Here is a 144,179-nt window from a genome sequence, read left to right on the forward strand (position 1 = left end):
CCCGCCCGAAGCTATCAAACGTGGAAAACCAACATTGATTAAACCACTGCATGAGCTACTTTGCCTCTGCTGGGAGGAAGGAGTAGTCCCCCAAGACATGTGCGATGCCACAATTGTGACCCTTTACAAGAACAAGGGCGACCGCAGTGACTGTAATAATTACAGAGGGATCTCGCTCTTGAGCATAGTTGGTAAAGTGTACGTCCGCATCATACTCAACAGGCTGCATTTGCTGACGGACCGTGTGTACCCGGAATCCTAGTGCGGCTTCAGAGCAGGCAGGTCGACGACAGACACGATCTTCTCCCTATGACAACTCCAAGAGAAGAGCAGAGAGCAAGATCAACCACTCTACATGATGTTCATCGACCTCACCAAGGCCTTTGACTTGGTCAGCAGGAAGGGCCTTTTTGAACTTCTGAGTAAGATCGGTTGCCCCCCAAAACTCCTCAGCATGATAATCTCTTTCCATGCAGATATGAAGGGAACAGTCCTGTATGATGGATCCTCCTCAGCCTCCTTCCCAATTAACAGCGGCGTGAAGCAGGGCTGCGTGCTGGCACCAACACTTTTTGGGATCTTCTTCTCCCTGCTCCTGTCCTACGCCTTCGACACGTCCACGGATGGCATATATCTACACACCAGGTCCGACGGGGGGCTGTTCAACCTGGCACGACTGCGCTCAAAGACCAAAGTGAGAGCTGTGCTTATCACGGAGATGCTTTTTGCAGATGACGCAGCTCTTGTGACCCACAAAGAGGAAGCCTCCAGAGACTGGGAGACCGTTTTGCTGATTCCTGCATGCAGTTTGGTCTCACCATCAGCTTGGAAAAAACAAATGTCAGCGTGCAAGAAACCACCATTGCCCCTTCCATCAAAATCAACGGTGTCACCCTGGAAGCAGTCAACAACTTTACCTACCTGGGGTCAACCATCAGCAACATTCTCTCGCTTGATATGGAGCTGGACGGAAGGCTTGGAAAGGCAAACTCCATCATGGCTCGATTAACGAAGAGGTGTGGGAAAACAACGCGCTGATAGAGCACACCAAGGTCCGAGTCTACCAGGCCTGCGTTCTCAGCACCCTTCTATATGGAAGTGAGACCTGGAGTATCTACATGAGGCAAGAACGCCGGCTCAACTCCTTCCATATACGGTGCCTAAAACGCATCCTGAAAATCAGCTGGCAAGACCGTGTTCCACACAGCGAGATCCTCTAGCGTGAAAGTACCCCTAGCATGTACTCCCTGCTGAGCAAACACCGCCTTCGATGGAGGATGGAAGGCTGCCAAAGGACATCCTATATGGACAGCTGGCCACTGTCATGAGAAGAGTCGGCCGCCCCTCACTCCGTTTCAAGGATGTATGCAAGAAGGACATGAAGGCATGCAACATTTCACCCGAATGCTGGGAAGAGCTGGCCGAGGACCAAGGCACCTGGAGACTGACGGTAAACAATTGCATATCAGTCGCTGATGCGAGGAGAGGCCAGTTGGCGGCAGAGAAACGTAATAGAAAGAAGAACGCGGCAGCAACCACAGTAACGCAGACTTCCAAGTATGTCTGCACCAACTGCAATAGGGACTGTCACTCACGTATTGGCCTGTACAGCCACAGCAGACGATGCCAACAGAGACAGACAACACCCTAAGGGCGCTATTTGCATGGTCTTTCGAGACTGAGTCGCCAATGATGATGATGATGCTACCTTAATCGTCTGCACATTGAGCGCGTTAATTTCTAGTTTTGGCATATATGCTTGTAACACTTAGTTCCCCTAAAAGTTGGCTTGCGTCATTTTTACTCATGTTTTTGTGTGAATTTTCTTCCCTTTTGGATGATACATGTATTTGTCCTATGTTTCGGATGTATTAACACGTATCGTCTGTGTGTGATAATGCATGTTTTGCATAGGCTTATCCTTGTGTATTTGAAATTGGTATGCATGTAAATGGTATCTTGATGATGTATTGGGCAGTCATTATTTTAACCAGTGTATAATTCAACAACGGATGATGCAGGGCTGGATCGAGGAGGGGGTGTGGGCCTGGGTCTCCGGACCCCTTCTGAACGCACACACACACACACACACACACACACACAGAGTCACTTGTCGCTTCAAATTTGACCATCGTTTTATTCTTGCGTACATTTATTGGATATTATTCACACTTTGAATAAATAGTCACAGACTTTTGCTTTGGTACCTTTTCAAGAAAAGTCAGTGTCATTTTGAAATTTTGGAGGAAAAGAAAAATCATTACTTGACCTTTTCCGGACCTGTGGCTTGTAAATGTAGAACATTTGTTATTTATGTAAATGAACTACTCTGCGTTAAAATTTAAACAGAAATAACAACAAAATTGGAGAGGGGGTGTCTTAAGTCTATACTGATTAGTCGTTACGCAGTTGTATTTAAAGGCTGCTTGTAATTGAAAACTAATCAACGGACCATACTGAGTCTGTAGCACGATGTTGTCTGGTTTTTAACTCCCCTGATACATATAGATACAGAACAAAATTGTTTCAGAGTAGGTCTAACGCGGTTGTTGTGAAACCATTGTGTGGTTTACAGTTGCAGTTTTCCGCTAAATCGTGTCAAACTGGATCGCGCGTGTTTTTATTATATAACTCTGCTAAGACCGATCTAAGCCGTGTCACCCATTCGCCAGAGAGATTGTGAATAAACATTTCTTGTGCGTACTGACACCCCAATAAACGTTCGGCATGGGTACTTTTACATTTTGGCTTGGTCACAATGTATGCTGACATGTCAACGACAAATTAAGAAGAGATAGTCTATAACTCAACAACGGCTCTAACAATTTTTGTGCCTGGATTGACCGGCAAAAGCTGTAGCCACGTTCGAATTGAACGTTCCTAAATACTGTTGAAATTTCATTCTTCTTTCACTCCCGCCGGGCTATAATATCGAGGGATGTCATCGTCTGGATAACGCAGCCAAACCCACTTAACCACCCCTCTTTTTAAGAGGGGGGAGGGGGACATTACAGCCTCCAATCAGTGGTGCGCTGGCGACCCCAACGTGAAAGTTGTCCGATAAATGTAATTTGGTCTTGGTACCTCCTTTGATTATCCATTTTGTGATTTTTTTCTCTAAGTGTATGATTGATAGCATATATCAGTCTTGGATCATACCCACGTCAGCGTGTTGGACGCGAGATCATGTCGGTAACATCAAGCATCCACGTGGCTCTTCTCATTAACTCATTCGATTCTTGGAATCCAGTCGTACACCTAACAGTGTCCAGAGCGTGCACTAATTGAATCCAGTCATGCTTTTTGCTATGATATTTACTCCACGGTGCCCTGTGGATGTTTTTTAACGCAGCAATGATATCAACATCCCCAATGTTTTTTAAAACTTTGACCGTTCATGGTGGAACTTTTTTTTCCCACCGGAAACAAGCTCTAACGATTCCGGCTTGGCCATTATGCGTTACAACAATCAGTCCAGGATCGACTGACACTTTTTCTCCGTTACATAGGTGCCATGAAAGTGTCAAATATACATTTGTTTTGAGACCGCCCGTACGGAAAGACATTTTAGTGGGTTTCGACCAAAATATTTGCACCTCTGATGAAACCCACTCGTAAAACTGTGGAACAAATGTATAAGTCGCGAAAACTATACTCAGAATGATAGGAACAGAAGATGAACCGAGTCCGATGGTCTGGACAAGCCGAGCTATTGAACACTTAACAGCGCAGATTGTGGGGAGTCAAACAAGGCTCAGAGGCTACATGCGTTGAAGAGGCAATAGAGAATCCTCCACAACCATTCAAGTGCATGTCGAAGATAGCACAACCTGAAATAGTTAGGCCGCCAAAAGATCGAAGAGGACGACGTGCAATTTGCCGCTTCTTTTCACCGCGACTCGAGAGATTACGTGAAAGAACCATATACGAAATGTTTCGACGCAGCAACATCTTCAAATTGGTTATCGTGAGAATATCGTGATAGAATTATAAAGAGTACGACAACAACCGACAAGTAGAAGAAATTTCGCAATGATTTCAAAAGTTCTAAAATTCTACTCACAAAACCATTCCTGGAAGACGTCTGTACTGAGCTGAAAGTATAAGCAAAAGCACAACGTCTATCAGCGGGTCATCAAACTTGTGGAAAGATTTGAAATGTTCGTAGGGTCAGTTAAAAGTCACCAGTGAGGCTACGTCGATTCATCAACGGTTGCTCCACAGCAACATCATAGTAGTGGAGATGTTTTGAGCGTTAATCTATGAACTCATTAAATACGTCGATTATATATGTAACACTGATGATGAGTTCTGATATGCAGCAATGAAGCTTGTCGTTGCAAATACAACGAAACCAGAAATCGATGTTGTCGTCGCACAAACAATTACCGCTGAGCAATCTCGAGTGCTTGAAGTCGCTCTAGCATATCTGCTCGTTTTATCACAGTTCGCCTAACAGTCAATCGCGACCTTTCATGGGTCTTGACGTTAATAACTAGCTTTTCTACGGATAAGATTAATCAATTAACGATGAGGTTCGACGGAGGATCACATTGGTAACTTGTCAAGACTCTAAAACCTGCTACTTGGATTCGATAAAATATATGTGAAAATATTAGAGCTGGATAAAACGATAGCTTCAATTGAAGATACTCTTTTAGAGCCATTCAATAAACTCATAATGCTTGCAACAGTTTCAACACCAGCCGTCGCTGTATCATACAACTCAGAGAATATATTTATAAAACAACGATTTGGAAAAAGAAGGAAACGGATGACAGAAGATTTGATGAATGAAACCAGAGAAGCAATGAGATATGACTAAGATTCTTGTTTGGTCAGAAAGCAGATACAAAATAACATTAATATCAGCTGTATTGATCTGACTTAGGCGTCTTGTGGGAACTTCACTCGGGGCTCATGCGGGTCACAATCACAGATGCACTTGTGCGTACAAAAAAATCCGCAGTGGGGAAAAGTCATGAGAGTATAGAAGGAGTTTAGTGAACGGGAAGCGTAATTTGTCAGCCAGTCTCAACCCACTATAATGATACTACTTTTGCTGTCTTAAACCGGTTGATCGACGTACAGCAATATTTGTATGCGACATCAAGCCATAATCTGATAATTCGGTATTAAAGATTCAATAGGTGTATCAATAGTTTATTTGCTATCAAAACCTGATCCCTTGGAAAATGGTCGATTTCAGCTGTAAAAGTATCGATGTCGGCACGAAACTGTATCTAAATATTACTGCAGTAAATTTGTTTAATTTGCGAGTCCACTTCAAAAAGGAAAACGTGCTACAATAGTCTGGTCGGATAACACTGCATTGCTTACTATTTATCTACTATCGTTGCTAATATTGTTGTTTTGTTGTTGACTTTTTAGCGCATGATAGCTTATACATAGCATAACCGGTGGAGGAAGAACGAGGGAACGCACTGGTAAGTACCACCTACCCACGGGAAACTATTGGAAATATTTATCACATACCAACATTGGTCAAGCCCGAGACTCAAACGTAAGCGGCCAGAGGTGAGATGGCAGTGATCGGTATAGGCAGACAATTCGGCCACCCGTTGACCCAATGCTATTTGTTAGATCGTTTTAAACTATTCATTCTTTCAATTGTTTGATCATGCATCCTCACGATTGTCATTGACATCACCAACTATAATGATATTTGGATTTTCATTTTAAACTTTTTCGGTACTTATATTAAAATAATGCAAGAGTCAGTAAATAACACACAACACAAGCGGTCTGCTTTTACATAATATTTTGATCCAAATCATTTACTACTAAATGAGATCTATACTTGAAACCACTGCTACAATTAATTATACAGAGTGTCATGTAACTGAAAGTCGCTCTGATGAATACGTGCTGTTCAAACTCTTGTAACATGTTGTATACTATGAACAAAAATCGGTTCATTCGGAAAAGAGCGACATCTCATCCGTACTTTCAAGGGATCCAGTTATCTCGATATCACCAGAGAGAACCGGAATGGAATATGTTAATAAAAGCGCACATGTTAATAACATTAACAATGCCAAGAAATGCTAATCATCTAATGTGACTGTGTAAAGAATGAAAACATAAAGCATTAATTCAAGAGGGTTTTGTACAAACTATACATACCGTCCAAACGTGTATAATGGTTGTACATGGTGAAAAGAATAAGGAATTAAATAAGGGTTATTGACAAGGTTTCGGACTTGTAAAATATGCTATAATAAACAAATATGACTTGTTTAGTTAGAAGTGTTTTCTTTCCTATTACCTGAGGCTAATTTGGTTGAGTGATAGAGGGAATACTTTTTTGTTTCTACTCTTATTCCAAAATAGCATTGCAAAACTTGCTTTAAATTGCATCAATAAAAATTCAGATTCCTTCTCTACTCTCTTGGTATATTTTTTTTTTCATTATTTATGTTTGAAAATAAATCTTCATTTATTATTCAAATGGTATTACAATTATCCATAAATAGGTGTTACTTCTTTCTAAAATGCAAAAAGAATAAAATAAAATAAAATAGAGCAAATATGTATTCCGATAAAAGTTGAGTCATTGCATTTTTGTCTGTGATATGGCACAGCGTATTATGTTACAATGCTGTCAGTATGTATATTACCAAATTATTAATGAACAAAAACTTTAGTTGTCCACCATCAAAAGCTTGCACTTGGGCTAAGGAAAAAGCGTATTCACTCTGCGATCGAAAGGTCAAAGGTCCAGGCAACTGTGATTGAAAGAAGAAACGTGATTTTCGCACAATAACTCAAGTTCTACACCATCTTCATTTACCAATATTTGTGGATGGCTTGCACTCGAGGTAATTAATAACCTTGATGATTTGGGGCTGAAAAGCTACAAGGTCATAGTCACTTTGACTGAAAGAAGACAAAGAAAAACGAGGTCTCCATATTCTACAATTGCCAAACTTTGTGGATGGCACGAATATGACTTAAAGAAATATTATACTGGATTCAAAAGGTCAAAGGTAACGGTAAATGTTACTTAAAGAATAGAACAAATGGTTCTGCATGACATACCTCAATTAACCTTTGTTGATGGCTTGCACTTTAATGATCAAGGTTATTGATTTGTGAGTCAAAAAGTCAATGATCAAGGTCACTGACTGAAACGAGAAAAATGGCTTCGCACAAAAGCATTAGCTTTACATCACAGACATGGCCCGAAAATTAGTACATGGCTTGGATTTAGGTTAACAAAGAATCCTACTGATATCGAACTTAAAAGGCAAAGGTCAATGTCACTCCGTCTAACAGAAGACAACCGGTTTCTGCACAAAAGTTTCAGTTGTCTAATATAGAGGCTTATTCACCATGAGGCATGCGTTTAATGTGTAATTAACAGTACTCTTGTTTAATGCCTGTAGCAAATATAAGATTCATTCCTGTAGTACAAATACTGTACAAGGTACCAAGTATGTTGTTTACAATAAGGGAATTCGCATTTATTAGTTTTTTTATAACTTGAACAAAGTCTCGAAAAACTACACCAGTACATTTTTATAGATTTTACAAATATAAACACGCTTGTGTGACCTTTGTTAAAAAAAAAGAGTAAACAAAGACGCCTGTGTACAAATTACACAGTGTTAGGTAATTTGTCAACTGACTTAAGACCATTTTGCAAAACATAACTATTTATTGAGGAAGATAAGGAGAGGTATATCCCTGTGTAATTCTATTTATAGATTATCATGTGTGATAGGAAGTTGTTCTAGTACAAGAGATGCGTGTTTATACAAGCTACAATTCTCTATATCTTTCAGATGTACGTATTTACTATACAGAACTATGTGTTAAGAGTAATCTATTTGGAGGTAGGTTTTCAGTGGATATTCAATATTTTATTAAGGCTGTGTTTATCTCAGTTAAGAGTGGAATCGAACAAGTTTACCTTTATATCATGTATTAGATGTAGAACACTCCCTCATTATAACACTGCCGATGGGAGCCAGAGTATACTGCTATAGTGAAACCACCTTATTATGAAATATATGATTCACTGCTCCCTCATTATAACACTGTCCATGGGATAGTGAGACTTTTATAATGAATCACATAATGCAGTATTCCTTCATTATAATTCTGTCCATGGGAGTCATAGAGTATACTTCCTTATAGTGAGACTGTCTTATAATGAAATACATTAACATTACTCCCTCGTTATAACACTGTCCATTTGAGCCACATAATATGACCATACCTGCCTTATAGCAAGAACCGTATTATAATGAAGGATGTTATAGTGAGAGTGCTGTATTTTTGTGAACTTATAAGTTCATTTACAAGATTTTATATCAATTTTTGAACTGATTGAATGGTATCATATAACTTGAGATAATCATATTTCACAAACTTCCCAATTTATTCAGAACCCAATATTTCGCAGTTATAGATCATATTTCGTAACTTTAGCAATTAATCATGCACACAAAACTTGACAGGTTGAGATATTTCATAACGTTTGCCATTATGAACTAAAAGCTACACAGAGATCATATTTCATAACTTTTTACCAATTAATTCAGTGTTACATATTTCACAGTTATTTCATCACTTTACTAGTTAATTCATTGCCTCATATTTCACAGATCAAACGGCTTCATAAGGATTCAAGGAGTTTGTTAAACACATGTCACAGAGGCAGTGATAATGAGAACTATATTTAAACTAAAATTTGATGACCCTGATTACATATCTTCTAGTACAATTTGGAAGTTACATTTAGAGTTAATAATACAAACATACAATCTGTACTGTTCAGATTAGAAAAATCTCATCTCCAGTGAATAAATTTACATTATAATAGCATATAATAGAATAAAAAATTTAAAACTGACAAACAATTAAATTAAAATAAATATGAATTAAATCAGATATCTGTAACACCTTCCCTCATAAAAAAGAAAGATTTATATGATAAAGCTTTCTTTTTACCATAGATTAATTAGACACGAGCTTTAAGAAAAACATAAAAAATATTCCTATGAATTACAAACAGTGTACATGAAACAATACATTTCTATACATGGGAAAGTGCATCTGCTATCAAATTATCTCTCCCTTGATGTGTCTGACGTCAAGATTATATTCCTGTAACAACAAACTCTACCTTAGTAATCTTTGATTTTTATTTTTCATCATGCCGATGAAAGTAAGGGGGTTGTGGTCACTAAAAACAATAATAGAGGAAGGAGCTGAACTAAGGTAACCTTCAAAATGTTGTAATGCCAATATCAAAGCCAAACATTCCTTCTCGATTGTTGAATAATTCCTTTGATGCAATTTCTTGAGAAAATATCACACTGGATGATCAATATCACTTTCGTCTTCTTGAATGAAAGCTGCTCCAACCCCAACATCACTTACATCAACAGACAATTTATATGATTGGCTGAAATTTGGAGCTGTAAGAACCGGCGCACTTTTAAGTATGGCTTTCAACTTGTCAAACGCCTCCTAATATTCTTCAGTCCAAAGGAATTTGTTTTTCTTACTCAGTAAATTGGTCAGGGGTTCAGCAATTATAGAAAAATTGGAACAAAATTTTCGATAGTATCTGGCCACATCCAAAAATCGCATCAGTTGCTTTTTATTTACAGGCACGGGAAATTCATAGATAGCTTGACCTTAGCATCTAAAGGATTAACTTGTCCATGTCCCACGATGTGTCCCAGAAATGTAACACTATCACGGCAGATCTCACCTTTAGATAAATTAATTGTCAAATATGCATCTGTGAGTCTGTCATAGAATTTCCGAATTGTTGCTAAGTGTTCTTTGAAGGTGTCGTTGTAAATTATGACATCATCGATGCAAGCATCACAATTGTATAGACCAGAGGTAATCATGTTCATGAGACGTTGAAATGTACTTGGCGACCCTTTCATCCCAAACGGCATTACTTTATATTGGTGAAGTCCATCTGGAGTCACGAATGCCGAAATTTCATTTGCTCTTTCCGTTAGTGGAATTTGCCAAAATCCCTTCAGACGTTTAAATTTGGTGACATACATGGCATTCTCGATCTTATCAATACAGTCATCGATTCTTGGTAATGGGAATGAATCTGTCGTTGTCACACTATTCACCTTCCTATAATCAGTACACATACGGAAAGTTGTATCTGGTATTTGGAACAAAATTCTGCATGATGAACTCCAGTCTCTTTATCTGGGCTCTATAAAATCATTCTCCAGCAAATATTGAATTTCCTTTTTCAAGCATTTCTGTTTGACAGGGTTCATCCTGTACGTATTTTGTTTTGACAGGTTTGGAATTTACAATTTCATTTCTTTCTTGCTCTTGCAAATGTGAAGGTTTCTGGTCCAGATCTTTCATAATTTTTGAATTCCAAAGATTTGTCACTCCAATGTCAGTAGAATCTGATGATATTCCTTCACTTAGATTATCACTGAGTGGGACAAGTACAAATAACTTAATTGCATGTTTAACTTGGCTATCTCTTTCGTTATACTGGTACTCCTATAATTTATTTAGATCTCAGGAGTACTAATATTATTTAACTCATTTATTTTCTTCTTAACTTTGTAAGGCCGTAAGGAGAAGGATTTGAAGAATGAGCAACAGAAGCAGAACTCCAGTATTATAAAACTCAAAAGTTATATCTGCTACAGTTCTGTCAAACCATAATTTCACTTTTGAATTGAATTGCTGAATGCCAGATTCAAGCATAATAGGCTGGAAAGTTCCAGACCTAAAATTTGACCCTTGACGCGACTGGTTAGAGCTAGAAAGGCTAAATTGAGCAAAAGTCTTTATCAAAGCTTTTACTATTATTTTAGATTTTATATTCCTCAAGGGAATTGCCTCTGGAAACCTTGTTGACGCACACATAATGGTCAACTGGTATTGGTTACCTGACTTGGTCTTAGGTAAGAGACCAACACAATCTTCCATAATTCTACTGAATGGTTCGTCAAAGGCAGGAATAGGTTGTAGGTGAGCCTTGGGAATTTTCTGATTTGGTTTTCCTACCATTTGACAGGTATGACAAGATCTACAGTATTTACCAACATCACTTTTGATTTGTGGCCAATACAAGTGAGTTAAGATATTGTAACAAGTTTTATTAACCCCTAAATGACCAGCCAAATGAGTTTCATGGGCCAGACCAAGTCTTTCTTATCTGTGAGGTTTTGGAACTACATTTTGATATTTCACTGACCATTCGCCATCAGCAGGTACCTCGGGAGGTCTCCATTTTCTCATAAGAATTCCATTGTAATGAAATAACAGACAGGAACTTCACTAGCTTCAGTTTCACTAATGGCCTTCTGAAACAAATAGGAGATCTCAGGATCTTTTTCCTGTTTGACGACAAGTGTTTGTCGTTTATCACAATGATTAGAATAAAGAGAATGAGTCGTTAAAAGAGGATCACTGTGATTAATTCCTTCGGATTGATCCAAACAAGGAGAGAAAGTGATCTCATCAAGATTATGATTTTTAGCAGTTATGCCAGTTTGAGTTTTAGAAGGGCTTGTATTAGGCTGAAATACTTTTCTGCCAAAAGACTGTTGTGTAGAAGTCTTATTTACAAAAGGGACTTTGAGTTAAAGAACACTCATCAGTAGCACGAGCAGCATTTTCCAAGGTTTCAATCTGATGCTCATCAAGATAAGACTTAATGTCACTATGGACACATTTTTTAAAATCTTCAAGTAATACAAGTTGTTTAAGACTTTCATAATCTTGTTCAACTTTCTTGGCTAAGCACCATCTATAAAATAACTGCTCTTTTTCTCTAGTAGGTTTGACATGAGTTTGTCCAGCTTCTTTTCAATAGTTTCTTAATTTTTGCCGATAAGCTTCAGGGACTGACTCATAACCCCTTAAGATGAATTTTTTGAATGTATCATAGTCACCACTTTGTTGAACTGACAGTGAACGGTAAATATCATTAGCTTTACCAGTGAGTACACATTGTAATAATCGAGCCTAATGCTCCCTTGGCCACTTCAAATTTTCAGCAACTTTTTCAAAATAAGGAAAATGTTTGTCTACTTCTTTTTCTCTGAAAGGAGGCACTAATTACATATTCTCTGCAAGATCAAAACTTAAATTTGGATTTGAAGTATGAATGTGCTTTTAACTTGCCAGTTCCATTTCTTTCATTCGACATTGATATTCCCTTTCTTGCTTCTCTTTCTCCAACTGTAAATGTATTAGCTCTTTTTGTAACTGTATTTGTTCTTTTTGTAACAGCATTTGTCTTTCCTTCTATCTTTCTTCCTTATCTAACTACATTTGTTTTTCTTTCTCTTTTTCCTCTCTCTCTCTCCATTTTTTCATATAACTGCACTTGTTTGTCTTGTAATTGCATTTGATCTTTTTCTTTCTCAATTTCATTTGTTCTTTTACTTTCTCCAATTTCAACTGAATTTGCATTTGTTTTTCTTCTTTATCCTTCTGAAGCTCCAACTTCCTCAAATCCAATTAAATATTGTATTTTAATTCTAATTCCTTCATTTTTGCCTCAGTCTGATACAGACTTATTTACTGAAACCAAAGCACTTTTATCCAAAACATTCTTTTCTGCCAAATACTGAACCCAAATATTTTTTATGTCTTATTTCATTAAGGAAGCCTTTACTTCAGAGAGGTCAGATTTTCTGGCAAGCTGAATCAAATCATCTTTTTTTTGAAAAGATCTAATTGTTCCTGGGTAGGATTTGAAAGAAATATTTCCACTTTTGATGACATTTTAGAAAAAGCTTCTCAATCTTACTAAAGATTTCAAAAACTAGGGGAATTCAAATTTCAAAAAACAATGTTTTCCGAAATATTTTAGCCAGAATACAAAAATCCCTGACAAGCCATCAATTTATATGTTACGTGTTTAGGCTCAAATAAACAGTAACACAGAAAGAGTGAAAACAACAAGCTTTTTAAAATTTAACAAAAAATGTATTTCCCTGGAAAATTCTGTAAAAATGAAAAAAGGAGAAGAACTTACGGTTTTAAGAATCAAATCCAAAAATTCGAATCATGATGGAAAATCATAGATGGATGACGATGACGTATGCTGAAGTCTGTACTATGTTGTCTTTTACAGTTCCTTGTAGAAAAACAAATAATGACACTCCAGTGTTGGAAATCGACATTAAATTTGTAAGCAATGTCTTTCCAAAATTTATGTGATCACTCCTCAAAATGTTTCCAGAGAAAAAAGAATTAATCCTTTTGAAATCCAACTGATCCGAAGAAAATCTGGCTACAGCAAAAATAACTTGACATCAGTGTAAAAAGCCAAAAACTGAGAAATCTCTCTCTACGCATCTCTATTAAAACTAACAAATGTGCAGTAATGTTAAAACTGGAATTGTGAAATCGAAAGGAGGGGTCATGTGATCGTGTTTATGCAACGTACACAAAAAATGACCCTAACGAAAACCAATCATTTTAAAATAAAATAGAACTTGTTTACGAAGGTTGCTACAAATTCTGAAACGAGGTCAGGATTTAGATCAACACCTGGTGTTTACAACAAGAAAGATTCAGGTCAACTGATTTTCTGAAAAAATATCATCTCCAGTGAATAAATTTACATTGTAATGGAATATAAAAGAATAAAAAATTTAAAATTGACAATTAAATTAAAATAAATATGAATTAAATCAGATAGAGAGAGAGAGAGATATAAACAGACTGAGGTATCTTTTATGTGGGGTGCTATTTGGAAACAGACATCCTTTACTGGATGTTGTATCTTGTGTAAAATATTAATTTGGGTTGTATCTTGTGTAAAGTTTTCATTTGGGTTGTATGTTGTGTAAAATGTTCATTTGGGTTGTATGTTGTGTAAAATGTTCATTTCCCAGACACTGTTCATGCTAGAATAATGGAATGGATGATGATATGCATCTCTGTTACTACTCTACAAACCCGTACAATAAAAGAAGCTCGTTACTACTTGTATCACATTTTTACAGCTTTCTTATGAATTTAGCTCATGACAACACAAACTTTTGGCATGCTATATGCACACTTTCCTACTAGACTCATGAAACTTGGTGAGTGGATGCATATTTGTAAGTACTTCCTACTCACTGCAAAAAGGTTTCAATGACCCATATCTCATGCTTCAGTGACCTTGTTGAAATTTGCATTGAAAATTCATTTATTTGGTACAGTTTATATTCTAATAATAAAACTTGATAACCGCATGGATGTTAGTACCTCAGTCTTACAAGTGAAGGTCACTGTGATCTATATTTTATGCTTTACTAACATTTGTTAAGTGTTTATGACCACATATACACTTCCATGCTATATACACCTATCATGCAGGTGCAAACAGAAATATGTTTATTCAGTGGTCAACTTTCCATATTGACGACTAAGCATATATTGTGTATTGTAATAGGTTTAGTACAACAGGGTATCTGTATAATGTACATGTGAATTTATAAGAAATAGATTAGTGGATTGCCTTAGATGTGAGGTCTCATCTGTAGTGTCTAATCAAATTATTGATGCATGAACTCTGTACTTCTCGCTGTCAATCCAAGGTTACTCAAAGCCTCTAACTTTCACTGGTAAGATATGGTTTTTAGAGGTGGACAAAAATAATAGCTTCTGAGCAAATGTTGAGAACAATGACTTGCAAAAAATATCACAATTAATCTAATCATTATAGTAGGTCTACTTTGATTTAATGGAACAAAATTATCTTTCTTGTTATTTTTTGGGGGCCCCAAGTGGCCGAGTGGTCCAAAGCACTCTTCATTATGGATCACTGCCATCTCACCTCTGCGTGGGTTCGAGTCTCGGATTTGGCTAAATGTGGATATGTGAGAAAGCTTGCCAGTAGCTTCTCGTGGGTCGGTGGTTCTTTCTGGGGTTTTCCCGGGTTCTTCCTCCACCATTAATACTGGCCGCCATGTATAGCCTATCGTGTGCTGAAAAATGGCGTTAAACTCTACAACAACAACAACAACAACAACTTGTTATTTTTCTGTCTCTTTTGCCATCACAGTAGGTATATAGGTGGATCATGTTTAACAGTATTTAAGCACAATATTGGCTAGATTGTGTAAATTAAAAATTAAAATGTAACATTTTGAAACATTAAAAGTTAAAATGTCAACAGAAGAAATCGCAAAAATAAAACTTTAATTTGAAAATGGGTCAAACTTGCATTGTCAAGATCACTTTAGTCTGAACTTGTTTTCTTATGATAATATTAATATTTATTAAGGCTACTGTAGACTACTGAATGTAGAGGTAAACTTTGTAAGTGATGATTACACTCTAGTCCTGCTTTCTGTCAGTCACACTGACCTTTGACCCCATACTTACAAGGTTCTTTCTTTCCCCAGGTGCAAAGCATTCACAGTATATGGTCTGGGTTTGAAATACAACTATGTTATTGTGCAAACCTCTCTTCCTTCTTTCAGTCACAGCAATCATGCTCTTTGAATACAAAACCAATAGAATACTTTCTTACCCCAAGTGCATGCTATTCACATAGTTTGGTGGGCGTATGTACTGTAAAGCTTAAATTACACGTGGAATAGGTGAAGTTAACGGAATGAGGGACAAACAGGGTAATTGTATAATATGCTCCCCCACAGCTGCAAATAAAAATGGGCAAATATTGTTACACAGTTTTTGAGATATTGGTCAAGTGTTTTTGTATACCGGTACATTAAGTAATGGCAGCCATATCTTGTGGCAGATCAGTATCATTGGTACAAAGTTGAAAGGCATTATGCCAAGATGCTTTTGTTTGACTGGTCAAGTACTGTTGAGTAGTTTTCAAGAAGTCATTTAAAAGTTTGTATGTTTTTGTAGCATTGTCCATACTTATCTTTGATTATGTATCATTTGACCAACTGAAAAGACCTTTTAATCATTTTTGTTTTAGAAGCGATTTAAAGGTTGTTCTATTTTTAGCAACAACAGCCATATTTCATAGTGAAACAATAACATTGTCAAAATTGAATGCCACCCACCAGAACACTCTTTGACTTGAGCAATGTCAGATCATTCAAATTTTTTATTTTTAATGATTTTTGGACTGTATGAATGTAATAAATAAATTCAACACAATGTTATAATGAAAAAGTATATCTTTATTTTTCTTTTCCTTATTAAAGTTAAAATATATAAAGAAAATTAAAATGCAAAATTTATGCATATTCTGAAAAAGTGCACCACAGTAGAAAATGTAATATCTACAAACAACACATAAATGTACACCTGACAATGTTGACCATAGCACAAAACAACCAGTGTTTGGGTTACATGATAAGTGACTGACTTTGATCTCATCCAGTAGGTCAGTCTCTTCTGCTTGAACTCAAATTTGAACAGTTAAAAAATTTTCTTATCAAATATGATGTAGCCTGAAACATTTATCACATAATGTTCACGTTTTAGTTTTATAATATCACCTCACAGTGACATAACAATTAACAACTCACATAGCAACAGCTGACTTTATAGTAAGTCATAAATGTATTAGTGTTATAATACTACCTCATAAATGTGTCACGCCGTTTGAATAAATTAAGAACTCAGATAGCACCATTGTACAGATATTGGGTCATACATGTATTTGTATTAATACATTACCTTATAAATATGTTACAGTGTAACACAACAATTAACAACTCGAAGAGCAACAGTTTCCTGCATAGTCGGACATATATTAGTGTTCTAACATTACTTCATAAATATCATATCTCACTGTGACATAACAATTAACTCAGAAATCACCATAACAATAACACTGTGACATAATTCACAAAGCAACAGATGTCCAGTGGGTCTACAGGTGTTAGTGTTATAAAACATTACCTCAATTTATGGTATACTGTGGAATAAGAATTAATGATTCATGCAGCAACTGTTGGCTTCATAGTAGGTCACACATACACGCGTTACAACATCACCTCACAAATAGACTGTCACAGTGTAAATAAGAAAGAACAACACACAGCAAAAGGTAGCCCCATAGCTGGTTATTTTATCTGACTAGTGAGCTATGTGATGTGAGAGATATGCTGCATGCATTTGGCTGGGTTTACAAGTTTTGCCACTGCACAACAAAACTAAGAACCCAGCTGTTAATTGTCAGCTGGGTATATGAAGAAAGTAGGCTGTTTGATGTAAAGACACACTTGGACATGAAATCTGTATGGTTGACTTGATACAAACAGATGACCATTGGTGGAAATTCAATGCTGCCTGAAGTTAGCCAAATAAATTCATAAAGCCAGTGTGTCAGGCAATATACCAACCATTGATTATACTGCCTTAAACTGCTGTTTGCAGGAAACATTTGTTTTGTACCGATTTGTATATGTTTCACTATGTTACTAATATGTCACTGTATTATCAGTATGTGCCAACAGCAGTATGCATCACAATATCACCATTATGTGTCACTGTGTCACCATTATGTGTCGCTTTAACACCATTATGGGTAACTGTATTACCATCACGTGCCAATACCAGTATCATAGCGATATAAACATTATGTGTCACTGTATCACGATTGTGTTACTGTATAAAACATTACCTGTCACTGTATTACCAGTGTGTGCAAATACCTCTATGAATCATGATATCACCATTATGTGATGCTGTATTACCAATCTGTCACATTATTATCAGTACCAATACACTGTACCAGTATGCATTGCAATATCACCATGTGTTACTTTATCACCATTATGTATTACTGTACCACCACTGTATCACCATGCTGTGTCACTGTATTACCAATCTGTGTCCCTGTATTACCAGTATGTGCTAATACCTGCATGCATCATATCACCATTACATGTCATGGTATCGCCATTATGTGTCACTGTATCAGCATGTGTTACTTTATCACCATTATGTATTACTGTATTACCACTGTATCACCATGCTGTGTCATTGTATTACCAATCTGTGTCCCTGTGTCACCAACTTCCATCTGCAGAAAAAGCCAATTTACTGGTTGGATATAGCAAAAACATCGGTTTTGTAACCATTTCATTTAAAAACTTGTACTGTAAACCATGCAGAATACCATCATACTATCTGAAAATAATTAATACTCAAATCATTTTTCATTGCTTGAAATGATGACAATATCATACTCAAACAGTGTACACTATATTTATCAAATAATCAAACAGTGTACACTATATAAAAATCAGTGCTCAGTTTATTCCAGCTTTGTTTATTCTGGTCTTTTTCCAATATGATCTGGTGGTCATCCCAAAAAAACCACTATGTTGGAGACAAGACCTTATTATTTGACCCATAGTAAATATTTTCAAAAATTGGTACAAATGAGGGTGGTCTTATCATCAAACTTAGACATATCATTGACCAAAGTATATTTGGCTCTGGTATGATTCAAAGACATTTATTATCAAAAGATTTAAAAATAGTATATTTCTTTCCGTGATGGATAAAAATTGTGATACGATTCGTAAAACAGTCCCAAAAAATTGAGTCTTACAAGGGACTCGTTCTCTACTGACTGAAAAGAACTTCCAGGATCCCAAGACCATTTCATCTTTTCAACTGCCAAATGTTGAAATAATCTCTGATTTTCACCCATGACAAAATTTTCATGATCACCACCATGGTGGCCATGTTAGATGCAACATTGGCATCATTTTCATTTTGGACAAACCTGACATCATAAGAAGTATTCTTTTGGAAACCCCATTTTGACGTAACCATCCATTCAGGAGGATTAAAATTAAACAAGATTTCAATATGACCACCAAAGAAGTTGTATAACAATTTTTTAATATGACCACCAGAAGTAGCTATAACTATTTTACGATGACCACCAGAAGTAGCTATAACAAGATTTGAAAGACGGCTACTGTGGTGAGCATACTGCCTGCTGAGTGACACCATTTTCATTCTGGACTAACAAGACCTATCAAAAGAATATTTGTCTAAAATCTCAGGGTAATCTTCCAAAAGCAATCCACAGATTATCCCCACAAATTAAATTCAGACCACAAAGTGAACAACCAGATGTCCCAATAGCTTTTAATACACATGAGTATCATGTAAAGTAATTTTCTCCAGTAGACTTTTGAAACAGACTATAACTCCAAGTTAATGATTATAAATTTCATTCCTTGGTCTGCATATTGTGATTGTATTAGTTTGCAGGTCTGGCCCATTATTTTGTAGATTATTCTCATTACAAAACAGTCTAGGGTAAGGTGTAGGCCAAAAACCACTTCCATCTGATTCACAGAGCATCCATGACTAACCCATGACTTTTGGGTCCAGGACTGGAAAGACAATGAAAGGCAGTTTGTGGTTCTGTGCTGATATATGGAGATCACTGGATGCACCAAAGTGAGCAAATCCAGTGAAAATTCAATGGGTGAAGGAACTACTCAATGTGAACAGTCTGACCCCTTCTTTAATACAAAAAGTTCTAGACTAGGACCATGACCTCAGGTGATTTGATCTCCCCACCGCAACCCATTTGACAATGTTGGAAATCACCACTGACTTTTCAAACATTATAAGAAATACCCTTCCACAAAGCTGATCTATTCAGGCACGAAAGGCATCAATTGCTGTCTTCTTGCCAGAAGGGACCTCTCCTCTGGCCCCCAGTTACCACTGCCATTGGTCATGGCTTGTAGGTGTCTGGTGGATATTCAGCTCATTATAAACATCTTCCAAAGCCATGACCTTGCAAGCATGGCTTGTAGATGTCTGGTGGATACTCAGCTCATTATAAACATCTTCCAAAGCCATGACCTTGCAAGCATGGCTTGTAGATGATGTCTGGTAGATACTCAGCTCATTATAAACATCTTCCAAAGCCATGACCATGCAAGCATGGCTTGTAGATGTCTGGTGGATACTCAGCTCATTATAAACATCTTCCAAAGCAATGACCTTGCAAGCATGGCTTGTAGATGTCTGGTGGATACTCAGCTCATTATAAACATCTTCCAAAGCCATGACCTTGCAAGCATGGCTTGTAGATGTCTGGTATATACTCAGCTCATTATAAACATCTTCCAAAGCCAAGACCTTGCAAGCATGGCTTGTAGATGATGTCTGGTGGATACTCAGCTCATTATAAACATCTTCCAAAGCCATGACCATGCAAGCATGGCTTGTAGATGTCTGGTGGATACTCAGCTCATTATAAACATCTTCCAAAGCCATGACCTTGCAAGCATGGCTTGTAGATGTCTGGTGGATACTCAGCTCATTATAAACATCTTCCAAAGCCATGACCTTGCAAGCATGGCTTGTAGGTGTCTGGTGGATACTCAGCTCATTATAAACATCTTCCAAAGCAATGACCTTGCAAGCATGGCTTGTAGATGTCTGGTGGATACTCAGCTCATTATAAACATCTTCCAAAGCAATGACCTTGCAAGCATGGCTTGTAGATGTCTGGTATATACTCAGCTCATTATAAACATCTTCCAAAGCCAAGACCTTGCAAGCATGGCTTGTAGATGATGTCTGGTAGATACTCAGCTCATTATAAACATCTTCCAAAGCCATGACCATGCACCATGCAAGCATGGCTTGTATATGTCTGGTGGATACTCAGCTCATTATAAACATCTTCCAAAGCCATGACCTTGCAAGCATGGCTTGTAGATGATGTCTGGTAGATACTCAGCTCATTATAAACATCTTCCAAAGCCATGACCTTGCAAGCATGGCTTGTATATGTCTGGTGGATACTCAGCTCATTATAAACATCTTCCAAAGCAATGACCTTGCAAGCATGGCTTGTAGAAGTCTGGGTGGATACTCAGCTCATTATAAACATCTTCTAAAGCCATGACCTTGCAAGCATGGCTTGTAGATGTCTGGTGGATACTCAGCTCATTATAAACATCTTCCAAAGCCATGACCTTGCAAGCATGGCTTGTAGATGATGTCTGGTAGATACTCAGCTCATTATAAACATCTTCCAAAGCAATGACCTTGCAAGCATGGCTTGTAGATGTCTGGTATATACTCAGCTCATTATAAACATCTTCCAAAGCCATGACCTTGCAAGCATGGCTTGTATATGTCTGGTGGATACTCAGCTCATTATAAACATCTTCCAAAGCAATGACCTTGCAAGCATGGCTTGTAGATGTCTGGTATATACTCAGCTCATTATAAACATCTTCCAAAGCCATGACCATGCAAGCATGGCTTGTATATGTCTGGTGGATACTCAGCTCATTATAAACATCTTCCAAAGCAATGACCTTGCAAGCATGGCTTGTAGATGTCTGGTGGATACTCAGCTCATTATAAACATCTTCCAAAGCCATGACCTTGCAAGCATGGCTTGTAGGTGTCTGGTGGATACTCAGCTCATTATAAACATCTTCCAAAGCCATGACCTTGTAAGCATGGCTTGTAGATGATGTCTGGTGGATACTCAGCTCATTATAAACATCTTCCAAAGCCATGACCTTGCAAGCATGGCTTGCAGATGATGTCTGGTAGATACTCAGTTCATTATAAACATCTTCCAAAGCCATGACCATGCACCATGCAAGCATGGCTTGTATATGTCTGGTGGATACTCAGCTCATTATAAACATCTTCCAAAGCCATGACCTTGCAAGCATGGCTGATCAAGATTTTCCCCATTCCTTGCAAACACTCAGTGGGGAGGGGGATGGCAATGGTTTTATCCCTGTCTGCATGATTACCATGTCCATATGTATATGAAATCCAATGGAATGGAAGAAACAGCAACAAAACCGAACATACTGAGGTATCTGCATAATGAATATGCCATCAATACCAGATCCGGCAGACTAGCAACTTACACGGTTTGTACCCCAGATATCCAGCGGAGTGAGCACTGGACATGTGGTTGAGCAGTGATATAGAGAAATTCTGCATAATGAATGGGTTGTGTGTGTTCTTGGAACATAACAAAACCATATAAGCCTGACTGGCATCGTTTGACAAGCTGGAGGAATCAGCTGGATGACAATTATGATGGACCAGTCGTATTATCTCCCATAACATGCTATTTAAGATGGGATGGTCTGTTGGTTTGTGGCCTGACTTGCAGTAATGGTCAATACTTGGTCATTAACTGTGATGACCCGCCATTTCATTATCTTTATTTATCAATAATATGCCAACTTTCCAGACAAAATGGTAGAAATATTGATGAATTCTGATGAATAATAAGAGGAAATGTTATGCAATGTCGATCATATCACAGTGAAAGCTTGAACTGATAAACATCCAGGATACAAGATGACCACATAGCGATGGCAAAGGGAGGTAATCTAGACAGGCTGGTTTCAAGAGCTTAAGCAGCAGAGTTTATCTCCTAATGCTAATGTGATTGGGTAATGCGTTTAATACAGAAATAAACACTGAAATAAAAAGAAAAGTATTCTGTTATAAAAAATACTGCACAGAAGCTAAAACAAGTACTAATGTGCAAAGTAAAGTTTGGAATAACTACAATGTCTTGTAAGACAATATCATATAATGGCAATAAAAATCATTCTAAAAGCAGGAATTCAACCCTTTTTGGGGGGGTGGCAACTTTACTTGAAGCAAGGTTACAATGTATACTGTACCTACAGCCTTTTATCCATACCAATAGTTATGATCAGTGAAATGTATAAAACCATAGCTGTCCAAGTGTGAAAACCCACAGCTGTCAGAGCAGTTTTGATGTGAAATATGTAAATTCAAGGTTGTCAAAATGGTTTAGATAGCTGTGTAAACCCATAGCTGTAAGAGTAGTTTAGACAGATGTGCAAAATGTGTAAACCCATAGCTATCAGAATGAATTAGACAACTAATGTGAAATGTGTAAACCCATAGCCATAAGAGTGGTTTAAATGGCTGATGTTTGAAATGTACAAGCCAAGAGCTGTCAGAGTGGGTTAAACCCATAGCTCTAAGAGTGGTTTATATGGAAGATGTGTGAAATGTGTAAATACATAACTGCCACAGTGGTTCAGACAGCTGATGTGTGAAATGTGTAAATACATAACTGCCACAGTGGTTCAGACAGTAGATGTGTAAACGTGTAAATGCACAACTGTCAGAGCGGTTTGGAAGCTAATGTGTGAAATGTGTAAACCCTCAGCTGTTAGAGTGGTTTAGAAGCAAATGTGTGAAATGTGTAAACCCACAGCTGTTAGAGTGGTTTAGATGATTTACTCATGAAACCTTAAGCATGGAATAGGATTCAATCCACATGCTAAAATTGTGCTTATATTTCTCCGTACCTTAATAAAAATTTGAGTTCTGAGATCAACAACAACTTTAACAACAACTATCATGCACCCAAGATTTCAAAGATTTGCATGGCCACAGGTAAAACAAACTAAACAAAATAGTATTAAAAAAAATGCCTCTTCAAATAAAGCTACCTAACAGTGGTGCCATGCATGTCAAAATTCAAATACATATTTCGATGTTTGTCTGTTTTTTTTATTATATTAATTTCAAGATGGACATATATTTAAATATAGTCAGAAACATGTGCTCATAGCACCAAAGTCACAATAACTGTGTGAGTATATAATCTGAATTTATAACACCCTCAACACCAAAATCTGTACTAGTGCACAAACATCATTACCTTTCTCATGAGAACAAACAATGCATACAGCATTAACTAGCTTTATAAAATAATATTTAAATCATAAAAAGTTAAAAAAAAGGCAAAATGGTAATTTGAATCTAAATTATGCACTCAACAGAATTTTGTGACTGTAGGCTGCGATCACATAGAAACCAAACTCCAAATTAGACATAAAACGTGATAACTTGTTAATATTACTGTATATATAGACATCTGACACAAGTCATGTAAAAAAAAAAATTGATTATCATGACAACATCACTTGAGTATAATTACTGCATGGCGTGGCATCAACCTAAAATCAACCTTGATGAAGAATTGCTGCCTGTTCATAAATTAAATGGATTATGCTGTAATTATTCCAATGAAATGACTAATACTTTTTGGTCCCAAATGAAAATGAATGGTCATATTTCTTCTATAAAAACTTTAAATACAAAAATTAAATGGCTAAATATTTATTTTGATCCTATAATGAGGCAATCAAATTATCTAAATGGAATATATGAAAAATGTTATTCTATAGCTTTGAAACTGAGAATATTTATCAAATAGTCTTTTTTTATCTACAACAAACCTCGACTTATAGCCAGACACAAGAGTGCGTTTGGAGTGGGTGGTGGCAATTATTCACATTTGGCTGTTGGTAAAATTTTTAATAAGTGATGGATCAGCTTATATTCAGCACAGTTTTATCATAAAGCAATATAAAGTAAGCCAGATCAAAGGATAATGCCTGCAAGAGAACAATCTCTGTGCATACTGTCTCAAATGGTATGAAAATTAATAGTCTCCTTAAACTAGATCTCTCATATGGCTATGAGAGATATCTGGTAAATATGAATATGGTAAATGGGACACTAAATACCTGACCCATGTTTAAAAGCTTCTCTGAAGGCATTTAACATACTAACCTTAAATGTTCTTAACAAACCTCTAGGTTTCATTATTACCTAAGTGCAAGCCATCCACAAAATTTGGTCAAGGAATTTATTATAGAACAAAAATTATTTTCCAAAAGCCACTTTTCTTTAAGCCAAAAGACTAGGACCTTAGACCGCATAATCAAAAGACCTATATCATACCTCAAGTACAAGTCTTCCACAAACACTGGTCAAAGTACATTTCTAGAATTAAAAGTTATTATAACAAAGAAACCAACCTTTTTCTCCTTTTACTTCCCAATCTTGACCTTTAACCTATAATCCAAACATCAACAGGATTCTTTCTTATCCAAAACTTAATCACACACTGACACTGCTAAAGGTACATATATGGTCAATAACTGAAAGTACTGTAAAGAAAACTTTTATCTTCTTTTATAGTGACCTTGACCTCTGACCACAAAACTGACAGTTTTTTTTCTAACCCCAAGTGGAACTCCGTTCACTAAGTTTGGTCCAGGTATGTGATGTAGAACTAATTTTATTGTGTGAAAACCATTTATCTTCTTTCAGTCATGATGGCATTGACTTTTGATCCCAAAATTTCGGGTTAACTATAGGTGGTGGACAACTCTAGTTATTGTGCAGGTAAAACACTTCTGATTTATAATGACCTAAATCCTTTCCACCATACCAACAAGGATTATGGTACCACACTCAACCCTTACTCAGGCTATGTGTCAATCAAATGCAGTCTCTCTCACTTCTTTTTCTTCCAGAGAATAAATGTGACGAGTACATCCCTTCAAATTTATAATGTCAAGGATATGAAACTGAAATGATTTATATAACACTTCAGTGGATTGAAAACATAATTACAAGGCTGTAATCATCTGGGTATTAAAAACAGAAGAAGAAAAAATCCTACAAAGGTCAAATCACTAATGTTGCTTCAAACTAGTAATATTTTAAGTTTTGAAACAAGGAAAAAAGGAAATTAAAATAGTTTTATATACTGAAAATTTCTAACTTTCTTATGATTACAACAGACCATGTATAAAACAGTCATACGCCAAACCATAAACAGGGTTGATTCAAATCTGCCATTTTATTATGCACTGCAGTTCCATGTTCTCAAAACTTGAGAACAAAACTCATGCCCAACCCCCACCCCAGCAATAAACTTGGAGTACATCTAGGTCACTGAATCATGGCAATCAAAGAAAGGGATCCAATTTGTGTGGCTTGAGATGAGTTTTGTATATAGAAAGTTTTGAGAATACAGGGCCTGGCCAGGAAATAATAAAACTTACTCGAGTTTGAGAGTGAGATTTTACTTTCAAACAATCAAAAGTGAGGTTCAAGCGTAAATTCTCTTTTGATTGGTGAATACAAAATATCAAGTTCAAACTCCAGCTCATGAGTTTTACATTTCCAGGCTAGAGACTTTATTCTCAAAGCCTTAGGACCATACAACTCAAGCTAAGTCCAAAAACTCTGACAATCTGTATTTTATCAAAATAAAGGCAGAATCACAGAACCTTTAAAATTTGATTAACTTCAGTCCCTCAACAATAATGCCAAATTTTGATGAAGGTACAACCTAAATAGCACTGGAGTCTTGTGCTTGCCCAAAAAGTTTTCAAAAAATAATAAATCCAGTTCCACAATATTCACCTTAAACAGTAAATAAAAAGTAGCACAGATCTAATTTGCCAGCATGGTACAAGACAGCAGATCTAGTTCCATAAGGTCACAAATGGGCAAATAATATAAACAAGTGAACAGAGTTAATACAGCACTTAAGAGTAAATATCCTTACAACTCTTTTTCACTTAAAGTTATTATTTTTTTATGTAGCATATATGAATAGAGGCATTTCTCAAATATATTCTACCTGATACAGACTACAGAGAAATTATCAAATATTAAAATATCGATATTATTTTAAATATATTAAATCTTTGTTCTGTCAAATGCTTTAATAAAAGTTAGTTTTAAAAATCAAGTGATAAAAGATACATGTATGAATATATGCAATTGAAGAGCATAAATATACACATTTATGGAAATCTTGTCTCTAATACAACTGAGAAAACAATAAGAGTTCATTTAAAAGCAAGATGATATTTTTCTCAAAATATTTAAGGGTAACATTTTATCAAAGGTGAATGGAAATTGATGACTATATTTACATTAAGAATAGTGTTAAATGTAGGAAGTGTACCAATATTCATTTAAGCACACTAGCTGGAGCTATTAAGTCAACTGATTTGTTTCTTACACATTAACACATAATGTACTTGCCCTCCCAAATGCAAACAGAATAATCAGGCTGATCTGGTATATCCTGTTCAACCTGCTTATGATTGCCAGAGGACAACATATACCATCTACTTCTGATGGCAGATTTGCATTATTCCTGTACTGTCAGGTCAGGATTACATCTAAGTGAATATAGAAACTCTATGACTAGAACCAGAAATGTAACTAATGGACTTTATGCAAGCTTGTCAAACTTTCTAAGAAGAATGGAGAGGAAAGTTATGACACATGGAATTATTGAGCTCAAGAGATCAAGTTGATTTGTAAATTTCTTGGTGAATTTTAAAAAGTACAACAAAATGATATACAAGATTAAAAAAATCATGGGTAATGGGCAAAACTGTCTAAATGCAACTAGATAAATTTAATGAATAATATGAATCAAAGTATAGTTGCTGCCTTTGTGAATGATGTTGTTCTAACTCCTTACAACATGAGCACAGTATTTGACATGGAAAATATAATGCAAAATTGACGAGTTTATATAACAGTACAATAGTCCCCTCCCCCTCTTAAACGGCCTCACTCAAGAAAGACAATCCCTTGTCACCAAGCCTAACACCAAGTTAGCATATTTGAACTATTTTGCCCAACTAATGAAAGGTCACCCTTTTTGTAAGACCACTTTTATACAGTAGAATGGGTGGCCTTAATAAGAGGGAGATCACTACATAACATGGGTTTATAATTCCTTAAAACCTTGGAACTGACATAAGATATTAACTACATTTGATTTATAAATATGTTCTGGCATTCTGGAATAAACTGCATGTGTTTTATACAAATTATATCACTTACAATCTCACCTGCAATCACAAAATTAAAGATCTTATTGATAGTGTAATCTTACAGAAGTAATCCAATTGGTCTCATCCTAAAATGCAGCCCAATATGCATTAAATCCGAGATGTAATCCAATTGGTCTCATCCTAAAATGCAGCCCAATATGCATTAAATCTGAGATGTAATCCAATTGGTCTCATCCTAAAATGCAGCCCAATATGCATTAAATCCGAGATGTAATCCAACTGGTCTCATCCTAAAATGCAGCCCAATATGCATTAAATCCGAGATGTAATCCAATTGGTCTCATCCTAAAATGCAGCCCAATATGCATTAAATCCGAGATGTAATCCAATTGGTCTCATCCTAAAATGCAGCCCAATATGCATTAAATCTGAGATGTAATCCAACTGGTCTCATCCTAAAATGCAGCCCAATATGCATTAAATCCGAGATGTAATCCAACTGGTCTCATCCTAAAATGCAGCCCAATATGCATTAAATCTGAGATGTAATCCAATTGGTCTCATCCTAAAATGCAGCCCAATATGCATTAAATATGAGATGTAATCCAACTGGTCTCATCATAAAATGCAGCCCAATATGCATCAAATATGAGATGTAATCTAATAGGCATAATAATAAAATGTTATCCAAAAGGTGTAATCTTAAGACAAATAAGAGGTTCAATTTATCAATTTTAACTTTCTTGACATGTTTTGTGAATAGTCAACATGTGACCACCTCCTACCCTCTTTAAATAGCACAAAATACATTTCCAAAGGGAACAGTCTTTCTGGGACATAATCACTTTTCTTAAGGACAGATTACCAATAAAAACTGTACCATGTCTTTTACATTTCTGTATTTATTGTTTGGGGATCCATATTTGAATAATGCTTTTGATTATATTTTTTATTAAATGTAAATGGCTACTTGAACAATTTTGTATTGCCAGAGGGAAGACCATTTTGCTAACAATGCTAACTATATCTGCTATAATTATTGATTTTGAAAAAGACTTGAAAGAATGGGTTTGATATGGCAAAGGGATACATCAAGGACATCAAGCCAGAACATATTCATATGGTACATCAAATGAATTCTTTACACTGACTCAGAACAAAACACAAGTGCATTTAGTATTAATTACATACCCTCTCTTTAATATTTTTGATTATTATATGCTCATTTTTTCTCCCCGTTAACATTACATTGTCAGAATCGTGCAGTATCACCTGATATTGAATCCGCGCGACAATACACATATAGCATTCACGTACATAAAGGAACTACTTTCTATTGTAAACAAACAATGGACGCAGACACCAGCACTTTTGATTTGTACACAAATCATGTACACTTGCGTAACAGGCTCTTTATGTTGTGGTTGTTTAAATTTGTTTCTGAATGAACTAAAACAGATGTTTCAAGGACTACCACATACCAGCTGCTTTGGCACATTGATACAATGTTACGGATTAAGGCTAGCTACAGTATACAACAGACGCAAATAACATACAAGTGACAAGTCATATACTCTTTTCTTTAGCTGGTGATAAGAATGACAAAATAAAATATACTTACAGTTTTACATCCTGAATTTCCTCAAAATGTATTTTCTTAATTCTGCAAATCCGAATTACATGAGCCATGTGATAGGTTTTCAATCTGTATTACACATTTTGAAATTGTGCTGTAATTTCGATGATAAGTGCAATTGTATCCTCCTTACTGCACTCAAAATGAAATAAGCATTAAATTCCATAGCGTCTTTTTGATAATTTCAATTGAAAGACTTCATATTTTTCCCACATTATGATTTTAAACATTCAATGACGGAAACAGAAACAAATTTGTAGATGTCAACATGCTTCTTTCGTGCCTCTTCAATCCCATGTATTTCATGTATAATTTGCACAGATGAATCCAGTCCAAAATCACAAACTTTCATCGAATCGAAACAAAATACCAAAATATATTCATTCCAGATCAAATGGAAAAGTTGTTGCAATGCGCATTCATTCACAATGTGACTACAAATTTCAACTTTAACTAGACAGGCCATTTTCTTTTGATAGTCATGTCACGCGCGACTTAGTTCAAATTTATCTGGGCAGAGTTATGTGCATATTAATAATGATGTTGTTGTGTAATGATAAATCTGCACTTGTGTATTTAGTTTGGAATATGGCATTCATTCATTTACGTTGTTTCTTTTAGTGTATTTTGTTTATATACGTAAGCCTTAAGTAGAATAAGAAAATGAGCATATAATAAAAAGGTTACTGCATTTGTATGGGAAAATATGAACTCGTTTTGTCGGATGGATATACTGCACTCCCAAGGTCGTGCAGTATTCCAGCGAAAAAACTTGTTCATATTCTCCCATACAAATACAGTAACCTATTAATTACTGTAGCTATAAAATATGAACACAATTCAAAGCTAATTAGGATTTATAAAGTTTGATTTCAGAATAGCAACATGAAAACATTAGTGAAAACACGACAGTTTGTTCAAACATGTGATATGGAATTACTGATTCATATCATGCGTGCAAGTGTAAAGATTAAATGGGTATGTAATAAACATAAGCCAAACAGAATACTCCGATCCGCAGTTACATTATGCATTTGTAGATCAGGGCCAACTTGGTTTATTTACTTCATGATGTGTTTGGTTCTGATTAAATAATGCAAGGGCAAATATGCTATTTCAAACAACAGAGGACTTTCATACTGTCTGTACACTTCTCTGGTCCTTAAAACAACAGAAGCCTTTCACACTGTGAACTGCTCAGGTCCTTCAAACAAAAGTGGACTTTCACATTGTCTTTATACTGCTAGGTCAATCAAACAAGAGAGGAATTTCACTCAGTGTTCATGCACAAAGTCCTCCAAGTGATGCAAGAGTTGCAAAGGTTCACTTCCGGGGACAAACCAATCAACTACTTTGCCTCTTCTTAAACTTATACTTTAAACATTAATGCTTTTTCATGTTTTCTTCCATGAAGAACCATGAGGAGAGATAACAACATGAAAGTCCTCTATTACAATGATTAACTGACGAAAGTTCCAACTTTTACCATAATCCCTGCAAGCCCTCATTTGCATAAGTAAGTCTATTAATCACAAAATATGTATTAAAATTTACAGGCAATGATTTCAAAGAATCAAGGAATATAACAAATCTGAGCTAACTGACAAATATTCTTAGAATTATCTCAGTTCAAAATTGCTATATATTCTCTGCATTTAAGTCCACTTTGTGGGACCTTGCCAGTTATTGCTACAATGTATATCAGTATTATGCAATCCTGTGCAGTCACTTTCACTAGGAAACAGCTGATGGCCCTTTTATTTGCTCATTGGTTACAAAATATAAGCAGGTGCTACTTAAGGATGACTGACAAAATGGTATTATTCCTAATTATGATAGGTTGATTAATCTTCAGCCATGAAAAATATCTTTCTTCCAAAAACATATTATTAACATGGAAATCAGTAATCAGACATTGACATAGGTTACACAAGACAATGACATAGGTTACACAAGACAATGACATAGGTTACACAAGACATTGACATAGGTTACACAAGACATTGATATAGGTTACACAAGGCAATGACATAGGTTACACAAGACAATGACATAGGTTACAAAAGACAATGACATAGGTTACAAAAGACAATGACATAGGTTACAAAAGACAATGACATAGTTTACACAAGACAATGACATAGGTTACACAAGATAATGACATAGTTTACACAAGACAATGACATAGGTTACACAAGATAATGACACAGGTTACACAAGATATTAACATAGGTTACACATTAAACATAAACTAAAATATATGTAAATATATATAAACACTGATGATTCAAAAAATATAGTATCTACACTCAAATTAAACTTAACCAGTACTTCATACAAGAGAAGGTTAACGGGTGAATCAGCACCAAATTGCAAACACATAAAATCCCATAAATATTTTCTTCCACATATCTAATGCCTTGAACAAGGTGATGAATTAAAACAGATATGAATAAATTAGACAACTACATTTCCTAAATATGTCAAACATTTGAGTTTAAATATACCGGTAATTATTAAGCACTTTTCTGACATACATCTGATAATGAAGATATGTCAGTATCTTAAATGCAATTATTAAAATGCAGAAAGATACAAATATTACCAACCAACTAGTTACTGTTTGTCAAAATTCCCTTGATTCTAACACGGATGTGTAATTCACTCAAGAAAGGAGTCAACATTTCTTAATTAAATATTAATTTTAACACATCAATGAATTTAATGCACTTAATGAGTGCTGGTCCAACGTCAAAATTTGTGGCAGAAGATCAATGACACATCTGGACACTTTGATATCATTACTACATTGCCAGAACTTTTTGTGACATCATTCCATAGATATTTGTGCGTTTGGTTATTTCTAATAAATGTTTATGAAATATATTAGACGGGAATAAGTTTTGTGTAAAGCTGCAACATTTACCAAATGTCTAATATGTACACTGTATATACAATAACCAAAACAATAGTTTAAGCCTAGCAATTCAAAGCTCAATCTATTCTTTGATCTGCACATTAGGTTTACGGCCGACAGCTATTTGTATGTAAGCTATTGACAACTGTGCATGAATACCCTCCTTCAATCTGAAATCGTTTATGACATTTGTTTAATATAGAGTTTCCGACACACCCTTAGTATCGCTATGATATTATTTTGTATTACACCACATGTTAATCAATTTTAAAATTAATAATGCAACTGGAGATGCTACATGGATATGTGTACATGATGTGCCACAGGCTAATTTACATGGTTACAGATTTTGTAAACATTAAACTATTATGTTAATTGGGTAGACATTGCAGCTTTAGTCTTGTGTTAGGGGATTTGAAGATGTTAATTACCATTTCACCAACATCTCCTGTAAAACTCAATACAGTACTCCCTCACTATATTGCTCTCCTTGAAAACCAGAGTAAGCCACTTTAGAGCAAGACCACCTTATAATCAAGTACATAATACACATGATTTTGACAGCATTGAGCGAAATGGGATCCACAATCACACCCACTTTAACTGACACAAACAATAATAGTGGGTCTTAAAGTGATGGAATGCAGTATGGAACAGTGAAATCTTCATCCTCAATCCAACACTGTTATCCCCCGAGTCATAGAGCTATTATTTTCAAATTGGGTTTAATACGGATAGGTAACAGATAAAAAGTCTAATAAATACGCAAATTGCATAGATGTTCCAAGTTTGAACCAGATTGATATGGCACAGCAGTCATGCCATATACAACAAAACTAACTCCACAGTATTCAGAGTTTGATGTATGCTACACAAAGATGAACACTGCTAATAAGCTTTATATGCAATGTACAACCAGCATCAAAGTTTCACTTACAAAGAGCACATTCAAGAGTGCTCTTAAAACTCACTTATCTCGACTGCAAGAACAAACTTAAAGACCTAATAATGTTCCCTACCTTAAATATTTTCTGCATGTTTTTTGTTTTCTAATTTCATGGTGTTTGTTTTTTGTAAAATAGCATTATATATGTTTTTTGTTATAGGTGTTGTCTAATGTTATAAAGCGCTCTGAGCTTCTAAAGATTAGGCAATATACAAAGTCCTCATTATTATTATTATTATTATTATTATGTAATAGCAACTGTGTTCAATTAAACAGGGTGCACAGACAATAGCAATTATTTTGTGTTCAATTAAACAGGGTGCAAAGATTTTTCTGAACAAGGTTTTCGTTACATTGGAAGCCTTTCATAATTAATTCATTTTGAAAACTGGAGGCCTCTCAATTATAACACCTTTTCATTTGACAAATATAAACAAAACACATGAAGCTTTCAAAATCAAATAATTTTACTGGTTTCATGAGTACTGAGTTTTGCAAGGTCTTATTGTACTAGTCTAGCAAACCCTTAATTGACAAGTTAGTGTATTCTAATTCTCCCCTGAATGTATTACAGTGAACAAAACAATCTGTGTTACACTTGATCTATTTGACATTATTTGAATAGTTTTGCAAGTTCACTTAGCATTATCACACAGGATGTGTGTATGTGTGTGTGTGTGTGTGTGTGTGTGTGTGATTTGGATTTTTAATGTACATTTAACACTTTTTTAGTCAAATCACTACGATGTCTGCAATGTGACAGTTTAAAGTGATGTCTAGCACTGGGGCATCGTGCTGCAGACATGTAGCATGAAGTTCCACCCAGTCACACTATCATGACACCAGGACGACCAGCCCTAATACTAACCTCTTAATGCTAAGCGCCAAGCATGGCAGCTGTTAGTACCATTTTTGTAAGTCTTTGGTATGACTCAGCTGGGGATTGAACCCATGACCTCCCACATCTGATGCGGATGCTCTGACCACTATTCCACCGGAGTGGTTCACAGGATGCGTGATTATAAATAGCAGAGACTCGATGCCATATAATATGCCATAACATTTTAAAGTCAAGTGCATTGTATACAAGGGTAAACAACTTCAAGGATATATTATCCACAGTTAGGTTTGAAGTCTGATGCATTGTGGGTAAACAACTTCAAGGATATATTATCCACAGTTAGGTTTAAAGTCAAGTGCATTGTGGGTAAACAGCTTCAAGGATTTATTATCCACAGTTAGGTTTATAGAGGCAATAGCAAATCATCTACAAAAGGCAAAATATACCACTAGCCAGTTGGTTTCAGGCCAGTTATTCTGACGTTGGACCAGTGCAAAAATCAGGTTAAATGGTCCTTCTGACCACGTATTTTCTAAGCTGCAGAAACTGTTGAGACTATTGGATATACTTTCAGATCTCTATTTATTACTTTGAATTACAAACACTCCTATTCTTGTGAAGTTTCAATAATTCCAATTTTATTTCTCTTTAGAATAATGGTTGTATCAGCATGTCTGATATTCTGAACTTATATGGTACTCTATAGAGTTGTAAACACTAAATGATTTCTCTTTCCTTGTTGCCATTAACTATAGAGTTGAAAACACTAAATGATTTCTCTTTCCTTGTTACTATTAACTTTAAAGCTGTAAACACTCAATGATCTCTCTTTTGTTGTTACCATTAACTATAGAGTTGAAAACATTAAATGATTTCTTTTTTGTTGTTACTATTCAAATTTTAGAGTCGAAAACACTAAATTATTTATATTTTGTTATTACTATTAACTTATCTTTATTGCATCATTATGTGACCTATTAAATATACTCTGAACAACAGAACTAGCTTTGGTTACTAGGTTTTCTGGCAAGCTGGTATTTTTTGCCCATATACAAAATACTGGTCAGCTAATGTAAACACATGTAGTGGTATAAAATGCAAAATATCTGTAAAACATGGTTTATAACATGGCACACTGAATAAATTTTACAGAGCAATAAACTGTATATAAAAAAGTTTACATATAAGAATTCTCATTATCATAAAATCAAATAATTCAAGAAGCATATAATTCCGACAGTTATTTAAAGCTTCATCTTGCTGATGCAAAATCTGATGGTATGTAATTTTGACAAAACATTTAAAAGTGTAATATCTCAATAATGGTATCAAAAGAAGGACAAGAAAAATGAATTGTAAAGATTTCATGAAAAAAACTAACATGAGATAGTGGCAATGTCTATATTGAAAAGTACCCAAATCACTACAATTTGCCTGGATGAGCCATAAACAGATGAACTTTTGTTGGTAGAAAAAAAAAAAAACAAAACAAAAACTCCAAGGTATTTTGGGGGTTATGTAATAAAAGAATACATTGTCAATTTTTGCTGTAGAAAAAGTCACCAGTGTGTGCAATCAGGAAATATGGCTCCTGTAAAAGATGGAATATGAGAATTTTAACTTATTCAAGCTTTCATCAATATAAAATTGCATGCTAAATCTGGTTGAAACACAATAAACTTGTGCCTGGCAAATTAGTAATGTGGAAAGTAAAGTTAGGCAATCAGGGGGCATGAATCCTGTTAATGCTGTAAAGAAAAGATTAAAAAAGGAACTAATTCCAGGTATAATCAATATAGGGCTGTATACCGAATTTTCTCTGAAATCCAATATTTTTTGGTTGGCAACAAATTCCAAAGTTATCAACATGGGTAATCTGGGGCAAATTTCAATCTATCTGATTACCTTATGGAAACCAAATTTATGACAACCATTGTGATTACTATAGGGCTCCACTGCCCTCATCAAATGGGGCCCTTATTATTCTAGAAACAATTTCAGTAGCCTTTCTTATTTCCACGAATGCTCCCAGTGGTAGTACTCTATCTTAACAGCAAACCATCAAATTAAAATGCCCTACAAGATCAGCAATATTTAAAAAAGCTAGACAGACCTAAATGATATCCCTTACTGAATCTGAAAACGGGGTCTATACATGGTTGAAAGCAAATATTGTGTACAATAAATCTCATGACACAATTTTAAAAAATTGAATTAGGATCTACCGAAATTCATGATGGTTTGTCTTAAAGGCAAGACCATTTTGCACAAAAAACATTCAGTGCAGCTGATGTATTTAACATAAAACTAATAATATAAATGCTAAATGTATATAATGCTTTTTCTAGTGACAATGTACAAAATCTACATGAATACACTTATTATATCTATGAAAAAATGTTTGTTGAGATCATTAATATTATATAATTTTGGATTTAAATACATAATCTTAACTATTAGACATAGGACTAGATTTTAAAGATGAGCACTTTAACACTATAAACATCTCAAAACTGAAGAAAAAAACAAAATAATAAATTGATTTGTCACAAATTTTACTCCATCATAATAGATTCAAAGGAACATAAAGCATAGAAGTCAGTTTTACATAATACCTTATTCACTTCTGTATAAAACAAGACTGAATACACACAGCACATACCCAGACCTATTCAAATATGACACCATTAGATCAGAACCAATAATGTTGATTCTACTGTTGTTTAGCCATGACAAGCTGACACTTTCAGACATGCAAACTCAGCATCTGAATCTAAAATAGGAATACTTCCAATTTGTATCCTTTATTTTTAGCACTTAATCTTTTCAATTTAAATTGGTTTCTGATTCAAAAGTTTTTCTTCAGTCATCCTTCCCACCATGAGATATGACGAAGTGTATCAAGAAAGGACTGCAAAAGCATGGTATTCAAATGTTGATGCTTAGAGTATTCTGCTTGGAATAGTGTACATTATTGTAATTTCTGTAGCAGACATCCTGCTTTTGTACAGATAACATCCTTATTAGCTGCTCTCATTTTCACATCTTTCTCAAACTTTCTCTGGTGAATAAGGGTGCTAAGGTGAATGATTTGCTTTTGCAACTGGTCTGGTACTCTTTCAAGCATTTCAGTTATCTAGTTATATCAGTTCACATACAACAACTTTTGTTGTCCTGGAAAATTGGAATCTGATAGAAGTAATAATAATGACATAAATGGAGGTTAAAAACTGGAATGATTCTGCAAAAATTGGAATGGCTGGTATCTGTATTTTCAGGGTCAACACAGTTTTGACCATGAATGTGTGTTGCTCACAGCCAATAATATGAGGACCAGGGGTTGTAATGTATCAAAAGGAAGATAAAAGAAGAAAAAAGCATTGTCAATGAATGGCATACAACAAGAATTTCACAAAATCTTTTAAGTAATTTAGGTTTTGTTTGGAAATATTTATTATCAAGACACTATTCATTCTGCAAAAAAAAAAGAAAAAGAGGTAAAAAACCAAAGGATGAAATCCGGAATGGTGTTTGTCTCAATACCATTCCTTCCAGAGTATGTGTAAAATTATTTTTTGGAATGAAATGGAATATCCAGTGCTTAACTACACTGAAATTTTAATCTTTATCAACACTGATCCCTTAGGTGATCCCTTAGGATGTAAAACAGTCCCATGCTTTATGCAAACCATTTGATTCTACCATGCATAATGTTAAGTAAGAAAGTTGTCCACAACCAAGCTGTTGATAGTGCATTTCAAATGCAATGACGACATAAAGCTCTATCAACACAACAGATTTTGCTCTTCTGTTTTCAACTCCACAGAAATGGACTCTTTATTACTTTTACCTACATGAAATGGACTCTTTCCTGTCAAAAGATGACATTTAGCTCAGGAAATGGACTCTTTCCTAACAAAAAATAACTTTTTGCAATCTCTGCGTGAAATAATCATTTCCAACAAATTTTAAAATTCTTTGTACCATCTTACATAATGAACATTTTGTAAAAACTTTTTCTTGTAAACATTAAGTCAACTGTGTTGACCTGAACTAGTAACAAATAGATAAAATCTATGATAACTTAAATTCATTTTTACATGTAACAAAGAAATACTTCTTCCTCAGCAGGATTTATCTTTTCAAATATCTAAATCAAATTTAAGCAAAACATATTTGTATGATATTTTTCTACCGGTCATCTTTTTTCAACTAGAGTCACTTTAAAATATTAGCAACACTGAAAATTTAAAGACAGATTGTCTTTTTAAAAGTTGTCTCTGTATAAAATATAAACTAGGCTATACTTAACATCATTTACAATTATAAATTGCTTGAAATAATATGGAATGTGGAAAATTACAAATACTGAGCTAGATTAATTATGGGTTTCGGCTAATGGCAACAAAATGTATGATAATCTCTGAGAAGACAAAATTCGCAGATAAGTATCTTCAAGTCTGTTAAAACAAGTATATAAATAGCCACCATTTTCAACATCTTTCAAATGTTCCTATGAAATGGCAAGAAATTTCCAGCATCTTGCATTGAAAGATAACCAAATAGCAATGTTTATTGACTAGTTATTTTCTATACACTCTGGAGAAACAAGAAAAATGCAAAGATGGTTATATGAAACTTAGAATGACTGAAAACAAAAAAAAAAACTCTTTCTATCTCCCATTTATGATTACATCTTTCTAATGAAATGAAAAGCAAAGTAAATTTTAACAACTTTGAAAATTTCTAATGAGAGTTTCCTGTCTCTAAAACAAAAAAGAAACTTTGTCAAGACTAAGTAGATCCTCATTTTTAAGATGCATAAGAGGAATTTGTCATCCAGATCTCAATCACACTGAAATCCGTGTATGACGCACATCAAAGAGACGACAAAAGTTTAGGTGTCCTTTATTTCTGGGTATCCTTTATACTGATGTGCCTCCTGTGTTTATCTTCCTCTTCTTAAACATACTGGTTTTTAAAATGGTGCATATGGGTCCATATGACAAGAAAGTATAATTAACAGCCAGTGTTGAAAATAAAGTCAATCAATAAATGTAAACACTTTGTTAATATATAGATGAGTTCAAAGAAATATCTCAGTGGAAAAGATGTTAAAAATGTTCACCTATAATCTCCATATACATAAAATATTTCACAATGAAAGTTTCAATAATCATAATAAAAATATACAAGAATGTGCTCTTGTTTTTACAACCAGTCTTTTTTCCTGCTGTTAATGATGCGAGCCATCTCACAAGGCAGTGATGAAAAAAGTTGAGATCAGTTTTCTTAAGACTTCCTCTTGTACATTACCTTCCTCTCACCAACTTGCTAGTTGTCAATCTTCCTGTAACAGAAAATTGTGTATATCTTTGGAAATTACATACTGTTAATTCAATATTTTTCAAGGGGAACCTGTTTTCATTGGTTTCCTGGCTCAGTACGAGAAATAGGGTGTAAAACGTTTCTTATCATTTTGGGGAAGAGTTCGCATATGAATTTTAATATAATACAATTGTGGCGTATCTTCTGAAATTTAACAATTTCACCAAGTTCTTGAAGTGTTATGCAAAAATAAACATTACTGGAAATGTTACTTATTACTGATCCATGAGTAAAGCCAGTAAGTCATCTTTGTGATTGGCTTCACTTAATTCTGTATACAATCATTGCTCAAACAATAGTCAACATGTGTTTCTTCTTCAACTGCATACACAACCAAACAGCAGACAATGCGATGGTTGGCAAAAGAATCTCACAATTTAGTAAACATCAAAAAGCGAAAGCTGCCAACATGTTTGCTGGGCTTGGCAGTGTTATTAGACGTAATCAGTTGACCAGTAAATAATGTCCACTTTATTAGCTGGAAATTGAAAGGGCATGAAATTGTACACTTGTTCAGCTTAAATTGTTTTATAAAAGTGACTCGTGACCATTGGACGCCTACTACACTTAGTTCTCGGGTTTTACTTGTGTATAGAGCTTGCTTATGAACTCGTTATTAATTTCCTATTTATTACAAAAATATTTTACTGTTATGGAGAAGCAAGTTCACAAACGCAATTCGTTCTCTACACTTTGCGCAGTGATTAGTATAGTAGTTTTCACGTGTTTCTTTCAATATTCACAAAATCTTAAGTAAAAGTTATATGCACGCTGAAAACGTGTTGATTGTTAATTATTCTTGCTGTAGTCATTCAAACTAATAGGCATACAAGCATTCATTATTTGAAGTTTACAATGAATAAATATACACGGAAATGCATGAGAAAATTTTAGCAGCATGAAATTTGTACAGACACCATTCATAGACCCTGGAACGTAATGAACCATACATGTGCTTAGTCTTTCTTAACCTAATTTGCTGTTAATTTTTCCCATTTAATTCAGACCTAATGATATGTGACAAAATTATTGAATAGTTTAAATATGTGTGCAAATTGTTACAATGGAATTACATGTATTATGGATTAATTGTAAGCCCTGACAGTACGATATCAGACGGCAAGTAAACAGTATTAATACTCTGGTCATGCTATCTATAAGACGTTAAATTCAGACACAATGATCTGGAACAAAAAATTATTGAATATTGTAAATCTGAGTGCAATATTTCAATGGAATTACATGCATTATGGATGAACTGCATGCCATGATGGCACGATAGTCAACGGTGGTGATACCCTATTCCTCATATACATTAGACATGAATATACGTATATGTACCAATGAGTTGTTCTCTGAACAAAGTAAAATACTGTAAAATCCCTAATTAACATGACCCAGCTATTAATGCAATCCAATTTTTTGGACTCCAATTATCGCATTACAGTGGGGCTTCCACTGTACTACCATAGTTCACAGGCAAGTTGTATGAGCCTTAAGCACTTGAAATGATATGTATGTATGTTGGGAGCGGGGAGGGAGAATGAATACATTTGGGTGATTAAATTTAAGTCATAAAGTTACAGTAAATCTTAGAATATCAAGGAATAAAACACTGTTTGCATGAACTAATTCTTTGAATTCTTGTGACCTGAATAATCTTGCCTATCATGTATAAATACCACATCATAACACTAATGAAGGATGTTTTGTTGAACCAAATTAAAATAACAACTGGGTGAGATTGTCAGGATTCACTAGCTTAAACTATTGTGATTATGCAGGTCATTAGCAAAGTGCCTCCAAAGAGCTCACTACCAAACCAATCTCAACAGTCTTGATTACAGTAAATAAGGACTAAATTTTGTTTTACCTGCAAGCAGCTTTTGTATCTATATTACACAATTAAGTTTTTCAAATTTTCTTAAACAACAAAATCTCATTTGTGACAACAAAAACAATGACAACATCCCCTACAGGAAAAGTCATACACTAGATATGTACTATGCTATTGCTGGCAAGACAAAAATACAGCCACTTACCATCATACACTCTCTCTCAACACCAATGATAGTGACCCTTTTTATCTTTTTCTCTTCCAACAATCAGGATGAATTTTTTTCTGTTCCTCGGCCATGACACGGGCACGCTCTCCATAAAGTTGCTTCTTATCATCTGACATGCTACGCCATTTTTCACCCAGCATCACACTAATTGTCCTAAAATAGACCACAATATAAAGTTACAGAGATGTGCCATTTCTTGCACAGCATCATACTTGTTTTTATACATATATAAAATGGAAATATATTCAGAGCTGCATATTGATATCCCACAGAAACATAGCTGCTAATTGTCTGTTACAGTAGTTATTATGCTAAAAAACAGAATCTGAGAATATGTGATATTGACAAGGGTGTAGTTTGAAGAATAAACACCCTAACAAGGAAATGACACTATAAACAATCTGTTCGTGTACAGTATAGATAGACTATTCAAAGATGCATAGACCAATAATGGACACTAGCGAGCATACACTGCTGTCGGGCATTTCTGTGCACCTAAGGTTTTCGTTTCCAATATTGAAGCAAAACGCATACTGAATTTGAGCAATTGACAAAAATAAAATACAGCAATGCTTACCATTTGAAAAGATGCAATTGTCACCAGAATATTCTGTTCAAAATAATATTAATTTTGGACACAGGGGATATCACTCCTCTGTTTTTCCTGACTCGCGATATTTTGGCCTATTCTGCGCATAGCTTTTAAAAGATGTAATGTTTATCCATCTTGCTACAGAAATGAAATATATTACTTTGGACTATTTCTGTCAGCAGTTCAGTCAAGTAATTAGGTCAGGTTTATAACTAGTTTTACAAAATTCAATGTAAAAATGCCAATAAATGGCAAGAGATATTAAGCAACCTAAACCGATCTTGTAAAAAAGTTAGTAAAGTTCAGCATTTTATGAAAAATAAGCTATTACATGTACATGGAAGAAAAATAATAATGAATAGGATGTAATGTGTTACATCATCTTGTTGATGGGGGAAAATTACTACAGAATTTAGAAACAGACTATATGCCAGGTAATTTGTTGAGAATTTATGTTGTAACAGCAAGTAGACATGCTGGGTAGCAGACGATTTTGTACGTGTGGGACAACTTCTTACCAAATTGGAAACTTGGATTAAAATAGCTTTGTTTTAAGGTACACATTTCCATCTTTTATACAATGTATTTATTTGTATGATTCTAAAAGATGCATAGTAAATATAATTTTCTGGGTTACCGTTTCAACAAGGTCATGGAGTGGGTCTTCACATTGCCATTTAGAAATCACATTTTTATGTGCATTTCATGTCTAAATTTGGGATATTTTTGTACACTTTATCAATATCACTTTTCTTAATTAATGTATGATTCTTCTTTCTGGATACAAAATGGATTTTTGACCCAAAATAGCATGTGATCCAATGTTTACAGAAATGACGCATCGTTGCGCAGAATTATCTGACGCGCAGAATAGGCCAACATGGCGGTACCTTTTCCTGGTCTTTAATTATCTTTTTTCTTTTAATGTAGTGTTTTTCTGGGCAAAAATAACATACATCCGTATCTTTACCTGGTGCTTGTCCCCAGTCCAAGGAGATTATTCCCTCCTCCAGTTTGTTAATGGAGGTCTACAATAAAAAACATTTTCCAGTCCGATACCTTAGTCCACTAATAACAATCAGACTATCACCCTTCTTTAACTTGGACCAGGGATATCAGAGTGCAGATGGAGGAGGGAACTTGTAATGAAAGGTAAGTATTACATAACGAAAATGTAATTTTACCTCCCAAAAAATGAAATTTTCATAGCATTAATACATTAATCACTATTATTATTTTCATTAATCTGTCAGTCCAGAGGGAGGCGGATGGTTTATGATAAGCTGTCAAAGTGAATTTGTCAGTGCTGTTAGTAAGAAGCAATAATGCAAACGGGATGGCTTGACAATTTCTTTGGGCTGATATAATTGGGCCCAAAGCATAAATACTCTCACTCCGGTGTGACAATACTTGAAGGTAAAATGAAGAAAAAATGGGGTGAGAACACAGAAGGTGACTTTTAAGATACCATCCAAAATAAAATTTATTAAATAAAGCTGATAAGGCCTAACATACAATAATACCATTGACTTCATGGGCTTTGATTCTCATGAAAGAGATATCACTCTCAGTGCAAGACTGATAAACTATTCTGAAATATAAGAGGTACTTTCCAGAGTTAGAAAAAGATGGTTACAACCTGTTTTGTAAATTTTAAGTTTTTTTCATTTCATTAATTTGCTATGGGTTAAGTAAAGTTGTAATTTGTAGCTGACCTTGTTCACAATCAAGTTCACTGTCTACTGACCAAGATCACTGATTCTTTAATTCGGTAAACAACTAATACATAGCTAATATTTTCTCTCTGAGTGTGAGTTTAATAATGTTATGGATCATTATCAACAGAAGTAAACATTTATCTTTGTCTGAGTCAAGGACATTATGTTTATCATGTTCATTAGTATAATTTTAGTAACAGACCTTGTTTAATTATAGCTTGGATTGTTCTAGAAATGAACTTTTGTCCTATACCCTGGCTCTTTTTTTTGTATATCATTTTTTATATAATCTTGTTTACTCAAAAAATTAATTATTCCTGCAATTACATCAGAGCAGAATCATTTACACTGTTTTATTCTGACTTTGATTTGGGTGAATTATTTATAATTCTCTGGAAATACAAAGTGCTCTGTAATATTCTTGGCAAGAGATACTGACTTGATGTTACAGTGAATTCAGACAAGAATATATTCTTGGATTACATTACAGTGATTCAACAAAAGACTTGGCCCATCTCCACTTCACAAGACATCAACACATCAGCATTGAATTTATTTTGAAATACCACAAGTTTATTTGCAAGTTTATTTATTAGGACTTGTGACAGAAATTCAAGGATTATTTGGGATTTAATTTGCAATGCCATAATTTATTTTTACATTTTCACTTTGTATTCTAGGGAAATAAACAAAATTGTTGAATTTTACAAAGCTTGTTGCTTCTCACTCTTTTCTATTACTTATTTTAAGACAAGATAGTTGTAATAAACCCACTGGTTTGTCATTTGATTTGGATACATAGAAATGTTAAGCTCTAACTAGGAAAAGAAAAATACAGATACAACTGAGACTGGGGATTGCCGACGATTCTTGACCAGAAACCCTGGTTGACAAAGAAGAAAGACTGAGTCATAGTTATCCCTGAACCATAAACAACAAATTTCACTATACCTGCTCACCTACACTAGGGGGAGAAGGAAACATGTCAAGCATAAAGTTCACTCAAAAGGTATCAAAAACACGCCTTCGCATTAAAATGCATGAGACTGGTCTCTCGAGCTCAAGTACCTACTGGTAATCAGTTCTGAAAGATGTGGATCTGACAAACTACATTGGAGCCCATGGTGAGGTTAAAGAGAACTGGAGTTGGCTTCTCTATATCCCTTAACACATTAACTCTTGGCGACAAGTTTATGTGGCAGGATGTAGTAGCCTGCTGCCGAGCTCTGTAGTGTCAAGGTCATGTAGGATACACTAAAGTGGGTGGTATTACAGAAAGGTAGACAGATATAGCTCTACAATGATACCAAATAATCTGGAATTTCTAGTTGCACTACAAAATACAAGGGAAAAATCTCATTTTTTTCCGCCCAAAATTCGCCCATGGTAGGAATCCGATGTTGTGTCTGGAGTTTAGACTTCTTTGTCTCAGATCTAAGGCAGACCAGTATGAACTGCAAACAGACAGATGAACCTTTGCAAAAAGTAGGATAAGATGGGCATTTGGAATAAAGAGTGGTCTCCAAACGAAAATAATGGGTCCGTTAAGCAAGAGAGAAAAAAACCCTCCAACTTTTACCCTTTTGCTCATACACGAGCCAAATAGCCAATGAAAATAGATGTTTCTAATGCAACTAGGCATTAGGTTATTGGAAAATCACCTGGAAGGTGATGTATTAGGATGTATTCAGAAATAGCTTTTAAAATGTGTTTCCTACTCGAATTTCAGGTGAAAACAACAAAAAACTTCCAGGGGTTAATATATTAATGGGTGCATTTTGATGACATCAGAAAATTTAAACATTCCTTGCATATTTAATCACTTGTGGATTGACATTCACATAAATTACAAATTTACCCATTCCTTGACGATTTGTAAATAAATTTAAAATCCTTGTTAACACATTAACCCCTGGAGACGAGTTTACGTGGCAGGAGGTAGTAGCCTACTGCCGAGCTCTGTAGTGTCAAGGTCATGTAGGATACACTAAAGTGGGTGGTATTATAGAAAGGTAGACAGATATAGCTCTACAATGATACCAAATAATCTGGAAGTTCTAGTTGCTCTAAAAAATACAAGGGGAAAAACCTCATTTTTTTAACCCGATTTTTTCCACCCAAAATTTGCCCAAATTTGGAATCTGATTTTGTGTCCAGATTTTAGACTTATTCGTCTCAGATCTAAGACAGACCGGTACGAACTACAAACAGACAGATGAACCTTTGCAAAAGGCTGTATAAGATGGGCATTTAGAATAAATGAAATATGATGTTTCTAACACAACTAGGCATTAGGTTACTGGAAAATCACCTGGAAGTTGATGTATTAGGATGTATTCAGAAAAAGCTTTCAAAATGCGTTTCCTACTTGAATTTCAGGCAAAAACCTCCAGGGATTAATGTGTTAATAGTAGATAGTGATGAATATTTTTCCTCAAAGACAGAAAATCTGCAACTATAGTTAATGAAATGGAGACAAGATCAATGCATTTCCTACTGCACCAATATGAAAACATTCACCAAATGTCATCACAAAACTTCTAGCCTGGGTGATGCCTTTAAACCAAGCTAAGACTGTGATCCTGGTGGACAGATTGTTTGATATGAGCCAGGCACAAAGAAGAATTTGAGCAAAGGCATGCAAAAGTGGACCCTCTGTACTGAAACGGCAGATCCCAACTTAATAGCATGTCCATAGGATTGTCAACTAACAGGTTCAAGAGATCTTTGAAGTACAATTACTGAAGCTACTATGGAGTTACCAGGATGATCCATGACTTTGAGAGGTGAGGGAAGCAGGCAATGCATATATTTGGTCTTGCAATGAGAGCAAGTAATCATGAGATTCTGTTCATACGGAACATGGAATATTCTTTGATGGGTGAGAAAATTCATCCCCATATAAACAAAATTCTGAGAAAGGATGAGATCCATTTTCTCCTGACTGGGGTTTAGTCCTAGATATGTCACTTCTCCCAAGACAGAGATAGATCCTTCAGGAGGGCAATCTAAGTGTGTTGTAAACTAGAGAGCAATTCCAAACTCAAGAGGATCCAAGTATTCAATTATTCTTTGGGAGGGAGGTTGAAGACCCAATTACTGCCTTATCTAACGTTTAGACCTCACCTTCTGCATCACCTGACCATTGGCTGGAACAATAAGACCCCAACAGATGAGAAGGATGTAACATCAAAAACCATTAAACATGGACAGTTTGTCATCATGTCTTTGCACTTATCATGAGGCAGGATCATTTTATCTCATCTCCCTCCTGGGAGAAGAGGCTTTTATGGTGGTGGTGGAGGTGTTGTTGACAGAATTGATTTTTTTGTTTTCTTCTCCATCCCATCACCTCTCACTAATGAGGCTGGTGTTGGTGAGGGGATAACCTATGGCTTACCCAGTCTGCCCATCCATGAAACCATAGCAAAATACAACTGTAGGAAATGAGGGCATGGCCAACTCATTACTGGGTGGCAGGAGTCTACAAATCAAGGAAAGGTTGAATGGGAACATCAAAAACAGGAGGATCTTTATCTAATCCATTCCTCCTTATGGGTTGTCAAAACCCAGAGCCAATTCCCAATAGGATCGACAAGAAACAAAACAATGGATATTTTTGATCTGCGCTCTTCCCTATGGCCAGTGGTCAAAACCCAGTACTTGATCTGAAGAACAGTCCAGTTACCTGGTGATCGGTGACTCAAGAACTAAAAAAGATCAGCACCAATTACCAAACCAACCTATGCTGATCTGGTATTTCACTAACATAACATATCCATAAAGTAAGCTGAATGACTCCCTAACCAATCATCCATATGAAACTGATATAAATAAAACATGAAATGCGTGTCACAATCATCAGATTAGGGTAAACTGTTGTTGTATACATCCAGAATATCCACATATCAAGAAGCATAACTATGTGACCATATGTATTTGAGAAATTGACAAAATTGCTAAAATATTAAAGAAAAAACTTAACACCAAGTTTAATCTCAAGATTAATGTGCTATCACTGTGAAAAAGTGAAATATCCTTGCCGTATGGGATGAGCCATTATGACTTCAGTTAAAGTGATATAATGTGATGTGACGTGATTTTGATTTTTAACATAGCTTTAAAAAAAAATCAGTCATATCACTACGATGTCTGTAATGTTACATTATCCTGACACTAGGCTGACCAGTCCTAACAATAACCTCTTAATGCTTAACGACAAGCAAGGCATCTGTCAGTACCATTTTTGTAAGTCTCTGGTATGACTTGGCCGGGGATCAAACCCACGACCTCCCGCATCCAAGGTGGATGTTCTAACCACCAAGCCACCACAGCGGTCAACATCAATTAAAGAGAAGTGCATACTGAAGCTATATTCCAGTCATGAAGGGTGTTTGAAAGAATGGCATTCAAATAAAAAGAAATAAAAGACGCTTAACATTCATGTTCATCTAGGGTGTGGACATATGTACTATAATTTGATGGGTATAACATGAATTTATTTTACCAAATTACATATTTTCAGTATGATGGCCGAGTGGTCTAAAGCGCACTCTGTTACGGATCACTGCCATCTCACCTCTGTCTGCATGAGTTCGAGTCCAGGATTCAGCAAATGTGGATATGTGAGAAAGCATGCCAGTAGCTTCTCGTGGGTTGGTGGTTCTTCCCGGGTTCTTCCTCCACCATTAACACTGGCCGCTATGCATAGCCTATTGTGTGCTGAAAAATGGCGTTAAACCCAACCACCACAACAACAACAACATTTTCAGTAAGGGGTGTGAATTTTACAGAATAACAAAAAACAAATTCCAGGTCAATCTGATGGAACTAAAGTTGCCTACATGTCACAATCACTCATTGTGAAATACTGAATCTGTATAATTGTAACTAAATTGTTTTTTTGCCTTATTAAATAATTAAATATTATTAATAAGCCAAACTAGTCTTGTTCTTGACTGTTTTTGTATTAATAATATCACTTCACGTAACTGTAGCTTTTTGTTCTATGACTCAACTAGAAATATATGTAAATATGACTGGCAATTTGTTCTACTGTCAAATTTACATTAAAGCTGTTCAAAGTATCACATTGCTGAGCAAAACAAATATGATCGTACCCATCAATTTTAAACTTTTTATAACTGTTGATCCAATAACAATTTTCTTTACTAGTAATTTCTTTACTGAAAAATATTTAGAATTCAGATAGTGTTAATGTTCTCATCAGAGGCACATTTAGGTTTTATTTTTTCCTAATGAACTAGTTTAATGTATGTTCAATTTAAGCATGAATACCTAAGGTGCTTGAGAAGTCATCTTGACAACAGTTCACGTCTGCAGCCTTAAGCTCTCTAACTACCGTACATGTCCAAAGATGAATTCGCATTATATCCCACCTTTATTCCTTAGGCCCAACTCTTAGGCAATTAACAGTGTTTACTAATTAACATATTTATTCTGAATTATTTTAGTGAATTTGTGCTGCCTGGTATATATTTTCAATCTTTGTTTTAATTAACAATGTTAATTTATGTTAATATAATACATTGCCAGTTGTTTACTCACACAAGCTTCATAACCAGTCATACCTTTGTTGTTGCCAACAGAAGACCAACATCTTTGAGTTTAAAATAACAAATATACTCAGCAAGAGTAAAGATCAGTCCAAATGCCAACTAACTACAGGAAGTGTACAGGCACTTACTAACAGGATAATCTTCTTTGGTGGAAATGGAGACATTATTTTACTTGCAGAGAAACAACACAGCATTCTTGGGATTTAAACTAATTGGAGCTTATATGGATATTTATTTACATAGATGAATGTAGTCTCCAATAGGGTTTTTTTCCCCAAAGGTTGTGCTACAAAAACCAGCTCAAAATGGCTGATGTTTACAGCAGGCATTAAAAGGTACTTTCATAAGAATGGTGTAGAGGCATCAAAACATGCTTCCATGCAAATCGGGTATAAGTGTCTAAAGATGCTTCCATGAGAATGGAGTAGAGGAGTCCAAAAGCACTTGAATGAGGTAAAGGGTTAATAGAACTAGTTTACTGTTAACAATTTAAACGTAACAAACTGTAATCAGTGCACTAATTTGCAATCAGTGCATAATGTTGTACAATAAAAACAGTGCCAAATTATCACAAATGTTTTGTGAATTATCCCATTAACTCATAGTGCATGGCTTTGTAGGCAGTTGATATACATGTACTAAAGTTACACATCTAGTATACATAGAAAGAATCACGAGCAAAATCAGATCATTATAATAGCTGTATTATAATATTTCACGGAAGGGTTTTTATGTGCTTTAAAATCTTGAGAGAACTTGTTCACTGTCAAGCCAATGGAACCATGTGACCAATTCGAGCAACCATGTCTTATACTCAAAATTTACCAGTTCATTGTCTACATATACATCACTGAATCATTTGAATTTGACAAATTATACAAACTAAATGTTGCCAAAATCAATATCAGAACCTTTACCTAAGTTATTGAAGTTTTCATAGTAGTACTTCTAATGGTGCAAATTGTGAACAAAATCAAGATCTCCATTTTGGAGAGTGGAGAATCTGACCTCGTTACTTTAAATAGCTGATTACATATAGAGCTTAAAGAGCAACCACATGATCTGATGTAATGGTCATTCACATCAATGAATGGAGTATCTAACAGGGAGTTTTCCCCAAAGGTGTCACAACAAAACTTGCTAAAAATGGCTAATATGGTGTAGAGGCATCCAAAGGCACTTCAATGCAAATCAGGTAGAGGCATCCAAAGGTGCTTCCATGAGAATGTGGTACAGGCATCCAAAGGCACTTCCATGAGGAAAATGGTTAAATTACATGCAGGCTATATGGTAGAACACAGTTTTTCCTTTCATTCTGAGTTTAAAATAAGTGTTTATGTTATGTAATACACACCAAAATATGTACATATGTAAATCAAATTTTTAAGTAAATTACATTTCCCAGAGAATGCTTATCAATCACATTAATATGAGGATAAAAGCATGCCAGATTCTTAATAAATCCCTACTAAAAAAAACAAAATTTGTCTTTTCTATCTCATAGAAACAATGGGCAATAACTCTTGCCATCACTAGGTCTTGCTTATTCTTAAGTAGTGTGATCAGGTAAGTATTCTCGGAGAAACATACTTTACTTAATTTTATTTCTCCTTCTAATACATTCTCCAATCACATTAATGTTAGAAGAACAGGTAATAGGAGGAGGGAATGCCAAACATCCAACCAATACTGCAGGTATCCTTTTATGGAATAATGGCTGGATTCTTCAAGTGAATGATAACCTGTTCTAATCTGACAAGCAACACAGCCAAGAGTTGTGTGATCTGTGATCCCTCTATCTGGTTATGATGATGATTACTGAAATCTTCTGACAAATTTTCCATGGTGAATCCAGCAAAGCTAATAGGCTGCATTGAATTTTAATTGGGTCTGGTGGTCATTTTGGCTACCGCTACCTGACTCACCAGATTCAAAATTTGTTTCTGTGAGGCTGTATCTAGATAAAAGATTATGGTTGAGAGGCAGATCCTCTGGTTCCCATATGCCACTGACCAAAGCAGAGGCCAAAAATCAGTGGGCACCCCAACTATATGTACTGGCATCAATACATGACATTTCTGCATCGGGCTGCTCCAGTGGAATCCACATGAGTCAACCTAAGCTGCACTGCTGATGCAGTAATGATCATACCTTGTGCAGGATTGTGACTTTCTGATCAAAGGATCAAAGGGCTTGACAAGGGGTGCCATAGGGCCAGCAAGGTCATTGGTAAGGGGTGCATAAAAAGATGGCCATGCAGGATCTCTAAACTGAATAACCGGAGGAATTACAATAACCCTCTCGCTAAAATCCAAGTCATGTTGGAAACGAACTCCACAAGTTTAATGATCCATACTATGAAAACATGAGAAAGCCTTACCAGATTGAGACTGGTGAGAAATTCCATATACAGATGTACAAAATGCTGGGATGGATGAAGACTAGATTATTGCCAGTTCATTAGAAAACCTAAATGATTCAAAAGTGAATTGTTTATGCCCCTGAGGAGAATAAAACTTACTATATGTTTCTGGAGGATATCGTCCAAGTAGGCTGCCATAAACATAAATGAAGTTGACCTGAACAGGACAATCATGCAATCCATGGCTTTGGTAAGATCTTTAGGTCAAAGGGTGGGACTTGAAACTGATAAACCGTGTCATGGAAGGCAAAAAAAATGAAATTTCTGTGATGCCTAGTAGATAGGAACATGAAACTATGTGTCTGTCAAATCAAGATTGACAGCATACCTTACTAAAGGAGAGACATATTAATCATGCCTTTCCATCTCGAATTTCGGTCACATAAGACATAATGCACTGGTTGAGGTGATTTCACGTTGATGATTGGCCTCAACTTGCTGTTCACCTTCTGGATAAGAAAGAGCCAGGAATTAAACACTTGTGGTTTTTGCACAATCTCCACCACCTGTTTCTTGATAAGTGACCATATCCCTTGCTGTAGAAAATCAGACTTCTCCCCAAAATTATCATTCTCCCCATTAGATGGTATGTCTGTGAAAAGGAGAGAGGAGTTCAGAAAAATAAAATCCAAAGCCCTTCCAAAATCACCTTTATCATATACTCATACTGAGGAAATAGGGTAATCCAGTGAGACTGGAATTTCAGGAGTCAGGAACCCACTGGTAGGTTGTCTATGGGCAGTGAGGTTGGCAGGTCAATGTCTAGTGTTAGGAGGCTTGGAAGCGGACAAACTTGTTTTCCTGCCTCCTAACACTGGCAGCTGGGGTGGGTGGGGTGAAGGGCATTCTGAAGCCAACAACACCCCGTTTATTTCTTCCATTGCAGCCCTAAAACTAAACTCAGTCCATTCCATGGCTGGATCTTGTAGGATGGTCATCACATTCATTTTGTGTATCATCCTGTTCTGGTCCTTTTTCTAACCTGATCTTTGTTTGGAACTTTGAAAAATTCATCTGCTCCAACATAGTTCAGTCATATAAACTTCCATGAGTCAAACCATTAATAAAGCCTGATTTGTTTAATAAACTGATGCCATTTTCTTTCAAGATAAGACTAGTCTACTAGTGAACTATAATATCAATATAATGAATCTGCAAGGCAAAATTTCAAATTGAAGAGACCCATCTGTTTTCTTGCAAATGTGTCGTATAACGTTGCAATGAATAGATAAGGAAAGCAAATGTATACCTAGTTAGAAGGATGGACAACTGTACTCTTATGCAATTCTTAAACAGCAGTCTTTGTTTTTAGAATATTCTCACAACTTTTTATTGCTTGATTTTTATTTTTAATGTACCAAAAAGGAATAATCCCTATATAGGCTAACATAAGACCTAATTAGGTAAATCATTTTTAATGATTACGCTGAAGCATAATGGTTGGCATGTATGCTAAACCATGAGTGACATCATGCATTCATATGGCCAAAATAGACGAAATCCGTAGAATGTGAAAAATTCACCCCAAGTCTGAAAAAAATATGTATGCCAATAACCGATACAGGAATGATTCATGCACATAATAAATCCAATTCCATAAAGTTGACAGTAAGGGAGTTAAGCAAAAAACGAGCAACACTGATGGTGGCAAGGGGTGTTAATTGACAAGGGTAATAATTGGCAAGAGTTATTACCCTTTATTTACATGAGATAGAAAAGATGGATTTGTCTTTTTAGTAGGGCTGGATTCAGGAGGTAGCAGGCTCATATCCTCATCTTAATGTGATCAGGGAAGGTATCTGAAGGGGGGAAAAGGCACACATGACAATGTGACCACTATACTAAAGCTTCTTCTAAGGTGGGCTCAACAACAACCAGATAGGTCTGCTACATATCTCAGTTAAATAATATCTGCCCAACTTTGAGAATTTAAAACATAAATTACCCCATACCAGATAAACTTTGGATGATGAATGAGAGATACATTTAAGGCAATACCTGTTGTCCTTATTGGGGTACAGGTGGGAATATTCCATCCTGAATTCCTTGGCAAACAGCATAAACCCATTCATAGGACGTTTAGGTTTGGGCTCTCCTTTTGTGGGCCTCTTAGTCTTTGCTGGAGAACAATGGCTGCATCTTGGGCTGAAATCTGGCTCCTTTCTCCGCTATATATCAAGAAAACATATCCAATGATAGGAAAATATATGTGGATTATCCATGTATATTCAAATAGAAATAACCCATAAACATGAAATATGTACATCTCTGCATGCTTAATGTACTGCAGAGATAACTGATGATAATTACTAATTCAGTACTTAATTAAGTAGAGTAAAACCACATAGCTGTAGGATTCCATTGATCCAAAAGATTTTACTCTTGTTTATTTAAAGTCATTAGTCAGTCATCATTAATAGCTGATTTGTACATACACAAACCTACACAAGCATTTTGTTCTTGTTGACATAAAGAACAAGTTTGGTCTTTGCATAAGGATTCATTTAAACCATCAGACATAGTGACATTCATACATCTTTTCCAGGTTCAGAACACACCATAAATATGGTCACAACTTTATCATATACCCATCCTTTCAACACTTCCAAGATTCTCACTTATAAATTGTAAATGGAATTTAAATATGGGATACATATGGTGAAAATACATAAACAGTTCCAGTCTGTGTGTATTATATGGAACTAAAAACTGAACATCGGTACTGACATGACTTCATTGTTACACCATAAAAAGTTACTGCAGAGGAAGAACTTATTTCTTGATGAAAATCACTCTCAAAAAGTGTTTTGTAACATACATTAGGAAATGTACAACAACGTGCTTGTAATGAACTGCTGGGGACAAACAATATTTTTAGTTTAAACAAAACAGGAAAAATGCATGAATTATACACAATATAAACTTGCATAGTCGTTGGTAACTGCTATATACAAAATTTCACTTCAATAAGGCTTGTTATAAATTGGTGTCAATATTCTATAATATTAATATAATTGTTACGTATACTAGTTAGTTGATGAATAGACTGCAAGACACATGTAGGTCCATACCTTCATGCTTTCAAGTGCAAGCACTGCATTGGTATCTTCATACGTAAAACTGAAAATACATATTTTTTTATATAAGGACCTGCTCATTTTTTTGTAACAGACACAAATAAACATCTGGCATATAATATAAATAAGGACCTGCTATCTTGCACAGACACAAATCAAAAGCTGCCATAAAATATACACAAGGACTTTCCATTCTACCTTTCACAGACACAAATCATTGACTGCCATATAATATACCTAAGGACTTGTAAATCAACCTTGTAGAGACATAAATCAATGGCTCCATATAGTATACATAAAAACTTTTTTATCTGTACTGCACAGACAAATTCATGGCTGCCATATCATATACATTTAGACCTATTGTCTTGCACAGACACAAATCAATGGCTGCCATATCACATACACAAGGACCTGATAATCTGTTGTGCACAGAGATAAATCAGTGGCTATTATGTTATTAAAATTTAAAAATCTTAAATATATATAAAATAGACATGATCATAACATAAAAAATTGCTTGGTGAAAAATAATTTAACTTGCTTATAAATCAATGTGATGTTTCCTAAGTATAAAGCAGACAACATTAAAAAGTATTTATTGGATTTCCTGCATAAAGGAATCAATAAAAACTAATATAGAGCTAGTTCTTTTTTGAAACCTTTTATACAAAATGCAGTGTAGTATGACAGCTATTCATTGGAAATTTTATTATGTTTGCTTCATCATCTCAATTTTAATCCTAAATTAATGAAATGAAAAAGCAGTGACAGATTTAACATACTCCTTCATGGTGGTGTAATATCTCCCAAATGACAACTCTCCTGGTGGCAGACAAACATCATTTACCAACAACTCATTACATGGTATCCCAAAATGCTGATTTGTTGCAACTGGATGGTAGGATGACCAGCCTACATAAATGAAAACAAAACAAAGTTTGTACATTAGGAAGAATGACACCAACTTCTTCAATGTCAATCATAGACCGTGCTATTTCAAAACTCTTCAATTAGACACCTATTAAACACCATATGTATCCCATGGTGAATATTCACTTAAAATATCCTTACCTGATTATATGACCACCCACTACTGGGTAAAAAATTAACTGGACTTGACCCTTGGGTTTACAGTTGGAGAAACACTGCATGTTCACGCACACAAAATTTATAGGATCATATCCGTACACACTTGGTAATGGTCAATAGTCTGTTTATAGGATCATATCCTACACACAAGGTAATGGTCAATAGTCTTGTTTATAAGGACATATCTTACACACAGGGTAATGGTCAATAGTCAATTTATATGATCATATCCTACACACTTGGTAATGGTCAATACAATAGACAGTTTATAGGATCATATCCATCAAACATGGCAATGGTCAATAGTTAATTTATCGGATAATATCCTATACACATTGCAATGGTCAATAGTTAGTTATAGGGTCATGTCTGACATGGGGCCCTGAGTGGCTGAGTGGTCTAAAGCACTCTCCGTATTGGATCACTGCCATCTCACCTCTGTCTGCGTGGGTTCGAGTCTTGGATTCAGCCAATGTTGGTATGTGAGAAAGCTTGCCAGTAGCTTCTCATGGGTCGGTGGTCCTTTCCCGGGGTTTCCCAGGATCTTCCTCCACCATTAATACTGGCCGCAATGTATAGCCAATCGTGTGCTGAAAAATGGCATTAAACCCCACAACAACATATCTGACACACTTGGTAATGGTCAATAGACAGTTTATAGGCTCATATCCTACACACATGGCAATGGTCAATAGACAGTTTATAGGATCATATCCTACACACATGGCAATGGTCAATAGACAGTTTATAGGATCATATCCTACAAACATGGCAATGGTCAATAGACAGTTTATAGAATCATATCCTACACTAGGCAATGGTAAATAGACAGTTTATAGAATCATATCCTACACTAGGCAATGGTAAATAGACAGTTTATAGGATCATATCCTACACACATGGCAATGGTCAATAGACAGTTTATAGAATCATATCCTACACACATGGCAATGGTCAATAGACAGTTTATAGGATCATATCCTACACACATGGCAATGGTCAATAGACAGTTTATAGGATCATATCTGACACACTTGGTAATGTGCACCAGTTTCTATCAACTTCTGATGCAGGTCAAATAACTTTGACTCTCTGAAAGCTTCTTAAAGGTAATCATGGTGATATTTCCAAACTGGTAAGTATTTGACATAAATTCACCTAGGTAATAATGGTGATGCTTTCCAAACTGGTAAGTATTTGACACAGATTCACCGAGGTAATCATGGTGATACTTTCCAAACTGGTAAGTATCACCTAGGTAATCATGGTGATACTTTCCAAACTGGTAAGTATTTGACACAAATTCACCTAGGTAATCTTGGTGATACTTTCCAAACTGGTAAGTTTTTGACACAAATTCACCTAGGTAATCATGGTGATACTTTCCAAACTGGTAAGTATTTGACACAAATTCACCTAGGTAATCATGGTGATACTTTCCAAACTGGTAAGTATTTGACACAAATTCACCTAGTTAATCATGGTGATACTTTCCAAACTAGTAAGTATTTGACACAAATTCACCTAGGTAATCATGGTGATACTTTCCAAACTGGTAACTATTTGACACAAATTCACCTAGTTAATCATGGTGATACTTTCCAAACTGGTAAGTATTTGACACAAATTCACCTAGATGTGTGATCCTTACAAAATGAAAAAAAAAACATCTGATGCAGTTTCAACCATCACTGAAATATCTGCACTTTAACTTTTTGTAATGTTATTCCTATAACTTTTTCAAACTGCTCTCAAGCACATCCTCAAGTTCCAAACTTACTGAGTAGAGGGGAAAGTGTGATGGAAAATAAAATATTGTGCTACTACAGCCTTGACCATGAAAATAACAACCCCACTCTAGTAAATGACCCACAGCTTCTAGTGATATGTACAAGTATACCAGGTTTCATCCCTTAGTCTCAAATGGTGTTAAAGTTGCAGTGTACCAAGGAAAGTGTTATTAAAAAAACAGTAAATTACTGAGTTGTGACTTTGACCTTGAAGATAGGACACACAAAGCAATTTGTTACTTCATCTGATGGTGCATTATCATGCTAAGTTTCATCTTGCCATCTCAAAAGGCTTTAAAGGGCACAAGGAGAAGTGGGATGGACAGTATGATGGACATTCAGATGACAGATAGAGGGCAGCATCCATATGATGTTGATTGCTTTTCATCCAATATATTCACCTCTAGTGTTGCTTGGTGGTGTGTACTCCTATAGTGTTGTTTGGTGGTGTGTAATCCTATAGTGTTGCTTGGTGGGGTATACTCCTGAAGTGCTTTTTTTGGTGAGATGTGCTCCTGTAGTTTTGCTGGTGGGGTATAATCCTGTAGTGTTGTTTGGTGAGGCATACTCTTATAGTGTTGTTTGGTAGGGTATACTCCTGTAGTGTTATTTGGTGAGGTATACTATTATAGTGTTATTTGGTGGGGCATACTCCTATAGTGGTGTTTGGTGGGGTATACTCCTATAGTGTTGTTTGGTGGGGTATACTCCTGAAGTGTTGTTTGGTGAGGTATACTTCAGTAGCGTTGTTTGGTGAGACACACTTCTATAGTGTTGCTTGGTGGGGTAAACTCCTGTAGTGTTGTTTGGTGGAATATATTCATGTAGTGCTGTTTGATGAGGTATACCAATGTAGAGTTTAGTAGGGTGTATTCCTCTAGTGTTGTTTGGTGAGGTATGCTTCTAAAGTATTGCTTCATGGGGTATAATCCTGAATTGTTGTTTGGTTAAATGTACTCCTGGAGTGTTGTTTAGTGACGTATACTCCTCTAGTGTTGTTTGGTGAAATATACTTCTATAATGTTGCTTGGTGGGGCATACTCCTATAGTATTGTTTGACAGGGTATACTCTGTAGTGTTGCTTGGTGGGGTATACTCCTGTAGTCTTGTTTGGTGAGGTATACTCATGTAGTGTTGATTGGTGGGGTGTACTCCTATAGTGTTGTTTGGTGGGGTATACTCCTATAGTGTTGTTTGGTTGGGTATACTCCTTATGTATTGTTTGACAGGGGTAAACTCCTCATGTTGTTTGGTGGCATATACCCCACCAAACAACACTACAGGATTACATTTTCCAAGGGGGGAGAAGGCAACAACATATTTAGTACAACACATAACATCAATTAATAACATACAACATCGGTACATGGCAAAAGACCCCAGTGAAATATGTACAAATCTCAGTCAAGTAGCATCCGATTCAAATGAAAATGTATACTGTCCTAAATAGATCCCAATATTCAGCCAACTGGAACCTGAAAATGTATTTGATGTACAATTATCTCCATAGAGAGATCATTTTTAGTTGGGTACTTAGCACCCGTTGTTTGGTATAAGCATAAAATCATTAAATGCTAGTGAATTGTAAGCATTTAACCTCTTTCCAAGATCCATCTATCAGACTGGAAAAATCCCTGCCTGGTAGTCTGAGACAAGGCAAATATTTTGATGAAAAGTCAAGATTCTGTAATTTAATTTAAAAAATATCCCTCCTGGACAAACTGGTGAATTTTTGGCTCTTCCAACCCTAATCTAGAATTGAGAATCAAGTCAACAATACTAAAGGCAGTTAAAGGAGCATGAGTTAAGGCTAACCTTTATCTCTGACAAAGAAGGGGTGATCCAGCTGACAGCGGACCAGTAGGATGGCTGTCCGGAGTGATCTTGACTTCCCCCTTACCCGCTCCAAACCAAAGTGGATCTCTAGTTGGGGCATGGCCATGTTATCGAGCTTAAATTCAAACAGCTTCAGCACTATCAGACCCTCCTTCATGACAAAACTGAAACAGACAATTAAAAATTTAAAAAGCGAAGTCAGCCAATCAAATAAACTTTTCATACAAAACATATGGCTGGCACATGATTTTGTTATTGCATATTCCTTTCAAGTAACCATCAGATTCAGAGTTAATCTTAGTTGCATCCTTTTTAGGTGTGAAGGTCTTAAAGTAAAGTCAAATAGTTTACTGCTCCTGCTTCGACTTGTTTTCACCAGGTTACTTATAAGTCAGTTTACCTCTCGTTCCAATTCCCGTCTTGAGGGTAAAATCAAGTTTCATTATGTAATACTCATTTGCTCTTATTACCCTGATACCTTAGCACTAGTCCCCAAGACTAAAGGACATGAGAGTGAGGAGGAGGGGAAGTATATCTCTCTTCTATCTGCCTGTCATCACAAGGTTACAGGCTCTGAGAGGGTGCTGTTCCTTCTTTATGCATGGGTGGGAGCATGTCTTACACTCAGCCATCATTCTACTTGAGCATGGCAATGGTGTTACTCCTTTATAACAGGCCAAGGAGTTGCTGGTGGGCCTGGCTTGCTCTCTGCCTTGTTATATTCTCCCCTGAAAGGTACCCTTGATACTGTTTCACAAAGCAACATATGCCCAGGTTTTTCATAAGTTTTTGTGCATAACTTTCGTATGTGATTACAGGTGTTTCACTAACAAGACTTGGGTGCAACTTTATGGCAACTGCCAAGCAGTGTAAGTGAAAAGTTGTCATGCAGTCAGCATTTCCACACTGCATGGTATACTGCCAAGCAGCTGTAAGTGAAAAGTTGTCATGCAGTCAGCATTTCCACACTGCATGGTATACTGCCAAGCAGTGTAAGTGAAAAGTTGTCATGCAGTCAGCATTTCCACACTGCATGGTATACTGCCAAGCAGCTGTAAGTGAAAAGTTGTCATGCAGTCAGCATTTCCACACTGCATGGTATACTGCCAAGCAGTGTAAGTGAAAAGTTGTCATGCAGTCAGCATTTCCACACTGCATGGTATACTGCCAAGCAGTGTAAGTGAAAAGTTGTCATGCAGTCAGCATTTCCACACTGCATGGTATACTGCCAAGCAGTGTAAGTGAAAATTGTCATGCAGTCAGCATTTCCACACTGCATGGTATACTGCCAAGCAGTGTAAGTGAAAAGTTGTCATGCAGTCAGCATTTCCACACTGCATGGTATACTGCCAAGCAGTGTAAGTGAAAAGTTGTCATGCAGTCAGCATTTCCACACTGCATGGTATACTGCCAAGCAGTGTAAGTGAAAAGTTGTCATGCAGTCAGCATTTCCACACTGCATGGTATAGGTTAATGTATTTAATAATTTGAACAAAAAAAAAAAGATTCTAAACAGTTTTGCTGTAAACAATCATTGTCACTGTCATCTTCAGGCAGTCATATCCCCAAGAAACTAGAATTAATAAATGTTCTTATAATGGCTCATAATAAGAATTCTTTCATGCAGACTCTCTTGTCCTTGTATAAAACAATGTGTCAGTTAAAACAAGAAAGAGGTATAAAAGGTATCTCAGTGCTACTGAAACAATTTAAAATGAAAAAATTTGTGTTTTCTTTAAAATATGGCCTGGTATTATGCACAACATCTTATAGAGAATCAAATTCTAACAAAATATACACATTTCATTTTGACTCAATGATTTGCTGATTATGGTTCAATAGCAAAATTATTAATTATTCTGACTTGTTTATGTTCCTGTTTCCACAAATTCGCACATTTGTACAATAATTCCTCAAAGCTATACATGTTGTGACAAGGAAACATTGCTGCATCTATGTAAACCTAAGCCAACTATTATTATAGCAAATTTTAAACTGTCTCTATTTGCAGCAGGTAAAATTTTACCCCAGGGTGGACAGTGCATAGTACCAAATTTTGACTGAAACAAGTTAAACATAACATTAAAATAACCGTGTTCAAATTTAACAAATACCTGTTCATTTGAGTACACATAATTCTGGTAATACTCATTATCAAACAGCAGTGGGAATTTGCACCCATTTAAAATAATAAATAGAATAAAATTATCTTAAAAAAATTACCTAAAAACTTTTTATCATATTTATAGCTTAAATTACATTTTCTTCAAGCTTCTATTTTAAGCCTGTAGTTGTCTGCAAAAAAAAAATGTGTGTTTCCCTTCCAAAAACATGATCACTTGCTCAACATATTTACTGAAAAGATTTCAATGTTTTAGTATAAGTCTATGAATTGTCTCATTTTATAATTAAACTGTATAATTAGCAGTAGCTCCTGACTCCTTATTTCATATAGCTTTACCATGGCAATCGATCTTAAGGATTTTTCCTCAAGTACACGGGTTTACAAAGATAAAAATTAACAAACAAAACAAAACAAAACTGAAGATAAAGAAAAACGCATCTTGTATGACATCCAAGTAAACAGATAAATCTTCATGAACAAGAAGAATGGATTCTTGCTTATTGTTGTTCAAATACCAAATATGTTCTATAGGATCTTGTACTTATCTTACTGCATGAATAATTCTATTAATCCTAATTGTTAGTCTTCTTGGAGAAGCTCTTCTGTGGCAAAATTATAGATTGATGATGACAAATATTTCTAATGCGGAATTCATCTCTGGGGATGGGAGTGGGGCAAGTTGCTCTAATAGTGACATTTTTAGTTTGAGTTATCACACCAAACATGCCTGTACCAACCAATGTTCAAACTGTCATCCTCTGTTATTCCAATACCAGATACTGTCAGTATTTTTTGTAAGCACTAAAGATAAACCAATTTGTATAAATTTGTTAAACATGTGTATTACAAAATCCACGCAATTTATGGCAGATTTCACATTTTTTTCTTTTTAATAAACCATTATCCAAACTTTCTACATTGTTAAAATGTAAAATCCTGATTAGGATGAATATAAATATTGGTTGTCATTTCTTATAGTAAAAACAAAAGTGACATGTATTTTTTTATTCTTCTCATATTTATACTTAACCTGATATATTCTGGAATTTTATTTCTTTGCATGAATGTATTATTAAGTAAACATTTATGTTTTAAAATATAGTTTTATCACATAAGTAGAAATATTAATCAGATATTGTGACTAACTTAATCCAGGATAACCTCAGTGTTGACATGAGGAGGAGAGAGGCAATCTCCTCCTTCCCTCTGTGGCACATCGGAACATTGCAAGGTCCCAGACCTTCTATGACCATTCCAATGCTGTATCAGTACTGGCAGCAAAACATAATATAATAATAAGGAACAAATAAATGGGTGCTATCCAGTCTCACTATAAGCCAAGTGATTGTGTATGACCAACTAAAACTCAAAAAGTCAGTGAGTGTGTGACCATTCTCCACAGGTCTACAACTTGACTATCACATTGTAAATGCATTAGCATGCTTACCTCCGATATTTGTTTAAAATAAAAACCACTGAAACATAGGTCACAAGCATGAATATTACCCAATATTAACAATAATATGTAGCACCCAGTCACAAAGGTGGGTGGTGATGTATAACGGGCATTGCAGAAAATCATAACAATTGCCTACACTGTATTTTCACACACATATATACACCACAGAAATTCACCAATCATGTAAACAAATATTTAGTATACCCACCCCATGCTTATATCCTGCACGAAACCTAGCGTAAGCTCACATTGATCAACCACATGCACTAACATCCCCATCACAATATACATGGAAGTGTACAAATGGGTTGTAACTGATTGGAGTGAAATTACACAATCAACCACATGCACAAACATCCCCATCACAATATACATGGAAGTTTACAAATGGGTTGTAATTGACTGGAGTGAAATTACACAATCAACCACATGCACTAACATCCCCATCACAATATACATGGAAGTGTACAAATGGGTTGTAACTGATTGGAGTGAAATTACACAATCAACCACATGCATTAACATCCCCATCACAACATACATGGAAGTGTACAAATGGGTTGTAACTGATTGGAGTGAAATTACACAATCAACCATTCACAACAGATTAGTCAAAGATGGAATACTTCAGCAAAATGGACAACTTCAACAGTTCAATGATCATGGTAAAGATGAAGATGGCAATAATGCAGGAAACAAGGATAAATGATGCATGTTTTGCAACAGTAACAGTTTCAACGACAATCAGTAAGACAAGAGCTTTGATGGATTTGACAGCAATTCCTGCAGGGCAGATGAACTTTCTGAATAAATATTAGTTAGGTTTCTTTCAATATTTCTGTTAAAATGCCAATTGTTTGGACAACAGTATAATAGTGAAGAATTTTAGGTTTGTGTATACTGTCATTAAAACTAAATTCCTGACAAAATTTCCAGTTGATCAGTGACACCCATGTCGAGGTAGTACGCTTATATCCCCAATGATAACCTGATTGGGGAACTTATCTGGACAACAATGATCATCGAAGAAAGCATCTCAGGAATTTGACAAGACTAATGATCTTGACCTCTGTCTTCATGAGAAGAGTGCTCTTCCCTTATACTGAGAAGGCAGGGGATGCACTGTCATGAGTTATGAGAAGAGTGCTCTTAATTTATACTGAGAAGGCAGGGGATGATCTGGTGTGTTAGTAACTTCCTGAACAAGGACGTGCCCATGATCCATTCTAAGATATACATTCTGGTGACTTCTGTGTACCAGAAAGCATCTCTGATTCTTCAGGAATCGGTGAGTTGGTGATTTCTTTAAGTGAGAAATGTCACTGGTTCTACCCTGGAATAGAGGGGTCCATCTGTGAAGAAGAGGCTGTTTCATTCTTCTTGCTTCAGTACATGCAATGGCTTTCATCTAAATCCCACACCTGATCAACCCAGAAGGTGCAGAAAGGACATCTTATCAAACACACACACATACAATGCATGCTAAATGAAGAGGTATAGGTGTCCCACAAATGTTTTTATGGCAGCATTAGCCAACATTTATGGCATGGCTAAAAGAAAACTGAAATAAAACACATATACTATGGAGAAAATGTCATTTGTAATACAAAACATGATGTAGAAATAATCAAAATCATGGCATAAGACACAGATTAGTAACAATCTTGAGTGCCCAAGGATACATTTTACCACACAAAGCCCAGAGAAAAAGGATAATATTCTAAAATGGACAAAAGTCAGTAGGACACCAGACTGGGACTAGGTACTTTTTGTTCTAAATCTCCAATTACTAATGGAGGAGGGAATTTTCACCTTGAACCGGGTTAATTTTCACCTTGAACCGGTGAAAAGCACCAGGAAAACAAAAGCAATTGTAATAATTTTGGCATGAAAATTTCAAAATTCCCTCAATTATCAGCAAACTTCCCTGCTACTATGTATAAATGTATCCCCCCTCATAAAATTCTTCAATTTTTCAATTTCGATATTTTGGACCAATAATTATTTGTGAGAAAAATCAATAAAATGAGTAACTTTCCTTAAGATTATCACGACTGAATAATAGCAGGTGATGTATTACTGTTAATAAAATAATTTTTAAAGATGATCGCTTGTGAACTGCTGGAATATTTAATTTTTAAAACAAATTTTAATGTTGCTTATTGTTCAATCAATCTAAAATAACTTAAAGGTTTATCAGTTGGCAGGAATTTCTTGCACTAGTTTTACTTACTTTTGTCAAAGAAAATGTCATTAAACAGAAAAGTACAGGTGAAAGTGAGGTAACACTAACTGCATATAATGCAAGTCACTCAAAGGACTGGTGTTCTGCTATCAGAAAAGAATTTCCAGGAATTCAGGATAAGACCATTTCTTCTTTTAACTGATGAGTGTTGAAAGCATCTCTGACATTCTTGAGCAATAAAATTTTCACATTGGTTGCTGTGGTAGCCATACCAAATGTAAAGTAACATTTTCATTTAGAAGACTTGTGGCAGAAACCCATCCCAGTATGATCATCTATTCAGGAGAATTACTGACAAGATTTTCAACATGTTCATTGTGGAGTCATACTGGATGTATGGGACATCAGTTTTGTTTAAGCCCAACCTGATATCATATGAAATTTGTTTTGAGAAGTCATTTAAAATAATGCATGTTTCAGTAATTGTGGTAATTTCTGATGGCATACTAGCATCAGATGAAGCAATCTGAAAAACAACTATGCCATAGTGCTTTTCTGTCAAAGTTGGTTAAATTGTGTGATGCAGTGTTCAAGAAGAATTTTAAAGGTTTTTCTGGATTAATTTTTTAAATTTTTTTTATTTTTATCAACAGTGGAAAATATAATCATAAACTGACAAAATTATATCTAAAAAATTGAAACACCTTCCTCCCAGATACTTTCTCTCAAATATGGTCAAAATCTATATAGCAGTTCTTGAGTTAAAAATTTTTCAATATTTAATGCCAATTATATCTGATTGTTGAATGATATTTAAACAAAATTAAAGACCTTCATACCAGGATGCTTATGATCAAATCTGGTCAAAATCTCTTAAGCCGTATTTGAGAAGCAATTATATTTTTAGTAATGGTAAGCACATTTGATGATTGATTTGCTTCATTTCAAAATTTTTTTAAAGACCTTTGTGCAGGATCGTTTTTGTCAACTTGGTTGTCTTGCTGAGCAGTTTTCAAGAAAAATGTTGTTTTAAGATTTTTCTACATTTAATGGTTGATCGACATAATTTGAACATAATTAAGGACCTTCTGTCAAATCTGATCAAATTTTCTGATGAGAAGCAGTTCTTTACAGGATTTGTTATTTTTAGCAATGGCTGCCATATCTGATTGCATATCAGCATCACTTAAACAAATCTGAAATGACTTTATGCCAGGATGATTTTTTAAAGATCTGGCAAAATTCTGCTGAGCAGATTTTAGAAAACATAATTGTAAATAGCAACAGAACCAGTTAAAAGTGATCATTAATTATTCTTAATATTATCCAAAATTTTGCAAGTAGAAAATAATAAATATTCATTAGCTTAAGCTGTAACTTATTTTTACCATGCTCAGTGGAAATACACTGTACTGAATCAAACCAGAAAACATGTTCATGTGGTAACTAGTTCTATGCAGCCAGCAGCTGTCAATGTTTGAATTACTCCAAGACATAATGCCTGAAAAGAAAACCACTTCACCCACCTGAGAGCAACATTCTGATTGTTCTGTCCCCTTCCCCTGGAAGCTGACAGTGACAGTTCCTCTTTCTGTGCCAGGGTCTCAGCTGCCTGCCACAATGAGTCTGGCCATTCTATGAAATGAATCAAGGTACCTACAATAAAAAACAAGGGTACCTTATATGCCTGCCCTGTACTTAATACTGCTCTCTGTATTCACAGAAGGGCACAGCTGACTTGGAGATCACTGATTAAGGGCTCTCAATTACCTAAACCTTCGGTTAAGGTATATGGTCTTGAAGTACACTGAAAGTGCAAAAACAATGGCAGATGACTATAATTTTTGGGCAGAAACAAATTTTCAGTCATAATGACCTTGACTTTTGAGCTTCTGACCCCAAACTCAATAGTCTTCTTCCCTGCCACATGCCATCTCGAAATTTTGGTCTTGGTATGTGCTCTAGAACTGATGTTATTGTGTGGCAACCATCTGCTGCCTTACAGCTACAGTGACCTTGACCTATGACTTCAATATCCATAGGCTTCTTCCTTACTACACATACAAGCCATCCACAAAAGTTTGGTCCAGGCTTAGCAAAGTAGAACTAATGTTATTGTGTGGAAACCATTTGGCTTCTTCCAGTCACAGTGACCATGATCTTACGACCCTGAAATTACTCAAAGTGCAAGGTATCCACAATAGTTGCTAACTGTAGATGGTGGACAACTCAAATTATTGTGCAGAAATGAAATTGGTAACAGATAACTGGACAATGTCATAAGATAATAAGCTCTGCTGTATGAAGGATATATAAAAATATGGCAGATTGGACATAGCTACTTTGACACTATAAATCACAGTGTATCAATGCAGTGTCTATGTCAGCGTCTATGTCAGATCGACTTAGTAACCACTGACTGCAATTCTTTGAGGCTTTCCACAGAAGTTAATATTGGAACACTTGTTTTGTATAGCTTTGCAGTAAACATTAATCATATAAACATTTTAAGTTTTCTTATAAATTATGGATGCATCTTGCATGCATTTTAGCCCTTTGCTTTGCAAATGTCTTGAGGTTGATTAAAAATGGGGAAAAATATTTAACTGCATCTGAAAATATGTTCAAATTTTAAATAAAGCAAATTTCAATGCTAATGTCAACAGCACCAAAACAAAGACACACACTTTTATCTCAACAAAAACAAATTTAGCTAGAGAAATCTCTCCCTGTGTTTCCATGTCTAATACCTTTAATAAAGCTATGCCAGACAGCTGTAGGCCAAGTGTGGGACCAAGTATTGTCCTTAGCAGCCAATGTTGGAGGAGATGTGGATGATACCTGAGGGTCACTCTCATCATGTACATAGTTACTGTAAATAAATAAATGTAATGTTAGTTCAAAATGAGACAGAAAAAGAAAAACAAAAGCTTGTGGATTGATTGGCAGGAAATAGTATGTCAAATTTACTTATTAATTAGTAATGACAGCAGTTCAAAGAGCCAGACAACAATTATGTTATTCTTTGTTAAAAAAATGAATATACACTTTATTTAACTTAATGACCTATCACTTAGTTCACAATTTCAATTAACAGTAAATCTGGTTTCAGTAAGTAATCTCTGTTAGACTGAAATCCAAAAAGACATCCTTGACCAAAGAAAAATTTTTAAGGGCAGTTTTCAGCATGTTACATAATCAGCGCTGATACAGTAGTGATTTGCAAAACTTAACAAAATAAAAGGGCCTCACACAACACATAGATGCCAACCCTTGAATTTCAGATTTAAAAACTAGAACCTATGCATAAAAATAGGACATTGTTATCTAACATTTCATTTTAAGTCATTTTAGTTAAAAATGGTTCATACCATCATCTTTATAGCCTGTGACATACTTAAGTCCTTTTTGGTTGAAATGTGCTTCTTACAATCATCTTTATAACCTGTGACATACTTAAGTCCATAGAGAAAAGAATTCAAGTATTCATTCAATCATGATGCCTTGCAAACTTGGAATTTTTGGAAGCACATTTTATTTTTATCAATATAAAATCATTATCAGCCAGTGTATCAATATCTTTACCTTCATCAGGAAATTTTGGACATCCATTTTATTTCTGATTAGTCAGTATTCAATTGCTTGTGTGATACATGCATCTGGACCTCCAAGGCAAAATGAGAATGGTCATCCCTTCTATATTGTCTAGGGTGTGAATGGCAGCCCCTTCCTTTTTGTTGGTAAAGTTGAAGGGGACAGAGCAGGTCCATGGCCTGTCATGTCCACCTTACATTAAAACCAAGGAGGGAGGAATATCTATGGCAATATGTGGAGCCCAGATTGAAGACCAATGACCATTAACCAGACATAGAAGGAGCAAATGATAAAGACAACCCATATTAGATTTATCCAAAGAAGATCAATGTTCTTCCCTCTCAAGATGGCATGATTCACCAAGACACCTACCTTGATAAGGCACTGCTCATCCATATGCAGAAGGCACAATATGCTGTTAGGTATCTTTCTTCCCTTGGGAGGGGCCTAGGATCATTACTTCAGTGGCACTAACTGCATTGTAACTGATGTTGAAGATCCATGGTCCTTAGATAATCTCCGAACCATGATGGTGGCAGAACACTCCTGCCCCACAGGATCTCTTGCCCCAACATGTGAAGAGATCCAGACCCCTCCTCAACATGGAAGGGGTGATCCACTGAAAATGAGGAAGATCCCTTCTTCCTCCCCTTGTATGTGCAGCAAAATTTCATCAAAGTCCCACATCTGGTCAGACCTAATACAACAAACTGGCAACCGTCCATTCATACTAAGCAGGTGGGGTTAGTGTGCCATGGGGCTTTCTAGTGCCTAACTTGCCCACATAGTGACATTATAAGCTCCAAAAGACAAAAAATTCATGCAAAACAGAAAATCTTGAACCAAAACCGGGTAAACAATACTTACACTAGCACCAAAACAATGATGAGGGTTATAACTTAATAAAACAATGCTTGCTAAGCAAGGCATTACAAAAAACCTTACATTTACAAAAAGAACACACAGGTGACACTCAAATAAAGCAAGGCAGAGACAAACACTCAATCAATACAAAATGGTAAATGAAATACCAAAATAAGTTTAAATCCAAAAGCAATGGCCAATTTTGATGAACATAGCACAGGTGTAACATGTATGTTGTCCAGGTACCAATTCATGGCAAGGTAAAGTCAACTTCACTTTTCTGAGACACTGATGTGAAATTTGCCTTACAATGATGACTGTTTTGTCTGAATCAGGCTGTAAAAGACATAAATGGATGGACAAAAGAGCTCATTCTAGAATTCCCCCAAAAAACAAAATATTCAGGCTTTTGAGTGGCTGGGAGAGGGTTTTTTCTTAATCATCACTAGCTTGAAGACTTATGAAGATAGGCTCCTGCTCACTAGTGATAAAAGTACTGCCATCTATGAGGAATAATCTGATCAAAACAAGTACAAACAATTTTACCCATTTGTATCAGAAAAATACTGGATATTTTCCAAGGAAGAAGTCTTTGTGTAGCAACCAGCAGACAGCTGCATGTTAGACAAATGAGCTGTTTGATCAGGGTCACTTTCCTTGGATCTGTGGCTCCAGTCTTTATGTTGCAGCTCAGATATCTTGGTGTCCCTGGGTAGAATTGCAACAAATTCATTCAAATGAATTTGAAAATATCTATCGATATTCAAATTTATTTTCATTATTAGTTATTATTATTATTACTGGTCAAAGAAATAAATTAATTATTTAAAATCTGAAAAACTAATATAATTTTAAAACATTTGAAGCTGAAAAAATAAAAATATAAAAGATATTATTTAAAAATTATTTTTTTATACCTCTCCCTTGATAACTCATGCACAATGGGTTTGAAAAAGCACAGATTCCAATGTGAGGAATAATGAGTCACTGAGGTATCTTTGCAAAATTAAGAAAGGGATGGAGATCAACATTGAATGTTGAAAGCTGACTGGGGGGGAGCAGGTTACATTGTAAAATACCCACTTTATAATCATATCAAGAATAATTGTGAATAAATAGTTGTTATAATAGCACTGTTAATATTTCTTTATAAAATTACCTTTAAATGATCCTGAAAAGATGGTTAAAAACAATATCCAAAGAGGTTCTGATCATGCTACACAGTTGATAATTGTTCAGATGCTGCATATGATATAACAGATTTCACAGAATGTAGGCTCAAAATGTCATAGAGCCCAGGCTGGTTCTCCACATGAGCACCCATAGATGACAGTGAAGACGAGGAATCGGGGTTGGATACATTTACAAATGACCAGGATGAATGCTTGGGCTTTGTACCAGACAGCAGATGACAGTGACATTTATAGAACTCTTTGAATCACAAACTGTTGACTTTACTTTCATGGTTTATTTGTAAGGCATATAAAATTAACATCTTCTGGGACATTGTGAATTTGATCGTTCTGTTGCGAATTTGATCATTCTGTACCACTATTTTGATACCTGTATGTGACTTTTATTAGAATTTATCATATAAGCGGGTTTAAAATGTCAAGCTTTATGGATTTCTATGTATTTTATGACACAAAGATGGACAAAATCTAACTTGTCAATTTATTTGTGACATTCCAATCAATAATATAATTATTTTACAATGGTTTTGCCTTTATTTTCTCTATCTATCTTTCCATCCAGTTTGGCTTGTTTATTTTCCAAAGCACAACTACCACACATTGATGTGAAATCGGTTATAGAATATGCAGCATCTGAACAATTGTCAACTGTGTAGCATGATCACAGGGAGTTCAAAATAAACTGTGTTAGCTGAATATAGGGCTCTATTTGGCAATGAACAAGTACTACATCTGCAGCTTGATCAAAGGATTAACAACTGGAAAACAAAGTGGACACTGCCTTTGTAAACTAAGGGATTAAGATCAGACACATACAGGGAGCTGAAGGTCACTACCTGGCATTGAACAATTATCAAATGTTTGGCTCAATCAAAGGAGTCAACTGGGAAAACAAAATGAGTGCTGCTGTTACAAGCCAAGGGCTTTGCACTAGCAGATAACTTTGAAAATATTGCACAGGAATTAAATCCAGCTTTTAAAGACAAATATGAATCAAATTAAAACTTTTACTGAATCAAACAGTGTTTACACAGAAAAACACACAATATAAATACGCCTTTTTATGGAACTGCAGTCCAATGTAAACACCCAAGGGGAAATAACAATAAATGTGATAAAACAAAGCAGGTCTGTTTAAATAGATTGTTACAATGCAAACAAAAACCACTTCCCCAAGCTGTGGATCAAAATACATCCAGCACTTAAATTAGTTTTCACAGAAGTGCTTAGGGTATCAATGTGACTGTTGACTGACTCTTTACATGTCTGAATAAAAGAAAAGATACCACTATTACACTGATTACACTGAAACAGAATAAAAAAATCAAAACACGATTTTCACCTGACAAGGCATCTTTAATTAGTATTTATTTCCTGCCACTTATTATCATTCACCAACACTTTTAATTGGTTGCCACATTTAGCTGTTTACAGGATACTGAGAAAATATTTTTTCCCCAAGGAAATTCTAACAAAAAATGTGATTTCTCAGTTAAAACTGGTGCATTTCACAATACTGATTTTAAATTCCTGGACTCTAGCTGCAATGTTTGAATATAAAATGAGCAATATATTCATGTTTTATTTATCAATTTTGATCTGGATTTCTTCACATTCAACGAATAGGAAAAAGAAATGGAATCCACATCTGACCATGCATTACAAGTATGTCTGCAAGCTATCCAGGTGCAGGTTATTGAGGGAGAGACGTAATAATGATAGTAATAATATCTAAACCACAACCACTTATATTCTAAATGTTGATCAAGTTCATGATATCTTAAATATCAAACAAATTTGAATCATATAAATTTTGAAGGTAAAAAACAGTTTTCTTCAGACTGTTAATGCAGTCATACAGAATGTGCAGACAGCTTTTTTACTTGCTCCTCATCATACATGTATTTGTAAGGCTCCAAATACTGACTTAGGGTTAACACTTAGCAACATGCCACTCACTATGGAATATTTCAGAGTTAAGGCTGGAATAGCTCCCTAGACTGACACAGGGTTAACACTCTGCATCCCACTCACTATGCTATGGAATATTTCAGAGTTAAGGCTGGAAAAGCTCCCAAGACTGACACATGGTTAACACTCTGCATGCCATTCACTTGGAGTTTTTCACATTAAAGTTTCTTTGTGGTCATGGAAGAAATTACAGTTTGAACCTTGGTCAAGTTTGAATGGAATATATCATTCTGAACCAAATTTTAGCTGTGCCAGGTACTGTATATACTTGCTTATAAGTTGAGTCCAACTGCAAACTGCACAAACCCAGATCTGCCATCACATAATGCACCAGCAGATCTGGGTCTGTGCAGTTTGTTAGTAACCAATAAAACAAACAAAAGAGACCCTGATCTGAATGTGCATTATGCTATGGCAGATCAGGATGTTTGCTGTTTGAAGTTTACTTTGACTTACAAGTGAGTATATATGGTAAGCTATTTCCAAGATTGAACATGGGGTACTGTTTAGCAAAGATCAGATCCAAAATACTAATGTCCATGAGTACAATGGAAGTATGTTCCAATATATGATAAAATATGCAAGACTATCACAAACTCTGGATGACAGAAATGTTTTTGAGGTGATGGAGTAAAACAACCAAAACAAAAATGAATAATAAATGATAAAACATTGTTGAAACTTTAAGAAAAGTGATAAACGTATTACTATTATCTCTCTTTTACCCTCCCCTTATGTACATCAAATCCCTGATTATTATGACTGCAATTTTTAGTCCCTCATAGCTTCCTTACAATGGAGTTTACACTGGCTCACTAAAGGCAATATGGCTAGCTTGTGACTGTCACAGCACACTCAGGATTAAGGATTCACAAATTCAAAACTAAATTTAATCACTGCTTTGAGCCATTTAGAAATGTGTCTTAACATTCACTGTTCTAGTTGACCACAGTGGGTTCATATTTCTGCTCAGTGGTTAACCAATATTAAACTGGCATACCATCCATGGAAAGTCATTCACTCTCAATTGCTTCATGCTATGAAACTATAACAAGCTCGTCGATATTAGCAACGAAATAACTAAGGAAGTCCTAATTCTATTAACAATGATGTCGTGAACAATCCAGATGAAATTATCTCGACATCATGGGCTTGACTACAATCATCTTGCTGTATATGACTCCCATACAAGTCTTACCCTGTTTTGATGTCCATGCTCAACATGTATGGTGAGTTCTGTAGCAGCGGACTCTGTGGTCCAGTTGCTATAATGGCAAGCTCTGTCAGCTTATCCACTCCAGATTCATTCTCCAGACTACTGCCAAGGGATAGGGGTGGGGGCACCACATACCTTCTGGGCATAACAGTTTCTGGTTCATCTACATAGAATGAGAGAAGTAGAAAAAGCTGAATGTTTTGACTTCTTATCAACTTAATTATATTTCCGATGTAGTTTCTTTAGCTTTCTTAGTTTGCCACTTTGGAAATTTATGGGTAACCTGTTATTTTCTGAGGAGAGAGTTCCACATAACAAATTAATGTCACCAAAGACCCTAGTTTCTGAACTTAGCTACCGCAACTCAAAGTTTAAGAATATCTCCTTCAGGTAACATGACTGTATCACAACATAAAATACTACAAGTTCTTATTAGAGAAGGTATTCTGTCAATCTATCTATCCAACCATTGGAAGAAAAGCTATTGATTTACTTTAAATACAAGCTTGGTCAAATATTTTTTACATATTACATTACTTATGAAATATCTTATTACAGTAACTTTATTTATTTAATAACTTAATGTTTTAAAGTATGTTTAAAAAATAATTTCCAATATCAGATTGTATACATAATATACAACTTACAGTTCGTATATCTGTATATCTAACTTTTCTGTTCCTTGTTTTAAAAAAACTTTTTAAGATTTCTCTATTTATGGAGATGCAGCTATATAATACTGTGATTTTTTTTCAAAGTCAAACATATGATTCAAACTAGCCAGTCATGTGACTATTTACAATTTCCTAGAGTTAACTGACTTGCTAAATGGAATGTTTGTTCCGCATTCAGTGAATGCCTACCTTTCACATTAACATTCTCTGCCTCCATTTTCATGTCCAGCTTTCTCTTGGCTCCAAACACATCGTCAGTTTGTGGCAATTCAGCTTGGTTAACTGGAGATGTATCATGCATGGTACAAGGTAGGTCCTCACATTTTGTTTTTTCTAAGTGGTACTTGAGTCCATTACCACTGAAATTTGATCAAATATTACTAGAAATTAATATGATATATACTCATATATAAGTCAAGGCAAACTGCAAACAACAAAGATCCTGATCTACTGCAGTATAATAGACTTTCAGATAAGGGTCTATGTTGTTTGTTCTACTAACTACTCTTAACAAACTGCACAGACCCAGATCTGCCAGCGCATTATGCAATGGCAGATCAGGGTCTGTGCAGTTTGCAGTTAGTCTTGAACAGCAAGTGAGTATATATGGTAATAAGATGTATGACTGAGCGCAATGAAAATATGTGATGACTCAGTAGCCCTTATAAGAATAGAAGATTAACATTTCAAATACAATGAAAAATATTAACAAATTAATGTGTATTCTATGTATCTAACAATACCATTTCAAATAATAACAATTTTCAATTGAACTAAATGAAACCAAGTTTGAAAATGAAACAATCAAAAAAGAGAAAACATCTTGTCCTGGCCACCCTCTCTACCAAAAATAAACTGACAGCCTTCAAAATTCAGTCACTTTAACAATTTAAGTAAAACTGCATCCTAAAGAATCAATGATATAATACACACACCCTGTACTCACACTAATCACATTCTGAGGCAGAGAATTCAGATGTATTTGCTAAGGGTGATAGAAGAAAAATATAAATGGGATAACAATTATTGGTGCTAACCTGACACACTATAAAACTAATCAGTCTTTCAATTTTTACTTATTCCCATGGGTCAGTGGTTCTTACCAGGACCTTCCTGGGGTTTTCCATCACCAAACATACTGGCCACAAATAATAGCCTATCTTGTGCTGAGAAATGGTGTTTAACCTCCAAAACAAAAATTTTTGCTTCAATAATGCAACACTTGATACTTGTGTTCAAAAATCAAAAGATATCAGATACAGGCATACTGCAAATTAGCATTTTAAATGCTACAGTATATAGATCTAATGTAATTTAAAGTAGTTCTTCACATGCTACAGTTATAGTGTAAGGTAGCATTTTAAATGCTACAGTATATAGATCTAATGTAATTTAAAGTAGTTCTTCACATGCTACAGTTATAGTGTAAGGTAGCATTTTAAATGCTACAGTACATTAATCTAATGTAATTTAAAGTAGTTCTTCACATGCTACAGTAATAGTGCAAGGTTGCATTTTAAATGGTACAGTGTGTGTGTGTGTGTGTGTGTATGTGTGTATGTATATATATATATATATATATATATATATATATATATATATATATATATATATATATATATATATACACACACACACACACACACACACACACACACATGGTGTTAAACCTCCAAAACAATACTTTATGGTTGTGTTCTCAAATCTGTTATTATCTTTCATTAGAAAAAGTTATGTTTGCATTTTCACTTTGCATAGAAGGAATAAAGCATGGATACTTTTCTAATCTTCTGTTACATTAATTAATGTGTATATATGGTCTTAAAATAAGTAATAGAAAAGAGAAAAAAACCAACAAGTTTTGGAAAATTCAAAAAATAATTTATTTCTCAAGAATACAAAGTGAAAATGTAAACATAACTTGCATATTTCAAATTAATTCGATAATCCTAAAATTACTAACACAATTCCTAATGAATAAAGTTCTGAATAAACTTTAGTGGTATTCCAAATAATTTCCAAAACTGGAGGTGTTGATGTGCCTCTAATGGCCAGTAGTCTCTAATGTACTAATGTACCAATGACCTGAACTGTAATGATGTACCAAGTGTTTTGTTGAATCACAGTAATATAATCCAAGGTTTCATTGACTGAATTCACTACAACTCACTGTTAATGTCTCTTTCAAAGAATATTATTGAGCACATTGTACTTCCAGAGAATAATAAAATATTTTGCCAATGAAATTAAGGGGTTTGTGATCACTAAATACAATAATATAAGAAGAAGCTGAACTAATATCCACTTCAAAGTGTTCCAAAGCCAATATCAAAGACAAACACTCCTTCTCAATTGTGGAATAATTTATATGATACTTATTTAAATTCTTAGAAAAACAGCAAACTGTATGAATGACAACATTTTTGTCTTCTTGAATCATTACTTCAACAATCCCAACATCACTTGCATTAACAAAGACTGAAAACTGGAGCCGAAAGAACTGGTGCACTCTTAAGTATGGCCTTTAACTTATTAACTGCGTCCTGCAATTTTTCAGACCAATGAAACTTAGGTTTCTTCCTCAACAAATTGGTCAGGGGTTCAGCAATTATGGAAAAATTGGAGCAAACTTTCCTACAGTATCCAGCCATACTTAAAAATTGAATTAGTTGCTTTTTGCTGATAGGAACAGGGAATTCAAAGATAGCCTTGACTTTAGCATCTATAGGTTTAACTTGTCCATGTTCCACCATATGTCCCAGAAATGTAACACAAGATAGCAAAACTCACTTTTTGATAAATTATCAAATTTGCATCACTGAGTCTATCAAAACATTTCCTAATCATCTCTAAGTGATCTTTCCATGTGTTGTTGTAGATGATAACAGCATTGATACAAGTGTCACAATTATCAAGACCAGATGTAATCATGTTCATTAAATGTTGAAAAGTACAAGGCGAACATTTCATCCCAAATGACATTACTTCATATTGATAAAGTCCGCTTTGAGTTATGAATGGCCACATTTTTTTTGCCCTTTCCAATTTGCCAGAATCTTTTCAAAAGGTCAAATTTGGGGACATATTTTGCATTTACAATGTTGGAAATGCAGTCATCAATTCTTGGCAATGGAGCTGAATCTGTTTAGGTAACAATATTGACTTTTCTATAGTCTGTGCACATGAAGAATGTATTACCTGGTTTTGATATAAGAATATATGGTCAACTCAAGTCCCTTTCAATTGGTTTTATGTAATCATTCTCCAGCAAATACTGATTTCTTTTTTCAAATATTCCTATTTGAGAGGGTTCATTGATGCTGTTTCACAGATATGAATCTACAATTTCATCCTTATGGTGATTTTATTTGTTGATGTTGGAACATCTGGAAACAAGTGCTCATATTCAAGTAATAGCTGTTTTGGTTCACTGTTTTGTTGCTGCTGGAGATGTGAAAGTGTCTGGTCCAGATTATTCATAATTTCTGAATTCTGAAGATCAGTTACACCACAGTCACTATAGTCTGATTGCACTCTATTGCCTAAATTCTCAATGTGTATGAGAGGTACAAACTAAATTGACTGCATGATTAACACAGCTATCAACATACTCCTTTAATATATTTATATGGCAAAGTTATTATTGTTTTTGCCTCTCAGGAGTATTAATGATATAATTTAAATCACTTTTATTTCTGGGAATCTTGCTGATGCACACATTATGGTCAACAAGTATTGGTTGCATGACTTGGTCTTAGGTAATGAACTGATACAGTCTACCATTATTCTACTAAATGGTTCCTCAAATGCAGTACTACGTTGCAGGAGAGCCTAACATATCTTCTGATTGGGTTTTCCTGCCATTTGACAAATATGACATGATCTACAGTATTAATAAATATCACTTTTAATTTTTGGCCAATAAATATGATTAAAGATCTTGTGATAAGTCTTGCTGATTCCTAAATGGCCAGCCAAAGGAGTTTCATGAACTAGGCTACAAATTTCCTTTCTATACAACTTAGGAACAACAATTTGATAGCTCAATGACCATGCGTCTCTAGCATAATCTCTGATTTTTGTTTTTCATATTGCCAGTGAAATTAGGTTCTATTTTTTCTCAAAATGGAAAACAAAAATTAATCATTATGCTGATTGGTCCAGTTATTAGCCAAATTACAGCTCTCTGAGTAGAGATTGATGAATCCAATTAAAATCACATGGACATAATGTTTTTTATGCAATTTTTCTCTACATGTCGAAAAATTCTAGCTCTCAGTCATGGAATGCTTAAGAAAGTCTGATACCAATTTCATACCCACACTTAACAGGTGTAGCAGACATTACCATTAAGGCAGCATCTCAAGAATGTTAAAACCACGACAGAGAAAAAGACCACTGGAATATAATAATATCCCTATTTGATCTAAATACTTCAGTAATTGGAAGAGGAGGACCAATCAGTGCATATAATCAAAGGTATTTCAATGATGTTGAAATTCTGTGTATTGACAAGGCAGATAAGATAGGGCAGTCTAGAAGCATGACAGTGATAAAGCTGCTGAGAAAACTGTCAAATCCTGGAACAAAAGTTTCCATTTTTGTTCTTAGAGAGCACAAGAATCAATCTGCAAATTAAACACAAAATTATTTGCAAGGATGCAAATGTCAACAATATTTTGGTTAATAAGGAATTACCAAATATACAAGAAAACAATTAGCATGACATAGTGACACATATGAAAACTTGAGTGCAGTAAGTAAGTCTTGGTAAAGTTTTGAAAATATGAAACTACTTCATGATTATAACAAGAGTCCCTTGAAGAGACTGATGCTCTACTGAGTGAAGAGAATTTCTAGGAATTCAAGATAATACCATTTTTTTCTTTTAATTGCTGAGTACTGAACCAGCCCTGATATTCATCAGTGACAAGAATTTTGAATAAATGATGTGGTTGACTTATTGGATGTCAGATTGGCACCATTGTTATTTATAATAAAGTAAACATTATTAGAAGTTTTTGGTTAAAACCCCATGCTATAATGCTAATCTATTCATAAGTAGTAGTGACAAGAAGATTTTATATGACAGCTGTCATGGCAGTCATAATGTATGTATGACTGGCACTATTTTTATTTAGGTCTAAATATGTATCAAAAGTCCATTGGTGAAAACCCATGCTTCGGGAGCCATCCATTTGAGAGTCAAGATAACAGCATTTTCAAGACAGCCACCAATTTGGCCATATTGAGGGTTAGTCATTTTCATTTAGGACTAAGTAGACACCATAAGAATTCTAATGATGGATAAAATATATAAAAAAACTCAATGTCAGTATGACTTTCTCTTCAGGAGGAGTACTGATGTGGCCAAACAAAACAATTGGTGTATTTCCTTATGCACTGGTTTTAAAATTAGGATAGGCAGGTGGGTTTTATTTTCTTTAAACATTATATATTTAATGTGATTATTTCTTTTTTATTACCATGGGGGAAAAAATACTAGGGTCAGCAATGAGAAACAGTGATGGTCAGGCGACCAGAAATACACATTTTTTTTGTTTGGCCTAAAAACATTTTCTACATGGCTGCTGTGGCAGGCATTCTGGACATCAGATCAGCACCATTTTTTCATTTAGGACCAAGCAGACACCTGAGTCTTCCAGTGAAAACCTCACATGGACAATCCACTCAGGTGGAGTAGCATCAACAGGATTTTCAAGACGGCCACTGTGTGTTGGTCATACTAGATGTCAGATCAGTGCCGTATTCATTTGTCAGACAAGAGACCATCTCATAAGCTCTTCTGGTCTATGACCAGTCAAGATAATCAAACCAATCATGTATTTTCCCCACATAACTGTAGAGAAAAGAAATATTTATACTGAAGCATTTCCCAAACATTTGTATGCGATGAAGCTGATGTAACTTTTGTTAGGGAGTAAACTGGTCAATAAGAGGAATCCTTGTCTGGGGCTCAGGGTGTGCATGTCTGATATAATGAAATTCCAATTTAAATCCAGATACATCAATAGTTCTATAATATCTTGATTGTTCACATTAACTTAAAAGGCAGTGACACAAAGAGCCAATGGTTAAAAAAATTGTGTTGACCAGATAGCAATAATTACTGATGCACAAAAAAAAATAAATCATAACTTTAGTTTATGTAACTTAATTAATGCATGGCTAACACTATACCTTTGGAATACTTTTTGGCATCTACTGCAAGAAAATGTGGAAGTGTCTGATGTGTCATGTTTTTTTGCATGGTATTTAAGACCTGGGATGCTGGTAAAAACTTTATCACAGCCTTGCTTTGGGCATTTCATGCGTTTGTGGGGACTTTGAGCTTCTCCCTTTTGGCGAATGAATTCCTGCATACGCTCTGTCTTCACATGGAGCCGCTTGGAGTGGGCAGGCTCCTAACAAAATAAAAGAAAATATTAATGATCAGATTTTTAACAAAAGTAAACAAACTGGACCTGCTTACTTCTATACCAGTCAATGACGACATACTAAAGCATGAGGTCTGTTCTTGTCAATGCCATGTCCAGGGGCTTACACTTAATTAACAGGACAAGGTAAACCGAACTTCAAGTTTCCAAAATAAAAATGTATTCAAATAAATTATAAAGTCAAAGAAAGTGAAAGAATTAAAAATAACTTACAGTGTATGAATTTAAAGCTTATATAGCACTTATGTGTTACTGTGATAACACTGAATTCAATATTATTAATCCAGATGTTTTCACTTCAAAGAAATTTCATGAATTAAGAATATCACTGAAGTCTTGAAAGTTTCCCATAATCCGAAGTCTGCAGTGCAGCGAGGCGGCTTTTAGTACCATTTTTGTAAGTCTCTGGTATGACTCGGCCATGGTTAGAACCCACGACCTCCTGTATCCAAGGCGAACACTCTAACCACTAGGCCACTGGAGCGGTCCGTCATGAATTGAACTATTAGGATGAAATATATGTGTACTTTATCTATATATATAGCATTAACCACTGAATTAGAGGATTTAAAATGTAACTGTCCAAGTCTGAAATGACTTTAATAAAAATTATACTAATTGAAAAGATGCTTCATAGTTCCACAACATTAAACAAACCTACCAAATATGCATCTCAAAAATCATTTCAATACAAGTTGTTCCAAAGCACTTTTCTTAAATAGCAATATTTTTGCCAATTTGTCAGACTACATATATATAGCAATATTTTTGCCAATTTGTCAGACTACATATATATATATATATATATATATATATATATATATATATATATATATATATATATATATACATACATATATATTGCCACCCAACTGAAGTTGATGCTACCACCCAAGGTGTAGAGAGGTGCATTTCTGATGTGAAATCATGGATGACATGTAACAAGATGCAGATGAATGATGATAAAACTGAGGCCATTCTGATTACAACACAAATACTTTCTCAGTCACATCCTTTACCTCAAACAATAAATATCAGTAACACCAACATTAAATTCACACAGTCAGTATGAAACCTAGGTGTCACTCTGGACCGTACTTTCATGTTGCACCAACATGTCTTGAACATATGCAAGGCTGCATATCTTGAGCTAAGATGCATCAGCTCCAATCGCAAATATCTGTATAGATTTAATTTTATATATGCTTTTTTACCAGTCCAGCATTGGGCTAGGCAGAATCACTGTTTGCAGTTGTTGAAGCTTAGTACAGTTGCCATTTGTAAAGTGTCAGATCTTGAATAGTATTGAAACTTAAAGTTGAATGCGTTGAGTAGTAAAATTTTATCACATTTAAGCCAGAAAAGTCTTTGTGAAGGGTAACTTGGACCTTTCTTCTTTTCTCCCCCCCCCTCCTTGTCAGTGTGAAAACCTGTCCTGAGAAAGTAAACTTTTAAGCTACCAACTTGTTAGGAACCCATGTCAAATTATCATTTTCAAAGGAAAATTAATATGCCCCGTACTTCAAAGATTCTATTCTGTCTGAAATCTGATGGAAGAAATGATTATTTTGGGATAATTTAGCAACTGCTGCTTACTATTGGACAGAGTAAATGTGAATTTAAAGTGATGACCTTGGTCAAAATTCTTTAGTCTTAAATTTCCTGATAGTGAAAGTGGCTATGAGGATGCATAAAAAGAATAGAGCTTTCCTTTTACACAAGAAAAGAGGACAAGGTGGCTGTCTTGTAAGAAAAGACTGAGTTTAGTGCTAGGATGCACAATTTATGAAAGAGAACAGCATTAAGGTACAGAGTTTTAATTTCCCATGCACTTTTCTATTTTTGATTGTTTTGTTTTATGCAAATGTGTTTGATATGACAAGGATTCATATTACCGATAAGTACCATTTATTCAATTTCATGGAAATCTGTTGATGCTAAGAGTTGTTATGCAATTTATCTCTTTAACCTTACAGTTACTAGTTCATTGATAGTACTGATGATTGCATGCTATCTAAGTTTTCATATGTGTAGGATTACATAGTGGTTATATGAAATAATTTCCTTTGTCTGTTAGGATGATACTGATCATCACGAGTTAATGACAATCGCATATTTATATCTGATTTTGTAATGTTTAAATAATCTTGTAAGCTAGGGATTGCTGTGAGCTAGAATTTTGTGAATTTTATGCATTAGTAATCGAGCATGTGGTAGCGTAGATAAAGATACAGTAACGTTCAATATACCACTAATATGGTAATTATGGCCTGTTGCTGTGACCTGAGGTTGATGTTCTATCAGATTAGTTCAGAATTTATGCATTGTGGATAGCTATTATGTTTGTCCACTAACTTCACCCACCCCCTTTTCCATCAAGCGGAGAAAGCCATATATATATATATATATATATATATATATATATATATATATATATATATATATATATATATATATATATATATATATATGGAATAGACTATCAATTACAAAAATCAGTTATATCAAAACATTACAGTTAAATAACATACACTAAAAAAAGTAAATAATAATTTATAGTAAGTCAGAAAACCTGTACACTCAGTGTGTGTGTGCATGCATGTGCTCTCTCATTTTTTGTCAGCTGGATCACTATCTGACCTTGGGGACAAGGCACTGATTCGAAACTTAGAAATGTTTCATAGCCACATCCGTAAAGTATCTATAATCATGTGTACTTGGTATTATGAGGGGAGTTAATATGTGCAGTCAGCAGGAATTTTCTTATCTCTTTGTGGACAAATTATGGTGACTAACTCAGAAACAACTGAAATACCCAACCAATGGAGATTGTTCTGTTAAGGCACTAGACAAGCACCCAGAAGGTTGTGGATAAAATTCTGATCAAGCTGGATCTTCATTGATGTGCATAATCCCACTCATGATCTAACTCATTTAAGATCTTGATGAAATAAACTTACACAGCAAGTCTGAAAAACATCTTTAAAAAAATATGGTCTCTACATTGTTCACAAGATAAATCAATCAGATGCAAAAAAATTTAATATGTGCAGATGTCACTCATAATTGAACTCATCCACGATCTTTATAATAACAAGTTATATACCAAATCTGATTGAAATCTGATCGGAAATTGATCCATAAGTGTTCACAAATAAGTGTGACAGACATGTGGAAAATGGAAGATTCATCATAGATACAGAATCAAAACATCAGCTCACTTGGCCATTGCACAGATGAATTAAAAATCTGCTTCTCTGGTAACATTTACTCATTCTGAATTACTAGAATTAAGACTTAGATTTCCCAAAAATTACCAAATGCATTACCTTCGCTGACCTAGATTCTGCTTGCTAACATTACAGAACAAGCCAAGCATCCATAAACAAAGAATATTACTGGCTGAACAGCCATTTCAAGTAAAAGTATTTGTGGAGAGGCAGCATATGATCACAACTTCTAATCAACAAGGATATGGTCTTCATGTGGAGCCCATATAATCAAAGCATTGAAGAAAAGTGTGACCTTGACCTTAAAGTCAAATGGGTGAATGAGTGCAACAGAATAAATTATCTTAGCTACATGCACACCTCAATGAGAATAGTAATATGACATTTATGTACTGTAGGTTAAGATCTTCTCTGGACTCGGGAGGAAGAAGCTAGATAGATGCAGGAAAGTGCAGTGCCAGAGGTGCCAGTGAATATCTCTCAACAGTCTAGGAAAAAGGTAACAGCAAGACAAATATCTTGGACAATCAGAATATCACCATGCTGCATGAACATTGCCCATTTCAACATTCAAAGGCAAATGTACAAGTATCTAAGGACAATCAAAATTTTATATTGCATGAACAGTGCCCATTTCAATGTTCAAAGGCAAATGTACAAGTATCTAAGGACAATCAAAATTTTATATTGCATGAACAGTGCCCATTTCAATGTTCAAAGGCAAATGTACAAGTATCTAAGGACAATCAGAATATCATATTGCATGAACATGCAGTGCCCATTTCAACATTCAAAGGCAAAATGTACAAGTATCTAAGGACAATCAGAATATCATCATGCTGCATAAACAGTGCCCATTTCAACATTCAAAGGCAAATGTTCAAGTATCTAAGGACAATCAGAATTTCATTATGCTGCATGAACAGTGCCCATTTCAACATTCAAAGGCATGGCATATGTACAAGTATCTAAGGACAATCAGAATATCATCATGCTACACAAACAGTGCCCATTTCAACATTCAAAGGCAAATGTACAAGTATCTAAGGACAATCAGAATATTATATTGCATGAACAGTGCCCATTTCAACATTCAAAGGCAAATGTACAAGTATCTAAGGACAATCAGAATATTATATTGCATGAACAGTGCCCATTTCAACATTCAAAGGCAAATGTACAAGCATCTAAGGACAATCAGAATATCATCATGCTGCATGAACTGTGCCCATTTTAACATTCAAAGGCAAATGTAAAAGTATCTAAGGACAATCTGAATATTATATTGCATGAACATGAAGTGCCCATTTCAACATTCAAAGGCAAATGTACAAGTATCTAAGGACAATCAGAATATCATTATGCTGCATGAACAGTGCCCATTTCAACATTCAAAGGCAAATGTACAAGTATCTAAGGACAATCAGAATATCATGCTGCATGAACAGTGCCCATTTCAACATTCAAAGGCAAATGTACAAGTATCTAAGGACAATCAGAATATTATATTGCATGAACAGTGCCCATTTCAACATTCAAAGGCAAATGTACAAGCATCTAAGGACAATCAGAATATCATCATGCTGCATGAACTGTGCCCATTTCAACATTCAAAGGCAAATGTACAAGTATCTAAGGACAATCAGAATTTTATATTGCATAAACAGTGCCCATTTCAACATTCAAAGGCAAATGTACAAGTATCTAAGGACAATCAGAATATCATTATGCTGCATGAACAGTGCCCATTTCAACATTCAAATGCAAATGTACAAGTATCTAATTAGGACAATCAGAATTTTATATTGCATGAACAGTACCCATTTCAACGTTCAAAGGCAAATGTACAAGTATCTAAGGACAAACAGAAATCAAAATATCATCATGCTGCATGAACAGTGCCCATTTCAACATTCAAAGGCAAATGTACAATCAGAAGGAAACTGATCCATCTAAGCCAAACCAAGGGTAATGTCACTGACGTGTGATGGAACAACACTGGGCCCTAGAAAGCCAAGTGGTCTAAGGCTTCTCTTTAGAGATAGCATACATCTCACCTCTGTCAACTCTTGTTTTGGCCAATGTGGGTATGTGAGAAAGTTTGTCAGTACCTTCCCATGGGTCAGCAGTTCTTCCCAAGGTATTCCCAGGTTCTTCCTTCACCCAATATACTGGCTGCCATGAATAACCTATCATGTGCTGGAAAATGGTGTTAAATTAAAATAAAATTGATTTTAAGAATGCGTTTTTAGTACTGTATAGAGAGAAATGGTTGAAACAAAAGAGAAAAATTGCAGAATGTCTTGCTGTAACAGTGAGAGGAATGGCAAGTGTCGGGTTTTGTTCCTGGTAATTTGTTCAAAATAACAAAGACTTAACTAACAAACCTTGAAAATCATTTGCATCACATAATATCAAGGAATTGTATAAATCTGAATTTTGGGGACAACAATGTAGACCAGGAGAATCATTAATTGAACTCGGACAATTAATATATATATTGCTAATTTAGGTCATTATTAACACTAGCATGGAAAAAAATCTTTTCATTAAAAAATATTTTACAATACATCCATGGTCTAAAACCAATTCTGAAATGTTTTTTTGAAGTAATTTCTTTATTCTAAGTAACAAAAATATTACTTTTTTCACACTGTCTACCTGCCAACTAGTTTTTGATCTTGTTATAATTCTCTGAACATTTTTTTGCTTCCAAAAATACTCTCGTTTTTTTAAATAATAAATTTCAAACTGAATAATTTCCAAAGGTTCCCAATTGAAAAGACTCAAGTTTTTATTTTGATATTTTATTCTCAACAATTTTTCTTTTTTCTATAAATATTCTTCTAGTTTATCTCTAAGTGTAACTTTCATGGTTTCTATGAAGAGGGGATTTTCAACAGGCCTTCAGCTGTATTTTGTTTATATATTGTATCTCTGATTTAACTAGAGTCACAAACATGTAATCTTGGAGTAAAGAGCATTTAAATGTTCATAGCCTTTACCTCTGTCTCAGTTTGAGAAAGATTGTCCAATTGAAATAAGTGACTGGTCCAATTTGTAACTGATACCTCAATATTCAAAGAATTAACAAGAGGAAGAATATCTACGGAAATTAAGAAATAATTCAATCAAAACATTTTTTCCAGCGTCCTCTCCGATTACAGTGCCTTTTTGTCTTGATTCCTCTCTCTCCAGATGTCTATCAACCAAGGATCTCCAACATAACATATTTCTGACTGTGTTTTGTCGATATGATGAATGTAAATTAACAGATCTAGTTCAAGGATTTGGGTAACATTCCAATCTCCTGCCATAAAAATCGATATGTTAGTGCTGTCTTCTAAACAATTGGATTTTATCATAAATTCTGTTTTATCCTCATTTAGTCCTTATACTGTACATGATGATATTCTATGTATGTTACCTTTAACAGAGACACATGCACCCAAAATAAAATGATTAGTTATCCACAGAAGCTGCCACAGTTTTGTGAAATCTATACAGGAAAGTGTTATTAAAATAAATGCACATCCCCTTAAATTACTCCTAAATGAACACCAAAAAAATATATTCCAAATCTACATGCCAGTACTGTCCAATCTGTTTTGCTTAATGTGTATCCAATAGAATTAAAAAATCAGATTTTCCAATAAATCTATAAAATACACATCATCTGGAATTATCTGTATACAAGCCTCTGCATTTCCCACTACCGATAGTCACACAAATTAAGCCATAGATAGAGGTATATGTAATTTAGGCTATTGGGAAGATGAGAGAGAGGTGAAGAATATTGAAAAAGATCTCTTCCTTTTCATAGGGTATATTTAAACTGATAACACGTCTTCACTTTAACCTTTGTTTTATCAATTAATAAAAGAGAATTATGAGCAGTAAATATCAAGTACATTTATAACGTAGTAAAAGATCATGTTAAGGACATAAAAGGTGACATTTAACTGGGGGGGGGGGGGATCTCTCCCACTTACCATCTCAATGAGCTGCTGTACACACGCACACGGTTAGATGAGCCTTTAAAATATCAAATACAGCTTTTGCTGTTAATATTGACCAAAAATTAAGAGATACTGCACTTGAAAATTGCCCCCAACAATTATTTCACTTTTCATCTCCCTAGTTATCAACTACTATATCGAATATATGTGAATCAGATGTAGCATCTTTTTCGAAAATTTCCTTCAGATCTGTTCATTTCATAACCAGAGGCAGAAAAATCCACTGCCCAGAACAACCTTGGTTATTGCAAGGTAACCATTTCTACAGGAAATGTTAATTCTGGAAACCAATAAACAGTTTTTAAAAAATACTCATATTAAAAGTTATAATAAAGGTGAATTTTATTTATTTTCCAGTGACTAACATTTGATTTTTAAAACTGTCCCTCTGGGTACCCACAGCAGTGCCCAAATTATATCCATATAGTTCCATAGTGGAGAGTTGGGGTAAAGATACCATACTCATCCTCATTTGTTGGCTACTCATGTGATGAAGTAATCTCAGTCCAGTCTCTGGGTGAACCCTTAATTAAAAATGCTCACAAAGGTTTGTCTTTTGTCAACATGCAAACATATGCTGAAAGTGTCATTCATCAATGGCTTGACAAACTGAATGCCTCTGATTACAATTCTAGTAAACCAACAGGTTTGGAAAAGCTTAATGACTAATTTAATTCCCTGAGTAATAAAATGAAAATTTAAGAGGAACTTACATTATTGTGAGTAAAAATTTAAAATAATCCTAAAAATTTCTATCACAAGACTAAAAGAATAATGTGCTTTCCATGAATTCCAGGTGGTGAATGTGCTGATTTACCAATATCCCTGAATGTATTGAAACACCAACAATTTTGACATATCACAATGGCATTTATATAGAATGTCCTCGAATGAATTTATAGTAATCTCAGAATAATGTTTTAGTCCACAATCAATAAGCATTTTGCAATTCCAATGAATAAGCCAAACAAATGATCCCTCTCAATTTATATCTACAGATTTAAAAAATCTGATTATAAAACAAGACCATAATAAATAAAATGATTTAACTATCCACTTCTTTGTCCTTATAAACACCCTAAGGCTTTACACTCCAATATTTTCCAACTCGATCCATGTCACTATACCTACCCACATGACATATTTCACAACAAATCCCCACAATGCAACAAAACCCACTGATTTAATCATACAATGCAAAATGTTTATCTGAATTTTAATGCATCTTTAAACATTTTCCAGTCATACCACTACAATGTATGCAGTGTGGCAGTTTATATGTTTGGCACTGGGGTATCATGCTAGACATGTAGCATCATGTCACACCCAGTCACATTATCCTAACACCAGGCTGACCATTCCTAACACTAACCCCTTAATGCTGAATGCCAAGCGAGGCAGCTCCCAGTACTATTTTTATACGTATCTGGTATGACTCAGATAGGGTTAAAACCCACTACCTCACACATCAGAGGCAGATGCTCTAACCATTTAGGCCACTGGAGAAGTTTCAATGTGAAATTACCCCCTAACTTGTAAATACCTATTTATAGCTCAGTGCAATCTAGAGTCACGCACCACAAGTAGACACAATATTCATATACATAACACTCTGATCATGTATTATTCTTTCTCAGTGGTCATTGAAGAAATGGGCACTCATTGTAGAGCACAAAGTATCTGCTTCTGTTGTCCACCTTCAACTAAAGGAATACACCGAGTTTAAAATATGGACAAGTTTCTGGTTTTAAAAAAACAACACTAACAACTAGAAAACTTATGAAAATCAAGACGCTGTCAAGAAAAGGAAATTGTTCAATTACACATGTATCTTTAATCTGCTGATCTCAAAATTTATAAGTGTGTAAACTTGCATACTTTCCATTAGCACAATAGATGGTAAGTTACAAGCACTGTGTGCAATTAGGCCAAGCTGTTATCTATGACAAGTTGTTTAATAAAAAATTGTATGTAGGAATCTTCTGCACAACTGCAGTAATTTACAGGCAACCAGATTTTGACCAGGGACAACCATGGATTTTCCAAGTTTTTCAACACCTACAGAACCTATCAAAAGTTCCACACCTACAGAACCTATCAAAAGTTCCACACCTACAGAACCTATCAAAAATTTCTTACACTATAATCTCTACATTACTGAGCTCTTTGTTCTAGCAATACGTGTACATATCATGGGCTGGTGATACCTGCATCAACTTTTTCAGATTGTCACACTTTTAAAATACAATAACTTGAAAATATGGTATTAAATTTCTTCAGTACAATAGCTATGGAAGATTTCAAAATAAGTTCAAACAAACATCTCTATACAGTATTGGTATTTGACCTTTAATTACTGAAATTAGAATAACCACTATTTTAGAGCAAGTTCAATAATAATAATAATAATAATAATAAAGCTTTATTTACAGAGAGTGACTCATTAGTCAAGGACTATTCGCCCTTAGGGCCCTCTTATGACATGTAATGAACACAAATTCAAATGCTAGAGGCGCAGCTCTTAGGAATAAAATTCCATTTTTTTTAATGGAGGTAGGCTTCTACATTTATTCATGATTGCACATTTTCTGCACTTATTACTGTGCTTAACATGAAACATCTTGCTAGTGGCCCAAATACTTGAGGTCAAATACATAGACGAAATTACACTATTTCATGAACTTTGAATGTTGTCTTGCATTTAGTACATACAAATTAATTTTAAATATCTATTAAAAAAAGCGATAAGTTTGGAGATGACTGCCTTTTTAAAAATGGAAAAATGTTGGAAATTCATGTTGAATCTACATATACATGTAGTATGTAAATAATGTTTGATTTTGAAGTATAGAATACTGTCTGAAAATGTTTATATGAAATAAGCAACTGTGAAATTAGAACATACTGCATAGCTTTCATTGTTAATTAACATTCAAACTGAAAAATAAAATATGTTAAACCAAAAATTGAAGAAATTAAATATAACCAGTAAAAAATCATGACACTGAACAGTAGGTCAAATGCATCATTTGTTTGCAAGATAATGTCATACTTTTGCAAGATTACACCAATCATGTACCAGCATGTAGTGACAAATACACCCTATAGTCATACTCAGGCAAGGTTACATCATGCACCATCATGCAGAACTATATACATGTAGTCTATATTTGGTTGTGTATACATGTTGCACACTTACATAAAATCAGCACCAATCAGGTCTGTGAAAGCAATGAATAGCTAGATTATCGGCAACAAAACTATTCAATCTAGCACAGACCCGAATCTGTCAACATAATGAATTACTAGAAGACCAGTGTCAAGACTCTTCTATCTAGCACAGACCCAGACTTGTCAACACAATGAACCACTAGAAGACCAGTTTCAAGACTGTTCTATCTAGCACAGACCCAGACCTGTCAACACAATGAACTCCGAGAAGATCAGTGTCAAGACTATTCAATCTAGCACAGACCCAGATATATTAACATAATGGACTACCAGAACATCAGTGTCAAGACTGTTCAATCTAGCACAGACCCTGATCTATCAATACAATGAACTGCTAGAAGTTAACCCTGATAGTGCTGTTTTGTTTTGGGATGACCTTGAAACCAGTGCTGATTTGTTTTTAGCTGCCCTCTCTGTGCATTCTAATTGTTTCAGAATACAGACTTTTAGGGCGAAATCCATATAACAACTACAAAACTAGTGGGGGCCCCAAGTGGCAGAGTGGTCTAAAGCACTCTCTGTTACGGATCACTGCCATCTCACCTCTGTCTGCGTGGGTTCAAGTCTCAGATTTGGCCAATGTGGCTATGTGAGAAAGCTTGCCAGTAGCTTCTTGAGGATCAGTGGTTCTTTCTGGGGATTTTCTGGGTTCTTCCTCCACCATTAATACCAGCCACCATGTATAGCCTATCATGTGCTGAAAAATGGCATTAAACCCTACAACAACAAAACTAGTATTTATAATCAGATTGCTGTGAAATTGTACAGAGTGATGCATATATGCATGCAGATTGCAAACACTAAAAATATAGGTGAAACTGATGTGTGTTCATGGTTACCATAGCAAACAAATAGAGAAAATGGGTGGAAAAGTAATTTTGACCCAAAAAAATTGAAAATAGTGTATACTTTTCCACGAAATATAGTTATTCTGAATGTGTATGTGTAGTTAATTTGTTTCTACATATTGCTTTATCCTCAGTTCATTACTTTTAGGCCTATGCTAGATAATTAAAACTTTACTTTCAAACATGTCGCTACATTTCCGTATGGTACAATATTTAGATGGTGCAATATTTATGCAGTTTATATTCATAAATTTTCTCCATATAAAACATAATTCTATTCACTTATATAGTTCATTGATAAGGAACAAATACTAACCATACTGAAAATAATAAATAATTATAAATTTAGTTTGGTTGCCATTGCAACCAAAAAGTAATGTTAGTGTTTGAAAGGTTTAAAAGACTATTTAAAATAATAATATTAGCAGAATCTTTTATCCAACTAAATACAGCATTCACTGTTCAAAGAACTAAATGTTATCAAGTTGTTTTAATTATGAAGGTAAAATAATACTTATGATAATGTAGAACAATTATATTTGTCATGTTTAAGGGTGAAGAGAATACTTTTTATGCACTTAAGTCCAACTAACGGACAACTAGTTATCTCATCTGAAAATTGCTGAAAGGCAGATGTCTTACAGATTTTTATGAAAACATCTCTATAAGCAATTACTGTTGGTTGCAAGAATAAATTTGATAAATTCAAGTATCTCTATACATGTGACAAATGTAATAACTGACATAAAATCCATATGCAGGTTTGTTATCAACTGCAGTGGACTATTATTTCATCACATCATGTAAATGAAACAAATATAAATTTTTCTTTCTAAAATAAAAAATACTGTTAAAAATGTTAGGATTTCACACATGGAACTGACGACTTTTAGGGTTATTTCTAGACTCAGACTACAAAAGTTTTTCTTTTTGGCAGCATCATTATTAAACCTTACGTACATATCTATTAACATGCAGACTGAATTTGATTTCTTTAATAGCTTTTACAATTAACGCATTCTTTAATATACGATATTAAATATAGTTTTTGAATAACTTTCTTTACAACTCAAGTTGGGGCCCCGAGTGGCCGAGTGGTCTAAAGCGCTCTCCATTACGGATCAATGCCATGTCACCTCTGTCTGCGTGGGTTCGAGTCTTGGATTTGGCCAATGTGGGCATGTGAGAAACCTTGCCAGTAGCTTCTCAGGGTCTATGGTTCTTCCCGGGTTCTTCATCCACCATTAATACTGGCCGCCATGCATAGCCTATCGTGTGCTGAAAAATGGCGTTAAACCCAACAATAACTCAAGTTGTTTTAAATTTCTCATAAGCACATCTTATTGTTCAGCCAGCTATGGGGGGGGGGGGGGGGGAGAGGCGTCTTTTCAGGCCATTAGAGTTTGGCCCACCTTCCTAACTGCAGCTGTACCCGTAGGCTTAGTGTATTTGTTCAAGGTGAATGTTATTCGTTACAGTTTTTAATTTTTGTTTGTTTTCTTCAAGTATTTTGGGGGGTAGCTTGTGTGGATCATGCCAGTGCGCTCTCTCATATTGTATATATTGGTTTGATTTCTTTAAGTAGTTTTGGGGGTGACTTGTATCAGTTGTGCCTGATGGCTATCTCATATTGTATTTTTTTCTATTGCATGTTTGGGGTCCTTTCGGATCCTCTTTTTTTTTAATTAAATTTTTCATTTTCCACAACTGTCAGTAGCCTACCAAATAGACGTATTTAATTCTTTTACATTCTAGTGTCAACACCTGACTGATTTGAATGCAATATCACCAGATAGCCCAATATTATCACAGCCATTAGTTTGAGTCTTCTCGCGACATAATAGTGTACAAATTTTCGGTTTTATATGGTAATGAAACAGCCAAAAAATGCCAGTGTGCTATCAAGTTAGCTCTTTGACCTTACCGCCAAATGAGGCAGAAATAAACAACAGTATGAACACTGAAATGGAGTTTGAAACACTGGGGAGATCTTGTGTCGGTACACGTGATATTGGTTATCAGGTATTCTTTGAGTGGAGCTGTACATCATAGAGGCCTGAAAATCATTATAACCGAAAACTAACAAATATTTCTCATTGATTATAACTTATGGAGAAAGAGTTGTGAGGTTTTCAATGGTAAGAATTGCAACTTGCCAAGAATATCTGAAATAACATTTCGCAACAACAATCTTAACAGATCATAACTTCTGCATTATCAAACATTTTAGCTTTTTACGTTCATTTGCCTATCTCGAAAACTAGCTGTTTTAACGAAGAAAACGAACTAAAGAGGAAAAATAAAAAGATTTCTACCAGGTCGAAAGTTCAGATATTGGATTAAGGTCTTGATTCCAAAGTCACATACATTTCACACTGCTGTCGTAAGAGTAGTTTACATTAAGAAGTGAACCTTTGCTTCTCTCTCTCTCTCAGATCCATATCGCTTTTAACTTGATTGTCGATCTAGAGAGCAAAATGAACTTTATAATGCGATAGAAATGTTGTAATTTTTATTTTTTCAAAAAAAAAAAATTATAGACAAGAAAGGAATATGTTGCAGACGACACTAGACCCCCCCCCCCCCGTAAAATGAATGGTTGGTCCCTTTCAAGCTCGTACAGTTCTGACTCTTGATGATACAATGTATCAACCAAAATAAGAAATGGCTCAGCACATGACGGACTCGTTGATAAACTTAGCTACTATATTGTATAATCTCGATTTACTGTAACTTCAAGTTGTTACTGAATGGGAAGGCCATGTCAGAGCACTTTTATATCAACAAGTGGTATATTCCTGCAGAAAATTAATTCTCAAATTTGTTATGTATACCTCCACACCAAGCCCTAACAAACTGTATTCTAATTTTGACTATCCCATAGTTATATACAGTAATCAGCACCAACTGGGTATGGGACAGCTGCGAGACTGCAACTACTTGTCAGCCATCATATTGTTTACATCAAAGTCCACTGCTGACAACATACTTTCCTGGGCAAATAAGTCTGTTTGAATATTTGTTTCAATGATGTTCTGTTACAGTGATGCAGAGCCGTGATCTTAGAGACAATTACATATGCTATCTCCCTGTTATTATTAGCACACGATTAATGATTGGCCTAAATTGGACATTCGTAGATGTCACTGTCCTGTGCCATATAAATATGGTATCCGCACACAGAGCCAGGTGACGTTTGACCATAAATATATGATGGTTCCCGCATACACAGCCAGGTGACGTTATCCATAAATACATGGCTTCCGCTCTACCATGGTTAAGCATTAGAACTGTAATCTAGCACAAACCCTGATCTGTCAACTGACTGGTCTAAACAAAATTGCAGTTTCTAAATGTTATGATTTCTAGGCCTGACCCTGTAATCATTAAACTCCACTTGAGTGCACACTCCAGTTCATATTTTAAAGCTTACAATTAAAAAACTAAGTCAAATACAAGAAATTTAAAAAAACGAAAACATTTTGTTACAAATCTCTGTAAAGATGTATGGTTTATTTTTAATATATGCAAGACCTATGACAAAGGTAGCTTCAAATTTCACTCAAGTTGAGGACTTTTATGAATATGGGACATGATCTGGTGATACATTATTGTGATGTCATGTCTTGGTATATATGCATGTACCGAGCCATGGTTTAAAGTTTCTTGAAATTTCACACGCAGAACAACCAGATTGATGTCATAAAAGTAGTTACCATTAAACAAAGGACAATGGCTTGCTTAGCTGGAGGTGAGGGGATATTCCCAAAACTCGGAACCCATGGTCACAAAATGTATTGAGCACAAAATTAGAACTGAAATTCAAATTCGAAGAAGTATGACTGCAAATATTTAAAAGAAATAAAGATTTTAAATTTAGCTTGCACAATTTCAGGGTTGTCAGATGATTGTTGACTAGTTCCTAATCTGGCTGGAGTCAATTCAGGTGTGTGTATGTGTGTGATTTGGATTTTTAACATAGCTTTAACAATTTTTCAGTCATATCGCTCATGTCTGCAGTGTGGCAGTTTACAGTGATATCTAGTACTGGGGCATTGTCCCGCAGACATGTAGCATGATGTCTCACCCAGTCACATTATCCTGATACCAGGCCAACCAGTCCTAACACTAACCTTGTAATGCTGAGCACCAAGCGAGGCAGCTGTTAGTACCATTTTTGTTGGTCTTTGGTATGACTCGGTCAGGGATCGAAACCAACGACCTCCCGCATCTGAAGTGGATCCTCTAACCAGTAGACCACCGGAGTGGTTTTCAATTTAGGTGTGTGTGTGTAGGCCACAGTAGCGATTGTCAATTTAGGTGTGTGTGTCTGTCTGTCTATGTGTGTGTCTGATACAGATTTTTAACATGTATCATAAGGTCCCACCCAATTACATTATCCAGACACCAGGCCGACTAGTCCTAACACAAACCTCTTAATGCTGGGTGCCAAGCGAGGTGGATGTTAGTACCATTTTTATAAGTCCTTGGTAAGACTCAGCTGGGGTTCAAACCTGCTACCTCCCGCATCCAAGGCAGATGCTCTAAACACTAGGCCACTGGACTGGTCAAGAACATGTTTATCCATTTAATTGTTTGCCAAGCAGTATTTACCACACGAACAACTTATCAAAAAAAGTGTGAGGCTGTTCAATTTTTGGCTCATCGATCATGCTTGGAATGGAATCCAGGTGGCTAATCGTTAGTGAAAAGTGTTTTTTTTTATTTCCAAAACCACCTGTTAATGAAATCTCACAAGTTATATTAATATAATATTAACAATTAATGCCAGATTCACCTACAGATGGTGACATGCATAAAAAAAATCTTTTGACTTGGCAGTTAACTGCCTGAGGTTAGGTAAGTGACCTGAGTGTTGGCAAATCACAGATACGCACAAATATTGTGATTAAAATGTAACTGATAAGTTAGAATATCCATATTTATTCCTTATTTGTCAAAACTAGCTTCAGGTAATAAATATTTTCTTAAAAATGCAAGTGACCTTGATTCTTACTGGAAGATGAAAATATGTATTGTGGCATTACAAATGGAACACTAACATCCTCAACTAAATATTTTAGACAAGCCTGGAGGCAGGTGACTTGGAGGCAAATTGAGCTTGACGGAGCTGAATTTGAGCTTTTCCCAGGAGTCAGGCAAGTTGTACAACTACTACAACAGTGCACCAGATAAGGCCTTATTAATGAATATTTTGGTTTTAAAACATCATTTGTTCATGTCAAAATGTAAATTGACACAATATTGCTTGTAATGTTAAGCTGCATTGTGTATTTTTTTCTTAGATTTCTTATTGAAAAATCAGTCTTTCTTAATTTAATAGAGTCCTTAACAAATTTTCAGTGACATCCATGCATGCATACTATTATTCATACCGAAACAGCATAGTGCTATCATGGTTGTTGTTGTGGGTTTAATGCCATTTTTCAGCACACGATAGGCTATATATGATGGCCAGAATAATTAATGAAGAAAGAACCTGGGAAAACCCCTACAAGAAACATTGCCTCACGGGAAGATAATCGCAAGTTTTCTCACATACCACATTGGCTGAGCCTGAGGCTCAAACCCACTAGGACAAAAGTGAGATGGCAGCGATCGGTAAAGGAGAGTGCTTTAGACCACTCGGCCACCAGGGACCCCTCTAATGAGGTAAGACAACACGATTATTTAAGCTATTGCTAGTTTTCACATGTAGTTGAATTTTTTTGCTTTCATATGCATCACTACCAAATCTATCTTGAAACTATTTCAAATTTTTAGGTAAAATTTTGCCTTGATTGACATAAAGAGCCCATGTCTGTTACCAATATATTTACTTTCATTTTGTTTTCCACCAATGTATTCAACTATCTGCATATATGGCTATTTCAGAATCAATTAAAGTAATTGAGAGATCTTAAAATTCTATGAGAATAAACTGGCTTGAAACTCATTGATTTGTTAAGTAAGTTTCTGAAATTTTTTAAAAGGACTCAATCAGCAAATCAAGAATAATGTGTATATTAAAAAAAATAAAGATTTGACAGCTAGTGAATATCTTGCAGTTAGATACTGTACATTTAAAGTCTAATAATCATGTCAGAAACACAAACCTGATTATCATGGAATCGTGCCAAACAAATCTGGATCAGTCAAAATTTCAATTACAGCAGCTACTGTGTAGTCAGATAGCCCAAGACAAAGTGGAAAAAAGGATACTTCACAGATTATTAATATGGAAGTCTATTCTTTTGCAGGAATATTAGGGTTTATACATTGGTTCAAAAACAATATGAGTTTGCAAAAATGTTTGTATTATATCTTGTGAAAATATTTAAAAGTACTTTGTCATTTCTGTGTTGCAAGCCACCCAAACTACATTGTCCAAATAAATTTTTACTCTGATAATTTTTGTGTGGTTATGTTTGCCAGTAACTAGAATCCCAGTCCTGAAAACTGTCTTATTTATTAAAATCTAAAGGGATGAGTCAGATGCGCACAAATTTCTCAAAGAAAAGTCAAACAGAATGATTTTTACCTTGATTTATCCTTCTTTTATGGACATCAAATCAAAAGAGCAAAACCCTAAAATGTAATGATTCATGTATGATATATATATATATATATATATATATATATATATATATATATATATATATATATATATATATATAACATAATTCAGCCTCCCAAGTCCTAAAACTTAATTCAGAAATTGAACTTGGACTTAAAATGCCTTTTTCCAGTGGCCAGCAAGGCGAGCTTACATAAAAATCAACTGACCATGAAGAAAAAATAAGAGGGTCTTCCATCAAATAGAAATAATGACTTTTGAAAACTATGTAAATTGTAAATCCGTAGGTAGGTAGGTACACACACACACACACACACACACACACACACACATATATATATATATATATATATATATATATATATATATATATATATATATATATATATATGTGGCAAGAACGCCGGCTCAACTCCTTCCGTATACGGTGCCTAAAACGCATCCTGAAAATCAGCTGGCAAGACCGTGTTCCACACAGCGAGATCCTGCAGCGTGCAAGTACCCCCAGCATGTACTCCCTGCTAATTAAACGCCGCCTTCGATGGCTGGGTCACGTCCGACGCATGGAGGATGGAAGGCTGCCAAAGGACATCTTATATGGACAGCTGGCCACTGGCATGAGAAGAGTCGGACGCCCCTCACTCCGTTTCAAAGATGTGTGCAAGAGGGACATGAAGGCATGCAACATTTCACCCAATGGCTGGGAAGAGCTGGCTGAGGACCGAGGCACCTGGAGACTGATGGTAAACAATGGCATATCAGTCACTGATGCGAGGAGAGGCCAGTTGGCGACAGAGAAACGTAAGAGAAAGAAGAACGCAACAACAACCACAGTAACGCAGACTTCCCAGTATTTCTGCACCAACTGCAGTAGGGACTGTCACTCACGTATAGGCCTGCACAGCCACAGCAGACGTTGCCAACAGAGACAGACAACACCCCAAGGGCGCTATTCGCATGGTCTTTCGAGACCGAGTCGCCAATGATGATGATGATGATGATGATATATATAATACACACACACACACCAGTCAATCTCCTCAAAACCTGAGTATGGTACAATGGAATCCCCAAGACTAAAAATGATATTTAGTCCTGAATTTTTCTTTTTTAGTACATCATTTTCCCCCAGTAAATCAAAGCTTCTCAACTTTGCATACTAAAATATAATTCAATCACAAATTTCAATTTTCCCTTCAAAATACACCATAAAACCAAAACTCAATTCAAATGTGGAAATATATTTTAGCTGCTAAATGTATATATATATATATATATATATATATATATATATATATATATATATATATATATATATATGGATTGGCATTAGGGCAAATAATGTTCCCTACATGTATCTTTGTTACATTAATTTGTATAGGTATGCACTGGGTTACAAATGGTTCTACCGTAACGCATACACACATTGTTTTGTAGTGTATGTTTGAATCCAACACTAAAGTGTATGATATGTTGCTGATCATAAATATTGGGATTCTCACCTCTCAAACGATTATAGCAAATCATTACACTTCTCAAGGTTTACTTTATTTTATTGTGTGTGTGTGTTTATTTGAATACTGAAGTCAGTACCAATCTAGAGAGAGTTCTAGGAGGACATTTTCCTGGTATGTATCAATCACTGATATTTTTTGTAATCAAGATGTACTGGTAATGTTTTTAAATCTTTATGAGGTACTTTACACCACTTTCCCTATTGTTCACAAAACACGGTGCATTTCTAGCATGATGAAATTATACTTTTATAGTGAAAATGGATATCACAAACATAGAAAATGGATAGCACAAACATAGAAATACTATCTGCCAACCATTGGGGACTTGAAGATTTTGAAAAATGAAAGGATGTTTTTGATTGTCTTAGAAAAAAAGTCAGTGCAATATATATTGCTTACAAGATGTACATTTTACAGAGAATAAAGTTTCAAATATTAGAACACAATGCGGTTATGTATGTATTGTAAATTGTTACAGGTCCAACTCTCTAGTTTGTGTTCTATTCAATAACAACTATGGAGTATGATATAAAAGAATGCAAAAAGGACATTGATGGTACTTTGATTGCATTAGATATTCAAATTGGTGAAAGGAATTTCACTTTAATTAATGTCAATGGGCCAAATAATGATCACCCAGAATTTTACAATAATATAAATGATATTATAAATGAATAGGAAAATGAGTATGTTATTACATGTGGGGACTTAGACTTGGTTCAAGATCCAGAATTAGATTCATATAATTATAGAAATGTAAACAATCCTAATGTTACAAAATGCGATATTACATATAAAAAAAACTTTTGGTCTTGTGGATCCATTTAGAGTAGTAAATGCAGGATTAAAGAGATATACATGGAGAAGAAAAAGTCAGCTAAAACAAGCAAGACTGGATTTCTTTCTTGTGTCAGAACCTCTCATGCTAAATGTAGGAAAAGTGACAATTGAACCAAGTTATAGGTCTGATCACTCCATAGTAGCACTGCATTTGAATTCGGATAGTTTCATCAGAGGTAAAGGTGTGTGGAAGTTTAATAACAGTTTACTGATTGATAAAAACCATACTCACAGATGAAATAAAAAGTTGCATAAAAAGAATAAAATTACAATATGCTGCAATTGATTACGGTGGAAATACAGCATTGACAATGTACCGAATTCAGATCTAAGACTCAATGTATCAAATTCATTATTTATAGATACAATGCTGATGGAAATCTGTGGAAAAACTACGTATTTCATATGCTTTCTACAGAAAGAAATATAAATTAAAACAGGAAATAAAACTTGTGCAAAAAATAAAGTCCACATAGAATGGTTCCAAAGGATCTTATGGTTCATAAATATAGGAGTCTAAAAAGAAAGAGCTTGAAAGTTTGGGAAAAGAAAAGCTTAGACAAAGTATAATGATCCAGAGCTAAATGGATAGAAGATAGAAGAGCCAGTGAGAAACCAACCAGATACTTTTGCCACCTAGAAAACAGAAACTGTGTGAATAGAACAATCACAAAATTAATTACCGATAAAAATGAAATTATTAGTGGTCAATTTGATATTCTAGGGAAAGTAAGAGTAGTATAATAACCTGTATAATGAGGAAAAAGAGGAAGAGGATATGGACTTAAAAGACCTTCTCAAAAACTATCAAATTCCAAGATGTAACCAAGAGCAATCTCTAAGATTAGAAGGCAGAGTTACGCAAACGGAAGTAATGGGTTGCTTACAAAGCATGAAAAATAGCAAAAGCCTGGTATCCGATGGTTTCACAGCTGAATTGTTTAAAGTTGTTTGGATTGACATTGGGAAATTTGTAGTTTGAACAATCAATGACGCATACGAAACTGGATCATTTACAACTGTTTTGAGACAAGGATTTATAACTTGCATACCCAAAGCAGATAAACCAATGCAGTGCCTGAGGAATTGGCATCCAATTTCTCCACTTACTGTATTAGTATCTGGATGTATTGCCAAAAGAATTAAGTCAGTACTGAATGAAATAATATCTGAGGATCAAACTGGTTTTGTAAAAGGTAGATACATGTATATGATAGAAGTAGGAAGCAAGAAGTACAGTGCAGAAACATTTCATCACATTACAGAAGAGTTACAAATTCTGGATGTATTACTATTAATTAATTTTGAAAAAGCATTTGATTCTATTTCATGGAAATCTATTCATAATGTTCTTAATTTTTTAAATTTTGGACCAAGTATAAGTCACTGGGCTAAAACATTTTATTGCAATATCTCATCAGCAGTTTTACAAAATCTCTTTCTTTCCGAAGTTTTCAACATTTCCAGAGGTTGTTGGCAGGGTTATCCAGTATACCCATATCCCTTCTTATTATGTGCAGAAATATTGTCTTTACAATTAAAGATTAATTTAAAAAAATAAAAGGTATCAAGTTAAGGGAAACATAATATTTACTGTCACAGTTTGCAGATGACACTACCTTAGTTCTTGATGGTTCTTTTGAATCCTTGGAATCCTCAGTTGAAGTACTGAGCTTCTTTGCATGGATGTCAGGACTGAAACTGAACATTGCCAAAACAAAAGCAGTTTGGATAGGAAGCAAGAAGTACAGTGCAGAAACATTTCATCACAGGTTTAAGTTACAGTGGGTGACTGAATTTACATCACTGGGCATAAAGGTTTTGGTGGATTTGGATAAAATGGTAAAAATAATTTTGAAATTAAAACAGAAATGATTAAAACTTAAAACATTGGGAAAAGCGATCCTTAACACCAATTGGTAAACTAACAGTTGTGAAAACCTTAATTATTCCAAAGCTTTATCATTTGTTCATCTCATTACCAAATCCTCCTCAAAATTTTATCAGAAATCAAAAGTGAATAAAGTTAAAAGTGATGTTATGATTCAAATTTTTTCTAAAGGTGGCTTGGCCATGACAAATATTGATAAATTTATATTAGCTCTGAAAATAACATGGATTCGTAGAATTCTTCTACCTCACAGAGAATTGGACAACTTATCTGCATTATGAAATGTGTGAGATTAGAAACCAGTTCCTACTAGGGGACAAAAATGTGATGCGTTTATCCAAGAAGACAACAAATGCTTTATGGTGTGATGTTTTAATGGTATGGAAGCTGTTGCTCGAAAAAAAGATACCCCAGACAGGAGAAGATGTTATGAAAACAAGTTTATGGATGAACTCCCTTAAACATTTAGGTACCCATTTTCTGTAGGAAATGTTTGAACATAATCTATGTTGGTGATATCTTAAAAGATCAGGGAACTATGATCGACTTTGAAAGCTTTAAAGCTAGATATGGTCTGAATACGAATTTCCTTGTCTTTCAAGAGATAATTCAGTATGTAAAGTCCTTATGTAAAAAGTTACGTTAGGTAAATTCACCCTGGTGAGACCATTTATCCCTATCCATTTAGAAACGTGTTTCATAACAATAAAGAATGCTAAGACTATTACAATTTACTTTTAAAGAAGGTGTTAAACCAACTAATGAAAATAAATGGATGAAATGTTCAATCTGAATATGGATATATGGCCTGACATGTACATATTTACTCAAGTTTTTAAAATAACAAGAAACTCAAAATTACAATGTTTTAAGTTTGTGTTACTCAGAATTTTGCCAATGAATTCATTTCTTATAAAAATAAAATTATCCTGTACTGATAAATGTACTTTTTGTAAAAATGTCCCTGAAACAATACTGTATTTGTTTTGGAAATGTGATAATCAAGCTATGGAATGAAGTGATCCTTTCGATTTAGAATACAGTGAATAAAGATACTGTGCCATGTGCAAACAATGTTATACTGGGAGATACAAGTACAGATGGAATATATGAACAACCTTTTTATTTTTGCTTTCTTTTAGCCAAATATTTTATCTATATATGTAAAAGTGAAAGGAGATATGCCTATTATTGGATGGTTTGACATTTTTCTGAAAGATCACTTTAATCTGGAAAATAATAATGCAATAAGCTCGGAAAGGAAAGAAGCATTATATTGATTTGGAAACAGTGGGAACCATTATTCCACAGTAACTAGAATGATGTTGAGCTCAAAGACATGTTAAGTAGCATCATGTGTACAGTGTGTCACCTAGATACTGCATATTTATAATTGTCAAATAAGAGATTGTGTCATACATGAATGCTTTCACATGTGTGTATGTTTTTTTGTTGTTTCTTTTTCTCCTACACTATATTTATTATCCCTAAGCTGTATCAGTTGTAAGGTGATCCTGGGATGGTTCCCCGACCCAATGGTCAACCTATTCTGGGGACAATAAAAAAAAAAACACACAAAAAAACATTTTAGCTGCTAAATTTCTGACACAGACTGAACAGACTAATTACAGTTAGCAAATACTGTGGTGGGTTGATCTGTGAGTCCAAACCCAGAAAATGTCCCAAAGGCATGCAAAATGAACACAATACCTGACACACTCACTGGCACAGATTAGGTATAACAATAGGCAAACCTGAAATCGTTGCACCATATAAAAGAGCTGGCTTTTAAGGCAAATTATTAGTAATTAAAAGGTAAGCCAGTTTAAAAGACCATGTTTAATTTGCCTATTATCTAATTGTGATTGATGCTATTCATTTGTATACACGATCAACAGAACATTGCCATCTTGTTTTTTTATATTTTAATGTCAGGGCTTTTTTTAGGTGTACATGTCGCCTCACCTTTGATACTTTACTGATGGAGACAGGCAAAAAGCAGTATTCTAGAAGTCAGATTCTCTCAATGAATGACAAACCCTGAAGTTTTAGATCTTTTCAAGAGATTAAAAACCTTCAAGACTGCTATGGATGAGCATCATTTTGACTATGACACAAAAAATAGTCGATAGCGCAAGCCACGTTAGTTAAAAAAAGATGTAAAAACAAAAAACAAGGAAAACGATCCATGCCTTCTTCAAGCCAGACTCTTGAACTGTAAACATTATGAATTATAATGTATCTCAACATCATGGATTATCATTCATAATTCTAATAGACTAATTGAATAGAAGTTATAAAATTATCTCATTCCTCAGATGTTTCTTGCGATGAAGACTTTGTTTCTATGTGACAAATTGGTTTATTCGTGTGACAGGAGGTGATTCTTGGAGAGAACATATATGTTCAGCAAATTCTTCATTAAATACATGTAATTAAAAAAAAGATAGCTTTCTTAATTGTGTGCACTCCTATAAAAACAGTCATTGATGCTCTTACATACTCAACTCCTACCCCTATCTCTCTCTCTTCATATAAGTGCTTAGAAAAACACTTTTTTCACATCTGCAAAACCTCAGTAAATCAAACCTTCTCAAAAACCAAACTATATGGGACCCCAAGTGTCTTTAGTTTTGAGAGAGACGGGGGACAGAGAAAGAGAAGGAGGGGGGAGAAAGAGAATGTGTGTGCATGCATGTGTTAAAGAATTTCGAGCACAAAAAGTGAAATACCTCATAAATGAGGATGAAAAGAAAAAACTTTTCCACGGTAATTCTCAACGTCTTGAAAATGAAATTGCTGACAATGCTTTTTTGCTCTGTAATTGTAATGGGTTTTAAAAGTAGCTACATATTATCAGATCCTTAAGACATGAATTGTCATCTTTTTTTGAAACAATGGTAACAGATAATAAAGGTCAAAAGTCAATGTCAAGAACATTAGAGAATATCAATAAGTAAAGAATTACATATAATTTAGTTTTTAATCAACAATATGCATGACTAAGTACCTTTAAAACTGGATAGAAAAGTTTGAAAAATTCCTACCTGCCCAGAATGTAGATACACATATTTCACAAAAATAAATATTTATTGCATTTTTCATCAACATTTTAGGAATTAAATAAAACTGTATTAAACCAGTTGCATTTTTAACTTGCCCGTGTCAAACCTTCTTCCAGTCCAGAGACACAGATCTGATGGCGCATAATGCACTCGCAGATCTGGGTCTATGTTGTTTGGTCTACTGATTATGGTACTCCTTTACAAGCCGCAGAGAGACAGAGCATAATGCACTCGCAGATCTGGGTCTGTGCAGTTTGCATTTGGACTTATAAGTTAGTATATATGGGGTATAGTAAGTATTGAAAATAAAATATGGTTAGTATCTACTACGGTAATACAACACATTTTCTTTGTTCACAGTTCAAACATTCTTTAAAATATAATGATATAATTGTAGAAAAAAACAAAAAATTAAAGGTCAGTGATTGGTGATAAACACATTCTATACAAGAACTGGCAAATTTCTATATGACTGTTTTTAAACAATGTTGGATGCTGGCTTCCTGTGCTATTCATGCAAGTAATCTCAGAAATACTGTACATATTTCATTATTTCTAGTGGTTAGCGTGTCTGCCTCGGATGCGGGAGGTGGTGGGTTCAATCCCCGGTCGACTCATACCAAAGACTTACAAAAATGGCACTAACAGCTGCCTTGCTTGGCACTCAGCATTAAGGGGTTAGTGTTAGGACTGGTCGGCCTGGTGTCAGGATAATGTGACTGGGTGGGACATCATGCTACATGTCTGTGGCATGATGCCCCAGTACTAGACATCACTATAAACTGTCACACTGCAGACATTGTAGCAATATGACTGAAAAATTGTTAAAGCTACGTTAAAAAAATCCAAATCCAAAATCCGAAGGTAATGAATTCTGGCTTTTGTGTGTGTGCCCAAAAATATTTTTCGACACATTCATAGTCCTTCAAATGACGGATGTAGAAAAGTTACCATGAAAGCAGAGGAGTTTTACAACTGCTGATAATCAAAGATACCATACATACTTGCTTATAAGTCAACTAAACCAACAAACAACAACATATCCTGATCTGCCGAAACAAAATGTACCTGCAGATCAGGGTTTATGTTGTTTATCCTACTGATTACTCATAACAAGGTGCACAAAACCAGACTTGCCAGTGCATTTTGCGATGACAGATCTGGGTCTGTGCAGTTTGCAGCTGAACTTGTCTCATTAGCAAATACAGATGGTAATACAATATTGTACTGACTGAAAGCAAGCCTCAGGGACTATGCCTCATGTATGTGTACTAAAGACACTGTTGTAATATTCTGGCTGAACAGCCTACCAACTCTGCTATTGAATATTAATTGTCATAGTCTGTAAGAAAGCCTTTAATATCAAAACAAGAATAAATGTAATAAAAAAAAGGGTTAGAGGATAAAATTTACACTATAATAGGTACAAATTCCACTCTTGAGCCCATCTCATAAAATTAAAATTACTTGTAAACGATCCTTCATGGTTGCTAATTACATTTGTTTTGTTTTTGTTGCTTTTAACTGTGTTTTCAACACATTACTGGCTATGCTATGCAGAGGAAAAATGAGTTTCCCCAAGTACCCACCAAGGCAGACAACCTGTACTGGCCTGGGCTTCTACTATTAAATCCACAATCCTTGGATTAGATGTCCAATGCGCTACCAATAGAACTATGGCAGCAAAATCTCATCACCACTGTTAATTATATCCCCATTGTAACTTTCCTCAGTTATTTGACTTAGTAGTAACTAAGGCCATGGGAATACAGCTTGAAAAAATCCATGTTTGGTGCAAAATAATGCAATTTTCTAAGATTTCTTTAAGGAAGAAAATACATTAACTAGTGGAGTAAGTAACGGACAAGTAAAGTTAAAAGGAAAATTGATAACCCCAAGGAAAAAAAGAAATACAGAGCGAACATCGTCTCTGTTACTGGTATTACACCAAAGTCTTATTCACAATATGCTCATAGTGCAGGAGAAAAAAAGAGGTTGCTCTGATTCAAGAATGAGATAGGATCTGCTAAAATGTTGCATTTGTGAATTGATGAACAGTGGAGATACAGGAAACATACAGACACAGTCAAACTGTTGTCAGTGAAGGGAAAGATATTTAATATCTCAACAATAAGGGAAATAACTATTTTCATTATACTTATTATAAACGTATCAAAATTTATTCAACTCTTTAAAATACTTTATACTTATCAGCTTTTAGGTTAAACGGTCACACCGATTCCCCAAACTAATGAGCCCAGTCAACAAAAAAGAACACTGTTGGGCAAAAACAATTCAATGTAACTAGTCAAATGTTTACATCACTGAAAAAACAAAGACTTTCATTGAAAGACCACTTTCCCTACATTAACCTTGCCAGGTACTAGGTCAAAACTGGAACTGTCACATCCTGGCTATACCACTTTTGACCCCAAAACAAATCAATAAATTAATTAACAAATTTTGCACACATATCATCTGCAAAAAAATTTCAGCTTGAGAAAAACTTTTTAAAAATTAATCATTAAACATAGTCAAGGCAGAAGATACAACAATAACAATATACAACTTGACATGCATCTTTTACATTGCAGGTACACCTGTATAGTGAGAATTTTACACATGTTGTGCATTATCAATTACCAGTGTTAAAGGCACTGAACAGAATATTGAATATTCATGTATTTCATAAAGGGTAGAGAAGGGGTGGGGGGTCCTAAATAGTGACTTATACATTTCTTAAGTTTTCTTTGGTAAGAACAGAAATTTGTCCAACCTATTCTGCATGGAATATAAAACTGAAAATTTGAAAAAAGACCTTTATCAAGTTTCTTTTAATAAAAAAAAGCTTTTACCAATAATTTTGTGAAATTAAAGGAAGCAAATTATTACACACAAATGACAGACTTTTTTCCCCAATTAAAAATCCTGGCTATCCGACCGTACAAAACTAAGAAACAGATAGCTTCAGACAAAACTCAGTGCAACTGCAACATGTAGCTATAAAAAAATGACTAAACAAGACCAATTAAAATGATTCACATGGATATATATATATATATATATATATATATATATATATATATATTGGTCTAGCCTAGCATTATCACATTTGTCTTCATTCTTACTTTTAACAGATCGAAGATGATGCAACAAATGAAAATATGCTAATTCCTCAAATAGAGGTGGTTAGGGTTACAATAGATACACACCTACCATAATCAGATACAAGCCACTATTTTACTTACACTTATTTCTTTAAATGACTGGCAATGCAATAATGAGGGCATGTGAGTGGTTTGATTTTACTCAGCTTTAGACAACATATGATACAGATGTCTTTGCAGAATTGGTGATTCTAAATAAGTAAAAGTGGGGGAACATTCAATATATTTTCTGTGGTAGATCTGTTTTTAAAACTTTGTGATTCAAATAGCTACCGTTCTTTATTTCTACTACCCAGTGGAGGAACTATCTCATCACAGGCCCCACAACAAACTGTACCGACCCGCCCCCCCCCCCCCTTTACTGTCACTTAATTTTTGTCCTGGTTGGACGGGGCCCCCAAGACGGCTGAGCCCCACAGCACGGCTGTACCAGATACCATGACTGTTACGCCACTGCTTCCAGCCAAAAGTGCACTATAGTTACTTGAAATAAAATAAAAGGTGGTGTGCAGGGGTTGATTAAACCCCCAGAATTTCATATGGATCAGTTCTTGCAAAAGCTAGATTATGTCATATACTCACAAGCTCACTGGTTATTTATTTTTTTTAATTATATAAAATCATGGCCAACATTTACGGTTCAATAATGAAATAATGTTGTTGTCAACATTTTCTTTTAATATATAGTATTAACAACAACAAAAAATTGTATCATAATCTACACAAACTTTAACATATAATGTTTGCTTAATCTGGCCATCTTTAGAAAAATTATTTTTTTCTGCGTTCACTTTTGAACTTGTTCTCTAACACTAGCTACCCACTTGCAATTTGTTAGGCCTATGTCACTTTTAGCTTCTTAAGACCCCTGATCTACAACAGATGGGGCAATTTTATCCGACCCAGAGCGTGCTTACCTCAGATGACCTCATCGTTGGTGGGGAGACTCAAAAGATATATACATTTTTAAAAAAACAATTTAATTGGCAACTAGTTTCTCAAAGTTTAAAAATATTAAATACAGACATCGTACGACAAATATTTATCAAGACAACAACGGAAAACTGAATTTTTTTTACTTATTTTGTATTTAAAACGATTAATGGCTTGAGTTGCATATAATCCCTGCGAATAATCCCATTTTGATATCAAAACCATTTGATACAACCCCTTACGATTACAGGCGATGTTTTGAATCCAGACCACGGTTGCAGTCATTATACAATTTTCAAAAACAATGATTGCATGTATGCACCAACAGTATATTTAGCAACGAATTTAGTCGCTATTGGAATGTTAGATGCGTGCTGTCAACGGTGGACATCTGTATCAAAGCCCTAAATTGAAATGCCCTATTCATTACACAAACTTAGCCAAGTTTGCACAGGACAGAAAATGTTTTGAAACTGGGATTATTTATGTAAGCTTATGAATATTTACGGTGACAACTGTTTATCACAATTTCTACGTGCAAGTACACAATTCTAGTTGTACTTTCACATAAATTATAGGATATATTATCGAATTAGTAAAGATTACTCAAGTGTAATAATCTACTTACGCTACCAGACGCCATCCTACGTGAGCAGTGCTCCCACAAATGTTTGTAAGTTTTGATTGGGTGGAGATAGTAAGCCTTGACCTAACTTGTATTCCATTGGTCGATACATAAAATATTTATATTCTCACACTGTCTGCTGTTCTGTTCATTGGTTTTCTTCATACGAAAAATACTACTTTCATCTTTTTTTATCGTATGCAGGTAAGATAATGTCAGGAGATATTACAATTAAAAATTAAGAATTAAAATATGAAATACGTGAGAAGTAAATGATGATGGATACAATTATAAAGAAGCAACGTAGCAACAATCTTGGCGAGATCGTTGAATAACGGATAAATTGATGAACTGGCATGTAAAGGGAAATAACTGCATTTTGGGCTGATACGACAGTGCAATATTTTTGCACATAGCGTTTGTCAGTAGCGAATTAACATTTGATTTGACTGCTCTAAGAATTTATATATTTATATCTTCTATGTTCTATTAATAAATGATAGATAAAAACATGGACTAATAACTTCAAAGAGATTATTTTTTTTTAAAAATGTGACTTATTGTGGACAGGGACAGCGGAGACTGACATTGTATGTCGCGATCAGCGTTATCGATGATATGGTTGATCAGACTAATTGAATACAATCAATAAATGGTAAACAAAAACATTGTTTATTTCAACTGTTTCCTGCGTAGACCTGATCACAGACTAATGTCATAAGAAATGAAAGGGTAGGAACCGTATCGTTGGCGGTCAAATTTGGTTTTTATTACGTATCAAATTTGAAGGCAGTTTTTCTAAAAGCACCTTTATATTCCCAAACACATTTTAATCTGATCTTTATTATCAATCATGCACATTCAATGATGTATACAACAAAAAAAGAACATAAGTTATAAAAAATAAATCTCCAAACATAATTTCCTTTGATCGATAGGGTGCTGCTTGTTTATGGGAATAACTTAAGAAATTGTTTTTAAAGTTTACGCTAATTGTGAGCAGGCGTAAAGTGTACAGCAAAAACTACACTCCATGTCGCGGAACTGAATAAATCCGATCCAGATAGTACGGTTTTATATTAATTTTGTACAGAGGTTTATTTAAGAAACCATGACGCTTTAAGCTGAACATATTTAAAATCTTCCAATTTGTTCTAATTGTTGAGGATACACAAAACTCCACCAATGTTTTGTCCCGGACTATGAAGAAAACTGAATGCGGTTATGTATCTAGTTAATACTTTTCCTTAACGCTTGTCGTCATTTCTTTTACTATACGTTACAGGGTGAAACTGAGATAAATTAAAAGTTTGAATTTTGGTATTGCATATAGATGCGATTACATGTTCAGCTGTTGTGTTTTTTTTTTTCATAATAAAGGTTCCTGTGTCATGGAGGTCTCAGCTCCTAACTGGATGTAGGTTCATGTGTCATGGAGGTCTCAGCTCCTAATTGGATGTTTCTTGTCTGTGGGGTAACATTTTTTAATGCAGGTCTGGGTACGTTAGTACAATCTAGTCAGCTGCCAATTTGTCAGAGTAGAATTTTGCAATGGAATTTCAAACTAAGTCGTTATCTCACATACTCTAGAAACGTTATTTTGTAATCAGCTGTATAATTTGATATCGTATTAACATAATGTTGTGTTCAATATACTTGTCACCTGTATTGGCCTACTTCAACAAAACATTTTCAAGCGTTATTCTTTGTGAGATTATTTCTATCCTTCTTACTGTCATCGATCTGAATTTTGCAAATATTAATTTAATCTTTTGGCTCACGCAAATTCTACCTATATTTCTTTTTGTTCTTTCCTCCACATATTATAAAAAAAAAAAAAAAAAAAATTGAATAATTTTAGCCTGATGTGCGACACGGAAGAACGGCATGAACATCAGTACTAAACACACATCAGTACTAAACACAGGATCAACCATTAAGATAAAATATTTACTAAAAACTACATTTTTATTTAAATTTTAAGATTGTAAAGAGTAATAGGGTCAATGAATTTGAAGTTTTAGCTTGTCGTTATCAACATAGACATCGACAAACAAACAAACCCGTACGTTCACTAAAACCTGCGAACATAAATGACATTGGCTGAGTAGTATCCCTATTTTCTAGTAATGTGGGTGGCCCAGAAAAGGGCGTTAGTAGTGAAGGGGGGCACTTTACCGTCAATGGGAATTAGCATTAAAAACACCCCTGGGCAAGATTACCGTCAAGGGAAATTTAACATGGAGAAAAATCGTGGGTCAGATTACCGTCAAGGGAAATTAACATGGAGAAAAAAAAAATCGTGGGGCAGTTTAGCGTCAAAGGAAATTAAACAGGGTGGGCCTTTATAGCGTCAAGGGGAATTAAACATGGGATTTTTTTTTTTTAATTTTTTTTTTAAAAGGGGTAGGCAATTGAAAGGCTATCTCTTTTCGAGAAATATGGCTGGCCCTGAAAAGGGCCTTTGGGTTTATGTTAATGTATTCATTAACATAAAGGGCACCGTATTGGTCTTCTTCTTGTCCTTAGGCTGCGTCTCACTGTTGGTCCGTAAACCAGCACTCTTTTCAGGCATCCTTGTCTTTCAACGTAGATCCTACGTATCCACAGGCTGGTGTTTGTCCTGTGGACAACGGTCCACTTGGATCGGACATACATGAGCAAGTCTGTCCGAAACATCATGGAAGACACAAGGGTGGATGACTCAACTGTGGTCCACATTTTGAAGCGACGAGAACAGGTGAATCAATGCAGTGAACTGCGCTTATTTATAGGCAGAGGTAGGATTGAAACGGATTGAGTTCATTCACCAATCCGAACACGCGTTACAAAATTCAGTCAGCCCGCATCCAATCCGAAGAGAGCAGTCTGTGACGTCTGTTGGTCTATATAGATTCGCTAGCGCTTGTGTGCAGTCAATCTATGCGACAGTGATTCAACATGACGGAAACTCAGAAAACGATCCATTGGGCTGCACCAACAGGGGAGACTGCCCAAGGGAACCCGGACTTACTTTCAGAAGAGGTGAATTGGGATTTTGTGGATTTTCTCTCCTCGCAAGAATTTGTTCCGGAACCTGCGTTACCTTCTTCATTACCGCAAGTGGAGAATTTTAGACAGAGACAGAAAGAAGAATTGGAGAAATTTATACAACGACAAAAGGAAGCGGAACAAGCATTTTTCCTACAGCAAGAAGAAGAGGTAAGAAAAAAACAACAGCAGCAACAGCAAGAAGAAGTAGCAGCAAAGAAACAAGAGGGTGAAAATCAAACGGTCACGGTACTGTTGGACATTTTAGCGGAGTTAAGAAGTCTGAAACAAATGTATCAGACTTCTTTATTACGACCGAAGAGAATACGACCTTCCCGAGCTAAACACGTCAACCCTGTGACTAAGCCTACCGTACCACCCTTAGTGATTTCAACCCAATCATTATCATCATCAACATTACGCAGTCCAGAAGTAGGCCTTGGCCGTGGCAAAGGCTTAAGGCAGTTAAAGTTGATTGCTTAAACTCACCCCTTCACCATGAAGAAAAAGGCCCTTTTCAGGGCCACCCACATTTCTCGAAAAGAAATACAATTTCAATTTGCCAATAACTCAAAAAAAAAAAAAAAACCACCCATTTTACCCTTATACTACGTGTCTGTGTATGAGTGTACGTTCTTATTTTAAAATCAAAACTCAAAGACACTTACCTTATATCATTAATTTATTCTTTTATCCATTTTTTACAATCCAATTCACAATTCACAACACAACACTTTAATAAAAAGTTCATTGACTTCTTCTTTCTCCTTGTTTAGTCTCTCTGTTTTTTAATTTCTTCGCCGTCTTTTCCTCATTTTCTTCCCTTCTTCTTTTCTTCTTCTCCTGTTTCTTTGCCTCTTGTAAATAGAATTGTCTTCTTTCTTCCTCTTCTTCCTCTGAAGAATCCCTCTCTTCTTCCGAAGAATCCCTCTCTTCTTTTGAAGAATCTCTCTTTTCTTCTGACTCCTCTTGTTTCTTTTTTGGGCAATCTGGAGACCAATGTCCTTTTTCTTTACAATAATAACAGGTATCTTGACTTTTGTCTTTTTTAGCCCCTCTTTTTGTTCTTTTTTGACGGTCTGGACACTCTGAAGACCAATGCCCTTTCTTCTGACAGATATAGCAAGTATCTTGACTTTTATCTCTAAAGGAAGGAGAGTAGTCCGTACGCTGGTCTGAAGAGAATTTTCTAATGACCCCTCGCAAGGCTCTGACGAAACGTTCCATCTGGTTAGTCTCTTCCATCGTTGTGCTCGGCTTGAGAGTGAAATGAATAGTGAAAGAACAAGACACACACCCTTTTATATACGCTGGTCTGCTATGACTATAAAGTAGCTCATGGTGTTTGAACTTGAGTCATTTGACTTTTTGCTTTCAAGATGAAACGATCTAATTCATTCGAGAAGAAAGAAGAAGAAAGTAAGAGGCAGAAACGTGATCTATCGCCTCGTACCAGGGCTGAAATCTTGGCACAAATTCATGCCAGTGATTTTGAAGAGGACATGAGTGAACCAGAATCAGAACCCTCTAAACCAAGTTCACCACCCTTAGTCAACCCTGAAAAGTACTATTCCATTCGAGAGACGGAAAAGCACTCCTCTAGAAAATTTAGAACCACGGCTTACAAATACACGGTGAAGTTTAAAGATTTCAAGGCTGAAGTGCCGTTAGAGAAAGCAGAAGTGTTTATCACTGGGGTGTGGGATTCTTTGCTCACTGCACTCAAGCAACAATGTCAACCCAAAGAAGACGACCGCTTGAGACTTTCCATACAACACGACGGTTTGAAATCCCCTGTTTGGATCGAGTTTAGCACCCCTGCAGAATTGACCGCTTCCAAAGTCATGGACAAGATTCAACACGTGCAACAATCCAATGACCAGTTTGACATCACCGATGGTAAAGCCACACTGGACATGACCCACGTCTCTCCTCCTCAAGGGACTGGACGCAAAAAGATGTTATTGGTGGACGACCTTTGCAACACCAAAAAGAGTCTCGTCCGAATTCGCAACCCTCATGACCAGATGTGTTTAGCCCGTGCCATCGTGGTGGGACGAACCTATGCCAACAAGAACGACACGGCAGAATGGAAAAGAACCTGGAACACTATTCAACAATCGGACCGAGCCAAACAACGAAACGAAGCAGAACTCCTGTTGCAACAAGCTGGCCTGTCCAAAGACACACCCTGTGGCATTCCTGAGATGCAAAAATTGCAAGATGTCCTAGCTCCACGATACACCTTGAAAGTGCACCCTCAAGAAGTGCGCGGACCTCTATTGTTTCGAGGGCAAGACTTTAAGGACGGAAAATACATTCATGTCTATTATCACGATGACCATTTCGATACGATTACCACTATCACTGGATTCCTGGGATACAGTTATTACTGTGAGAAATGTGACCATGGTTATAACAATCGAGAGCAACACAAGCATTGTGGATCGAAATGCACAGGATGTTTGGCCTCTTCACCCTGTCTGAGCGAAGAACCAGTGCCTTGTTCAACTTGTCTGCGCACGTTTGTCAGCCCTACCTGTTACCAACAACATTTGAAGACGCAAGGTTCACAGAAGAAATGCGCTTGTCAACTGCTGAGATTGTGCTCTACGTGTGAACAAGTCATACGTACCAATAATACCAAGGCACACGTATGTTCAGGAAAGAAAAAATGTCACATTTGTCACCACATCGTGGACTTGGAACACCAATGTTACGTGCAAAAATACCAACCCCCACCAGAGAAAGAGGACGGTCACAAGAAGAAAGGCAATTTCATCTTTTTTGATTTCGAATGCATGCAAGAGACCGGCATTCACATTCCTAATTTCTGCGTGGCTCATCGAGCGTGCGAGAAGTGCATTCAAGAACCTATCTTCAGTCATTGCCCTCACTGCAGCAAGATTCCTGGAGGGCGTGAAAAAATCTTTCGGGGGCCGAACACGCTAGCCGATTTTGCCCAATGGGTCTTAGACCCCGTCGACAAGACGTGGAGCCAAGAGGACATCGAACGTTACGGAGATTGTCATTGTCATGCCACGGTGATGGCTCACAATTTCTCTGGATACGATGGACAGTTTCTTTTGAGGTACTATACGGAACAAGGCACCGAGCGTCCTAAAGTGACTTTGAACGGAGCCAAAATCATTTTCATGCAAGTGGGACAAGTACAGTTTAAAGATTCGATGAGCTATTTGGCCATGCCTTTGAGTCGAATGCCTAAAACGTTTGGAATGACAGAAATGGCTAAAGGGTACTTTCCACACTTTTTCAATACGGAAGCCAATCAACACGCCGTTCTACCCCATTTACCTGAGGCTCACTATTACGACCCCGACAACATGCGTACCGAACAACGAGAAGCTTTCTACGCTTGGTACCAGGCTCACGCCTCGGAGCCTTTCGACTTTCAGGAAGAAATGCTAAAGTACTGTCGTTCCGACGTGGACATTTTACGGCGTTGCTGTGGAAAATTTCGAGAACTGTTCATGGAACACGGAGGGGTCGATCCTTTGAAAGAAGCTTGCACCATTGCCAAAGCGTTTTCCTTAGTGTATCGACAACGATTCATGCCTGAAAACACCGTGGCTGTCATCAGCCCTCAAACGACCCACTTTGTCAAACGTCAATACTCGGTCAAAGCCCTACGTTGGTTACATTACTTGTGCGACAAGGAAGACAAGTGGATTCAGCATGCCCGCAACGGAGGGGGCGAAAAGACCATCGGAACGTATTCGGTAGATGGCTGGGACTTAGAAAACCCCAAGATCGTGTACGAGTTTAATGGTTGCTTATTTCACGGATGTCCCGTCTGTTACCCTGACCGTGGCACTAAAAATCAGTTTTTGCAACGAACCATGGAAGACTTGTACCAGGACACTTGTCAACGGCGCCTAAAGTTAGAACAGCAAGGATACCAAGTAGTGGAAATGTGGGAACACGAGTACGATCACCGTATGAAAACCGATCCCGAGTTTAAACGCCTCGTGGAAAGTTACCAGTTCATGGACCCGCTGAACCCGAGGGATAGTTTGTACGGAGGAAGGACCAATGCCACCTGTTTGCTGTACCAAGCCGACGAAGAGAAAGGAGAAGAAATCAAATACTTGGACGTGTGTTCGCTGTATCCCTACGTGTGCAAATATTGTCGCTTTCCTGTAGGGCACCCGCAATTGCTGACGGAACACATCGACCTGAAAAACATTCGACAATACGAAGGCTTGATCAAGTGCAAAGTTTTGCCTCCCACGAACCTATACCATCCCGTCTTACCTCACCATTGTCAAGGCAAACTGATGTTTCCCTTGTGCCGTACTTGTGCCGAAACGTGCAACCAAGACCAACCTTGCCATCACAGCAAGGAAGAACGGACCTTGACGGGAACCTGGGTCAGCGTAGAATTGTTCAAAGCTCTGGACATGGGATACCAACTGTTAGAAGTGTACGAAATTTGTCACTTTCCCAAGACACAACAATACCGCAAGGGTGACCCCACGCAGAAAGGCATTTTCGCAGACTACGTGGATGCCTTTTTGAAACTGAAGCAAGAAGCCAGCGGCTATGCTTCCTGGTGTCACACTCCCGAAGACCAAATAAAATTCAAAGAGAAATATTACGAACAAGAAGGCATCACTTTAGACCACATCGAGAAAAACGAAGGCAGGCGATCGTTTGCCAAAGTGATGTTAAATTGCTTGTGGGGTAAAATGGCACAACGACCGTGTTTACCCAAGACGGAATATTTGACAGAACCTTCCCGCTACTTCCAGATGATTAACGACAAAACCAAATACATGAAACACGTGGACGTCGTCGAGAGAATTTGATCTTGGTCAATTACAAAGAAGATCTGGACTTTGTACAAGACGACCCTTTTGGAAATGTCATCATTGCGGCTTACGTGACAGCTCATGCTCGCTTAAAATTGTACGAAGCTTTAGAACTGTTAGGAGAACGCGTCCTGTACTTTGACACGGACAGTTGCATTTACATCCATCACCCGATTCAACATCACCCTAACATCGATGGAGACCGTTTAGGAGCCTGGACAGACGAGCATCCCGACGACAAGATTCTAAGTTTCGTCAGTGGCGGTCCCAAAAATTACGGCTACGAATACCGTGACAAACAAGGAGAAGTGCACACGACGTGCAAAGTGAAAGGACTGACTCTGAATTATCGTACCAGTCGTGTGGTCAACTTTGGGGTATTGAAAGAAGCCTTGCAATCGGGAGAGGATGGAAACTTTGAAGTGACCACCTATCAACCGAACAAGATTGTACGTTTACCCACTCACCACATCGTCAGTCGACCCTTGGAAAAAGTCTTTCAAATTGTATACCAGAAGCGAGTTCGACTTCCCAATCATTTCACCTTACCGTATGGACACGTCGGTATTGGTCTGTATATAAAAAGGAACCCTAGGCAAGATCGATAGTTCATTGTGACTACCAAGACCGAGCGAACAAGATGAATACTTTGAAAGAGGCATCGTTCCACTTTGGGGATTGTAAAAAAGTTGTATCTTCCTCTAGTGTGACTAATATTGGATGGATAAGACCCATGCATTGCGACGGAAAATGTCCGGAAGGAAACTGCGATTGTCCATGTGGTTACCATTGTAATTGCGTAACGGAGTTTGCAGATGAGTGCGATTGTGAGCCTTGCGATGGATACGATGCTGTACCTTGTGACCTGAGCGATGCCGTAAAGCATCATGGGAACTTTGTTCTCACTGCCCCTATCATGGAAAGTGATGCTGTGCGTGTCAAACCTGAGGGATGCGAAAGCGATGCCGCTCGTCCTCTTGGACATTTTACTGGGTTTCGTTTTAAAGGGGAATGTTCACCTTCGCGTCTACCCCCCTACGGATGTCATCCAGCCCTGAGCAAACTCCTACCCATGTCACTCAACCCTCATCGAAACGAACCTGTGAAAGACGAATATTCGTTTCCTGTGCGTTTGTCGGAATACTGCGACTTTGAAAATCGTCTTCAATCGTTCAAAGGAAAATGGCCTAAGTATCTGGGAGGACCGACCCCCGAAGAATTAGCCAGAGCCGGATTTTTCTACTTGGGCGAAGGAGATAAAGTCAAGTGCTTCAGTTGCGGTGTGTCACTTCACCACTGGGAACAGCAAGATTCGGCCTACGTAGAACATGCTCGATGGTCACCGAATTGTCATTACTTACCCTTAGTGGGACCGAGACATTGAAGTAACTTCTTACCATAATAATCTGTTCATGGATACTTTACAAGAGAACATTCGTGCTTTGCCTGTGGAGTTGAGAGAACGCATTTACCGAGAGCTGGTCAAAATACAAGTGAAACGTAAAGAACAATTGCATCCGTTACGTCACCGGTGTTTGAACCACTGGTACCTGAAGGCTATACAAGGATTGATTCAATTGAAAGTGTTCCATCGGACAGACATTGATCAACGATCCTCTAGTTTTAAAAAGGATTGGTTTGGTATGGACGATTCTACCTACATCATTGTAAACGTACTGCATCGAATTCCAGAGGAAGAGTTAACGAATTACCAACATCTTGAACGCAATGTCAACTTGGTGAAAGAGGAAACTTCTGAACGAATTGTAATGTGTAGATTAGTGACTCAACGATTTAAATTCGACACTGAAGTAAAACCATGTTTGTGCAAAGAGTACATTTCTTGTGTCAGACCAAAGAGGATTTAGTATGACCTATTCATGGATACTTTGCTAGAGAACATTCGTGCTTTGCCTGTGGAGTTGAGAGAACGCATTTACCGAGAACTGATCAAAATACAAGTGAAACGCAAACTCAAAGTGATTCGTCCGTTTTTAAATTATGCTATGTTCCAAAGTACAAGAAGACTGATTATGAGTGGATATTACATTAGGCACAAAGTTAAACGAGGCTATTGGCCAGCACCCAACGACTCCAAAAACAGTGTATATACTTATGGATAATTTACAAGAGAACATTTTGGGCTTGCCTGAGGAGTTGAGAGAAAGGATTTACCGAGAGCTGGTGAAAATACAAGTCAAACGTAAAGAACAATTGCATCCGTTACGTCACCAGATCTTTAAGCACTGGTACCTGAATGGTATAAGAGAACTGATTCGTCAGAAATTGTTTCAGTGGTCAGACCTTGTTCAATACTTCCAGGCCCCCGATGATCCACGTGTTGATCATTTTGGTTACTTCGAGATTCACCTAGAGCAACGCATTGAGGAAGACGAGGTAAAGGATTACCAACATATTTTCCGTGGAATCTACTTAGCGGAAGAGGAAACTTCTAATCGAAATCTGAAGTTCAGGTTACAGTATGCAAGATTTACATTCCCAACTCGAGAACGAACATCACTGGCTAGAAAGTACGTGTATTGCTTCCGAAACAAAGAGACTATAAAAACAGGCTGCCATGCCACGACTTATGTCGTATGTAGTCCAACAGATTCCGTGGAAGGTACTCAATGACCATATTCAAACCGTGGATCATTACCATCGATTATTACAAGAACTGTATCCATTCAATTTGGGACGACAAGTGGTGTGTGTCTTAGTGACTTGTTTTCTGGGATTTCGTTTACCAGCCGATTCTTTGTGGACTCTTTACGATCAGTACTTACCACCTCAATGGCCTTAAATGGTCACGAAAAACTCCTTTTGCTCAAAGCCTTGCGTTTTCATCTGGATACTTCTCGACCTCAACAGGAAAAAAAGATTCGTCAACTTTTAGCTACCCAAGACGTGTATGACGATGCGTGTGTAGCTTGTGATTTACATCCCCATTGGACAGATGTCCGTGCCTGGAAAGAATGGGGTTTTGAGGCTTGGACCCAAGAAGTGGCCCAGTATGCACGAGAGTTGTTCAAGGAAAAAAGTTACTTTTCAACCCGTGTTAGTGACGGTGCCAGAAGAACCCGTCACCCAGGACAGGACTGTCGTGGACAGACCTGAAAGACCCTTTCGGGAGGACACTTGTGTGACCTTACCCCCTACTATAGAACTGGTTAGAACATTACCCAAAACATGTTGTTGTACAGACACTTGTGTTTATTCCACGTTCATAGTTATCATGTGCCTTTTATCCTTGTACTTAAGCCTTTGGCTTTTATGTATTTTTGTCTTTCGTATTCATGTTTGAAAAAAAAACATTCAATAAACTTGTTCTGAAAAAGTATATAAACTCTTGTCTTGTTTGTTTTCGTGTCACAAGTGACATTTCTCACACCATGGCTACCTCTGCTCCCTCTTCCTCTACTGTCAAAGTCATCGACGAACACTTAGATCGTGCCAGTTGGGAGGCTTTGTATCTTCGCCATCCCTTTAACATGCTCATTGCTGGACCTAGCGGTTCAGGCAAAACCGAATTCGTCAAACGTTTGATCGAACATAAACATCATTTGATCGATCGACCCCCTCAACGAATCGTGTGGTGTTACAAAGAGTGGCAATCGGCGTACAACCTCTTGCGAGAAAGTCAAGGCGATTCCATCGTGTTTGTGGAAGGCATTCCTAAAGAAGACGACGGCATCGTCTCTGACTCCCGTCAAACCCATTTGGTCATTTTCGACGACATGTTAGGAGAAGACGAAGAAGAAATTAAACTGTGGTTCACGCGCAAAGGGCATCACCGTAATGCCAGTGTCATTTACATCACCCAAAATTTGTTTCAACAAAGTAAAGCCCATCGCACCATCAGTCTCAATGCGCATTACGTGGTCTTGTTTAAAAGCCCTCGAGATAAATCGCAAGTGCAAGTCTTAGCCAAACAATTAGGAACGCCTTGGCTGACTCAGGCGTACGACGATGCCACTCAAACGCCACACGCCTATTTACTCGTCGATTTGAAACCTACGACTCCCGAGGATTTGCGATTTCGTACCCACTTGTTTCATCACTGGTGCCAAGACGGAGGGCCTCTCCTGTACACGTCTCCGTCCTCGACTTCATTTCACTCCCCATAAAAAATCTATAAAAACCTCAGACCCTTTTTCGTCTGTCTCACACAGTGTGAACATGACATCCCTTCAGTCGCATCTTCCCGTCAAATTGATTCGTGCCTTGTATGGCATCAGTCGAGAAAAAAATCCACAAACACGAGCTCGTGTCTTAGAAGCTAGTCTCAAAGAAGTCTTACGATGGTTTACGGTGACGGCACGTCAAATACTCCAAGGAATCATTCAGATTCCTCATCAAACCCAACGCTTTTTCGATCGAAACAAAGTCGCTTTGGTCCAACTGGCCGATCCCCGCATCGACACTCAAACCAAAAAACAAATCATTTTGAAACCTGGAGGGAGCGGTACTCTAGGAGGGGTCATCATTCGCTCACTCTTAAGATGGGATCCTAATGCCCCTAAAGTTATCCCCAAGACAAAAGTCCAACGAAGCCCCAAGAAGAAAAAGAAAAAGACCAGGTCCCCAAAAAGAACTTCTCCAGTGGCAGGACCCTCCTCTTACCAGACACCACCCCGGAAAAAGAAAAGAAGCCCCCAGAAAAAGAAACAGAAAAAAAGTCCCCAGAAAAAGAAAAGTCCACAGAAGAAAACTAGTCGCAAGAGAGGCACTTCGGCCAGGACACAACCTTACACTCGCAAACCACGACCTGCCACAGCGGTGACTGCGTCTACGGCAGCCTCACGTTTATCCACTTCTCCGTTGATGTCACCAGGAACTGAAGAGTACTTGGAGACGTTGATCACACCAAGAACTTCTCCGTTGATGACCCCCAAAAGAACTTCCCCAGTGGCAGGACCTTCCAATTTAGCGGCAGTGGCTGCTGCTCACAAAGTACCTTCTCCCAAAATCAAAGTCCATGAAAGATCGGGCATGTTACAAAGTTTACTGGATTTGTCCAAGCAAGAACTGCCTCGATTTAGTCCGTTGCGTACCCCTGCACGACGTGTCATGCCTGTCCTCAAACTGATACGACGTAAAGACAATCAGTGGCGACGCGTTCCAGTATAAAAAAGGCCTGTGACCAAGTCGGGGTATCAGTGAACTTGTAAAAGATGTCACCTCCAAGAAGCCACAAAAGAAAGAGACAAAGGCAGACGCGTCATCCGACAAAGCGCTTAGCCAAGCATCGACATTACCCTAAGAAAAGACACAGTCGTTTCAAGAAAAAGAGGCGTCAACAAAGGGGAGGATTCCTTGGCGATTTTGGGAAAAACATTGTCACCTTTATGACAAAGCGATAGTCCTAAAAAGAAAGATAAAAGGGTGTGCGTTAAGTCATCGACGTTAGTGTCTGTTCGGTGAATGTCCCGGAACCCACAAGCAAAAATGTCACCCTCCAGAAAACCCCAAGGAAAGAAAAGGAAAGGACTGCCACCACGTTTAGCCAAACATGGGGACATGTTATCTGTCCTGTCCAAAGCTTCTCCACCCCTACGAAAAAAACTCATTCAAACGGCCTCCAAAGAGGTCATCGATACCGTGTGCGAATGCTGTTTGAACGTTTTGAAAGGGACGATCCCTTTGTCCAAACACCAGAAACAATGCTTAGGCAAACATCGTCACGTTCTTCGGAAAATGGTTCAAAAGAAAATTCCCATTCGTCAAAAAAAGAAGATGTTGGTCCAACGTGGAGGCATTTTACCTCTCTTGTTAGGCCCCATACTGAAAGGAGTCTTGGGAACCATGTTGGGAGGACTGGTGGGAGCAAGATAAAAAGGCCCTCGGAAGTCCCAAGATCTCAGAATCCACCCCTGACAACCCCATGGAAGCACGAAAACTAGCTTTAGTGCCTTACAAACGATGGATGGAATACCATCGGTGGCAAGAACAACGCACCCCGCATTTACCTCCCAATCCCAATTTGAGCGAGATGTCCCAGTTACAACACGAATTGCAGTCCTTGATGGATCGCCAAGATTTGTCCGAAACAGAAAAATCGCAAAAGTACGGTCAACTCTTGCAACGACTGCAACTCTTTCACCAGAAAGCTTTAGACGAAACAGCTTTACCCACTCTGAAAGATTTTAAGACCTTGATGAAAAGTCCAGCACCATCATCATTACCACCACCACCACTACAACCATCCCCTGGGGTCACCAGAGATGCTACCCCACAAAGACCTGAGGAAGAAGAGATGCGCGAAGTGTTTCAAACACCGTCAGCAGCTCCCATTTCGAGTAAGATTTCAGCATCCTTGTTGACCCCGTCCCCCACACCCCAACGAGAAGAAATGAAAGCTTGGGTTAAAAAGATGATGTCCACTCCTCCTTCGACAGAAGTGAAAAAGAAAGAAGGGAAACCAGAAGTGAAAAAAGAAAAGAAAACCAAAGCCATTCCATTGCCACCTCCACCTCCACCACCACTACCTTCGACTTCTACTCCCATAGCCCATCGGACACGTAAATCCGTTTCCAAACCACCCTTTCGTCCCACCCAAAGTAGCATCACCGAAGAGTGGGTGACTTATTAACACACAAAAAATGGAAAAAGTCTTAGCCAGCATTTACTACGATCCCTCGCATCCTGCAGGTTACGCAGGAGTTCAAAAATTGTATCGTGCTGCCAAAACGCGGCTGAAAAGTCTCCGTTTACCTCAAGTGCAACGATGGTTACAAGAACAAGCTACCTACACTTTACACAAACCCATTCGACGCAAGTTTGCCAGAAGTCGCACCCGAGTGGAAGGCATCGATCATCAATGGCAAGCCGATTTAGCCGATGTCTCTCATTTGGCCAGCTACAATCGTGGCTACAAATATTTGTTCTGTGTCATCGACGTCTTTTCCAAATTTGCCTGGGTCGTGCCCTTGACTTCCAAATCCAGCAGCGAGTTAGTGCGAGCCCTGCAACGGGTGTTGAAACAAAGTGGTCGTCACCCTCTTCGATGGCAAACGGACAAAGGCACCGAATTTCTGAACCAAGCTTTCCAAAAAGAATTAAAGAAACGTGACATTCATTTTTTTACCACCGAGAATCCCGAAACCAAAGCCAGCATCGTGGAACGTTTTCAACGCACTTTGAAAGAACGCATGTGGAAATATTTTACGCATCACCACACTCTGAAGTACATCGACATCTTACCGCACCTGGTGCAAGCGTACAACCAATCTTACCATCGAAGCATCGGACGTGCCCCGCAAGACGTGACTCCCGAGAACGAAGTGTTGGTGTTTGAGCGTCTGTTCGGTACTTCCCCGACGAGGGCTGTCCCCAAGAAAAGTGGAGAGTTGGCCGTAGGAGATTGGGTGCGCATTGGCAAAACCAAACGCACTTTCGACAAAGGTTACTTACCTAACTGGACGACCGAATTGTTTCGTGTCACTGGACGAGTGCATGGCCGTCATCCTACCGTCTATAAATTGGAAGACATGAACGGAGAAGTGCTCAAAGGAACGTTTTATTTGCCCGAGTTACAACGTGTGACCAAAACAGAAGACGACGTGTACGACATCGAAAGCATTCTCGAACGCAGAACCCGTAAAGTGGGCAAACGACGTGTCAAAGAAGTCAAAGTACGTTGGAAAGGATATCCACCCAGTTTCGATTCTTGGATCGACGCTTCGCAAGTCATCGACTATAAAAAGAAGTGACCATCATGCCCTTTCACACAACAGACGCAGCTACGTCGACCACTCCTTCTTCACCTAGTTCTTCTGTGCAAGATTTACAAAAACAACCCTTGTGGGTGTGGTGCGGAGAACGTGTGCCTAAAACGCAAATCGTCTTTTTCTGCCAAATCTTCGTGGTGTATTGTGTCATCGGGGCAGCCATCGCCAATTTGAGTTTGCAACAAGGAGACAAACAATTGTGGACCATTTTATTGAGCAGTTGCATCGGTTACCTGCTTCCCAATCCCTCCCTGAAATTCTCCTCGAACGGGAACCTTGTGTCCAGTGCCAGTGCCAGTCACCACTCCAACAACAATCAGAACCCCATTTCGGGCGGAGACACGCCTCTGACGTCCAGTAATAACCCCTCGGACAGCCACAGAACTCTGGAATTATGAGTCACGAAAACCAATTTTACTTAACCTTACCCAGTGACAGTTCCATGGAAGTGTTTCCCAACAACACGTTGTGCTGTTACACGGCCAAATTACCCCAGGCCATCCCCTTAGATCACGAAGCCCATTGGGAAGTGGCTTTAGTAGAAATGATTCACCCGACCCAAGTCCTCAATGTCCTTCCCAATCAAAATAAATTTGATGTGGAAGTTCATGACGATTCATTGCAACAGTACTTGGATACCCATGTCAAATATGACAAGAAAACACCTGGCACAAAAACTCAAAAGTACACCACCTATCACTTGTTCATTCCCCCAGGCTATTATTTTAGTGGTCAACATTTGGTCAGCACCATAGCCACCAGGTTCAATGGCGTGTTTCTTAAAGCTTTGAATGATACCAAAAAAGGTGTCGTCACCCTGGAGTACCACAAAACAGCTCGTCGCTTCCTGATGAAATTTCCTGAGGAAAAGGGTAAAATCATATCTTTCTTATTTTGTCCTGAATTGTTTGACATGTTGGGCGGAGACATGGAGCTGAGGAAGAAAGTAGAACAAAAAGGACAACCCGAATTACCAGTCATTTACGACAACGATTCTTTTGCCAAGTATTTTCGTACCCCGGTAGAACTGAACCAAGGACTGAATTTGATGTTTGTGTACTCCGATGTGGTGGAGTACAACGTGGTGGGACACACCTCCATGCCGTTACTGCGTGTCATTCCTTTCAAAGTGGATTCTGCCGCAAACGCTGACGAGGAAGGTGGAAACACTTACCACGTCCACCGCGAATTTGTCCATCCTCACTATTTGCCGGTCAGCAAGTCGTATTTGGACACGGTCAACATTACTATAAAAGGAGATTTGGGACAAAATATTCCATTCACCAAAGGAAAAGTCACGGTGAAACTCCATTTTCGAAAACGGTTCTCTCAAGACTCGTAAGTAAGTCATGTATCCAGTGTACCGAGGGGTTGCTCGACAGCGAGGACACGGTTTAGGAGACATGTTAAAATCGGCCTTTCGTTCGGTGGCCCCGGTGTTGAAACCGATGGTGACACGCGGATTGCACGCCTTGAAAGATGCGGCACTGACGCAAGGCAAAGAATTTCTCCAAAATGTCATCATCGACAAACAAAACCCTAAAGAAGCCTTCATGAGGGCAGGCAAAAATGTCTTGCTGCAAACGGGCAAAGACATTTTGGGTCGCCGAGACACACCTATAAATGCCCTGCACGCTACCGAGTCAGGCATTCAGCAAGGACAAGGCAGAAAGAGACGACGAAGAAAACACCCTTTCACCAGACTTCAAGCGAGAAAGGCCAAGAAAAGAAGAACCGTTCGAGACTTAGACGTTTTCGATTATTGAGAAAGAGAACAGAACAAAAATGATGCACCGAGAGTCATGTGCTTGTTCCAAGACGGAACTGGATATGTTTGCCATGCCCCCCACCATGATGACGATGCAAGAATCCCAGTGGGTGGAATTTCATCCCGTCTCCTCTTTGACGGATTCCGCTCCCATCGAGTTCGAAATCAAAGGACAACCCGAAGATTACATCGATCTGAATAGCAGTTACCTGTATTTGAAAGTGAAAGTGATCAAAACGGAGAACACCAATCCAGGAGGCGATGCTAGAGTAGCTCCCGTCAACAATTTCATGCATTCCTTGTTCAGCGAAGTGGACTTGTACTTGAATAACAAACTGGTCAGCAGCAGCATGGATACTTACCCGTATCGTGCCTACCTGGAAAATCTCTTGACGTACGGAACAGAAGCCAAGAACACTCATCTGGATTCTTGCGTGGTATGGAAACCTGACACAGCGGGTGAGAACACGTTTACCGACCTAGCTATTGCACCAGAAGATGACAATCCTCACAATGTGGGATATATGGCTCGACGACAGAAAATTCTGCAAGGGCGAAGTTTAGAACTGATGGATCGTTTGCATTTGGACATGTGGTTACAAGAGAAATATTTGCACAACGGGGTGGATATCCGTCTGAGACTGAATCGTAGCAGTGCCGCTTTCCATTTGATGGCCCATGCCAATGAATACAAAACTATCATCCAAGAAGCCAGACTCTACGTGCGTCGTGTGGAAGTGTTACCTAAAGTAGGTAACGACATCAGTCAGACATTGAGCAGAACGACCGCCAAGTATCCGATACGACGCGTAGAAGTGAAAACGTTCACCATTCCCACTGGACAGCGATCTATGATCGAAGATCATCTGTTTCAAGGACAGTTACCCAAACGTTTGATTGTTGGTATCGTCAGGAATTCAGCCTTCAATGGAGTCCACGATCAAAATCCTTTTGAGTTTCAACATTACAATGTGTCCAAGATCGAAGTCAGTAGCGATGGCAAGACCTTGTGTACCCGACCTTTCGAGCCTAACTTTGGTGCCGCGAAGAATTACTTGAGATCGTACTTGTCCCTGTACGAAGCTACCGGACAGTTAGGAACCAACACCAGTCACGGCATTACGTACGACGATTATGTAATAGGCTACGCTTTGTGGGCTTTCGATTTCACTCCTGACCAAGGCAGCGACGAGGGACATTTCCACCCTATAAAATCTGGCCAGGTTCGTGTGGAACTTCAGTTTGCAGAAGCACTGCCAGCGACAGTGAACGTCATCCTGTATGCAGAATTCGATAATACCATAGAAATCAACAGTTTGAGAGAAGTCATCCTAGATTATTAGAAGTCATGGAAGACTGTTATCCCTCTTTACCTAGTGGAGAAACTTTGGACATGAAATGTGAGGAGACTCTGGAAGAAGAAGTGATCATGATGAAGTCAAGATGGCCAGAACAAGAAGCCCATTTAGTCTCCTGTTTTGCCAAACACTTGGTCGAAAAAATGACGGAATTGATCAAGAAAAATTGCTATGGATGTCAAAACGATCATCCCAGTCAAATTCAACACGATAAATGCCTGATGTTAAGTCAAGAAGGAAAATTGGACGAGTATCTGGACGAAGCTTGGAGTCTCATCTCGAACAAAGACGTGTTGCATCAGTGGTATAAAGACTTGCGTGAACATTCTTGTCCACCATTAACCACTCAAGAGATCCATCGTATCGAAGCTCTCCTGAATCAGAGTGAGGAAACAGAACGAATAACCGTTTATTCGTCAGACATTTTCAAGCAAAAAGTCAGGATCGAATTGACGACTTATTATTACCTGTGAAGAAGAAAAAAAGCACACACAAAACATGGATACCTGGGAACTTTATTACCTTTTGAACCACAGTTCGTATACAGCTTCTTGGAATCCTGTCGTCTGTGCTAAAGATGAACTCCCTCATCGCAAACCTAAAGACCATCAAGCTTACGTGATCAACACGGACGACAGTCATCTCCCAGGAACCCACTGGGTAACCGTCTACTTTCCTCAAGAAGGATGTGTGGAATATTTCGATTCGTACGGATTGCCTCCTTTGGAAGACGATATCATCGACTTTATGAGAAGAAATGCTCAAACCACCCGATTCAATAACGTGAAATTACAAGGCACAGATTCCTTGGTGTGTGGACAGTACTGTGTGTATTTTCTGCATCATCGCAGCCTGGGCTATTCCTTAGAACATTTAGTGACTCATTTTGATCCTCGTTCTTCTTCAAGAAACGATGTGAAAGTAGATCGATGGTTTTGTGACCATTATGCTTATCTTTTGTCTCAAGCTAGGAAACGTAGTGTCCATCAATGGCCTAATGATTTCCAACAGTGGAAATCACAATTTCATTCACAACGTTGTCAGCCCTGTTTAAAGTAGATTGTGAATTGAGAAAAAATGTTTGTGATTTGAAAAGATTGTTTGATGTTATAGTGTTGGATTATTGTTAAAAAATGTTAGAGTTGTTGTTTAGTGTTAAGTGATTTTTGAATAAAAAATGTTGTGTTTTGAAAAAAATGCCTTTGTCTTTTGTTTAGCTATAAGAATGTTGGATTGATGCTCTTTCATTTCTTACTATCCCTCTCATGACACTCAATGAACGTTGCGACTCGAAAACCGTGTGGGGGATGTTTTCCTTCACGTCCGCGCTTTGACTTTAAGAACCGGGGTTGTTTCCAGTCTAACCATCCATTGTCGACTCATCCTCCTACGAAGATGTGCTCCAAACTAGCTAAACTCAACGAAGCCTACGTGAATTTGCATAGGGTCAGACACAGTCTGATACCGAAGCCAGAAGAAACAGAGAATGTGAGAATGTTAAAAATCACTGAAGACCTGATAGAAGAGCTCTTCAGAGAAGAAATGAACAGGGAAAAAGAAGAATGGACAGAGAAGTACAGATTTCAGAGACAGCAGCAACAGCAGCAACAACAGCAACAACAGCAGCAGCAACCTGAAGCTGACAGAGGCTTTGTCGATTGCCGTATCGACACCAAAGAGTTCTTCTTCTCTTTCCGAAGAAGCAGACCTATCGCCAGGAAGTCTATCCTCAGAGGACATCGCATTCTTAGAAACTAAAAAAAAGAATGCCATAGCAAACAAAAAAACAGCCCTTTTCAGGGCTACCCCAATACTCTAGAAAAGAAATAGCGATCGATTTGCCAGTGTGTGTAGGTAGAGTAGTGTGAAAATAAACACTAACTCTTTTATAAAAATGTGAGGGTATGTGTTTGTGTGTTTGTGTTTGTAAGTGCTAACGTAAGTTGGTGTGGATAGTAGATTAAATTGATGTCTTTTTTGGTGTTTGAGGTGTATATTTGGAGTTAGATTGGATTGCTTTGCGTATGTGGATAGTCTATTGAAGTGATTTATAAAAAATTTTAAAATAGGGATGGGTAGCATAAAAAGTGAGTGAGTGTTTCTTTTAGGTCCGCGCGTTGTTGTTGTTTTTTTGGTCATGATCTAGGTAAGATCGATTTTATGTTTTTAGGGGGATGTTTTCCTTCACCTCCGCGCTTTCAGTATAAATTGAAACTCGCTCGGCAGTCTAGCTACCCTTGTTGATTGATCAACACCGCCAGAAGAATGAACACCAGAATTGTGAAACTGTTAGAACTCCAGATGCACCTGGAATATGCCAGGCGCATAGTAAACGAACTATCAGCGGAGGCTATCGTAGAAGAAGCAAGAATAAAGAAGGAAGAGGAGGAGAGAAGAGAGAGGGAAGAAGAGGAAAAGAAAATAGGAGAGAGGATGTCATACAATATTCCCGAGACAGAGGATTGGGGTGCTGAAGCGAATCATCCCGCCTCTGCACTCTCAAGACATAAAGTAAAAAGAGACTGGAGTCAAAGATGCGTGTGTGGCGCCAGGCCTGGAAGGTGCAACCATTAGATAGGTGCATCTGGAGTTCAAAAAAAAAACAAAAAAAAACAAACAGCCCTTTTCAGGGCTACCCAATACTCTCGAAAAGAAATAACTATCAATTTGCCAATGTGTGTAGGTAGAGTAGTGTGAATATAAACACTAACTCTTTTTTCATTGTGTGAGGGTATGTGTTGGTGTGTTATTGTTTATAAGAGCTCAGGTATGTTTGTGTGAATAGTAGATTATGGGTTTATTTATTGTTTCTTAGCGTATGTGAAGAGTATAGTTAGGGTTTTATTATATGAAATGAGAAAGTAGGGGATGTTTTCCTTCACGTCCGCGCGTTGTTGGGTCATGATCTAGGTAAGATCAATTTTATGTTTTTAGGGGGATGTTTTCCTTCACGTCCGCACTTTCACTATAAGAACCCACCACGTTCGTCATTAGAACCATTCTACGGAATAATAAAAAACGAAGATGGTGGTTGCAAGTGACTTGTTCAACAATTTGGTACATATATACAACTGGATAATAGATGGTATCTATGTAGTGGAGAGACTAGAAAAAGAATGGAAGATAGCAGAGTACCTGGACTACGCTAAATGTCTAAACATAGCCAAAGAACTGATAGCAGGAATGATAGAAGAGGAGGAAAAGAGATTGAGAGGTATGATAAATCCCACCTATGTCAGAGTGGGAAGCCTAAAGGAAGCACTTGACAATGCAAGCAAAGTCAGGTGCTTTCTTGAAAAAATGTCACATGGGACAGAGTGCTCTTATGTGGAGAGAGGTTAGGAAAGACTTAGGAAAGGAGAGGAGTTGATTAGAAAAGTGATGGAGGTAGAGGTAAAGAAGATTAAAGAGAGATGGTATAAAGAAAGAAAAGATCAGGAAAACAAAAAGAAACAGGCTGATTTTGATAGGCTAAATCAGAATTGGATCAAAGTCCAGGAAAAATTTAGAGCCTTGGGCCATCCAGACTGGATGCCAGAGGAGAAAAAGAAGAAGAAAGGAATAATGGAAAAAGTGAGGACTTGGTGGAAGAAGTTAAGAAGTTAAAAGAAGAAGAAACCCAAAGGCCCTTTTCAGGGCCAGCCATATTTCTCGAAAAGAGATAGCCTTTCCATTGCCTACCCCTTTTTTTAAAAAAAATTTTAAAAAAAATCCAATGTTCAATTCCTCTTGTACGTATATTAACCCACAATTTATTCCCATGTTACATTTCCCTTGACGCTAATCTGACCCACGATTTTTTCTCCATGTTGAATTTCCCTTGACGCTATAAAGGCCCACCCTGTTTAATTTCCTTTGACGCTAAACTGCCCCACGATTTTTTTTCTCCATGTTAATTTCCCTTGACGGTAATCTGACCCACGATTTTTCTCCATGTTAAATTTCCCTTGACGGTAATCTTGCCCAGGGGTGTTTTTAATGCTAATTCCCATTGACGGTAAAGTGCCCCCCTTCACTACTGGCGTTTATTTACTTCTCCTTATCCTTTATCCGTAACCACCATTTCTTCTATGATGACTTCGTGAAGACAATTTGTTCTTCTTTCTCCTCAGTAGGGATCTAATGGGACGACCAAATTTTCAAATATTTTCCTGGACCTTTATGCCGTTGGCACTAAGGCGTTCTTTCTTCTGCTTTTCTGCTTTTTATGTTCTCTCCTCTTTCCGTGTGCCCCTAATTTTTTCTGCTTTTCTGTTCTCCCATCTTTCCATGTGTCCCGACGTTTTTCTGCTTTTCTGTTCTCTCCTCTCTCCATGTGACCCGAATCGTTTCTGCTTTTCTGTTCTCTCTTCTTTCTATATGCCCCTAATCGTTTCTGCTTTTATGTTCTCTTCTCTTTCCATGTACCCCTAATATTTTCTATTTCCACAGCTATTACTTCCTTGGCAAGATTAAGTCACTCCCAGGCGAACACGACCTAGGGATTACCATTTGACCCCTATTTGTTTTAGGAGCTGCTCCTACCCCGCTTCAAGTCCACTGCTTCCTGTAACGTTTGCATCTTGCAATGATCCTGAATTGTTGTCATTCTGCTTGGTTGAAGACGATAGTTAGGAATCATCATCATCATCATCATTCATAGAAAGGCCGACAGGTTAATGTCGGCATACACCAACTTCTTAATTGATAGTCGAGTGGGAAACAGGAACTGCCTGCCACTTGACGAGTTTACACCCATAGTGCGTGTAAAGCAGGTAGGTCGGGGACTAGGGTTGTGTGCACGGCATACTAATTAATTTTCGAAGGATGGAACAAGCACATTCAACTCTTTAATGCATCCCATGCATGCTACTTAATTTAATTGTGTTGGCGAAGAAAAGAGGAGATCTCGGGCCGAGTCCTCGAACGTCATCGGAACCTCTCTGAAACGCCATAGATGTACTAATGATCAAATTCCGCCCAGTTTTTTTTTTTTTTTTTTTTTTTGGGGGGGGGGGTCTATTCCCTACAATCGTTTGGGTGTAAGCCACATAGTGTAGTTAGGATCACTCTAACTAGTTGTTAGAATTTTCCTACTTTGCGTGATTTTATAATTTAGCGTACATGATGTACGTACGTTTTCGGAAAAAAAATACCAGGTCTAAGTGACCCATTAATTGTTTAGATCTTAATTAGATGATCTCTGAGTATTCTTGTCGACCGGTGGACGAATGGATTATGGTTGTGTATTATTTGAGTTTTGTCTAAAATGGATTTCAAACCAAAGTGAACACCCTTCGGCATAAGATAAAATTTTGTTCAGAAGCCCTGAAAAGGGCTGAGGTCTGACATCAGCTGACGGGAACAGGAATGGTTTCGTGTATTGGGGAGGTTCAAACTTGTGTTTCATTCGCTACTTGATGCTGTCAGAATCTATTAGGTCAGCCACTACCAGATCACTAAAAGGACGCCAGAATGTGACTGGTTGGGACGACATATTCCGAAACACAGTTAATTTGCAATTAGCGTGGGTAGGGTAATCTCATCATCATCATCATCATCAGTCTCATGACCTAGTGTGGTCGTCGAGGCACTGTGCTGCTGAACATCTGACCAGTTCCCTCCACTTGTCTCGATCATGTGCCAATGCCTGTGTCTCCGCAAAACTTTTCCTGGTCCATTCTGTGATGTCAGTCCACTTTTTTCTCTGTCTACCTCTCCTTCTGCCACCCTGGACGCTGCCCTGCAGGACTGTTGTGGATAGACTGTTGGCTCTAGTGACATGGCCATACCATTTAAGCTTTCTCTTTTTGACGGCGGTGAGGAGGTCCTCATATTGGCCTACTTCGCGCCTGATGGTGTTACGCACTTCTTCATTTGTGATGTGGTCCATGTAAGAGATGCCAAGGATGGTTCTGTAGCATCTCATTTCAAGTGATTGGATTCTTCGTTGTAATTCTGCTGTCAGGGTCCACGCCTCACATGAGTACAAAAAGACTGAGATGACTAGAGCTCGCAATAGTCTGATTTTAGTTTTCAGACAGATATTCTTGTCTCTCCAGATGGGTCTTAGCTTTGACATAGCTACCATTGTTTGTGCTGCTCTTGACAAAATTTCTGCTCTTGATCCCTCTTCAGTGATTATGGAACCAAACTATTTGAACTGGCTCACTGTTTCCAGTTCATGTCCTCTGACTATAATCTTGGCTGAGATTTGTTTGCCACTATTTGTCATCAGCTTTGTCTTCGCAGCGCTTAACTTCATGTCAAATCTGGAAGATGCTTCATCCAGGTTCTTCACTTAGGTGGCAAGCTCGTCTTCACTGCCTGCCAGCCCATCAATGTCGTCTGCAAAGCGGAGGTTGGTGATGTTACGCCCTCCAATGCTGACTGTCCCACAGTGGTTTTCCAGGGTTTCGTTCATGATGCGCTCTAAGTAGATGTTGAAAAGCGTGGGTGACAGGAGACAGCCTTGACGCACTCCCACTGTTGTCTGGAACCAGTCCCCCGCAGAACCTTGGGCAATTACTGCACTGGTAACCTTGGCATACAGCTGCTTGATGGTATTGGTTAACTTTTGACCCATGTTATACTTCTTCGTTGTGGCCCACAATACCTCATGCCACACTCTGTCAAAGGCCTTTTTGAAATCTATGAACACATGATAGATGTCTTGTTGGTGTTGCGAGTACTTTTCGCACAGAACCATGAGATTGAATATTTGTTCTGTTGTGCATGGCTGATCAAACTGATAGTTCTGTAATTTTGGCACAGCTGGAGATTGCCTTTTTTGTGAAGTGTTATAATCAGTGACTGGGTCCATTGTGTTGGCCATTCACCTGTCTGCCAGATCTTGTTGCAGATTTATGTTAGTAGCTCTTTCACTGATTCTCCCCCATTCTTGATAAGTTCAGTTGGGATGTTGTCTACTCCAGCTACCTTCCCATTCTTCAGTGCTCTTATTGCTAACTCCACCTCTTCTTTGAGAATGGGGAAGTCATCATCATTTGAGGAGTTTGGAACTTCAAGCACCTTTGGGTCTCCTGTGGACTGATGGTTGTAGAGTTCTTTGCAATACTCAGTCCATCTTTCTGCAATGTCACTCGCTTCTGTGAGGCATTTTCCATTTTTGTCTTGAATCTGACAACCACTATACTTTTCCCGCCTTTCGCTGATTTATGGAAGTTTCTTGATGTGAGCCACTCTAGTTGTTCCTTACACTTTAGTCTTATAATAGGATATGATAATATCCGGAATCCTTCAACGTGATGACGAGCTGCTTCCCTGTCCCAATCCCACTGCTACTGTTTGGTCTTTCTACAGTCTGTGTAATCGAAGCTCCGTGATTTTTGCTCACATGCTGTAGCGCTGTTTCTGCGCGTAGTGACTAAGGTATCGGTACTCGTTGATTTTTGCGCATAGACTATCGCCGTTGCTGCACGCGGCGGTTGTGCTTGGGGTTGCACATTTCTTATAGCGGCCTCTATATTAATGCTGCTCGCCTCTTTGGCATATTTTCTTGTATTATCCTTTTGTTTTCTCCTCCTCCTCTGCCTTGCCCCTTGTTGCGTTGGTATCGCTAGTGTTGAAGACATGTAGATTTCTTCATCGGTTCTACTGTGACCGAAATTGTTGATGTTGTTATGGTAGGTCGCTACCACTGTCGTACATTACCGTATTACATGCCTCTCTCTCTCTCTCTCTCTCTCTCTCTCTCACACACACACACACACACACATACACACACACTCTGTCTTTCTTTCTCTCTCTCTCTCTCTCTCTCTCTCTCTCTCTCTCTCTCTCTCTCTCTCTCTCTGCTGTCTTCAGAGGCCGTTTCTCTCGTTGTTGGATTCTTCCTCCTATATAAACAGAAGTGTAGTTCTTCTTGCCTGGGTCCGTAAGGTTCACCCAAATCCAATGCTGAGGCCTGAGCTTTTTATTGCATTCAGGACGTGAATATGGATTATCAATTCCATTTCTAGTTCTCGTAACACTGCTTGTTGCTTCCTGATCTCTTAGAAGAGGACTGATATATACGACTAACTGGCTGATCTTGGATCATAGTCTCTTTCGGCTACTTGGTCATGTGCGACTGATTCCTGTATGTACTGCGTAATTAATCGTCGGACTGGTGCCAGGAACCCTCGAGACGCCTCGCTGTGTGCACTGCACACTTTTCAATTTTCATGTCTGGAAGCAGAAACGGGTGGGAAGGGGCAGGCGATTCGCGCCTCGAATTTACCGCTAGGCTCTTCTAGATCAATGGTTGTAGAATATGATCATTTGTCAACATATAAAAGTGTCGTTTTGGTCGGAAACGTAAGGAAGAGATGGTCTGGGTATTTGTCTACCGTATACACTTAATTATTAATGGGGTCAGTATATCGAGTCATATATTTAAGTTATTTATTGTACGTCAGTCGTTGGGGCCCCGAGTGGCCAAGTAGTCTAAAGCGCTCACCGTTCCGGATCACTGCCATCTAACCTCTGTCTGCGTGGGTTCGAGTCCAAGGCTCGGCTAGCGTGGGTACGTGGGAAAGCCTCCCAGTAGCTTCTCGTGGGTCGGTGGTTCTTCCCTGGGTTTTCCAGGGTTCTTCCTCCACCAGTTATACTGGCCGCCATGTATAGCCTATCTTGTGCTGAAAAATGGCGTTAAACCCTAGAACAACAACAACACCAACAAGTTGACACCTTGTATGTGGCGGGGCCTGATGGCCTGGGCTTATTTGTATTCATCCCTGGCGTTACGCTGTTTTTTATATAACGATATTGATTTTTTCGACATCACATCATCCCTGGCTTTGAACCAACCAAACACAGCTATCCGACTCATTCAAGTAGGTGATTGATTCAGCTTGTATCCTTTTAGACCCTTATCTTTGATAGCGAAGAAAATCCTTCTAGTCTGCTATTTTTGTTTTAAAACTAAATATTGATAACCAATAACATGTTGAAATGTATTCTCAGAGAGAATCATTTTGAGAAATTATATGACAACGAAATTAGACACTTGTTAGACAATATGAGGTATAAGACCTGAGTAAACTACATGTTTCCCCATCTCACCGCATCCCCACCCCACCGGGACCGGCCATAATGCCTGTTGTAACTGTTATGTTGTTGTTGTTGTGGGGTTTAACGCCATTTTCAGCACACGATAGGCTATACATGGCGGCCAGTATTAATGGCGGAGGAAGAGCCCGGGAAAACCCCGGAAAGAACCACCGACCCACGAGAAGCTACTGGCAAGCTTTCTCACATACCCACATTGGCTGAATCTTAGACTCGAACCGCCGCAGACAGAGGTGAGATGTAACTGTTATGTATATTTGATTTAATTATATCTGATTTAATTGTTTGTAAGTTTTAAAACCTTTTATTTTTTAAAAAATTCGTTATATGTCAAAATAATGTTTGCTAGGAACTCATACTTTTTCCAGAAAATATTTTGACCTTGACTGTTCATTTTAATAAACAACAAAATATTGACCAAGACCCTGACCTTGATTCAAAATTAGTAGCAGCCACCTTAATAAGTTCTATTTTTTATTTTAAAGTGATTGGTTACTGTCGAGGTCATTATGGGACTACGTGACTTAAGCAGTAAACAATTTTTCTAAAAATTTATTTCTTAGAGTAAAATGATTGGTTTTCGCCAGGGTCATGTTAGGCGTACGTGAGATAAACAGGATCACGTGACCCCTTTCAATTTCGCAACTTGGAGATCTATCAAACTGCGTTTTAGAATACGATATAACCTTTGTTTTAGAGAAATAATCACAGTTGGGCTCTTACACTGGATAATGACTGTTGTGTCGTTTGGAGTTATTTAAAATTATTTGGATTCAAAAGGGTTAATTCTTCTTTTTCCTGAAGATACGTGTGCTCATATGAACTTCCTAAATAAAGGCAGCCCTTATACAAATTTATTCGAATTTCCAAAACCGGAGTGATATTTCTTATTTTTACAAGGAACTGTAGGCTTCAACACACTACAGGTTACAGTCTATGTCATCGTCTTCCATCCTGGATTCTTCGTCGAGACTTGATTTCATTAGAACATTTTATTATTAGGACTTCTAAAATTTTATTCGTGGATTATTCTTGGATTATTTTTGGACTTGATTCTTAAAACCGTATGTTCATATTTTTTTCCTCATCTTTACAGTATTTTTCCAGGGAAATGAATTATTATATTTTTCAAAGTTTGTTGTTTTCATTCTTTCTTGTGTTACTGTTTATTCGAGCCCAAACACAGAACAGTAACGCGTGGAGACCAGATCAGACTGATTTGCTTATTGGTTATGGGCGTGTTACGGGACGGAGGTATTGATCTATATAATTTACCAACTTGTTATCTATATTGCAATTTAGTATTGTTTTAGCTGTGTGGCTGATTCTGACATGGATTGTTTTTGAATGATTGTGCCAATGTTAGTCCATATTAGTTGGATGATGGGTGGCTACCGCCTCCGAAGGTGGGATTAGGGGATTAGACATTAGACAGCACACCTGGCCCTCTTCCAATCTCCTCCCCTGTGGCTGTGTACCCCCTCACCCAAAATAGACAGTCCCGTGGAATCAGCCTATTTTAATTATTTGTACGTTATATATGTGTGTGTGTGTGTGTGATTTTCTCAATTCAGGGAGTTATATTTATCCTCTTTTCCTTATGGTAGAAACGTATCCCAGGATAATGTTTTATATCGAATCGATATTTTTTATCTCCTGGTTGAAGGAATCCTGGGTAAGTATGGAGCTTGTGAGAATTTTCCATATTCTTTGGAATCTAAGTCTTTCCACCCTATATTTGGGACAATCATGGATAACATGTTGAAGCGATTCTGGGACCGGAAAACTCGAGCAGTTGATGCTAACTCCTCTGCTACTCGGTAAGAAACTTCTGAAGCTGCTGGCTAATAGGATTTTTTCCGGTATTGTACAACTATCTGTCTGTCATAGATTTTAAGTCGCGTGCGACTGGTTAATGTACGCATGACGTACTACTTAATTTTTCGTCGTTTTCAGTGACATCGACACTTTACTGTATGTACAGCATACTTATCAAAATGCATGTCCGGAAGCAAGACATGAGGTGATGAAGCGGAAAGGACTGCCTCCTGTCACTGGACGGCTCCTGTTTATTCATGGTTGAGGGTTTTTCCAAAAATAAATGGTGTCGTGTCGTCTTGCACCTACAATTTATTTAACACTTTGTGTGGCCGGCCCTAATGTTCTGGGTTTGTAACAACCTTATAATTTCTAATTAATGTTGGGCCTCGTTTGGTCTTGTGTATCTATTGGTGAAGTTGCTTACCTATATTTTTGTGGTGTTTTAAGATAGGCATCGCATCGTGCGGTTGTCCCTGATGTTCTGACCACCTTATATTTGTATTCATTTAGGGGTCAGATTAGCGAGTCTTACGGATAATTCCCCCATCTCGGACCACCTTATGTTCGTAAGGTTATTGGGTCAGATTGGTGGGTCCGGTAGTTATGAGTGAACCAAACATTGCCACCTTGTGCAGCGGGTCTGATTGTCTGGGAGTAGGACTACATTATGTGGATTAACTGTTCTTAAGGTGCGTGAGTTTTCTTAAATTATTTCTGGCAATTATCCAATACCAATATCAAAATAAGGAAGGAAGAAAGTGCGGTTGTTTTCTTTTTACGTGCATGCAAGGTTTGTTAGCTGGAGTTTAGCAAGAGTTAGACGATGAGATCAGTAAGGTTTTTGTCATCAGTAAAATGAAGTTCGTGCTAGTCAATATTTGTTTTGGGTTTTTCCCGTGATTGTTCTGTCAGGTAAGATGATGAACTACGGCTCGTCTCTGTAATCTATTGCACGAGAGCTTTGATGCGCTTGGTCTCCAGATAAATTTGTTGAGGCAAGGACCGGTAGTTGTTGTTGTAGGGTTTAACGCCATTTTTCAGCACACGATAGGATATACATGGTGGCCAGTATTAATGGTGGAGGAAGAACCCGGGAAAACCCAGGGAAGAGCCACCGACCCACGAGAAGCTACTGGCAAGCTTTATCACGTACCCACATTGGCTGAATCCGAGACTCGAACCCACGCAGACAGAGGTGAGATGGCAGTGATCCGTAACGGAGAGCGCTTTAGACCACTCGGCCACTCGGGGTCCCTAAGGACCGGTCACACAAGTCTTTTCACCATTTTCTCAAAATTTCTCCTCGGAGATGAGACTCCAAACGTCGTCCAGGTAATCTTTCAGCTTTTCTTCTTGACTCATCATCGTGCATTTAATGTGTTGAAGCTGACTTGAATTATAGTTTTGACATTCAAAACAATTTTCTTTGGTGAGACCTGTAAAAAAATGCCAACCAAGTCAGTAACAAAACACGAGACTTAATGTTTTTGTTCTAGTTTTCTCGACATCCTGACTGTATTTTTATCTTCTTCTTGTTCTGGTTCCAAAAACACTTCATCGTAGCCTATCTCCATATATTCTTTGTAGTCTATCTTTGTTTCTAATAGTCTCAAATATCTTCTCTCAAAATGTTGATTTCCAGAGCACTGTCAAACTCTGCATATAAGATGACATTTACCGTGTTGGTCAGTGTTGTTGAAAGTAAATATGCGTACGAAGTTGGCCCGATTTTCTAGGATGGAAATGTCCATCGTCGCTGCCATGGTCTGGAGTGAAATCAAATCACCACAAGGCATATCCTCCTGCGTAATCGTCGAGCGAAATACCGTGGTTGATGATGGTATCTAACTTTCCCATGGCTTCAAACAGTGTCAAATTCGATCTCAAATAATTTTTTTGGGAAATGCTAGGTTAAATGGATCTGGTACATTAATTCAGCTCATCTAGAATGATTTCTATTTTGGACACGCTGAAGTGTTGAAACTCGAAAAGATTTTGATGAATGGCTCCGTTGAGGGATGCATTGCAAACGATGCCAGTGAGTAAACGTTTGGTAAATGTCTTTGGAAAACATTATCTTCGATCTTTTATCTGAGTTCAGAGGCAGTGGTGAAGGTCTTCATTTCCACTCGTCGTATCGGATTCGTCGCTGCCATTCTGTTTAAAGTTTGACTTCTGTCGTTTCCCACTTTAGGTAAAACTTCCACAGGGCACGCGTAAAATCAGACTTCTTCGATGATCGGCGTGTACTCGTTTGGATTGGCCATCAACTGGAATACGGTACTACTTCGAGTCGGTCTCAGGCGTACATTCACTCCGTTCAACATACGCTTGTCTTGCAACCACATATCCAAATGTAAACGATCCATCAATTCTAAACTGAGCCCTTGCTTGATTTAGTGGTGTGCATCATCATCATCTACAATCAATAATGTATCGTTGAACTTGTCCAGCGTATCAGGTTTCCATACCAAATAAGCATCCAGACGTATTTTCTTGGCTTCTTTTCCGCACGTCAGTAGGTTTTCCAAGTACGCTCGATAATGGTAAGTATCAATGCTGATGCTGACTAGTTTGTTTTAAAAGTTTGTTTTCAAAGTACAAATCAAGGGATTGAATTCTACCCATTAGGATTCTTTCATTGTCCTCATGGTCGGTAGTATGACAAACAGATCGAGTTATCACCTGGAACACTCACAGTAAATTCGGTGCATCATTTTTTAATCAAACACATCCAATTCTCTGGTTGTTCTTCCTTTGTTATTCTTTTTCTGAACTTGTTTATGAGATCTGAAGGGGTTTCGATGTCTCTTTCTGCCTCGTCTGTGCTGTGGCTTAGAAGATGAACCCATGCTTTGGCCAGAAGTGTGCATCAAATTCATAGGGGTGTCTCAGCGACCAAAAAGGTCTTTAACAATTTGAAGTAACACATTTTCTGCTTGATCTCACAAAGGCTTCTTTGCGACTTTGTTTGTCGATTAGAACATATTGAATAAATTCTTTTCCTTGTGTCAGTGCGGCATCTTTTAAAGAATGCAATCCTCGAGTCACCATCGGTTTCAAGAAGGGTGTTAACATACAAAAACCTGATTTTAACATATCTCCCAAACTAATTCCTCGCTGTGAAGCGAATCCTTGGTACACATGTTACATTAGTTACAAATTAATGGAGATTAATTTTTGAAAAATTTTCACCGTGAATTTTTCCTTCCAGAATAAAAAAGTTTGACCCAGATTTTCTTTCATTATAAAATTTGGACACTGTCAAGATATGATAGTAGTGAAGTGGGTCACCCTAGCCTCAATGGGAATTAGCATTACAGAGACCCCTGGGTCACTCTAGCCTCAAGGGAAAATTAACATGGAGAAAAATCGTGGGTCACTCTAGCCTCTAGGGGAATT

General features: G+C 36.8%; 1 protein-coding gene across 1 annotated transcript; it reads right to left on the reverse strand.

Annotated features, from left to right (window-relative positions):
* Positions 1-38,227: 38,227 nt before the first annotated feature.
* Positions 38,228-111,223, reverse strand: LOC149788447 (HMG box-containing protein 1-like). Its single transcript, XM_089975718.1, has 13 exons — positions 111,191-111,223; positions 80,988-81,211; positions 74,976-75,145; positions 74,095-74,275; positions 70,279-70,440; positions 68,025-68,146; positions 66,801-66,930; positions 59,485-59,669; positions 55,573-55,702; positions 54,782-54,830; positions 53,709-53,878; positions 41,376-41,552; positions 38,228-39,295 (listed from the first exon to the last, which is right to left on the reverse strand). Exons 1-12 carry the CDS (start codon positions 111,203-111,205, stop codon positions 41,417-41,419), a joined length of 1,674 nt encoding a protein of 557 aa, XP_089831844.1. The 5' UTR covers positions 111,206-111,223; the 3' UTR covers positions 38,228-39,295; positions 41,376-41,416.
* Positions 111,224-144,179: the final 32,956 nt, after the last annotated feature.

Source organism: Sinohyriopsis cumingii, chromosome 11 (assembly GCF_028554795.1).
Source record: "Sinohyriopsis cumingii isolate HCF-2022 chromosome 11, ASM2855479v2, whole genome shotgun sequence".
NCBI classification, from domain to species: Eukaryota; Metazoa; Mollusca; class Bivalvia; order Unionida; family Unionidae; genus Sinohyriopsis; species Sinohyriopsis cumingii.

Coding starts and splice junctions, on each gene's coding strand:
- LOC149788447 (XM_089975718.1), bottom strand. Junction 75,146..80,987: donor TGCCAAAAAGTATTCCAAAG/GTATAGTGTTAG, acceptor ATCAAATTTCAG/TGGTAATGGACTCAAGTACC. Junction 55,703..59,484: donor CTTCTTTGTCAGAGATAAAG/GTTAGCCTTAAC, acceptor TCATTTATGTAG/GCTGGTCATCCTACCATCCA.